The sequence below is a fragment of the Tiliqua scincoides genome, chromosome 2 (assembly GCF_035046505.1).
Source record: "Tiliqua scincoides isolate rTilSci1 chromosome 2, rTilSci1.hap2, whole genome shotgun sequence".
Taxonomy (NCBI): domain Eukaryota; kingdom Metazoa; phylum Chordata; class Lepidosauria; order Squamata; family Scincidae; genus Tiliqua; species Tiliqua scincoides.
This window is the reverse complement of record NC_089822.1, coordinates 64,713,741-64,842,011: the sequence shown is the minus strand read 5'-3', so window position 1 is coordinate 64,842,011 and position 128,271 is coordinate 64,713,741. Positions and strand designations below refer to the sequence as shown.

The 128,271-nt window shown below is 43.7% G+C and overlaps 1 protein-coding gene and 1 pseudogene across 1 annotated transcript; both read right to left on the bottom strand.

Annotated features, from left to right (window-relative positions):
• Nucleotides 1-56,395: 56,395 nt before the first annotated feature.
• SLC28A3 (solute carrier family 28 member 3) lies at nucleotides 56,396-127,273 on the bottom strand. The gene is made up of 18 exons (XM_066612570.1): nucleotides 127,148-127,273; nucleotides 97,051-97,143; nucleotides 96,512-96,594; nucleotides 93,196-93,287; nucleotides 87,695-87,884; nucleotides 86,838-86,982; nucleotides 79,003-79,116; nucleotides 75,311-75,388; nucleotides 70,475-70,555; nucleotides 69,763-69,843; nucleotides 68,773-68,898; nucleotides 68,498-68,628; nucleotides 67,364-67,532; nucleotides 65,126-65,323; nucleotides 60,569-60,650; nucleotides 58,704-58,802; nucleotides 56,856-56,964; nucleotides 56,396-56,507 (listed from the first exon to the last, which is right to left on the bottom strand). The coding sequence occupies exons 1-18, from the start codon at nucleotides 127,271-127,273 to the stop codon at nucleotides 56,396-56,398; spliced, it is 2,109 nt and encodes a 702-aa protein (XP_066468667.1).
• On the bottom strand, nucleotides 122,014-122,134 carry LOC136643326 (5S ribosomal RNA; annotated as a pseudogene).
• Nucleotides 127,274-128,271: the final 998 nt, after the last annotated feature.

The window sequence follows — 128,271 nt, the reverse complement described above, 5'->3', positions numbered from 1 at the left end:
AAAGAGCCATCGAATTGACTAAACAATGGCTTCATTTCATAATCAAATCACTTTACAATGGACTCTCAGTAATAAAACAAGGTTCACTATAAAGTTGTTTACTTTACAGTGGGTTCAAGATCACCAACAGCATGACATTGGGGGTGATAGATGCCAATCAGCAACAAGAATGCAAGAATTTGTAGTGTCTTAACCAATAGCAGCATTTTTAACATGGAGACTTTGTGTATGGAGGGAAGAATATAGCCTTGTAATTTGTGTTCTATGATTACAATATCATGTTAACCATGGCCCCTACAGAGTACAGTAGGCATCTTTTAAATCATCCTTTAGAGAAGAAAATAGTTTGCTAAGGGGCAGAAACTTTGAGACCTTGGAACAAATTAGCAAAAAATGCTACATTATTGGGTTCACATTACAATATTTCCAGAATGCAGTGGAGTCTCCAAAACAGATTACCATTGTAAAATTAAGGGTCCACTGGATGGCTCTTTTGTTTAAATATATGCAAGTGATAGGGATCAATCCTTTTCCTTGCCAGAAAAAAAGAACAGAGGTTGCCTTATACAGAATTGCAAATGTTTATAAAACTCAGCTGCAAGTGATGAACTTGAATGTTATGTGCAAAATATCTTTTTATTTGTAATTTTCAAATGAAACTCATTAGAGAACAAGACTTATTTGAATAATAGATCAGATCTTATTGTTCTCTAATGAGTTAGTATGTATGAATTAATGTAATTAACAACAATTGCCATTAGCACATACACTATCCAGATCAAATCTGCCAACAAGTATCAACAAATGTATAAAAAGAAGGTATAAGAACATATTATGGGAATTAGGTAATCTTCCCCTTTCAATACATGAACTCTTCTTCAGATACCTCTTCCTTACACAGTGAACTGCAAATATCACAATTAAAAAAATGATACATGAGCAATTACTCAGCTAAAAGTCCATTAACAACTCTTTAATCAGAGAAGCCCAACCTGCTCAGGTGATGGTCATAGTAAACCAATAGGCAAAAGAAGCCTCAATGGGTCTTTTCCAGTGCAAACTCACATTGGATTCTTGGGTAACTCCAGGATTATTTTTAAAGTTGACAGTCAATAAACTCAGCCTGCAACAATAGCATGGTTCCCTTCAGTCCTATGTTAATAACCTCTAAGGTCCATGCTTTAATACTTGTAAAACAAATACATAGGTTAGTTCTATAGTTAAAAACAAAAAGAAGGACATTCTATAATCTCACTCAAGTCTCAAGTATAGCCTACCAAAAGAACCAATATTCCTCATACCTTTTATATAAATTGCTCCAGGAGTTTTGAGACCTGTGTCCAGGATATTGATGAAAAAACCCCCAACTGAATGTAAATGAGAATTTAGAAATCAATAGGAATGAGTATGTTTAGTTTTGAAGAAATACAGAATAGACAACCAGGGAGCATTTTTCTCTCTCTGCTGATCTCAACACAGTGCACAATTTAATTGTTTAATTATTTGCCTTCACACCAATAATCTCCTCAGGAAAGGTGTGCTAAATTTAGGACTGAGTTTTGTTCCCATTATAATGCATTTCAGACATAGGTTGTTGTTTTTTAGTTAAAACAACCACCAGACTCATTTAGTGATAGTAAAATTGGAGTAATCGCTTCTTTTTGATGGGAATTAAGTTTATTCCACTATCTATTCAACTCACTCCAACCCATATAGTCATATCTTTGAACAATTAGTATTGAGAGATACAACTCAGCTGGAGGGATCTGTCAAAAAACCATCAGTAAATTGTGCATGATTGAACCAGGAATTATTCCCTAATGATTAAGGAGGTGCAATAGTTACTCGTACATTAGAGAAGTGTACTGTCATGAGATAGTAGACAAGACAGGGAGTGTATATTGCACGTATCATAAGAGCATCTCTGATTGATAACTCATTTGGGGGGCATATTGATGAATCAACATCTATTTTTACATACTTCCAAAAGTACATAAACCAAGAATTCCTCTGCTAACTGAGTAAGAGGCACTTTTCAAGTGGGTGCTCCTCTTTTTTTAGCAGGGGGAGATTAACTGGCCCTCCTCACCCCAGCAGTGTCTTTTCTAGTGACTGCCTGCTGGTGTTGTTTTGCATCTTTTTAGATTGTGAGCCCTTTTGGGACAGGGAGCCATTAGTTATTTGATTTTTCTCTGTAAACCGCTTTGTAAACTTTTTGTTGAAAAGCAGTATATAAATACTACTACTACTAATAAATAAATAAATAAATAATTCCACCCCAGGGTTTCTCTCAAATTCAATTCTGTAACCACTGTCACAAAATGTTGATTCTTTTCTACATCCTTTTGTGACAAAAATCAATTTGTGCCTTAAGGATATTAAGTATTTTATACTGGTTATATTGGTTACTTTGTACATGAACTTTATATACCAGTATTCCTCATGATGAGATCGAGTTTGTGATAGAATCCATTCTGAATTCTTGTTAAGGTCTTGGACCCCCTATATATTTCTAAGGAGTTGTAATGGAAAATCCATTTACTTTCATTATGTTCAATTTACTTATGACCTCTTTTGAAGATTCCATTATTTGTAATCAAGCATGTATCCCTTTGTTTAGCAAATATATTATACAGATGTTCTATACATTATATTTTTATATTACTTGCTATGATGAATCGTCCTTTTCCCCCAGGTCCTTCCCTCCAAAACCTGGAATTTGCCTGGTGATTGGCTCACATTCCTGTCTGTTTTGTTCCACTCTTCCAACTAAGGAGTGCCACAATGCCACTCCAGCAAATATAAAAATTCCCTGCATGCAGGATAAACATCTTTCTAGCAGCCTGAGAACCCACTTTATGGAACTCAGAGAGGAGTACTCACTCACTGAACATTGAGTCAAAAGGGCTGGAGTGAGTGAAAAGAGATTCATTCAGGCAAAGTGTTGTAGCTAAGGAACCTGTCTAACTAAAACATGTCAGATTTTTTTGTTTCATTTTGCAAAATCCTTGCAACTATCACTTTTGACCCACCTTTCTTTCCCTGTTCTTGTTTAATAAAACTGGTTCTGTTTTACTCCTTAGTCTGCCTGGTCCCTGTTTATGGGGAAGTTCAATGGGTTGTCACACCTCTTGCTCTGCAGATGACCACTAGAAAGTCCTAAGTAGGCTGCAACAGACTGCAACAGCAAATGACTGTTCCATTTGGACCCCCTATGTCCATACTAAGAGTTTCTCCCTCAATTGCACCCCACTAGGGGTTTGCCAGCACAACCAGGAACCGGTCAGGAGTCACAATTGCAATTGTAGTACCTTCAGTTAGAGCTAGCAGTCATAGAGGCATCAAAAGATGAGGGTGAATACAGTGGGCTGTTGTGGCCCACTGGGAGGTGGCATACATGTGTTCAGCTAGAACCTTTCCGCTGGTAGGCTCCCCACAGATTGTGGTTCTGTCACAACTGGACGAAACTCTGGCCACTGGGTCCCTGGGGTCCTGGATGTCAGAACAGGTGCTGCACCTCACCTCTGACCCCGCCCCATTATCCCTGCTGCTCAAGTGTCTGCAGCAGCAGCCACCAGAGTAGCTGCTGGCAGACTCCAGAACCAGAGCATAAGCCATCTGCTGCTGTCAGATGAGCTCAGGGCCACCCCTGCTGCCATGGGCTCAGGGCCATGCTTGTCCCAACTACTGCTGCCTCTGTTTTGCTCAAGCAGGCACTGGTGGAGTGGGGGTTTAATATCTTCTTGACCCTTCTTTGACATCATCAACACTTGTTGACAGATCTGATCTAGATATTTGCTGATGGCAATGGTTGTTAACAGCACTATGAATTATGGAATAGGTATTATTGTTCTCTAATGAGTTTCATTTAAAAATTGCATATAAAAGATATTTTGTACCTAACATTCAAGTGTGTTAATTGCAGCTACATGTTTGAAACATTTGCAATCTCTTGTCAGACTGAAGCCCATTAACATTGTATTGCCATTTATAGTTTTCAGTAAACTGGTCTCACCATCACTTCCAAATAAAGTAAGTTACATGCCAAGGATAGTGCAGCAGTCATTAACACAAGATCTACGTAACATACCTTGTGGATTTTCTGCCCCTCCCAGCAACTTTTCCATGTATTATTTAATGTCGCACACATCCTTTGAGCTTACTTCTTTGGTATGGATTATGTTTGTGCCTCCTCATTTTTATCTCCAGTTTATTGTCACAGTCTATTCAGTGAGTTTCAGTCATTTTGCATATTTTACTCACACCAGTAAGTCTTCCAATAAAATAATTTTGCTTAGGAAAACTATACTTGTCTAAATTTGATCTCCTGTCTTTAAAGACAAATTATCTGTTTTTTGTTTTAATTTTTTTTAATCTATGTGCCCTGAGTTGATCTTTTCATTATGATTTTGTCTTGCTTCCTGGAAAGTAACTGTACAAAGCCTCGCAAATCAACAAGGAGAACCTTGTCTAGTCACAAAGAAAGATGAGGCATCAAGGGAGTCACACAGTAGTGGACAAACTTTGAAGGCTTGGTTGGCAAAATTAAGGAGAGTTTTGATCTGTAAGTTCTTTCATATCACCCTAGTAGTTGGAGGAGGAGGCACTACTTATGATTTAAGGTTGCCATTATATATCCCTGATAAACATCTAGATTATTGCAGCCCAATTTGATTCAGAACAAGGCACACACAAAATAATTGAGCATACATAAGATTGGGCTCTTGGAGGGCCACTTTCATAATAAAGTCAGAATGAACGGACAGGATTCTAACCTTCAGTCTCCTGCTGAGGAGTTCTGTTGGAGTTGCTGCCTTCCATTCTTCTTTTTGTCTCTACATTTGCAACTTGGGAGCTAGGTGGTACTCTCCAGGTACTCTAGGAGGTACTCTTTCATTTAAAATAAATTTTGTTTTGTTTTTTGGTGTCCAGTGTCTTTTGAATTGCTAATGGTCTTTTATTTCTGTTCTGTTCCCTGTGGAAGTAATATTAGATACTCATCTGTATAGCTTATCCTGAATTTCTTATAGTCTGATCCTAAACATCTTTATTTATGTCTTATGAGTGGAATACAGTAGTTCTGCCTACCTAGTCAGTGAGTTTAGGATTGCAGCTGCTTCCAATTATTATTCCCTCCCCCCTCCTGGTTGCTTTCACTAGCAGACATCCCTCTGTAGGTAAATGTTCTAGGGCAGATGCCACAAAAATGTCAAACCATAGTCAGATGCGAATTGTCACTACGCACTTGTAAATAGAGGAAATTCTATTTTCTGCCCCCGAAGATGTGGATTTATTAGACCTTTTATCAAACAATTTGGTCCGACAATGCATTACCAGGAATTAGTGAGATTGGTTAGGACTCTAATTATGTTTTTTTCCCCTCTAAAAAAATGTTCTTGGTCTGCTCTGAAAAATTTTTAAGTGGGCCTTTATTATAGTTACAAATTTGTATGAAAGAGCACTGCCCTCATAAAATGAGGGTCACAGGTGGAGTGTAGCAGGGCTAATAGGAAGGGTAAATAGAAAAAGCCACTACTTGTGCGCCCCACTTAAATGACATGGTTGGGTAAATGGATTTTTCTACTTCCTAGGAGTGTGCTTCTACATTAGTCTAGCAGCAATTAGAGAAAAGAGGTTGCTCTGTAAATTGGCTCCGCGAACCCTAGTAGCTCATCTTTTTATTGTGCAAAACATAGAAATTGCTCCTAATCAATCCACTTCAACTTTGAGTCTAAAAATTATTTATCATCCCTTTCATCCCGGGGTACTCTGACAATGTTTTCCTTAAATTAACTAAAGGGGAGGCAGCATTTGTATCAATAAGTAGATTATGGCCATGCAGCACGAATCTTACTGGGCCAGGAGTAAAGAGATCTGCATTATTGCTCAAGAGTTCTTAACTAATTGATTAATGTTTTTTGAGTAATTAGTCCACATTTCAAGTGTAATAGTACTTAATTAATTAAGGCAGGGATGCAGTACTTGAGAGCCAGAATGCTAAAATCATTCATGTTATTGTGAACAAATAGGAAGTGAAACGTGTTGAACTTTCCTTTGCTTGCCAATGGTTAATGAGAGATTTGTTAACATTTGTCTCATTTCAGGGACTTCTTTAGCCAATAATTACTGTAGTTGTCAATTAGCAAATGCTGCAGCTGAACTGCAGAATACATATGTTTTAAAGCTTCTGTGTGATGATACTCTGTCCTCTGCAGAAGATGGGGAAGAAATGACTGTCAGCTTTGCTGTAAGCCACGTTAAACTGTGGACAACTTGTATTGTTACAGAGCCTGAGTCTTATTTTGCATTCATAAAGGTTTATCACAAGGGCTGGATAAGGTGATTGCATAATGGGAATAAAAAGGAAAACCTAAAACTAAGTTTAAGCCAGTTTTCTTCAACCTGTGGGTCATGACGCTAATGGGGTTGTAATTTGGGGGGTTGTGGCAACCTTTCAATGCCTGTGCAAGATCATGCTTGTATCCAATCCAATAACAGTACTGCTTTATCAAAACTGAGTTCTTGATCTAATCCTGCACAGCCTCTTCTTGCTATCTTGCCCTGAAAGTCCTAAGGCCAGCCGTGCTCTGACTGCTACTTCACAGGGTAGTTGTGAAGACGCAAGAGGTAGGGGGAAACAGAAAGGGCAAGGGTGGGTGGTGACAGGGGCGGGTTGGGTGGATTTGGTTCCAGGACGGCCATGGGATTATATGGTGGGTTCCCAGTCTCTTTCTTACTTATTGGGGTTGTGGCACAAACAATGTTGAAGACCTCTGGTTTAAGTCATTTAAACTGATTGGACACACAAGGTGATGTGAAGAAACAAGGGAGACAGGTGTTACATGTTTCACAGTGCTGTCACAAGCCGTAGCCTCAGTGTGCCTGTGGCATTAGCTTCAAAATAATGAAATGCAGACTACAATCCTACCACACACTTACCTAGACATAAATCCCATTAATGAAGCCTACTTCTGAGCAGCGATGCATAGAATTGCACTGATGGTTATGTTTTGTCTGGGCAAGAATATCAATGTATTAAGAGCAGCCCAATCCTTTTAGGTTGCTCTGTTGGTGCCAATGTAATCTGCCTTATGGCAGTTGCAAAATACCAGAGCCTCCTTGCACACAGAGAAGGTTTGTGAACACAGGTAGGATGGCAGGGGAGGTGGGGTGGGGCAGGGAGAGGGCAAGAGGAGAGTGAAATGGGATTGGGTGAGGATGGAACAGGTTGGGGTTGGGCAGATCAGAAAGGCAACAGGGGCAGGGTGGGTGAATTGGGTCCACGAAGGGGACACATTTGGTGGCAGCAGTGGCTGCCAAATCCTAAACCCCTTTTCAGGCCCAATCCACCTTCATTGGTCAAAACAGACTGGCGCCATGCTTTTCAACATATTCATGAAACCTCTGGGGGAGATCATTCTGGAATTTGGAATGGGGTGTCACCAATATGCTGATGACACCCCATCATCAGCATTTCAATATGCTGAAAGTTCTGTCTTTCCTTACCATCTCACCCTAGGGAAGTTGTGGAAGTCCTGGAGCGCTGCCAGATGGTGGTTGGGGTCTGGATGATAAGTAATAGACTGATATTGAATCCAGAAAAGACAGAGGTCCTCCTGGTAAGAAATCCTCAATGCAAGTACTGAGTCATCTGCCCACCCTGATTGGGGGTGCATGTCTCTTGCCGGAACAGGTGCACAGTTTGAAAGTGCTCCTGGACTCACAGCTTTCCCTGGAGAGTCAGGTGGTACAGTGGCTAGGGTTGCATTTGCCCAGCTTCGGCTGGTGTGCCAGCTGTGGATGTACTTGAGTCGCTTGGACCTGACCATGGTAGTCTATGCCTTAGTGACTTCAAGACTGGCTTACTGTAATGTGCTGTATGTAGATGATAATTTGGAAGCTGCTATTAGTGCAGAATGTGGCAGACTGGGTGGTTGCTGGAGTAAGGCAGTCTGATTCCATCAAACCGCTGCTTTGGCGACTTCTCTGGCTGCCTATTCATTTCCAGTCCCAATTCAAGGTGCTGGTATTAAAGCCCTTCACAGTTATCTGCCTTCCCCCATACATTCCAGCTCACTCTCTTAGGTACTCTGGGACAGTCTCCTACAAATGCCACCTTTATCCCAAGTTAGAAGGATGGTGGCATGAGGAAGATCCTCCTCTGTAGTGGAACTGCAATTATGGAATTCCCTTCTGGAGAAATTAAGAGTCACCCCCTCCATCAGAGCTTTTTGGCAAGGGCTTAAGACACTTCTGTTTCATCTGGTGTTTGGGTGATGGGTTGATGTCTGCCCTCTGTAGCTCTGTAAGGGTGTTTTTGGTTCTGCTGACTCTCTCTGGACCAAAGACTTGACCTCCAGCCCGAAGGTTTTATTGCTTTTTTATTGATGATTTTATTCATTGTTTGCATAGGTTGTACATTTTATTATGTGACTTTGTAAGCTGCCTTGGGCATTTGCTTGGGCATGGGAAAGACAGGATATAAATTCTTTTAGTAAGAGTAATAATAATAGTAAGCTGTGATTCCCCCACAATGAGAGCATGAGCTGAAAGTGAATCATTTGCTAGTTCAATGAGATGAATTAATTGCTCACTGGAGGGAAAAAAGGATATTCCCACTAGCAGGAACTGCTCTCTTCCCTATGTGAAAGAATTAGATTGCTTCCCACTTTCCCCTGCCCTGTCACCAAGAAATGCTCTCTGTGATATTTAATCTGTACAGACTGACTATTGGCTTCAGCAACTCTAAGATAGGTGGTGTTTTCTACTCCAGGTGGCTGCAGCCAGCACTGCCCAACTGGCTAGACTAGAGCTTAAATAGGGGAAATGGAGCTCTTGGTATGGAACACAATCGCAAGAGAAGTTCAGTAATTCCCTCCTTGTTGGCCTTCCGTTCAGCAACCATTTTATTCCAGTAGGCTTTTAATCTGTAGACATTTTATTGTTTTAGTGTGCTGATTGCTGTTTTACAAATGTGTGTGTGGACACATGTACTACCACACATACAGTTGCACACACATATACAGTGTATAGACACATGTACTACACACACACACACACACACAGTTTTCCCCAGTATCCACAGGTCACAAATTCCCTCCACCGTTGCCCCTGTGGCTCTCCTGTGCTGTCTGCTGTCTCTCTGTAGCAGCCATTCAGTCTGCTTCCTGTGTATGTGCAACCTCCTGATTTTAGAAATGGGCTACATCAGAATGCCAGATGCAAGGGAGGGCACCAGGATGAGGTCTCTTGTTATCTGGTGTGCGTCCTGGGCATTTGGTGAGCCGGTGTGAGATACAGGAAGCTGGACAAGCTGGACTAGATGGGCCTATGGCCTGATCCAGTGGGGCTGTTCTTATGTTCTTATGCTCCTGTCCATGTTTGTTGTAGGCCTCCAGCCCACTTCCTTCCTGCTACTCAAAGCACACTAACCTGTAGGCGAAGGCTTTGAAGGGAACTTTGATTGCACAGAGTAGAATAGTTTCCACTTGTGCCCCAGAGCTTCCCGCTGCCTCCCAGGAGCGCTCCTGAGCTCCCCTGCTCCCTCAGAGGTGGAGCGGAAGCGGCATGCACCTCCTCTGACTTCGGAGGAGATGTGTGTCGCTTCCCGGCCCGGGTTGCCCCTGCTCCAGCTTGGAGGGCGTCCCTCCAAGGCAGAGGGGAAGCGGTACGCGCCCCCTCTAACTTCGGAGGAGACGCGTGCCACTTCCTGGCCCCCACGGAGCCTTCCATGCAGCTTACAAACTGCGCAGAGGTCTCCACTGCAGTGGTCTGGGGCTACTGGAAGCAGCCCCAGACCGCTGCCATGGAGATCCCTGCGGCGTGGAAGGCTCCGTGGGGGCCTTGGCTGCTTCCTTCGTTCCTCCTTGTTTTCAAAGGGGGAACGGAGGAGGCAGCTGTGTGGAAGTAATTGCAGTGACGATGATGTCACCGCAATTACTTCTGGGTCAAGTGCGTGGGGGGGTAGAGAAGGGGGGCGAAATGGGGTGTGGGGGGTGGAATACTGGGGGTTGCCCTGGGCGCGGGGGCCACCAGGAACACCTCTGCCGTGATTGCCTCTCCACTGCAGTATGGACACACCCCATTGGCACAGCTGCATCAGCATTGGAAAACCGATTAGGATTTGGCTGTGTGCTGTCCAGCTATGCTTTTCCAAGCTAGTGCATGCATTTTGCTCCTGAAATCTCTGTCTTAAAATTCAAATGAGAAGTGCACTGGCTGGGAAAAAAGTCACGTTTGTAAGTGTTCGCATCAAACTTCTAGATACTCAGATGACCAGAATCCTGGAATCTTTTCAGTGCTGGTTCCCAGTGCTGGCTCTGTCAATTTCTATTAACTTAAAAAATGGAAGAGTTAAACAAGCAAACAAATAAATAGATTTTTAAACCAAGATTGTACATTCTAGTTGTCCCAGAACAACTAAAGTACACATGGGCATGCCATTCATCTATGGGAACAGATGACCAGAACACTGACTTTGCTTTTAGAAATTTAGTTTTTAAATTGACATTGAGGAATCATGTAATGAAAAAAACCTGCAACTAATTTCTTCTCCTAGGATATGTCCTTGAATTCAAGAAAACAAGGATAGTTCTTTTAGTAATAGCAGAATATCTGAGAACAGTTTTGGGGGGGGGGGGGTATGTGCATTATGTGTCATCAGAGGACTCAGGTGGTCATTAAATTTTGTTTGCATTTCAAGGACTTAGATAAGAGAGGCAACAAGTCAGAAAGCAATTACTTGAAAGAAGCCCAAGTGAAATCGTTTGTGCTGTTCTGATCCTAAGCAAGTAGTTTTATAGACTTCTGATAACTTTTCCATCTTGTGCTCTATTAATTACTGATGCTTTGGGATGTCACTGTAAAAATCCTTCATATCCTTCAATCCTTTTGGATATCAATTTTTTGTTTGTTGAGTAAAAAATATCCAGGATTTAAATAATGATCAACAATATTTCTTAGGCAACACATAACACTTTGCAATTTAAAAAAAAGAGAGTGTATTTTTTTCTTACCAAATTTTTTAAGGATAGTTTTGTGCAAAATATATGCACAGTTGAAAACTATTAAAATACTCTGAAATCCTTTACTGAAAAGGAAAATAAATATAAGAGTTTCAAGACAAAGATCACTGTTGCTTTCTCACCAGAGCCCTTTAATTCTTCCGAGGTATTGTTCTTAAATGATAAGAACAATCTTATCTGTTATTATGATATGTTATGTTTTTATCTGCTTTTAAATTATGTTTTTAATTGTTTTAACCTTGTTTTGTAAGCTGCCTTGAGTCCCTTCAGGGAGAAAGGTGGGGTAATAATAATAATAATAATAATAATAATAATAATAATAATAATAATAATAATAATAAAATGATCTGCTAGAACTGGAATTAAAACAGTGGCTCCAGATTAGGTTTAATATACTGAAGTATTCTCCCACAGTGCAATCCCACATTGCCTGTCTTCATGGCAAAGGAGGACAGGTTTATCTGATCTAGGATTATAATCTTAAATCTTTGGAATGTTTACTTGGAAGTCCCATTAAATGCAATGGAATTTATTCCCTGGAAAGTGTGGTAAGGATTGCAGTCTTTACCCAGGCACTGGGGTTATTGAAACCAACTCTTTAATTACTCTTTACTGATATGTATTTTATTTTATTTAGACTAAGACTATTTTATTATGATTGCACTGTTGTGCACCAACAGGGATGGGAATGTTGTTTTTACTGCACTTACAGCCCAGTCCTATCCAACATTCAAGTGTGGATGCAGCCCCAAGGTAAGGAAACAAATGTTCTCTTACCATGAGGAGGCCTCCATGATTCTCCTCCCCTCCCCCCTCCCCCCTCCCCCACAGAATACAGTGCATACATTGTTGGTACGGCAGCATTGGCACTGGAAATTCATATCCAAGTGATATTGATGAAGTTTGGCTGTGGTTAACTGAAAACGTTTGGCTCAGCTGTGTTCAATATCAATTGGCTAATCTGCACAGGATAGGCTGAAGTTGCAATTGCATCGCAAGTCATTTTTTGGTGAGGATTCCATTGTCTCCCCAGCTGGTTTTTGCAAAGGTTCCATGGCTCCCCTGGCTGATTTCAGTGCCTCCCTGGGGAGACACGGCTCACAGTTTGGGTACCACTGGGCTAGAACGATGGAAGTGGCAGCTGGCTTTTGCTGGATAAGGGAAGCTACATTTGATGTGTTGCCTCAGATGCTAGGAGACTGTGAATCGAATTCTACCCAACTTTCCAGTGCTGATGCAGCCACAATGCATCCTTGAGGTAAGGGAACAAACATTTCCTTACCTTGGGGAGGTCTCTGTGACTGCCCCTGCACTGCAGGATGCAGTGGCATGCGGCATCAGCGCTGGAAAGTAGGATAGAACTGGGCCCTCAGGTCTATCCCATTTAGTGAGAATCGGTCTGTGGTAAACAGAGTTTTTTGTGCTTCAATCATTTACAAAACCTGGTTAACCAGACATGATAGTGGGATAAAGAAATGAATGTACATGACATAGGGAATTATGCCTCACTCATATCACCTTCAGGTATCTAGAATGTATTGTCTGCATCCAGTCCGAATGTCTTTTGTAATGTTTTATTTCAAAAATATTGAGAATTTTCTCTCTTTATCAAGTTAATCTCTTTTTTCAATCCCCCCCCCCCAATTCTTGGATATAAGGAAAACCCAACAATTTTCAAGGTATCTTTTTTGTGATTTCTCCTCATTTTCACTAAGAAAATATGAAAGAGGACTATTTTCTGTGTGCAATAGAAAAACATCAGTGTAGGTACAGTAGTCTTGTACATATAAGATCAAGTTTGGGTTAAGTAATGAACTTGTAGAGAAAAACTGAAAAGGTTAATGAAAATGGCAGGAGGTCTGGCTCAGTTGGTAGAGCTGCCACCTTGTATGCCTGAAGATCTGAGGCTGCCAGTTTGAAACAACCGGAAGTACCCAAGAACTGATGACACGCTGATATACTGATGAGCTGACCCTCGGTGGCAGAGAGGAGTTGCCATCAAGTGGAGCATGGGAGGCGAAGGGTCAGAGAGAGGCCAGACCCAGAAGGAATCCAGCTGGAACGAGGAGTTCTATGAAAGACTAGAAATATTCAATTGTAAAAATCCCTATGGGGTTTAGATCAGCCTGCCTATGTAAACCGCCTTGGATTAAAGTCTGAGGAGAAATCTGACAACCAAAGAAAGGCGGTATATAAATACCTGTGTAAATATAAATAAATAAATGGTGAAAATGAACACAAAATGCAAATACTAGACTTTACTGTAGAACACATTTTTGAGACTAGGTACAGGTACAATAAATGAAATATTTATGCCCACGATAACAGGATATTTACCTATATGGAAGTGCGCTATTCGTATAATCAAAATGAGATGTACTTCTCAACAATTTACTTGCTACTTGAAAGAAAACTGTTTCCATGGCAACTGTGTAACAAGCAAGAATGAATTGCATATGGATGAATCACAACATTATATGCGAGACAAAGAATTAAATTTTGCCCCCAAATGTGATTGACTTTGAAATTATAGGAAATATCTTAATTAGACTTTTCTTAATTGCTTTTTTTTTTTTTTACTATATGATAAACAAAGTGAGTTGAGATCTGTGAGAATAAACAAAACACATCTGTAGGGTGGTAATAGTAACTTGTCCCATGCGAAAAATTGCTCATATTCTTGAATTGAAGCTCTGTGGATTAGGGTGAGACCTTCCTGGTTTAAGGTGCACTTCACTGTGGGATTTCCAAAAGTGATTTGGATCTGTATACGTGTTTACTATTGCCTGGGAGATTTATAGTGTGAAATTCCTTTAAAAGTTAGAGATTAAAAATTGCATTGGGTAGAAAATATGAGTAGAAAATATATTTCTATATTTATTTTGAATATATTGACTATGAATGAATTACCTGGACTTTCAGGTTTATACACTCTGGAATTACAAAACCTAAATGAGAATAGCAGACCACCTAAGCTTGTGAAGTCAGGTGTTGAAGGATGGCACACTACGGTTTGTAATGGGATGAAGTCTTTTTTCCCCTCCTCCTCCTTTTCCGGTTTTCTTTATTTATTTGGGTATTTATTTATGAAACTTTTTCCATATGTACTGGAACTGAATAGGCTGCTGGAGGTGAGGGCGGGTTCATAAATATATGTTTAGAGAAGATGTGTGGAATCTTAGATAAAGGAGAAGCAGTTTTGAATCTGAGTAACTTTCTCTAAAAAACAAGAATAATGTATTAATTAGAAAGGAAGAATTGGAGCTGGCAAGACTGTGTTTGTGCATATCCCAAGGCTTCTCTTCCAAGAAAGTATTGCCCAATTTTTCACAGCAGCCTCTGTTCCTCAAACAACAGTTCCTGGTGCTTATTGAATTATCAAAATTGTTGCACTAAAATGTACAAGCTGAAAGAAGATCCCTGTGGAAGGTCAGTTATTTTGCCTACCCTACAGACAGGAGCATTGCACTTCTACCAGATCAGAGCTACAAATTTTGCAGAGAACGTATAGGTTTTTAATACAATGAACTGAAAAGCACAAACACAAAAACATATCCACGTTATATTTTTTGAGGGTTGCTGATGGTTCCTTTGCAATTCATATAATGCTGTCTTCCTGCCTGGTAATACTTGGCTTCTCTTTTTTATATCCTGAGGCATGTTTATATTAAAAGACTACTAACGAAATTAAACGTAAAGTGTAATTTTTAAAAAAAGTTCTATGCAATTATTTTACTGTTGGCTTCTTTAGTTATTCCTCATCTCCTCCCCACCAATGTGTTTTTCCAGGGCTGCAATCCTGCGTGCAATTGCAGCTATGCCCCATTGCTTTCAATTAAATAGAAGTGAACAGAATAATACAGCAACAGCAATGAATACCATCAAAGAAAATAGTTTTTTTTCTTGTGTGGTAACTCCCAGTATATATTTGCCTCCCTGACATTTGTACCTATGTGCTTTACATCGGTTTGAAATACATCGACATGCTGGAAGCAATCTCTTTTTTTTTGATCCATTAATATATCCAAAAAAGGATCTTTTAAACATTTGATCTACCTGTAGCCTGTATGCTTTACAAAATTAACATTCAAATGCACACTCTAAATATTATGCTTCTTAATTTTTTTTATAGTTTCCCATTTTTTCCCCCACTAACAAGGGGAAATTGGTATGCTCTGTGGGGTCTGTTGGGCAATCAACATTAATTCAGAAGGGAAGCAAACAGCCATCTCACTTTCCTGATGCCAGGTGTTCACTAATTGCAGAACTGAATAATGGATAATAGCACATCCTAGTGTATTTATCAATCCACATATATTTTTACAATGCAAAAGAGGTCATTCGAGACTTTGTGATTTCTCTCCCCCCCCCCCCAAAAAAAACTATTTCTATTCATTAACAAGGAGCTGTCTGTGAAAGCTGTTGCTTGAAGAAGGGGGGGAGAGCCACATTACCTGGAAACAATAATGGAGTGCAATACGGCATGAAATTGTAATTAGGTTTAACCAGGGCCAGGCTACAGTTGCTACAATCAGTATCACTCAAAATTCATTTCACACTTATGAAAGGATGTGAGGTGAGATAGATTTAATGGTGACCAAAGCTACCCTGTTTCCCATAAATCCACAACCTTTTGAAAGGGGAGACAAAAAAAAAAAGAGAGATGATCATTGTATTATTAGCAACATAGAACATGCCCTGTCCCTTTCAAGAAGCAATGTGCTACCATTTTAATGAGCTCTAAGGGAAGAGCAATGGGCTAATTTTCATCTGAACTTTCAGACTTTTATACCCCTTTGGTTTCTAAGATCCTAACATCCACGGCAAAATGTTAGAAATGTTTTTTTTTTACCTTTGAGTGAATTTCATATTTAATCAACAATGTTTTGTGTTTTGAAAGCAACACTTAAAGTCCAGGGTGCAGGTGACATAGATAGTACTAGGCGTGTGCACTTGTCTGGAAAGAATGTGATTGACAGTTTGGAGGTACACTTTGTTTTGTTTCTTCATTTTTTCATGAGTAAATAATTTCCTGCCGAAACTGGGGAGAGGACAAGAGTGACAGTAGGAAAACATTAATTTATCGACTTATTTTTTGGTGTTGTGCTCAAAAGCTTGAGCTTTGCGCAGAACAGTTCACATCTGAGCTCAGACATTGAATTTCCTGGTTGACCCTGGAAACACCACAGTATCCCTCAGCCACAGCCCTGCATCTATAATATGGCGAGCATCATAACAGTAGCCTATCTAAAAACATTGTTGTAAGGATATAATAATATACAGTCATTCTTTAAGGATCATGCATATAAACATATGCCGGGATGTAAATAGTCAGATTTGTGATGGTTTTTCTCCATAACAAGTAGACCTCCTCAGGCCATATCACAACCATCTTTTGAAAGTCTCCTCCATTTCCAAAGCAGCTTACCCCATAGAGTGGATGCATGCTGTTCAAAATTCCTTGGGTGCACAAAGAACCAACTGTACTGTTATTTAGATCCCAGCCTAAGTATTTATTATTGTTGCTGTCAGTGTTTCTCTCCCCAAGTCCTTTGATCAAGTGATTTTCCTCCCTCCAATATCAGGTAAAATTCCTCCACAAAAAGTAGGTAAGTGAAACAGTTTAGAACAGTGGATCTAGAACAGGGGTGCTCACACTTTTTTGGCTCGAGAGCTACTTTGAAACCCAGCAAGGCCCTGAGATCTACCAGAGTTTTTTTTTACAATGTTCGCGCCATCATAACATATAACATTTATGAGTACAATGTATGTTGGTGTACCTTGCATAACCGCATGAGCCAATATTGCACAACACAACATAATTAACTATAAACATTTTTTGTAATTACTTGAGTTTACTTTGATGACTTGCACTGAAGTGAATCAGCCAAGGATGCATAGTCCGGACAGTAGCTGCTGACAGCCAGCCTCAAGCACACTTCCAAATGTTCATCAGTCATGGTGGAATGGTACTTGGACTTAATGATCTTCGTGTAGGAAAAGGCTGACTCACATAAATAAGTGGAGCCCTTCCTGCCTCAGGTGCTCTTATATCCCTGAGGGCCCTATTGCCTTCAAGTGGCTGCAGATATGCAGCACACTCTGCTGGATGCCCAGGCCTTACCCTTAAAGGGGCCACTGCTGACACCACATCTACCTCCTCACCAGATCTTCCTTGATTCCAATACAAGTTGGGGGGGGGGGGGAACAGATCTCTATACAGACCAGTGCAAAAACAAGGGAAAGGTGTGGGGGAGGGAAGATCTCTATATAGACATCACAGCAAGACCAGTGCAAAACCCCTTGCACACAGAACCAACAGATGGAAGTGGGGGGGGGGAGCAGATCTCCATACATACCAGTGCAAAAACAGGGGAAAGGTAAGTCATCCCCAGGAGAGTCAACAGGGCTCACTCCCAGGGATGCGTGGACAGGAGAGAAGCCTGCCAGCGGCTCCTCTCCAGGTCTACTCACGAGTCAGCCCCAGTAGAGTCAACAGGGCTTACTCCCAGGGAGCTCACTCCCAGGGATGCGTGGACGGGAGAGACGCCTGTGATCGACTCATTTTGCCTTGCGATTAACTGGTAGATCGAGATCGACTTATTAAGCACCCCTGATCTAGAAGTATAAGAAAAGAAAATGCTGTTTTGTGTTATAGCAAGAAGAATTTGGAACATTAATGACTGTGGGCATGCTTGAATAGAGGGCTTTTATCCCAAGACCTGGAACTGATATGAATGAGAATGTTCCAGCTATTTTGCTGAGCAGAGATTCTGAGACTTCAAGCAACAGCAGGGGAGGGTAGCGAGTGCTCTGGAGCAGGGCCCCCCAAACTGGCTTATGGTGTGTGCTGAGATAATCCTTTCTTGTGTAGTGGGCTGGTGGCAAAGCTTTATACAGCCTCTTGTCTTTCTTGTGTTAAAAATCAGGTCATGGCTAGCAAGTCTTTCAAGTATTGATGCCTAAACTTCTGACACTGTTCCAGGTTACTCAGGGAAGAAACAAGATGTTGAACAGGGAACTTTATACTAAACTCCTACAGATAAAGAGGCACAACCTGTAATTGCTTGAATGAGATATGGAGCCCTTCTTCCTCTGCAGTATACACTTCTGCTGGGCCTCTATTACTGTTGTTTTAAGCAGCCTCCATGCACTCTGGAGAGATTGGACTCTTTTTACCTTCCCTTTCAACCTCCTTCTAACCAGCCTCCTCATTTGACGGAAGTCCGCTTGTTGAAAGTCAAGGGTTTTTTGAGAGATTTGCCCGGTATTCTTTCCCCAACATGCATGTCGAAATGGATCGCAGCATGATCACTGTTCCCCAATGGCTCAGTAACATTTACATCTCTAACCAGGTCCTGAATATCGCACAATATTAAATCCAGAGTCACCTGTCCTCTGGTGGGCTCCATGACTAGCTGCTCTAAAGCACAGTCATTTAACATGTCAAGGAATCTGGTCTCCTTTTCATGACAAACTGACCCAGTCTATATGAGGATAATTGAAGTCCCCCATGATTACAACCCTGTCCCTCCTTGTCACCTCCCTGATCTGTTTCCTCATTTCAAAGTCCCCTTCCGGTTTCTGGTCTGGAGGACGATAGTACGCCCCCAGTATTACATCGCTCCTCAGGCCTCGTAATTTAACCCACAGATATTCTATGGTGGAGTCGGACCCGACTTCAATCTCTACTTTGCTGGATTCTATCCCTTCCTTAACATAAACAGCCACCCCACCTACAACACGCCCCTCCCTGTCCCTCCTGTAGAGTTTATAGCCCAAGATTGCGATATCCCACTGATTCTCTGCATTCCACCAGGTTTCCGTTATGCCCACTATGTCAATGTTTTCCCTAGTCACCAGACATTCCAGTTCTCCCATCTTTGCTCGTAGACTTCGGGCATTTGCATAAAAGCATTTATACATGGAATGTTTAACATCTTGTCTCTTCCCTGACATGGTTCCAGAAGTTTAGGCATCATCAAGAAAGACTTGTTAGCCATGACCTGGTTTTCAACTCAAGGACAGCTTCTTCAGAATAGTCTGACCAGATGAAAAGTTTTCATCTAGCAAGAAAAGTGACAAAAATGCCCAGTGTGAACACCTCCAAGAGAAATGGAAAAGTGACAAAGTTCTGTGCCCAGAGCAGGAATAGTTATAGGATTTTGCATGAAGGAAACAAACACATTTCTGGTTGGACAAAGGAGTTTGGAGCTTCTCTTGGTATGCAGCCTTGGTTTTTGGGACTTGATTGGGTTTGAGTGTGTCTGTCCAGGAGTACACAAAGGCTTGATTGCACCCTAATAGGAAATGTTTCTGATGGACAAAAAGCATGGCAGGGTGTGTGCTGCACCCAGACTCAAGTCATTGATGGGGGGACTTCATGGTATGGCATTCTGAAAAGATTGTTCAGATTACCTGGCCCCTGGGCAGCTGGAACTTAAGTTATTATGCAACAGGACTTGTGCTTTCTGTGAAATTTTATCAGGATGGGGCAGCCAAATTTGCAAGACGAGTGGAGGAAAAGAAGCACACAGATGCCCAGCAGTGCTACGGACTTCTTTCCCTTTAATGACCCTTAATTGGCGTGATTTCTCCTAAGACCTGCTAACTGGGTAAGAGGCACGCTTTCAAGTGGGTGCTCCTCTTTATAGCAGGGGGAGAGTAACTAGCCCACCACACCCCAGCAGTGTCTTTTCTAGTGACTGTCTGCTGGTGTTCTTTTGCATCTTTTTAGATTGTGAGTCCTTTTGGGACAGGGAGCCATTAGATATTTGATTTTCTCTGTAAACCGCTTTGTGAACTTTTTGTTGAAAAGCGGTATATAAATACTGTTAATAATAATAATAATAATAATAATAATAATAATAATAATAATAATAATACCTCACACCCTTCCAGAGTGAAGTCCTGCCTAGCTCCCAGGAATGCCAGACAGAAAGCAAAATGGAGTTAGGTTAGACTGCACATGTATTTTGAAAAAGAGGACATTTATAACAGGACTGCCATTGCCAGAGATATACTGAAGTTCAAAAGCAGGAGGCATGTAGTAAGGATTAAAATTAACTGAAGGAGCAGGGAGATGTGATAGGAGGCTTTAGCAATGAGTTACTATTTCACCTATAGGTGAGGCTGTGCCCAGCACTGACTCTGGGCTGGAGCAGTTTGATGGTACTTTACTACCCAGACTATCCCCACACTTAGCTAATACATGTGCTCATGGAGTCTGCTCATGGTGCAGGCTTTGCCACCACTTCTGAAGACATCCAGGACTTTTCTCATAATCACATGGGAGGATGATTGTTCATCTGAATTGCCCCTCTACATTCACTACTAAAGCTAAGGTCAGGTTGGTTTGGCTGGTAAAATACTGTCTGAAATGACTCACAATTAGTGATGCAAGTATTACCTTTCCAGGTGGTGCATTATAATAAAGTTGTTCTCTGTTCAGATTTCATCTCTGTCCATAATAACATAAAGCTCGGAGCAGTCTGAGCCATAACTTTCCCTTTTGCCCTTTCTGGCTGGTGGTAGCTAGTCAGGAGAGATTGGCTAGTATGATTGGCAAGATATTGGATAACTCTGTAGGGCTGGGCATTTGCCTGCCCCCTTAAAACAAACTTTCAGACTTTGTTAAAGACATAATCTTTGAATCCTGCTGATCTTAGTAATTATGAGTCTGTCTCTACTTTGTTGTTTTTAGACTGTGTGCAACTCCAGGTAGTTTTTGACAAAGTTGAGTACTGTATATGGATCCATTTCAGTCTGGTTTAAGAACAGGCAATCTCAGTCGCTGGTTGACAGTTTATATGCATGTTTACTTGGAATTAGGCCCCATTATGTCCAGGGGAATGTACTGTCAAATAGGTATACGCAATTGCTGCTTAAGAGCATGACTGCTGCCCTCTTTCCTACAACTGGGAGAAACCCTGTTTGTTGATGTTTTCTAACAAGTCAGTATAAGAAGCATGAGGAAGCCATTCCCTGGAGGGCATGATAGATTACAATGAAATATTGGACATGCTGACCTAATGTGTGACCAGGGGCAACATTTGTTTCATGAAGTCCCTCCCCTCATTGTTCATGTTCTGTCAGAACTGCAGTCCTATGCACTCTTACCTGGGAGTAAGTCATACTGAACAAAATGGGCATTACTTCCAAGTAAGCTTGCATAGAATTGGGCTGTAAGAGGTAAAATCTATTCGGCCATTTTAATTCTGGAATGGAATTTGAACCAATCCATGTTTAATAGACCTGTGTGTCCTTGATACAAAGCACAGGGCTCCTTTGTCAAGAATGAATAGGATCATTGGCTTTTGTATTTCAAATATTTTCACTGTCCTGTCTGAGGAATAATGTAAAAATTGCATGAATATCAAGGGGAAAAAGATATGTAATGAAATGATAGTTATTTTCTGTTGCCCAAGTGCAGTTAGACAAACAAAACTGTTCTCCTTAAAATTCAGAAACAATATATTCAAGATCCTTTTAAGATACTATATAAGTCTGGAAACAACCAAACAAGTTACATTTAAGAGCAGAGGAGAAATCTGATATTTTTGTTCTGCACAAGAGATTGAAGCAGATAGATGGTCTTCTGTATTGAATTCTGAAGAGGAATGAATAGCCTTCCCCACTGCCAGCAGTAAATAGAGTGTTTCCACCTAATTCATTTCTAATTATGGCCTGTCCTAGAGTATTGTGCTGCATCTTACCTTTCTGCATCTCTTGATGATAACATGTATTTTGGCAATTTAAAAGAGACTGGCTTATCTTCTATCTGGATTGTGTGTTTCTCCCAGGAAACTGGAATTCTTTTTATGTTGCCATCACAAATTATGCTGGCGGAATGATAAAAAAGGCAATGTATGTTTTAATTGTAAAAGACGAGGAAGCAACAACACATTGCATTCGTTCTGATTGCTATAACTTTTTTTTCCCCCATTACTAGTTTGTATTATTTATTTTAATGGAGAATACAGTGGGCCGTATCAAGCACTCTCTCTCTCTCTCTCTCTCTCTCTCTCTCTCTCTCTCTCTCTCTCTCTCTCTCTGTGCATGTGTGTATGTGTGTAAATCTCAATAATCATTGAATTATAATGATGGGCAGCCTAATTCAAACCTTTACTTGTGTCAGCTCAGGCCCCCTGTGCTGACTCCTGAATGTTGCAAATGTGAGGGAAAGAACATTTCTGGTAACTTGGGAGCAGGCCACACCAGTGTGTGCCTGCCCCTACGTTGGTGGAGCAAGGTAGATTTGATTAGGCAGCGTAGGGGGTGGAGACGGTGGACGGAGGGCATTCTGGGGTGTGTGGAGGGGCCTTTCTGGGCAGGGGGAGGGTGGAATGGGGGAAGGATCAGGCCCACGATGGCTACTCAGATTTAGCTGGCGCAGGTCTGAGGAGTCCCATAGGGCAGGCCTACCCCAAGGTAACCTCCAGCCTTCTCCTAACCTGCACTGAATACAGCACAGGCCACGCGGCCTGGCCGTACTGGTGCAAGTTAGGATGGCACTCTAAAATAAATTTAAGCACTGCTCAATCCTATTTAAGTTTTACTAATTTAATACATAATTTATTTTAATCATTATAACGCAAAACAAATGCTTTCATATCCACCTGGTTGCATTCAGCTGCAAAAACTGGTAGCCTGCTGCTGACCTATAACATTCCAAAATGTTTGAATGTTATGAAGAATTTCCTTAATAAAGCCCTAGATCAGGGGTCGGCAACCTTAAACATTCAAAGAGCCATTTGGACCTGTTTTCTGGAGAAAAGAAAACCTCGGGAGCCACAAAACCCTTTTGACATCTAAAATGAAGATAACACTGCATATATAGTTTTTTTTTACCTTTATGCTATGTATAAAAAAACTATAGTGTGTTGCATTTTTGAAATGAATGAACTGCTACAGAGAAAACAATATGTAACATATTTTAATGTTACAAGATCACCATAATCTTAAATTTAGAATTACATATAAAAAACGAAAGAGCTAAAATAAAATACATTTAAATTAAATACTAATTTATTTTCCCAGGGCCTGCCCTAGCCAATTTGGTGCTATAGGCAAGACTTGGGCTGGTGTCCTCCCTAGCAGAAAATCCTGACCAACAGTAAATAGTCATCTTTGTGTCTTTTCCACAGTAATGTAAAAGAGGTACAATGAAATACAAAATCTAATGACTAGTATTTTTCAATACAATAAAGAGATTTATCGTTATTACTCCCCCTTGCACGTCCCAATTTATAATGCACTCCCCTCTTGTATATGCAACTTTAATAATGTGCTCCCCTCTTACAGGTCCCATTTTTATAATGTAGCCCCTTCTTGTAGCTCCCTTGTAGGTGCTGGGGCACCTTCCTTATGAGGAAAGGCTATGGCGTTTGGGCCTCTTCAGCCTAGAAAAGAGGCGCCTGAGGGGGGACATGATTGAGACATACAAAATTATGCAGGGCATGGACAGAGTGGATAGGGAGATGCTCTTTACACTCTCACATAACACCAAAACCAGGGGACATCCTCTACCTCAGAAGTCAGCCCCAGTAGAGGGACCGGGGCTTCCTCCCAGGGAAGTGTGGACAGGCTCCTCTCCCTGTCTACTCAGAAGTCAGCCCCAGTAGAGGGAACGGGGCTTCCTCCCAGGGAAGTGTGGACAGGAATGCAGCTCACCTCACTCCTTCCTGCCCATTGCCTCAGCAGCGCTGCATCTCCCGTGCTTCTCCAACCAGCCTCGCCTCTTCCGTTCAGCCCCCTGCCCGCTGCAGGGCGAAGGAAGGAAGAGCGCAGGGAAGAGGTGCCCGGCTGCCCCTGCACCTGCTCGCAGTGGGGCGGGGAGAGCAGGTCCAGGAGAGCACAGCTGCCCCTGCCTGCCTGCCGAGGAAGGAGCTGCTGGCTGGGCGGAGGCCAAGGGGAAGGGCACCCCACTTCCAGCACCCACTGGGGAGCCGCATCAGAGGACTGAAAGAGCCGCATGCGGCTCTGAAAACACAGGTTGCCGACCCCAGCCCTAGATACTTTGGAACGCATCCTGATGGGCACTAACTGCTTCTCAAGGAGTCAAGTGTGACCAGAGTCTTTTGTTTAGACTTCTGTGTATGGTAAAAGAATATGATCACTGAAGGAGGAGAAAAAAATCTCAGATGAGTAATTTTATAATGCTGGTGTTGTACAGTATACAGTAAAACCCACTGAGTGTCAAGTTCTGCGACTGAAGATTCATTGCCTGTGCTCTATTATTAAAATCTAAATGTATTTGTGGTGCGTTGCTGCTTTGTATTTAATATTGCCCTGCCAAAACTACCTTTTAAAATGTAGCTGGACTTCCCTTATGCATTTCTTGCACGCCAGTTGAGATGTGCAGCTGTCAATATCTGCCGTTTGTATAGGCTGCACAATGAGTTTTTCAGAAGCTGCATTTATTTCGGAGTTAAGGAGTTAAAATCCAAGGTAGTAAATATTGATTAGGCACTTAAATGATTGTTCTTAAGCAGCTTTTGTGATGTGGAAGGCATAGAGTTTTTTTTCCCCTATCAGCTGCTCAATACTTATTTAAATTTATGAAACTGCCTCAGAAATTTTAATGTTCACGTGGATTAGATTTACAAGTCCGAATTAATGCTATATAAATTGTATTTACATAATTCATTTGCCACAAAGCAGCATTTGTTTTCCATGTAAGGCTGTTAATACATGCATTGGAGAAGAAAACACAGAGCTGTGTTGTTGTTCACGTTGATAATATCACCTAAACAGAGCTTATAAATCATTTCTGTGTCTGGCACTTGTTTGGCTGCAGAGTTTTTCCCCCACTCCACTCACCCCACCACCAGTTTCCTTATTTCACAATTAGGCAACAAGTGTATTTGCATTTTCAGGCAATAAGGATCTTGCTCAGAAAGATGAAGCAGCAATCTCCACTCTGACTCCTAGGAACATGATCGTTAAAAAAACCCAACAAAACTATTATTAGTATTTATGAGCATAAACAAGAAAAGGCAACTGGGGAGAGGCATTGCAACTGAACATGAGGTCAGGCATTAATGCCTATCTTTGCCAATTTTAAGCATCTTAACGAGAGAGAGAGAGAGAGAGAGAGAGAGAGAGAGAGAGAGAGAGGTTAAGGTAAAATGCAAACAGTGTTGAACAAACAAAAAGCCATCTTGAGGGCTTTCACATTTTAATGTGCTTTAAGACAGCACATTTAGAGGGTCCTGAGTAGTACATGTAGTTTAAATGATTTGTGAAAGAGGGAAAGCAGAGCTGGCTAGAGATTTTCAGAAGCCCACCAAAGATGTCTGTGCCGGGGGAACCCAAAAATGGAGACCACGCAGCCATTAATCATGAGTTATTGCACTGGGTGATAGCAACCCTAGTGATGCCTGTGGTTGGAGCCCCAGCAACCTGCAAAATCTAAAGATGGAGTTTAGGAGATTATGTTGCAAAGAATAGGAAGGGGTTCCCTGCACTCCTCCAAAGATTATGCAGTATCAGTTTGGCCTGCACAATCCAGTTTTGAATTCAGAAGTTGTTGTCACAGCATTATAAGAATTATGCTCTCAACAAACATAGAATCTTACAGTGCTCTGTCTATACTCTTTTGGGGACTCATTCATAGATCACTATGTGAACTTGCTGAGAGCAAGTTGGAAGGGGATCGTGGCACTAGCTGTCCCCTTCTTCCTCCAGTGCTGCTGGAGGGAGAAGAAAAACCTGCTGCAACTTCAGGTCACTTCTCCCCACTCACTTACAAAACACCGAATGGGCAGGGAGAGGCAATCTGAAGCCTGCCTCCTCCCTCTCTTTACTTATTAGAAGCACAGTGTGCAGCCTCCATGTTCCATACCCCTTCTGTCCCTAGCATGCACTCCAGCATCTTCTGGCTCCCAGCATGCACAGCATCATTTCATTGGAAGCAGGATCAGTGCAGAGGAGGAAGGCTGCATGTCATGCTTCGGCATAGAAAAAGAGGGAGGGGAGGCACTGTAAGTAGTGAGTGGGTGAGGAGGTGTTTTGAAACGGTGACAGCTTTTTTTAGGTTTCCCCTTCTTCCTTCAGCATTCCTGGAAGGAGAAGGGAGGGAGCTGCTGCAGCTCACACCCACTTGCCTCGTTTCTCACCTGTTTGCCCACCTTCCCTCCATCCATGGCGGGTTCAGGTGATGCGGGGGCATGGGGCGCCACTGCCACCAGAGATACCAACCCAGCAGCAATTCTGAGATGAAAGAAAGGTGCAATAAAAGCACTTGAACTTGGCAGCAGCTATTGACCTTTTATTTTTCAGTTCCACCTTTGACTCATCCTTGAATGTTTAAACCAATCATTTGAACTGACTTCTCAACTTGTAATGTCACTGGTCTCCGCTGCTACACCTTTTGAAACGGAGCTTTTGTACAACAGTTAAGTGGTTCCATCGATCTGTCCACAGTGTCAATGAAGAATACGGTCGTGCTTACATCTGAGTAAACATTCATTGACTGCACTGTAGGCATTGATGCCAGTTTTGAAAAAAAAATAAATAAATGATGCTTTGCACTGTAAAAGCAAATGGAAGCATTTGGGTTTTAAAATGTTCTTTATGTGAATTGACAGTGCATGTCTGATAAATATGTAGGAGAGGTTATGTAGTGTTCATGGCAAGATGCATAGGTACCTGGAAACAAAAATGCTAACTACATCCAGCCATAAGTGGCTGCCAGAATTGTCTAGGCTCCAATACTTATTTGTCAAGGGTCTCTTCTACAGCTGCTGCTTGGCCTACTCACATTTCCCTTTCTCTGGGCCTTTCATACATAGCAGCTGTGCATTATGCAGGATGATGAATTGTCATCATGCCACTTTCCGTCTTTCCCCCCTCCTCATTATTTGCTTTTGACCCAGCCATCGCTCCTGCCTTGTTGCTTTCCAAAAGGAAAACAGGCTGTCAGATATGAAACAGATCCCAGTCCACACAGAGGAATGATAAGGAACTACAGCTTACCTGGATTGTATGTTTTCTGCTGGTCTACTACACAGCATTCTCTTCCTTTCATCCCAATATTACTACAGTGCTCAGTTGTCATAGTTCTATATTCACTGCAATTGCTGCAGAACCTACAGAGGCACTGGAGCCAAAAGATTCCTGCCTGTTTATGCTTCCAGTTTGCAGAGTCCTTAGTGTTCATGGTCTTGGTCACTGCTGGCACCTATGGCTGTTTAGAACTATGTCCAGAAAAGGAAACGAACAAGCATTTAAAAAAAAAACAGGCTAAGTTTAGCATACAGCAGCATTTCTTAACGTTTATCCCCCGCTGTACCGCTTCTCTTGATCTACCTATTGGAAATACCACTGAAAGTAACTGGTGATAACATCATCATTAGTTGCGTCGGGACTGAGAGGTTAGATGCAACATGACAAACACCAGTAAAAGGCTCGGGGTGGACAGGCGGTCTTTTTAGAGTACGTGAAAAGCATGCTTTGGAGCTCTGCCCACCAAGCCAAGCTTCCTACTTGTGTGTCATGTCACATCACTCGTCTCGTTGCTAGGCAGCAGATGTTCAGGGGTCCCATAAGTACCACCAGACAGCACCTGAAGTACTACTGGTGGTACCTATACCACTGGTTGTGAAACTGGCATACAGCCTTCTAGGGACTGAATATTATTTCTCAGAACTTTGGCTCTCTCTCTCTCTCTCTCTCTCTCTCTCTCTCTCTGTAAACTTTCTACAGAAGTAGACAAAGAATGTATATTCAAGGAGTCTCATGAGAATATCCTTGGGGAAATTCAAGTCCGACATGACAAATACACTCCTACAGCCCCTTTGCATTCATGCTTTGGCATTCCAATATTAATGTTGGTACATTTGGCTATAATGCGCTGTTTTGTAATATTGTGCTGGCATAGGTCTGATCCTACTCTAGTGAAAGCCAAGCACACATCTGGATCCCCACAGAACTGGGGAGCAACTGGGAGGAAGATAATTTGGAACATGGCAAAAGCAAGCATGAAAAAGATGATGCATCCTTCTCTCTTTCATCACTTATCATTTCAATCCCCTCTTCAAGCTGCTGTTCCCCTAAGCAACAGTTGGACTTTTGCTGCATGTATTTGTGTATAATGCGTAGTTCAGCCCTAAGGATCTTGGGAACAGCAGGTTGTAGGAGTGCACACTCAACAACATGTGCGCACTTTCAAACATTGATGCACTCCTGTGCAGTAGTACTTGAGGATTTGTGCACAGCAAGTCTTCAGATTGGGCCATTCAGTTAGGCAGCATGCCAACTTTCAAACTAGTGCCAGCTCCAAAACAGGAAAGTGTATTGGCCTTTCTGGAAGGAAGTGTTGGTCACATGCATGTAAACAGCATACAACATAGTTTCCTTTCATTCATTTCAGAATCAATGCAAACAACCACAGCATCACATAGGGTCTCATAATCGGCATGAGGGCACAACTGGTGACCCTGTGCTGCCTTGGGGACCAGTTCTTGTAGAGGACCATGGGTGATCCTCCAGCCTGGGAGCCTGACTGAATGTGACAGTTTGTTAGAGGAAGTGATGGCGAACTCTGTTACAAGTCAACAAAGTCTGTGGGGGCTACTACCAACCTGTGCCATATCTGTCTTATCCCCTCTTTGTTCCTCATGGCTGTGCAGCAAATGGAGTCAGGCTAGATGGCTCTGGTCTGTTTACCAAGTATGTGGTCCAGCAGTAACAACAGCAGATGAATAGGAAATGAATACTCAACAGCCTGGTCTTGTGTTTCGAGGCTGCTGAAGCATTGAACAGATTGTTTGACTGAGTTTTGAAAATAAACATCCCAACAGTGTGGTTTTATTCTACCATGATCAGCAAAAACAGGACAATGGCTTGTTTATGGGACAACTGTCAGTGGGAACTTTCCTCCTGGAATAAATTACTGCTGTTGGGCGTAGGGGCAGAAAGCTAGACTGGGACAATAGTGAGGGCTGAGTGTTAAAGCCCCCATTTCCCCATTCTGCAGCTTCTATCAAGATCATGCACACACACTACAACTGCTATTTAAATAATAAAAATGAAGCATCTTACTAATTTAATGTATAGTTTGGACCTAAGAAGAAAGGAGCTTGTCAAGCAAATCATTTTCCTCTAGTGATATTTATGTGCTTTTTACCCACCTGAAGAAACGCATCTTGTTCAAAATGTGTTAGAAAGTGTTTCAGTAAGTTCTTGTACTCCTAAAGGAATTTGCTTCTTCTTATTCTACCATACACTGTCAGGAGTTGAGGCCAAAGTGGGTCTTGAATAGATGGCCTGAGGGAAGATGCCATGGGCACACAGGGCCCAATCCTACCCAACTTTCCTTCGCTAGTGCAGCTGTGCCAATGGGCATGTGCTGCATCCTGTGGTGGTGGAGGCAGTCATGGAGGCCTCCTCAAGGTAAGAGAACGTTTGTTCCCTTACTTTAGAGCTGCACTGCAGCTGCATCAGCACTGGAAAGTTGGGTAGGATTGGGCCCATAGTCTGTGTTTTATCACCCAGCTCTAGCCAAAGTGGGAAACTGCAGGGCTAGTAACATCTACTTGCACCAATAGGCTAGAGCAGTGATTTTTAACCAGTGTGCCATGGCACATTGGTGTGCCACAAATGGTCTGCAGGTGTGTCTCAGGAGTTTGAAGGATGGTCCTTTATTAAGTAGGGCTATTGGGGGATGTGAGCTCTTATGTGCCTTGGAAATTGTAAAAAACTGATATGTGCCTTGACAATTTTAGCACATTTTCAGTGTGCCATAAGATGAAAGAGGTTGAAGATCGCTGGGCTAGAGTGTGTGAGCTGATTCCTCCCCCAACTTTCTGGTTTGAGGAAAGAAGAGAACTGTTATTGCTCATTTCAGCCAGCCCATCACTGAGGAAAATGTAATGTGTGCCTAAGGATGGACCAACAGCAATAGAAAAGCTTCTATTCATCCCAAAATATAAAGGAAGTAACATCAGTGCAGTAAAGCCTGTAGGCTACTCTATACAGAGGCCTACTTCGTAAATGGCAGCGTTGATGCATATAAACATGTATTCTTTAATAAGCTACCAATGGCCCACACATCCAGAAAAAAACACTAGATGAGGAGGCCATTAATGGATGAAATAATGAAGAAACAGCTGGCCTGGATGGCTTCCCAACTTCCAAGAAAATTCTATGGGCTCTTTAATCAAGAAAAGATTAAAGATTCCATTTTATGTGCTGTATTCTGTGTGGTCTTTTATAGTGGCCAATTGCCTGAATCATTCTGGGACGTTCTGATTCACTAGACATGAATCCTTCAGTTTATTAGTGTGAGTACACATTGCCTGAATTAAATTTTCCCACTAATGCAACCTCGCAACCTGTTGAGCTTTGATTAAAAGACTCTTTGGCAGTGAATAAACTGTGTAGTGCACTTAAATGTGAACTTCCTATGTCCACACATGGTAAAGGATCAGATAAATCTTTAAGAAGCCAGAGAAGTCAGGCAGGTTGGGGAACCATACCTTTGGGGCAGTTTTTCCACTCACTGTGTGCACTGGTTTTAATTCACTATAAGGCATTCTCTCTTATTGGTGGGTAGCAGGTTCCAGCTGCCACCACTGATACCGGAAACCATGAATAGCAGCAAACTCTATAAGAAGCAGTTAACAAATTCCCCCATCATGCAAATCTGTTCTCTGATGCAGCCCTCCTGTTGTTGTCTCCTGTGTCTGGCTGTTTCTATGCTGTTTGCAAAGGCTAACAAGAAACAGGAAGCAGGTTGGAGGGCTGAAAACAGCACAACACTTATCATAGAACTCATAGGTCTTAGTCTTGCATTGTTTTCTGCCCTCCAACCTGCTTCCTGTTAGCATTTGCAGATAGCATAGAAAGCCAGACAGTGACAGGCGGGCTGCAACCAGAGACCAGATAAGTCATTTGTGCAATGGGGGGGGGAGGGTTGTGAATCACAGATAAATGAAGCCACAGATACGGGATCCACAGATATGGGAGGATGCCTATATTTCATTATGTTTTCTCCTTCCTTAATGATGAGAAGTTCAAGGTGACTTTCTTTGTAGTAATCTCATTGACTTGAATCCAAAGGTACAAGTGAGTGAGCAGAAGGCACTTCCTGTAGGAGGGGGAGTGTCTCAAATTCTCATCCTCCCCCTATCAGGGCTATAGCTCCAAAATGGTTATTAGGATCTGATTCACTCAGGAACACTCTAGGCCCATCTCTGAATGTTCAGCTGTCATCAACAAAAAGGAAGACTCTTGCCTCTGTACTTGTGGACACAGAATATTATTATTATTAACAGTATTTATATACCGCTTTTCAACTAAAAGTTCACAAAGCAGTTTACAGAGAAAAATCAAATAACTCAATGGCTCCCTTTCCCAAAAGGGCTCCCAATCTAAAAAGATGCAAATGAATACCAGCAGACAGCTACTAGAAAAGGCACTGCTGGGGTGAGGTGGGCCAGTTACTCTCCCCCTGCTAAAAAAAAGGAGCACCCACTTGAAAAAGTGCCTCTTACCCAATTAGCAGGGGTAAATTATGCACAGGCAGTAGTCTGTGGGAGTTGGTATAGCATTACAGGCTTGTTGAGAGGATTACATTAACATGATATGGAGGAAGTGCTCTGCACATTCAAAAAGTGCAATACAAATGCTAAGTTTAATTAGTTATATGCTAATTAGTTTAATTAGTCAGTTCGCAAATTACCCCCTTTCTTGGCAAGAAGTCATTCAATGGAATAACTTCCACAGGCCACCTCTTTGCACATTCCGGCTGTGCCTCAATACAGGTTGGTCCTCGGCATCTATGGGTGTTCCTGGAATCTCCACCGAAGCAAAAAACAGCAGATAATCAAATCCACGATCCGATCCACAGAGGATCTCGCACCACTGGTTTGGAACCCGCATGTGTCAAATTTGTGGAAACCAAACCTGCAGATGAGGACCCACTGTACTTCCCCTCACCAGACCTCCTCCCCATAAAATTTCTGGCAGTGTGCTTGTCCCATATCCCGCCCCCAAATCCTCTGGACCGTTTCAGGGGGCTGCAGAAGGGAGGACATTCTTTCCATTCATGTAATAGGATCTTTGAATCCAAGCCATGGCTGACCCAGATATTACAGGGGCGCAGAACTTACAACAGAGGCAAACCTTGCTACTTCTAAAATGACACTAGTCCGAGACTCTGAGATAGAAAAGAAACTCTTCCCCAGCCCGTTAAAAAAAAAAGGTTATTGTTTACCACTCTTGTTGCAGTTAGTCCTGGGAAAAAACAAGTTTCATTCGCAAGTGGGTGTGATGCAAAATACATTATAGGTGAGAGACTGTTAAATAGGCTGAAGCTGTCTGCTGTACCGATTGCCAATTAATTGCTCTTTGCACCTGTCAGTTACCCAGATACTTGAAAGCCTAGAAGGAGCCACAGAGCTACATAAAACAACAGAGCAACACCATATACAAGTATTTAGAGATAGGAGATCTGCTAGTATAAAATACAGAAATATTTATCTCCTTTGCCTCTTAAATGAACAAGAAGTCAATATAAATCTCTGGGCACAGCAAAATGCTACTTTTCCTCTGATTGCAAATCTCCATTTTGAATATATCAGTACAGGTGGGGCCTCTTTATCTGTGGATCCAGCATCTGTGGATTTGCTTTACCGCGGATGCTGGAACCTCTAGATGCCCCCCCTGCAGATTTCCCACAGAACTTTGTTCCGGCCACATCTAGGAAATTTCCTGAGCCCTTAGAATGCAATGCCTAGTTTTCGGCGAAAACCGGAAGTTGAATTCTAAAGGCTCTGGGTGGCTTATTGTGCTTCGGAGAGGCCACACGTAGATTCAAAAGCCACCTGGAGCCATTTAACCGTGACTTCTGGTTTTCACTGAAAACCAGACGTTGTGTTCTAAAGGCTCTGGGCGACATTCTGGATCTTGGAGAGGTCAAGCGGTGGTGCACAGCCTCTCCAAGGCTCAGAAGGGGTCCAGACATGACTGGAGTGAGGCTCCGGTTGCATTCAGTGCCCAGATGGGAAGAAAATCGTGGATTTATCTGCAATTTTCTGTATCTGTGGGGTGGTCTGGGAACAAACCCCCTGCAAATACAAAGTTCTCACCTGTATAAAAACATACCACTGCCTTGATTCACCCTAACGTAAGCATCTTTTCCAGTGACTATTCGCTGCTATCTCTTTTGCACCTTTTAAAAAGTCTTTTTTAAAGACTGTAAGCCCTCTGAGACAGGGAACCATTTTTTAAACTTTATTTTGCTATGTAAATCTCTTGTGAACTTTTTGTTGTAAAATATTTTAAATAGTAGTAATATGCTAGCCATTTTCCCCAAGGATACCACTCCACCTACTGCGTTTATCAGGACACCAGTGAATTGAGGGATGTATAAAAGCATTCTCTTGCTGAGTCAGACCAAAGTTGTACAACCCTGATCAAGACCGTCTGTTCTGGTTTGTAAACTGATAATCATCAGCTTCCTAATGTTGTATGTATGATTATTAAATGCCATCAATTTGATGGGGCTTTCATAGAGGTCATTGTCCCAAGATGCTCACAGCCTAAAAACAGATATGGTGGAGATAACAGAGGGAAGCAGTGTAAATGGGGAAAGGAACGTACAACGAATTCATATACATGTGTGTGGGCTTGTTGCAGTAGGGCAGCGATTTTCAACCACTGTGTCAAGGCACACTGGTGTGCCATGAAAGGTCTGCAAGTGTGCCACAGGATTTGGGGAGAGGGTTATTTCTTAGTAGGCCTTTGGGGGATGTGAACCCCCCACCAGGACAGTGTGCCTTGTCAAAAAAACTGATGGTGTGCCTTAACAATTTTAGTGCCTTGTCAGTGTGCTGTCAGATGAAAAACGTTGAAAATCACTGCAGTAGGGTAAAGGGACTACCCTAGGGGGTTGGGCATTGGCTTAATGGAAAGGTATGTCTTGAGGGAGGATTTGAAGGGAGACATGAGTCCAGCACTCTTTTTTCCAACCCTGGGTAGCCAGAGGCTTCTGGGAAGCTCCAAAACTCCGTTTTTTTGTCCCCTGCATCTGCTAAGCAGAAGCCTATGACATCTGAACACAAAGGTACCGTTTTCAGTCATTATGTCTAATAACCATTGACAGACCCCTCCTTTTTGTATTTGTGTAATACTTTTTAAGAGCCTCAATGCATGCAGTGAGGTCCAGGTCCATGGAAGCAATAATACACACTCACTCTCTCCTCTACCTCCCCCCTTAAACTCCTTCTCTGAAACACATACTCTCTCCCCCCCCCCTGAAGTAAATAAAGATCAGTCTCTGGAACACACTCTCCTACCTCTCCAGAAATACATTAAAAAAAACAAAACTCACCTCTTTTTGTCCCCACACAGAGCTAGGGAGCACTCAGCACAGCTCTCCTGAAGCAACCAAAAAGCTGCCTTTTCTGGTGCTATCCAGAACGACTGTTTGTGCACGCTCCCTTCTTTTTTCATGGCTTTTTTTTTTTAACAGAAGAGAAGCAACTCTTCCCTCTGCTTCCCCAGAGCTTGCTGATGCAGCCGTCCTGCAATTTTTAATGGGAAGACACCCATGATTACCACCTAACCTGCTGGAGGCAACTCTTCCTGCTGCCTCCCTAGAGACTGATGACATAAGCGCTGCCTTTTTTTCTTATGGGGCAAATGGAGGTAGCTCTCCCTGGTGGCTTTAATTGCACAGGCATCCTTGCCTATTTTGTCCCTTGCAAGCTACTCTCTGAGCTGAGACTGAGCTGATTGGCAGCTCTCCCTGTTCCCTCTGTGTTTGTGTATGTGTTGCTTTAAAGGGCTGGAGCAGAGAGGAGCAGCTTAAGACAGGCAAAAGGTACTTTTTTTCCCCCCTTTTAGGGCCTCCCTTTTTTCCTTTTTAGGTTCCTTAATTTTTTTTAACTTGCTGGGTTAGGTGAGGCTCTGCCTACCCTGCCAACCCTGACTGCATGTCACAGAATTGTAGCCCTAAAGGGGAGGCGCTGCCAATGGCCCTGTAGGTTAAGGGAGCCACCAGTTGAAAACGTTTGGGAACCACTGTCTTAAAAGTTTGGGGCCAGGGTATCTGCAGGACCAACTTCTCCCATATAGGCTGGCTTGTCCCCTGAGAACTTGCTCTAAATAAACTACACATTTTATTTTGAGGGTGTGTGCTCCACATTATAAAACTGCCTGCTTTATCTTCAGCCTTTTTAATTTGCCAGTTCTAGAGCTTCTGCCCACAGAATGGATATTGTCAGTGAGCTTTTCCCTATGACAGCACATTCTTTCCTGTATGGTCACAGCCAATTTAGATCCCATTCTTCGTGATGATTGCACATACCAAGATCCAGGTCTACAGAGCTTGCGTCCTGAGTACACTTCTGTACTGCAGCGAGTCATGGACTCTTCACTCACAACAGGAGAGGAAACTGAATGCTTTCCACATGCGCTGCCTCCGACGTATTCTCGGCATCACCTGGCAGGACAAAGTTCCAAACAACACAGTCCTGGAACGTGCTGGGATCCCTAGCATGTATGCACTACTGAAACAGAGACGCCTGCGTTGGCTCGGTCATGTCGTGAGAATGGATGATGGCCGGATCCCAAAGGATCTCCTCTATGGAGAACTCGTGCAAGGAAAGCGCCCTACAGGTAGACCACAGCTGCGATACAAGGACATCTGCAAGAGGGATCTGAAGGCCTTAGGAGTGGACCTCAACAAGTGGGAAACCCTGGCCTCTGAGCAGCCCGCTTGGAGGCAGGCTGTGCAACATGGCCTTTCCCAGTTTGAAGAGACACTTGGCCAACAGTCTGAGGCTAAGAGGCAAAGAAGGAAGGCCCATAGCTAGGGAGACAGGCCAGGGACAGACTGCACTTGCTCCCAGTGTGGAAGGGATTGTCACTCCCAAATCGGCCTTTTCAGCCACACTAGATGCTGGTCCAGAACCACCTTTCAGAGCGCGATACCATAGTCTTTCAAGACTGAAGGTTGCCAACTAAAACTATGTGAAGTTGGTATTTTTGTCCAAATATGCATGACTTTGCTGGTACTTGCATTGAATTTCTTCTTCCATTTTGTCATCTCCTTGAAGCCTCTTTGCATTCTGTTTGGGGTTTTATTATTGCCATACATCAGATAATTTGGGTTCATCTGAAATCTTGGCTTCTTTGCTATTTACTCCAGATCATTTAAGAAATTATATAGCATTGGTCCCACCCTTATGAGTAGTCCCAGTTACTATTATTCCCATTTCACAGATGGACAACTGAGGCTTCAGTTCTATGCACACTTTTCTGGATTAAGCTCCATTGGATTCAGCGGGTCTTCCTTTGGGGCAGATGTGCATAGATTGCACTGTGAGATGGATAGTGATTTCTGAATACCAACTGAGGGAGTTTATAACTAAAATTAAATTTAAATCCAGGTCCTGCAATTTATTCCTTGCCACCTATTTGTTGTCAATATGATACTATCTTCAGCAACCCACACATTAAATATTAAAAACTGGATAGTTAGTAACTCACAGACAAGAGCAAATGAAGGCAAATGGAATGGATCTGGTGCTCTAAGTCTCTGGGGGAAAAATATTTTATTCAGACAATTGGTAATCATCTTATTCAGTGCTCAGTATTCCAGGACACTAATCCATGTCAGGTTTATAATATTAATGAACCTGGAGCCTCCTTCAGTTCAGGACAACAAAGGACTGTTTCGCCCTCCCCCAAACCAGTTCTCAAATTGATGTTTTGTCCCAGCTTCTCTGTAAGCTGTGTGACATAGAAGCTCGGTGCAGCTTCCCTCCCTATGCAACCCAATCCTAACCAACTTTCCAGTGCTGGTGCAACTATAATTCAGCCCCAAGGTAAGGAACCAAACATTACCTTACCTTGAGGGTTTCTGTGACTGTCTGAGCAGTTTCCTCATCTAATCTCTACCACTAATCAAAAATACAAAACAGTCATGTCCACTAAAGTGAATAAAAAGAAGATGCAGAAGCAAAAAAAAAAAGAAAGACTTTTTCTTCCTCTTCTCAATCTTAACCTCAACAACTGGTGTTTGCAATGGTGTTAACCAGTTAGGGATTAGCTCATGAAGTAGGTACACAGAAGAACACAAAGTCAATATTCCAGTGGGCACTGGATATAATATCAGCTTCTCTGCATTGTGAACTTGGCGTGAATGATACTTCCTCAGTATTGTCCCACCTTTTATTTTTCACTCTTGTTACCATTTATTCTCCAAACTAAGAACACTTAGGGTGCACTCCACAAGTCCCTTGTGCTGGCCCAGGAGGGTCGCAAATGTGCCGTAAAGCATGTTTGCGCCTCCTTGGGAATCAACTGGGCTGGTGCAGGGACACGTGCCGGCCCACAGAGGCTGCATCCAGCCTCCACGCTGACCTGGGGAGGGAGGGTTGCGTTGGCCAAGCTTGGCTGATGCAGCGGTCTAGGGAGGATGGAAAGGAGGCAGGAAGAAGGCGTTCCGAGGCAGGGGGAGGGTGGGCAGAGGGTGTTACAAGGGGCGGGCAGGTGGGGAGCGGGGCTGGGACCCAGCAGTTATGCTGGATTGCAACGCCGTTCCCCAAGCAGCGCAGAGCAGCTCGAAGCTGCTCCGTTCTTCTTGGACTTGCACCACCTTCTGAGGTGGTGCAAGTCCTAGGAGACCCATTGGCGCCATGGTGGCTTACTCGGGGCTAAGGGGAAGAGTTTTCGCTTGCCTCTGACTGAGCCACTTCTGGCCCCAATCTTGGCCTGCCTGTTCCAGTGCAAGATAGGATTGCGCTGTTAACACTTAACACTATTCAGTTTACTGCTTGAAATAGCAGGTTGAAACCCTGGGTAACCAGCACATACAGAATTATCAGTTAAAACCCTCACCACATATTGTGGTACTTGATTCTTACATTTATATCCTGTCCTTCTTCCAAGGAACTCACAGTGGTATATATGGTTCTCTCCCCCTTTCGATTTTATCAACATAATGTCCCTGTGAAGTAGGCTGAGCTGAAAGTCACTAACCCAAGGTTACCCAATGAGCTTCATGACTGAATGGGAAATTTGTATCCTGATTTCCCTGTCTGAGATTGCAGTACACATATCTTGACGTCCCATTGAACTCAGTGGGATTTACTTCTGAGTATACATGCATAAGAGTGTACTGTGTCCATTATTGTCCACTACCTCACATTGGCAAATATTTTCTTTGACTTCTTTCCCTTCTGTGTAATGTCCAAAACTTCCCTCAGAGAGCAGAACGTGGAACAGAAATCATCTTGGCTGTTTTGTAAATACTTATTCTGTATAAGTAACTTAAACTTTCTCAGAATGCAGCCTCACTTCAGGTTAGATTTTTTCTTTTTCTTTTTCACAGTGTAGAGTATTAAGATAAAGTAAGATTAAAATACTGAATGGGAAAAGTGTACATTGCTGAAGCATAAATTCATTGGCACTTGCAGGGCCCACGTCATACCCCAAACTTGTGTCTATATGTTAAGAACACAGTAAAGAATTACTTGCTCTGGGAACAAGAAGGTCACAAATATCCTCTATATATTTTACAATCCATAGTGCAGTATTTCTCAAACTATGGGTCGGGACCCACTAGGTGGGTCACGAGCCAATTTCAGGTGGGTCCCCATTCATTTCAGTATTTTATTTTTAATATATTAGACTTGATACTGTATATTGTTACCATTGATATGTGACTGCATTTGGGGAACTGTTACAGACCTGTACATTGAACAGGCTGCTCTGTATATGCTTTTAACAATGATAACCAATGGGACTTACTCCTGGGTAAGTGTGGGTTGGATTGCAGCCAAGGTTTGTTAAAAATTTTCCTGCTTGATGATCTCACTTCCAGTCATGACATCACTTCCAGTGGGTCCTGACAGATTATCATTCTAAAAAGTGGGTCCCAGTGCTAAAAGTGTGAGAACCACTGCCATAGTGTATATGAGTTGTGTACTGTTTTGTACTGCTGTTCCCTGCATCTCATTTAGCACTAAAAAAAACCCCAAAATTGTTTGGTAGCTTTGGTATTGTAAATCTACCACTCTGAATTTCACGACTCAAAGGTCTCTTTGGAGTGAGTATGCCGCATTGATTAAGTAAATGGTGTTGCCATTCACTTCCAAGAGAATATGAAATTGTTTCCTGGAAGATTTGCCTGTAGAAAAGCCTTTTCGAAGCTGTAGATTTGAGTAAGTGAAATTAAGGAAGCTTGATTCTCAGTTACCATAGCAATGAACCTGTCTTAGGAACGGAGGAAGGAAAATGGAAAGTTAACAAATGAAACGTTATATTCAGTAGATAAGTGAGAGTGGATGCTAACCCGTGGCTGATGTACTACATGCAATTGCCCCTAGATTAGAGTGGTTCAACACACGGCCTGCAGGCCACATGCAGCCCACGAGGCCTCTTTTGACGGCCCTTGGGAACCCTGTTGCATCCATCCCCTTATCCTGCTTCAATGGCTTTTCTACCTCCCTGCTGCACAGTTCCGACTTCTCCTTCTCCAAAGGAGAATGGCGTGGCAGGGAGATGGAAAAGTCCTGCCACATCCACCGCCGCCACCACCGCCTCCTCCTCCGCCTGATTCTCCTGCTGCTGCCTCCTTTGGAGTGATGTTGGCGACTCAGAACCTGTAAGTAATGGGTGGTGATGTTACCATGTCACCACCAATTATTTTCCGCATTTGTGCTCTCGGTCGGTGGGTGGGGCCAGGGCACTGTGGCCCCCTTAGTGGTGAAGTTGAACCACGCTGCCCTAAATAGTTCAAGAAAGTTAATAGATAAATCACTTCCCTATGTGCTAAGTTGCTAGGTCGGAACACAACAGAGATTTAGGGCACAATCCTAGCCAAGTCTACTCAGAAGTAAGTCCTGTTTTGTTCAGTGGGGCTTACTCTCAGGAAAGTGTGGTTAGGATTGCAGCCTTATCCTCATCTCCAGTCAGAGCCCAGGAAGAGAAAGGAGCAGCAGCAGGATCAAATCTAATGCGAACTGTGTGTGTACATCTCTAGGCGGGGCCAGCCCATTCATGAGGCCAGCTGAAGTGTTTGCTTCAGGCAGCAAATTAGTGTGTGTGTGGGGGGGGGGGAAGACACCCATCCTCCTACTTGCCTTCAATGCTCATTCTTCTAGTCCCTGGACTGGAAGATGTAGAGGGGGACAGAAAGGAAGAGGAAATGCAGAGGGAATTGCTGATCTAGAGCAGGGGTGTACAAAGTTTTTGGCAGGAGGGCCACATAATCTCTCTGACACTGTGTCGGGAAGAAAATAATTAATTTACATTTAAAATTTGAATAAATTTACATAAGTTTATTATTATTATTATTATTATTATTATTATTATTATTATTATTATTATTATTATTATTAACAGTATTTATATACCACTTTTCAACTAAAAGTTCAAAAAGCAGTTTACAGAGAAAAATCAAATAATTAATGGCTCCCTATCCCAAAAGGGCTCACAATCTAAAAAGATGCAAAAAGAACACCAGCAGACAGCCACTAGAAAAGACACTGCTGGGATGAGGTGGCCCAGTTACTTGCCCCCTGCTAAAAAGAGGAGCACCCACTTGAAAAAGTGCCTCTTACCCAATTAGCAGGGGTAAGTTTACATAAATGAATATATTAAAGATGAACTTATATGAATGAATGAAAGTCTTGCAATAGCTCAAGGCCTATAAAAGGCCTTGCACAAAGCAAGGTCAGTCTTTCCTTTGCTGCCTCTGCTGCGTCACAGACGTGAAACAGCAAGCAGTGGAGGGAGCCTTCATTCCACAGCTCACGCAAGAGGTCAAACAGTTGCCCTCACGCTGAGAGCAGTCGCATCAGGCCAGTGCAGGCTCCAGCAAGTCTCTGGAGGGCCAGAGGCTCATTGGAGACTGGAGGCTCCCTGAGGGCTGCATTGGAAGTCCTCGAGGGCTGCAAGTGGCCCCAGGGCCGGGGTTTGGGCACCCCTGATCTAGAGCATTGGGGAGAGAGAGGAACAGAGAATGGTGCATTATTGGGTAATAGGTAGAGATGGGAGAAAACTGTTATTTTTTCATGGTTTTCAGTGTTTACCAGAGTTAGATGTGCTGAAAGTGGTTATATGTTTTTATTCAAAATTTACATTATAATCATAAATTATAATCACTTTAAATGTGTACTGGGTAAGTAGTATAGTGTCAGCAGATGCAGCCATCGTCATTACCCAAGCAACCCCACGTTAAATAATAAATAAAAACCAAATAAAACTATTTATGTTTTTTGAAAATTTTTTACAGATGTTTGCAGATTTTGTTTTTTTCAATGAGAAGTGCACAAAGTGGTGTTATGTGTTTTTATTTTGTTATCACTGTTTGTTACCTCAGATGTCACAACGTTTTGGGATGGCCCCGTCTCTGGGGCTCAAGTCTGGATCAGAGCAGGCCCATATGCTGAGAGAATATGAGAGTTGGAATAGTGTGTGTGTTTAAGTGTGCTGGCACACAGCACTATAGCTGAAAGGTGTACCAATCTGGAGCACACCTTCCAGGGCCAGCCCCTGACCTGGGCCACCCCATGCCCCCTCTGAGCACAAAGCTCCTGTTGCATTTGAAAGGGGCGCAATCGAGGGGGGCAGAGCCCTTCACATGTGCAAGGGGGCATAACCCCAGTGGCTGTGGTGGGGGAAGTATTGCCACTCCCCACAGAGTGCTACTCTGGGTCACAGCATCCTTGTGACCTCCCCTCAGCTGCACAACTGCTGGCACAGGTGAAGATAATATAGAAGCAACAGGTTAGGTACTGGAAGGAGAACCAGGGCTTAGTATGGAGATGCAGGTATGGCTATATCAGTATCTCTTGGTATTAGGAACTTTTAGCCATACCTGCTGTATAAAATACAGAATGTGAAACATGGCTAGTGTGGTTTCCTTATCTGAGTAGGCTGTGATGCACCTTGCATGGTCTGATCTAATCAGAATGCGTAGCACTTTCTATTTTCCAAACTGCAGATGATGTGGCTTTTCCACCAGGGGTGGGACTTCTATGCTTCTGTCTTTATTGTGTAATGAGGGGCTGGTTGGGCAAGTATAATCCAAACCAGCATCTGGATAACGAAAGCAGTTCCCTACTTTGTGACAGCTCTAATAGAGTTGTAACTCGATTGTGGTGGATAGGTGTTGTGGTATATAGTAGTGCTCCATTTTGTTGCCAAATGGTTTGTGTGATCCAAACCATTCAGTTAATTAGCAATACAGAAAAAAATGAATGTATTTTTGCTAGGGATGAAGGGATGGATCACAATAATTTGGATGCTCAAGAGGTAATTTCTGTTTTTGAAAAACCAAGTGCTGTATAAGGACTGTTTTCCCAATGTATGTAACAGGGATGTGCCGGAGTAACTTCCCTGAGTCCTGAGTAGAGTCCAAAGTCTCCCCCCCTCTTGATTTGAGTTGCCTACGATGGGCACCTGTCATGACTTACCCACAGCCATTTTTGAATAATTTTGTCTCAAACCCTTGTCCATATTTTTTCCTATAGGAGATGATCTTCATGCAGGAATATCATGTTGGAAATAGCCCTTATAGTTCCATACCTATAAACATTTTCTATGATATTTTTCAAGAATAGGTGTTTATCTTTCCAATGACTAAAAAAGTCATTTAAGTACTTTGAAGTACAGCGTCTTAATGTTTTTGGGTGGCACAAGGATTGTAATTAACATTATCCTGTTCACGACAGATTATTCAACTGCAAAGTGATGATTTTTTTGTCTTGTTTTTTGTCTTGGAAGTCCTGTGAAATGGTTATTCTCTGTGCAGTACCAGCTTTGAATCTTATCACACACAAGTTCCTCATCCATGAAGTGGATTATAATGCCATATTTAGCCCTAGTAAGTAGGTAAGCCCCTAAATAAGAACATAAGAACATAAGAACAGCCCCACTGGATCAGGCCATAGGCCCATCTAGTCCAGCTTCCTGTATCTCACAGCGGCCCACCAAATGCCCCAGGGAGCACACCAGATAACAAGAGACCTCATCCTGGTGCCCTCCCCTGCATCTGGCATTCTGACATAACCCATTTCTAAAATCAGGAGGTTGCGCATACACATCATGGCTTGTAACCCATAATGGATTTTTCCTCCAGAAACTTGTCCAATCCCCTTTTAAAGGCGTCTAGGCTAGACGCCAGCACCACATCCTGCGGCAAGGAGTTCCACAGACCGACCACACGCTGAGTAAAGAAATATTTTCTTTTGTCTGTCCTAACCCGCCCAACACTCAATTTTAGTGGATGTCCCCTGGTTCTGGTATTATGTGAGTGTGTAAAGAGCATCTCCCTATCCACTCTGTCCATCCCCTGCATAATTTTGTATGTCTCAATCATGTCCCCCCTCAGGCGTCTCTATTCTAGGCTGAAGAGGCCCAAACGCCGTAGCCTTTCCTCATAAGGAAGGTGCCCCAGCCCCGTAATCATCTTAGTCGCTCTCTTTTGCACCTTTTCCATTTCCACTATGTCTTTTTTGAGATGTGGCGACCAGAACTGGACACAATACTCCAGGTGTGGCCTTACCATAGATTTGTACAACAGCATTATAATACTAGCCTCAATACCCTTCCTAATGATCCCAAGCATAGAATTGGCCTTCTTCACTGCAGCCGCACATTGGGTCGACACTTTCATCGACCTGTCCACCACCAACCCAAGATCTCTCTCCTGATCTGTCACAGACAGCTCAGAACCCATTAGCCTATATCTAAAGTTTTGATTTTTTGCCCCAATGTGCATGACTTTACACTTACTGACATTGAAGCGCATCTGCCATTTTGCTGCCCATTCTGCCAGTCTGGAGAGATCCTTCTGGAGCTCCTCACAATCACTTCTGGTGTTCACCACTCGGAAAAGTTTGGTGTCATCTGCAAACTTAGCCACTTCACTGCTCAACCCTGTCTCCAGGTCATTTATGAAGAGGTTGAAAAGCACCGGTGCCAGGACAGATCCTTGGGGCACACCGCTTTTCACCTCTCTCCATTGTGAAAATTGCCCATTGACACCCACTCTCTGCCTCCTGGCCTCCAACCAGTTCTCAATCCATGAGAGGACCTGTCCTCTAATTCCCTGACTGTGGAGTTTTTCAGTAGTCTTTGGTGAGGGACCATGTCAAACGCCTTCTGAAAGTCCAGATATATAATGTCCACAGGTTCTCCCACATCCACATGCCTATTGACCTTTTCAAAGAATTCTATAAGGTTCGTGAGGCAAGACTTACCCTTACAGAAGCCATGCTGACTCTCCCTCAGCAAGGCCTGTTCATCTATGTGTTTTGAGATCCTATCTTTGATGAGGCATTCCACCATCTTACCCGGTATGGATGTTAGGCTGACCAGCCTATAGTTTCCCGGGTCCCCCCTCTTTCCCTTTTTAAAGATCGGCGTGACATTTGCTATCCTCCAATCTTCTGGCACCATGGCCGTTTTGAGGGACAAGTTGCATACCTTAGTCAAGAGATCTGCAACTTCATTCTTCAATTCCTTAATAACTCTTGGGTGAATGCCATCAGGGCCCGGTGACTTATTGATCTTTAATTTATCAATGAGGTCTGAAACATCTTCTCTTTTAACCTCTATCTGACTTAACTGCTCAGTCAGGAGGGGCCGTTCGGGCAGCGGTATCTGCCCGAGGTCTTCTGCCGTGAAGACAGATGCAAAGAACTCATTTAATTTCTCTGCCATCTCTAAGTCTCCTTTTATCTCCCCTTTCCCTCCCTCACCATCCAGAGGGCCAACCGCTTCTCTGGCGGGTTTCCTGCTTCTAACATATTTGAAGAAGCTTTTATTATTCCCCTTAATGTTGCTGGCCATGCGTTCCTCATAGTCTTGCTTGGCCTCCCGTATCACCTTCTTACATTTCTTTTGCCACAGTTTATGTTCCTTTTTATTCTCCTCATTAGGGCAAGACTTCCATTTACAGAAGGAAGCTTCCTTGCCCTTCACAGCTTCTCTAACTTGGCTGGTTAGCCATGCGGGCACTCTCCTGGATTTAGTGGAACCCTTCTTTCTTTGCGGTATACACCTCTACTGGGCCTCTATTACTGTTGTTTTAAGCAGCCTCCATGCACTCTGGAGAGATTGGACTCTTTTTACCCTCTCTTTCAACCTCCTTCTAACCAGCCTCCTCATTTGAGGGAAGTCTGCCCTTCGGAAGTCAAGGGTTTTTGTTAGAGATTTGCCCGGTATTCTTCCCCCAACGTGCATGTCAAAACGGATCACAGCATGATCACTGTTCCCAATGGCTCAGTAACGTTTACATCTCTAACCAGGTCCTGCATACCGCACAATATTAAATCCAGAGTCACCTGTCCTCTGGTGGGCTCCATGACTAGCTGCTCTAAGCCACAGTCATTTAGCATGTCAAGAAATCCGGTTTCCTTATCGTGACCGGAACATAAATTGACCCAGTCAATATGAGGATAATTGAAGTCCCCCATGATTACAACCCTGTCCCTCCTTGTCACCTCCCTGATCTGTTTCCTCATTTCAAGGTCCCCATCCGATTTCTGGTCTGGAGGACGATAGCACGCCCCCAGTATTGCATCGCTGCACAAGCCTGCTAATTTAACCCACAGAGATTCTACAGTGGAGTCGGACACACCTTCAATCTCTACTTTGCTGGATTCTATCCCTTCCTTAACATAAAGGGCCACCCCACCTCCAACACGCCCCTGCCTGTCCCTCCTGTAGAGTTTATAGCCCGGGATTGTGGTATCCCACTGATTCTCCGCATTCCACCAGGTTTCCGTTATGCCCACTATGTCAATGTTTTCCCTTGTCACCAGACATTCCAGTTCTCCCACTTTTGCTCGTAGACTTCGGGCATTCGCATAAAAGCATTTGTACATGGAATGCCCTAGAATGGGCTGCTTATTCGCTCCTTTGTCCCCGCATCCTCTCAGTGTGCCAAACCATCTATCACATCCCATCATGCTACCTTTCCCAATTTCTTCTCCTACTCTGCCTTTGTCTTGTTGTTCTCTAACCTCCCCATCCTCATCCCATAGGGATGAGGAGACCCGAACCGGATGTCCCTCGGCTCCTGTCGGCCTTCCCCCAGGGATCAGTTTAAAAGCTGCTCTGCCACCTTTTTAATGTTATGCGCCAGCAGTCTGGTTCCATTCTGGTTCAAGTGGAGCCCGTTCCTCTTGTACAGGCCCCACTTGTTCCAAAACGTTCCCCAGTGCCTAACGAATCTAAACCCCTCCTCCCTACACCACCGTCTCATCCACGCATTGAGACCAAATAGGATAAAGCTGTTTGGTTGTGTTTTTTTTAAATGTCTTGTGCACATAATACATGAACAAAAAACAAAAGGCATTTTTACTGAAAAGAGATTTTACACAGGGTGCAATCCCAAAAGGGAGATGGGCCGACACAAGTCCCTTGCGCCATCCCAGAGGTGTCAAAAACATGCCATAAGGCACTTTTGCATCACTGAGCAAGGAGGGAGGCCAACCTAAGCCCTGTGGGACAGCGCAAAAGGTAAGCCTATGAGGTGGAGGCATTTCATGGCAGGGGAGGGTGAGCAGTAGGTGGGCCCCTAGGCGGGCAGTGGGTGAGCGGGGGGTAGGGGTGGGGCCAGGGTTAGATCCTAACCCTGGTCCTGGGCAGCCCAGAGTAGTTCTTTTGGGGCTGCTGCAGCATTATCCAGAGTAAAGGGAATGAATTCTCCTTGCCCTGGGCTGAACCGTAGCTGGACCCAACCCCACTTTGGATAAGGCAGCAGTTCTCACTCTTTTATCACTGGGACCCACGTTTTAGAATGAGAATCTGTCAGGACCCACTAGATGTGATGTTGTGAGCGGAAGTGAGATCATCAAGCAAGAAAATTTTTAACAGTCCTAGGCTGACATCCTAGCCACACTTACCCAGGAGTAAGTCCCTTTTACTATGATTGTTAAAAGCATCTTCATAGTTGCCTGTTAAAAGTACAAATCTGTGACACTTCCCCAAATTTAGTCACATCACACCAAGCCTAATATATTAAAAATAAATAAATATTGAAATGAAGGGTGACCCACCTGAAATGGGCTCATGACCCATGGGTCCTGACCCACAGTTTGAGGAACACTGGTATAAGGGGAGGCCAGCCAGCCTTCCCATTCCAGTGCAGGTTAGGATTGGGCTGTTAGTGTGTTTTACCTTCACCTGGCCTTACGGATCTCTTACTCTGTTATGCCATTCTGACCTAAACAGACATGTTTTCCCCTGAACATGGGGGAAAGGTCCTTTTGTAAAAGTGGTGATCTGGAGAATGGAAGCATTCTCATTTGAGCCTCTCTGCTGCATTCCTGAAAAAGACCACTATTTAGATCTTGCCTTCCATTTTCAGATTTTGCATTTTTTATATGCAAATTCCATTTCTTATATTCCTTATATTCCATTCCTTATATGCGATTATATTCCTTATATTTATGTCCTGCCTTTCTTCCTTCATGAAATTCAAGGCAACATATATGGCTTCCCTAGGCAGTCACCCATCTAGGTACTGAATGAACCTAACTTTAGCAAGGTGGTTGTATCATGTGTCCCCAGTGGGGTGATTTCAGCTGGACACTTTAGTACTAAATACAAGGTGTGTTATCACTTGCACAAAGTATTATGTTATATATATGGAAATTTCTTCTTGTGGATTGTGCCTCCCTCTTTGCAGTTGCCATATAGACTGACAGACAGTGGTGCTCATGTGTACAGTATATGCCAAAATCAGCACAGTGGTATGGCTTATTCAAGTTAGAGGTGTAGAGTATCCCTGCCCGCCCACCCCCACCCCTGAAATCTTATCACCATCACCCCATGCATCTTTCCCCGGATTTTTAGAGGAATACCAAGTCGGTCAGCCCACCTAGCTGGGCCCAGCTACCACAGCCCAGCTACCATGGCAGCCTGAGTGCACTGGGCAACCGCCGGTGGCTCTTTGGGGGACATTTCATCTGCTTCCTCCAGGTAAGGGAAGTAGCTCTGCAATAGGGCTACTCGAGTCTGCAGCGGCTCTTTAGTCAGGCTGTAAGGCCCCACATGGGGCTCTGGATCCAGTGGAGCTAAGCTCCTCTGGTCCTGTCCCCCCATTCCACTTCCTGCCCCTGCCACACCCCACCCCTTCTTAACTCTCTGCTGCCCTGCGCTTCACACGGAGCGCCAGGTGATGGATCATGGGCCCAGTACTGGAGCTGGCCGAGTGTGGGCTCACACTGGGCTAGCTCCAATGCTGGGCCTGTGGTAAGACTCGCAAACATGCCTTACAGCACATTTGCGAGTGTGTGCCAGTGGTGAGCTGGTGAGCCAAGTTCAGGAATGGGCCCTTAGTAACCCAAACAGGTCAGTTGTTGACAATATTGACAATATTGTGACAACAGATCACAGTTATTGAGACATGGGATCAAGTCTTTCTTCAATCTTTGTTAGAGATTTATCAAGATTTGACTGTACTGGGGCACATCTGTTTGGCAATACAAAGTCCTAGGGGTGTTGATGAGCTCAGGTGGTGCTTGGTGAATTTGAGGGGGGCGCTTCCTTTGTACTTTATTGGTCAGGAGCGTCCCTCTGGATGAGAGTTTCAAATGATTTATCTTGGATTCAGCAGCACACAACTCCATTCTCTGGGGCAAAATTAGAAAGCTGCACAAGTTGGAGGAATGCTGGTTTTAGAAAAATTTCCCTGATGAAATTCTGCCACCTAGTGTCTCTTTCCTAAGGAACAGAGATGGAAAATACAATGTGATATAATCAATCCAGCTAAAATGCATCAGGGTGAAGCCATTAAGCAGCAGTAGTAGAATATTGTAAACTTTGTTATTTGCTCACAAAGATTTCATCAGCACAATATTTAGAAATATATTGTCATAAACTGGGCACATGTTTCCCTGTAGACAGTACAACAGGTCAGATATCTCTTTTTTGAGTGGGAAAATCATGTTGTAATCTGTAATTCTAGCAAAATATAAAAAATATCAATTTGTCTTTATCATCACAAAATTTGACAAATTGTCCCCACTCTCGTTAGAAGATCCTTTTTACTTATCATCTTACTGGTATCTGGAATCATTTTTATATACAAATTTTTATATACAAACTGTTTATCAATGGGTTTTATATCCACGGATCTGACTCAACATGGGTCCCCCTCAAAAAATTTTTTAATGCCTTTAAAGCCCCCGGAAGGCTTCCCCGGGCCTCGCAATGCCTTGTAAGGCATTAAAAATGTCACTTCTGGTTTCCCTATGGAAATCAGAAGTTGCTTTTTTTTGCCTTCATGAGGCATTCAGAAGCCCACAGAGGCCGCGGGCAGATGTGCACAGCTTCTGTGGGCTTCAGCCTCTGGAGATGACTGGAGCATAGTTCTGGTTGCCATTGGAGGCTTTAAAAGGGCCCAAAACAGTGGATTTCAGTATCTGCAGTTTTCAATATCCGCAGAGGTCTGAGAATAAATCCCTCTTAGATGCTAAGGCCCCACCTATATAATAATAATAATAATAATAAACAGTATTTATATACCGCTTTTCAACTAAAAGTTCACAAAACGGTTTACAGAGAAAAATCAAATAACTAAATGGCTCACAATCTAAAAAGATGCAAAAGAATACCAGCAGACAGCCACTAGAATTGATACTGCTGGGGTGAGATGGGGTGAATTCTGGCAACTATTAACATCCCCTTTCAAGGGAATTAATAAACATTTTAAACAATAAAATGCTACCTCGTTTCATTATGAAATTGTGGCTTTAACCTATGTCAGTATTGCTTGACACAAGCAAGTTAAGTTAGATCCTGAATCTAATCCATCTCCTATTTATGGTGTCTCAGGTTCTGTCCAGCATCCTGATTACATGTTTCCTTCCTAGCCAGCAGAGCAGAGGCAGGCGCCAGCACAGAGGTTGACACGGGCAGGTGCTGGGCCTTTGCACTGGTCAGAGAGGCTCCAAGCACCGACAGCGGTAAGTTCACCGCCAAACAACTAGGAGGAATTCAGGGGGAGGGAAGAGTAGTAATGTGACAGGGAGCCTGGCAGTGGGGGCAGGGGATGGGCAGACTGGGCTTGGGAGGGGCAGGGACGGTGACAGAGGCTGCCACCAGATCCTATCCCTCCTCTTGGGCCTGATTTACCAACACAGGGCTGCATTTATCTGTGCCAGCAAATTTTCAAGTGCAGGACTGAGTATTCCCATAGCAGCTGCTGAGGCTGTCCCTGGGGCAAGGGGACAAAAGTCCTCTTACCTTAGGGAGACCTCCAGCAGCTTCTTTGCCTACACTGAATACAATGGCAGCTGTTTCAGCATCACTGCATTGTGCAGTTTGGATGCGATTGGGCTTTAAATTTGGGAAACGTGCAACAACATGTGGACAAGATACATGCGTATCTCTATCTCACTTCTGAACCAGGCATGCTAGCAGATGCTGGAAACACGATTCCTCTTCCCAATCCAGCAACCAAATCTGTATGCTAAGTAGCCTTTCTTAAAAAAAAAAAAAAATGAAATCCCTCATCTGTTTGGAAGCAGAGGAGGAGACAGGCTGGATTTAATCTGCAGCCTCCATTCTTCTCCAAACCGTTGGCAGGCAACATTTCAGTTTTAAACAAAGAAGGGGTTATGCACACAAAGGCCTGGCTGCTCTGCTCATTCCCTTTTGAATCAGAAGAGAGCTGATGGTGGAAGTAGTTCACATCTACAAACTACAAAAATTAAGTTGTTTTCCATATTAAAAATTATTATATGTTCTGAATGTTTTACAGGAATAGGGAACATTTCAGATATTTCCTGTAGTGCACATTTGACATCTTAGTGCCAAATACCCTATGATATGATACGTCCATGCCGTGATTAGAGCTGATGTCTTTTCTGTTATTCCACAACCTTGCAAGGGACTGCTAATTTAATTGGCGAAGGGGCAGTTGGATAAATTATTTTAATTATTGATCTGCCCTTTGCCATCTCTTTACAATCTAAACCATACCCTGAAACTGCCATTAGTTCTACTGGACGTGGTGGAAAACCAGCACTATACTGAGATGCCCTTACCTGTATTTTAATTAATATGGGGTTAATAGCTTTGTGAGGTTGGATTTAAACTGAGGAAATGGTGTGGGCAAAAGGATCAACCACCCCTTCCCCATGATTGCTTTGTGGATCAAACTGTAGTTAGGCACTTAATAATTAGAGAGTGATAAATATGCCAGATTTAATATTTACCCAGATAACATGTATCTGTTGATCAACATCTCTTGGTTGCTATAGTGAATTCCTTTCTCTTGCATATGAAATAGCAACAAGAAAAGGTTGTGAGATTGTGGTTTTTTAAAACACCGATTTATTCATTTACTTGTTTTGGCAGAGACAATGTGGAATGCCAAGGCACGATTGTGTATCTCCACTACTCCATCACTTCTATGGATGAAAGAAATATTAATTTTAATGAAAACTATGGCTCGTCCCTCTGCTTGGTATATACTTTGTCAGTCCACATTTGCCCACCTATTCCCTATAATATAGCATCTTTTGGCTCATCTTTTTCAGTATTTCCAAACACAGATAAATTGTGGATTGAGAAACTTCCCTTCACCTTTCAATCGGCAGAAGGGTTTCAATTGTAATGGCTATGTTGTTTTTCACTTTATGAGAAACACAGATTACTGTTATTATGCTTCCTAATTTAGGGCACAATCCTACCCTGCACTGGAACAGACAAGCCAAGAGGCTTGTGCTGTATCCAACGCAGGATAGGGGCCCAAGGTGGCTAAGCCAGAGACAAGGGGAAACTTTTCCTCTTATACCGGGGTAAGGCGCCTTTGCCCCTATGGGTATCCTCAGACTCGCGCCACCTCCTGAGGTGGTGCAAATCAGAGGAGAGCGGAGCAGCTTGAAGCCACTCCGAACTCCCTGGGAACAAGGGTTGGGATCCAGCATAAGTGCGGGCTCCCAGCCTCGCTGCCTCCTCCTCCCTGCCCGCTCACCCCCCCACCCAGGAATGCCTCCCTCCCTCCCTCCCTCCCGCCTGCCTGCCTCCTCCCCACTCACCCCAGAGGCTTGTGTTGGTCCAGCTGGGCCGATGCAAGCCTTGCCAAGGAAGCTGGTGCGGAGACTTGTGTCAGCCTCTGGGTGCAAGGGCCTGGGCTTCCTCCCGAGGAGGTGCAAATGTGCCTTACAGCACGTTTGCAACCCTCCTGGGCCGGCAAAAGGGACTTGCGCCAGCCCAAAGTCACGTCAGGATTGCACCCTTAATCTTTAATTCTACAATCTCTCCCAAAACCATGCCTGTACCAAAGGTGTGATCAAGAAAGAGAGAAAACTGTCTGGGTACCCAATAGTTTTGTGTTTTGTTTTTTTTCAAAAAAAAAGCATGTTGGTCAAAATTAACTTTGCCACTGTCATGTTTTCTTGCATGAATTCAAATGTGTCCTGTGAAAATGTTTTCAAGCATAAAAGATCACTATTAAATTCTTACAGTGCAAAATTCCTGACCTTTTCCAAGTAAAGAATTGGACACGGCTCTACAACATATAATGTCTTTATTAAGAAAAAGGAACAAAATAGTTTACTTAATTCTTGACAATGTACATTCTTTAACACTTTCATTCTGTACAATGAACAGGAAGACGTTGTTGCCCTCCTAACAGAGGTCTTAGTTACTCTGGGCCTTTCCAGACCACAAAATTGCACCTGTTCCCCATTTTTGCATCATCCTTCACAAAACTTTCCATGAGATTGTGCTTTCCATAAGTGGGGGGGGGGGGTTTGCATCTCAGAGTCAAACTCATGTTATGATGAATGCTTAACATGGTACTGTGCTATTAACTTTGCTTTTTATAAATACTGCTGTGGGACCCACTAAACAAGCTGAACCTGCAGTGAGGGGAGGGTTTTAGCACTTCGTTCCTACTGCTGGTCCAATCCCACTTGCAACCCCGCCTGCAAGATTTTTTTTTTTTTGGGGGGGGGGAACTATGATCCAGATAGCACCTGTGATCAAGACAGGAACCATAGCAGGGTAGAGTCCACCCTACTCATGCTGTGGTTTTGTCTTGTTTTGCCACATTTTATTTTAAAGGCAAAACACAAACACAGAGATGGACCAAGCTATGTGTAGTTTGTCCCCTATTGCCCCAGCACTCAGGTTACAGAATGTTATAACTGCAATTCTTCCCCCAGATATACTATTTGCTTGCATTGCCTTTATGTCAGGGCTGAACTACACCATCTATGGAATTTTTGTGTAAGTTGCTGAAAGATGTAATTGGAAGTAGAGGGTAAGAAGGCTGTGCTTAATCCTTTCTCCACTCATAGTTTTTCCCCCTCTCAAAATTTCCCCTCCAAACAACTTTTTTCACCAAGTGGAATATTTTGCAAGAGAAAAAACAACCAGCAGGGGAAAACACAATTTCCCACCCACCTGATCCTGACTTCAGCCTTAAGTATAAATTTTTCTTTAAAAGCAATAATACTAGGGAAAAGTTAAACAGAACTCCATAGAGCAAACAGCTTGGCCCTCAAAATGTGGTTCCAAAAGCATCACCATATTATCCATTTTTACAGTCGCCAACCCTCCAGGATTGATTTGAATTCTCTAGGGATTGGCATCAATCTTCAGATGACTACTGAAAGCATTCCTAGAGGCATTAATAGAGCCTTCCTGGCATAATGACTATTAAACCACATGGGGAGAAAGAAAACCTCTCCAAGAACAGATTCAGAGTTGGCAGCCCTGTTGTTTGCCATGTGACTACTAGTGACAAGAGCCACAACTGTCCTTTTGCTCGTTGCCTATGCCACCTTGTGATTATTTTTTTATTTAATTGTAAAAGAGTATTTGAAGGCCTTTCATGCATGGTGTGGTTCTGTGAAAATGTATTTTCACATGCATATCAACAGCTTGTTGATCTTCTCTGCTCTCACCAGTAGTAATAATTATGCAGAATTATGCAGAACTGCTACTGGAATAATGTCAACCATGGCAACCATTGTTGGTCATAGGAACTGTCACTATGATATTTGTTTTTGTACATATGTGATTGTATGCTCTGAGACTTTTAAAAGTACAGATGATAATACATTATCCGATATTCTTTCAAAGTTTCCAACCTGAAAGTAAAGGCTCTAGAAATGTTTAACATACAAAGCAGCTTTCTACTGAGTTGGGTCATTGTTCCTTCTACCTCACAGTATTGTGTACAGCGACCAGCATCAGTTCTCCAGAATTTCATTCAGGGGTCTTTCTGAGTCCGATTTGGCAATACCAGGGATTGAACCTGGGACCTTCTGCAAACAAAGTATCTGTTTTACCACTAAGCTATGAATCCACTTCTACACTGGGGAAAAAAAATCATAGCTAAATTTTCAACCGATTCTACTTAGTGTTTTGCCACCAAAATAAAAGTCAGAACTTATTTTAAAAAACTGCACTACAATTCTCCAGTTCCTGGTATATATTAGGTCATGCCTGGACAGATTTTGAGGGCATTAGAAAACCTTAATACAAAACCAACTATGGGAGAGGTGTCTTAATTCATTCAATACAAAATCACAGTGATCTATTAAAAGCGAGTGACAGCCCAATCCTATCCAATCTTCCAGTGCTGGTGCTGCTGTGCCTATGGGGTTTGCACTGCTTCCTGTGTTGGGGGTGCAGTCACAGAGGCTTCCTTAAGGTTTGAGAACATTTGTTCCCTTACCCCAGGGCTGCATTGTGGTTGCACCAGTGCTGGAAAGTTGGATAGGATTGGGCTGTAAGACTGCAATCATTAGCATGCTTACTTGGAAGCAAATCCTGCTGAAATGAATGGAACATTTCTGAGTAGATATACTTATGATCACATTGTAAGGTAATTTTGTTTCAGTAGAGCAAAACCAGAACCATACAAAATGCTTTGTCCCCGAGTGTGTGAGAGAACTTAGGCTGAAGTGCTATCCCTGCTTTTTATATATTGAAAAGGATAAGCAAGCAGGAATTTTGGATCAATATTTAAACATTTGCAGCAGCTTTTCATATTTAGATATGTCCGTCTTTCTTCATGACCAGTTTTTGAGATTAGGACACAAGAGTTCATTGGAGTTACCCCCCAATGGACACTTACCCAGTAACTCTTGTGAACCTGAAGGACTTGTGTAGCTGCCAAACTAGTGAGCTGAAAACAAGGTATGTCCTGTCTGTAACAAAAAGACAATTCCATTGTCATCCTGTCTTCCCACTACTGAGGTAAATTCCTATGCTTGTTCTTAAAATTAAAGTGCCTCTACTTAAAATAATGGAGTGGTCAAACTGCAGTTAAATGTTGACGGGTTCAGAAGTTTACAGCATCCAGCCAAGGACCTCAAGCTGTGATTTCCTATGGAACTGTGTGAACTGGTGGAAAAAGGGAAAGGAAGTTTTAATAATGTAATCAAAGAACATGTTAAAACAATGAGTGTAATCAATAATTGAAGAACACAAATTTAGAACACTGTCGGGGCCCCTCCCAGATGCCCTGACCCCCCCGACTTACCCTGGAGCAGGCACCCCATGCCCAGGGTGGGGAGGCTTCCCTGCCCTTGAAGGGGGCAAAGCAGGTTGGCTCACCCCAACCAGCCAGAGGGGGCTGGCAGGGCAAACGAGGAACACTGCAGGAAACAAGCCAGGAACAGGAAAGGCCTTTTCTGCCCCACCTGGAGGAAGGGGAGGGGCCAAAGGGGGCGGGCTTGCTCCATAAAGCAGGAAGGCCAGGGATGAGAGGCAGTCAGTGTGAAGCAGGGAGCTGTGAGGTGAACAGCTCCTGCTCCTAGGCCAGGTCTGGCAGCTCTGCTAGGGAGGAGGACAAGGGTGCTGGAACCCCCTCCCCCTTCAGCTAATCTGAGGCCTCCCTGGGGGTGGAACAAGCCTGCTCCAGGCCCCTCCAGGACAGGGACCCTACAAACACATCACAACAAAGAGTGTACTTTTGCATAAAACCTATGGCTTGTCCAATTAGAGCCACAATACCATGACCACTGAGTTTGGGTCTTCTGTGACAGTGGAATGAACTGGCCACTGACAGGCCAGCAGCCACTGTTGCTTCTCCACTGATTTGGGTAAGTTAGCAGTGGGGGGCATGTCATGGGGGGGGAGGAGAGTGGAACCCAGCAACACCAGCATCTGCCAGTTTCCTATCCGCTCTTTTCAAATCCACTCCCCTTTTCTCCCCTTGGACCTAAACCAGCTACATAGCTTCTGTAGGCCCAAGGAGACCCACAGGCCACGAGGAGGCCTGCACAGAGATAAATACAAAATATTTATTTTGAATATTTAGCAAAATATTTAGCAGGCTTCCTGATTGCTCCCCCACCACGGACTATATCGTGTACCCCACTAGCATGGCCACATCATTGTCAGTGGTAGGGGATAGGGTTGGGCTATCATTAATAGAGGCTTGAAACAGGATGTACACAGGACATTTTCTTTGTAGGTGAAAAAGGGAAACAGCCATAGTGAGCTTCATCTGTAGCAATGAAATATTTCAGGGTGGGAAATCTTCAATGGGAAAACAGCACATAGGGAGAAGTTGCCCAGGCACAATTTAGGTTTTTCCCTGCCATGGCTGTTCTTTTTTTTTTTTTTTTTTTTTTACTTCCTGTGCTTAGTTTCAATCTGTATTTTTTAAATGGCAAAAATATAATGTTATAAACTACAAATACTGAGCTTCTTGCATGAACCGAAATATTATGTAAGCCAAATAGTGCACAATTTGTCATCCTGAATATTACTTTTCCATATTGTCCTAAGAGCAGTGCATTATCTATATTTCAGTATCTCATACAATATTCCTGTCATCTGCAAAAGCATTAATTTGGAATTGAAACCCTGCCTTTTTGAAATTACCTGTTAAAGAGGTTTAAGCAGCAATTAACTATTTCTGAGCTGTTGTGGGTTGCGTTGAAGTTGTTTTCTAATACCATGCGGCATGGATCTTCTGCAACAGATAATATTCCTGAAAATAGAGAACGGAGACCACTTCTATTAAGCAATGTATTCTTGGATAGAGTGCCAAAGAGCCCAATCCTATCAAAATCCCTCTGCGGTGTTGCCATGCTATCAGAGTGCATGCTTCATTCTGTGGGCAGGGGAAGTCCCACAGGTCTGCTCCAGATAAAGCTCTGCTGCCAGCTATTTAGCTGGCAGGCCTGAATGCACCCAGAAAGGAGGCCAGGAAGGGAGATATTGGGAACACCACTGATACTGCCCCTTTCCCAGCCTTGATCCCAAGCCATTCTGCCCTATTCTGTCTACCCTCCACTTCCTCCCTGCTCCACACACTGACTTACCAGTGCCAGGGCTCAGGGAAAGGCCACTAGTATGCACTTGCTTGTGAAGGCAGCCCTTCTTCACAGAACGGCATATTACTGTTTGCGACAGCTGTATAGCACGTTGTGCCACTGAAGCAGTTCAGTGTTCCAGCAGTGAAGTAATGCCCATAAGGTTGGGCCAAAAATCATTGAAAAATGGTTTGCACAGCTTCTCAATGCACAATACTCACTTCAAGGTTAGTCAGACAAGGAAAGAAATACTGTAATATCAACTGGAGATGGGGTGTGTGAAAGGGACTCTCGAAAACCCATTCTGAAGACAGTATTTTTAAATGGTTGTTCCACACCCCCACACCTTTTGAAGCATTCAAGCTGAAGCCTATTGCATTTTACCATAGATTTAATCTTTGTGGGGGAAAGGGGGGGGGTCTACACATCAAAAAGGATGTGAAATTTTATTCTTTTAAGAATTATTAGCAATTGCATGTTTGATTTTCTAACATAAAGAGCATCAAGGCCTGATGTATCATGACCATGTGCATGTAGGGGTTAATTGTTTGCCCTGCTGCAGTCCTAATCAGGCTGTCACCACAGCTATTTGTCCCAGGAAAGATGCCCATTGGTGTCAATGGGATGTTTCTTCTGGGGCTAATACAGGTATAACCTAATTATCCATGGATTTTTCACCCACAGTTTTATTTCAACGTGATGAGAAAGGCCCTTTAAATTAAAGGAAAAAAAGTCGTTTAACAGCAGCCTTGATAATGTGAGAGAGGCCAGCCGGCTGACAATCCATCAATCATTCTCTCTCCAGGCACTTAGAACAGCTTCACTCCAAGGGAAGCGACCCCTCCCTTCCCCCTGAGCACGTGAAAGAAAGTAATCACTTAGCATTCTTTCCCAGCGCTGTGCTCTAGGTGAAGGGAGGGGTCTCTGACTCAGAGTGAAGCCTTTCTTAAGCACCTGGAGAAGACTGATTGATGGATTATCTGCTTAATGCCTCTGTCCTACATCACAAAGGTAAGCAAGGCTGTTTTTAAATTGCCTAGCAAAGGGACATTTTTTTTAAAAATGGATTTGCTTTAATGCCATTTTTGCCATCCATGTGAGTTCTGGGAATGAATAGTGAGACTCAATCTGTACTCTCTATATGGGATCCCTGATATCTGGTAACCCAGACTGGGACCATGGGGGAGCAGAGGGTTAAAACCCCCTTTCCTCCAGCCACCGTACAGATCCAGGTCAGGCCCACTGCGCATGCCACTTTTTTTTAGTAAAATCATGCACACAGACCTTACCATGCAGTAGTTAGCTAATGGCATTTAGCATGCTCCCGACATGTGACAGCACAACACTGGCACCTGGAAAGCAGTGACTGACACACCAAAGTACTGCCACCCTGTGGCATCTGGAGACAGAATACCTGCAATGCAAGCTGTCATGAAGCAGGCCACAGTACCAGCAATCATAGCCCTGAAAGCGCCTCCTGCAATGTCTCTCTTCCGGGAGGGAGCCATGGATGCTGAGGAAAGCATTAGATGAAAATTATAAGAGAGCAGAGAGTTTGCGACACAGCTGCCCTTAAATCCCAACTCACCCAATTACAAACCATATTACCCCATTCAAACTCATAAAAGCATTCAGTATTTACTTTGATAGCATACTTCTTCTATTGCTGTCTTTGTTTCTATAGATAGCGTATTCTGGGTTTGCACAATCACTTTTCCTGAGCTCAGAATTCTTTAATTCAATGGTTTTCAAACTGGTGGGTCGCGACCCACCAGCCTGAGAACCCTGCCCCTTTTCCATTAAGGGGTAGGGCAGGAGGAAAGCAGTGACTGTGGGGGAAGGGGGGTCTGTTTTTAACTGAACTTACCTGCTGCTGGGTACAGGTGGTACAGGAAGCCCCACGGCTTGTAGAATGTAAAAATAAAAATTGCGACCCACTTCGAGGTTGCAATTGTGAAACTGGAAGTGGGTTGCAATTTTTTTTTTTTCATTCTACAAGCCACGAGGCTCCCTGCATGCCCTGGACCCTGGCAGCAGGTAGGTTAAATTAAAAACAGCCCTCCCCCCCCCCCCCCACACACACACAGCAGCACAATCCTGGGAATTGCATTGCTGCTTTCCACTCTGCCCCTGCAAAGACATGCCCTGGTTTTCTAACTCCCAGAGAGTTTTAGAACCAGTGTTTTAATTCATTTCTACCTCAGATTTGCTTAAAAGAGGTGTTCTTAGTGTGAGCATAACACCGCTTTTAAGCAAATCTTAAAAGCTGCATCACTAAACTTACTTCAGTAAAGGCAGCAAACAAGAATCTTCCAGTGGCTGGTGAGGCCCACTGTAGGATGCCTTGGGCTTCACGGCATAATAATAGGAACACTACAGCCTGACTGATGTGTTTTCATTTGTATGTGTATCATCAGGGGCCCACAAATTTTGGCTGATCTTTTAACCCAGCGGTTCTCAAACTCTCTGGGAGAGTTTGAGCCACAGCAGTGGAGCACAATCACTCTGTTTTCACTTTCGAAGCTTCAGGGAGCCCTGAGGAGGGTCACACAGGGCTCCCCGCACCCCCAGGAGGCTGCAGCAGGGACTGGTAAGTAAATGCCAGTAAGTAAGGGACTGCAGCAGGGACTGGTAAGTAAATGCCAGTCCCTGTGTCCCCTCTTAGCCCCCTTAAGGGGGCAGAGGCCAGGGTCCTCAGTCTGGGGTGTTTCGATGCCCTAGTTTGAGAAGCCCTGTTTTAACCCGTTCAATTAATGTGGTGTGTGTGTAGTGGGTACATTAATAGATTAGAACAGGAAGAGTCAGGTTCAACTTGCCACAGAAACATGAAACTCGCTGGATGACATTGGGCAAGCTGCTATCTCTCAGGCTAATCTACCTCACAGAAAGTAGAGGGAAGGGGAAGAACTTTGTGTGCCACCATTAGTGATATACATGAAGAATACACTTGTGGCTTCCATGAGTTCACTCAACTTAGGTGTGGGTCTTATCTAATATCACAGTGAGCACAGGTCAGAGACCACTCCAAGCTCAGAAGGAGCTCAGGGACTGCCATTTCCTGTTGTACTTTGGACTGGGAACACAGCATGAGATGATCCTCTCCAGGTCCAAGTTTAGAAGAAGGGTGGGGGCTCATCATGCTCACCTGGGGGGCAAGCTTGCCATGGAGAAAAAATTTGTGAAACCCTGTGTGTTACAGCTCCAGGTACTGTTGTTTTTAATTTGAATTATATTTGCCTCCAAACAAGAAATATGTCCAAACAAGAACACTGTTCTTACTTAGTCCTCCAATTACCAATCCCAAAGAACCAAAGTTTGCAAATCCGCAGAGGGCATATGTGGCAATCGTTTCAGATCGGATCTAAAAGCCAAGCAAATAAAAATCTTATTCAGTTAAAATTGCCAAACCATCTGAACCTACAGAATCTGCTAAAATTGGATTCAGCTTGCTTTATGGTAATGTTAACATTATGGTAACATTGCTTGGTAACATTTTCCAAACGTTCAGTAAGCATGCATACAGATAGGCACATGGAGATGAAATAGGAAGTTGAATTCTGATAGATGGGAAATCAAATTCCATCTTGCATCTCACTTGTGTGGTCTTGGCAAGGTGGTTTCTTTCTTGTGGCTGAGATTTCTCAGAGTATAGTTATTTCCATGTTCGGCATGGCTGGTTTCATTAGCAGACATTTGTAGGGCAGAAAGCTAAGGCGCACCAGATGTGACAGACATCCAATACAGAAAATTGCACAAAACCCATGTATACATTGTCCTGTTTGCCCATAGAGAAATGCAAGTGTGTGAGATCTATAGGAGTTTCACAAGGCTCCCAGATGGAACATCATGCTGGAAATTTATCAAGTCTGAAACTGTCAGTTTCAAAAGAGATGGGCTTGAGAGAGGCATTCCTTCCAAACGTGTACACAGCGTTCCCTTTGGCCAAACAGGGTTTGTAAGTTTTTGAAACAAACAGAAAAACTTGCCAAACTTGTTTACCAGATACAACAACAGGATGTGTATATGATGATTACAAATAAGAATAAGATTGAGAGTCCAATCTTATCCACCTTTCCAGCACTGATGCAGCTGTGCCAACAGGGTGTGTGTTGCATCCTGCGGTAGGGAGACAGTGACAGTGGCCTCTTCAATGTAAGGGGACATTTGTTCCCTTACTTCAGGGTTGCATATGACTGCATCAGCGCTGGGAAGTTGGATAGGATTGGGCCCTATGAATATTTATATACTGCTTTTCAACAAAAATAGTTCACAAAATTATTGGGAGGGGATGGAGAGATACAAATCACTTATTGAAATAAATAAAAATATTCAACCATTTCATAAAATGCCCAAAGAAGGCCACTCGGCACCACACAAAATCATACAACCTGGTTGGCAACCTTCAGTCTCGAAAGACTATGGTATAAGCCTACAGCATCCAGTATTCCCAAGCGGTCTCCCATCCAAGTACTAACCAGGCCTGACCCTGCTTAACTTCCGAGATCAGATGAGATCAGGCATGTGTATACAACATACTTTCACAGTCAGAACTTTATGAAGCTTGTTCTGCCCTGGGCTTTACAACTCCAGAAGCAAATGCTGCCTTCACCAGAGTGAATCTGATATTAACAGAGATCATCTCGGGCCAAGGCAAGAGAAAGCAATATAAGCGTATCTTCCCTTGGCCTGCCTGCTGTTCCCTGCTTACAATGAAAGCAGCATGGTGCTTCAGTTGATTAGATGCTTATTTGACCCCCTTCATGTTTTTAAAGAGTAATTTATAGATATCTTCCCTAGCTTCATGCACATTCTGGAGAATGCATTTCAAGGCCTCCTTCAGCCTACATTTTCCTGGAAATGGTGAAAGACAGGAAGCCTCATTGTTGCAGGCTGTGTGGGTGGACATGCAGTACAGCAGTCTCTGTTTGAGAGACATACTTGTATCTAGTTTTATCAGAGGGCTTTGAGGACAAATGAAATTAAAAAATTTAATGTTCCGGGTTCTTTTTTTCAGTATGCCACCACTACCATGCTCAAAACTAGTTTTGGAATTGCTGATTCATAGAATAGTTTATCATATCTGACATTCCACTAAAATTGAGTGTTGGGAGAGTTAGAACAGACAAAAGAAAATATTTCTTTACTCAGCATGTGGTTGGTCTGTGGAACTCATTACCACAGGATGTGGTGACGGCATCTGGCCTACATGCCTTTAAAAGGGGATTGGACAAATTTTTGGAGGAAAAATCCATTACAGGTTACAAGCCATGATGTGCATGTGCAACCTCCTGATTTTAGAAATGGGCTATGTCAGAATGCCTGATGTAAGAGAGGGCACCAGGATGCAGGTCTCTTGTTATATGGTGTGCTCTCTGGGGCATTTGGTTGGCCGCTGTGAGATACAGGAAGCTGGACTAGATGGGCCTATGGTTTGATCCAGTGGGGCTGTTCTTATGTTCATCACAGCAAAGAAGCACCAGAGGATACAGGTTCAAAAGTAAGCACTTCAGGGAAAAAAGAGGGTTTTTCCTAATGATGGCTCAATCCAACCCAAGGCCTGCACTGGTGAAACATGAGTTTGGCTGGCACAGGCTGGCACAAAAGTGCCATAAAGCACTTTGAAGCAGTTAAGGGAGCTGGCACACTGGCGGAAAGGCAGGAGCCTTCCCATGTGTGCCGAGAGCCTAGTAGAGCAGGTAAGCCCATGCAGAGGGCAGAATGGAGGGCAGTGTGAGAAATGGGTGGGGTGGGGGAGGACAGGAGATGGAGGAGATGGGTGGATTGGGCCTGGGAGGAGTCATGTTTGATAGTGGCAGTGTCCCAAATCCTAATCTTCTTCCTGGGCCTGATCTGCCTGCAAAGTTTAAGTTGGACTTGTACCAGTGATATTCTTGGCACAGGTCCAAGTTGACCCATGGTGGCTGCTGAGACTTACCCCGATACAAGGGGACAAATTTCTCCTTACTCCAAGGAGACCTCCAGCAGCTGAAAACCCCCACAAAATGCAGTGTAGCGCGTGCCAGGGATTTAGTTGGTATTGGGCTGTGACTCTTGTTTTCAAGGCTTCCTAAGCCTGACTAGTGCATTTCATGGAAGTCTTTGTGCAAAGAAGTGGGATGAAAATATTCAAGTTGCTAGTGATTTTTTTTTTTTGGCTTATTGTAAAAGATGTTGTCCAAGCACAGAGTGTACTTTCAATCTCTTCATGGTGAAACAAGCAGATGTCCACCATGGACAAAATGGAAACCCAGATCTTGCAGCCCACATCCTGGTACTTACTCCAAGAAAGTCATATGACTCAGCCCTCAGTTTAGATTCAGTCTGAAATGATTCAAGGTTCAGAGGGAACCTAATGAAACATTTTTTTTTTTTTACAAAGAAAACTTACATTCAGGCTTTTCAAAGTGTGAGACACATCCCAAAATATAAGCTGAATTTTAGAAATGGTTGAGAAAAACCCAAGCCCTTCTCAAGAACCAAGTATATATCAAAGATGCCATCGTTTGGTGCCTTAGCTCTGAGATGCAGTGGTACTGATCCTTTCATTGACCATAACACTGTCAAGGCAACACAGGCAGTCATATGAAAATGCTGTCATTACTTGATCTGACAGTTCAAGGAAGAGGTATAGCAACTACATTTTCTCTTCCTTAGCATTCCTGTCTCAGAAAACTTAAGACTTGGCCCTGTGGTTCTCATATTCTCCAGCCCAATACAAAAGTGTATGATGAAGAATGTTGTCCAGCCTTGTTTTTTCATAGGGTAAAGTAAACATGATGCAGGAGGCATGTGGAATTTTTATTTATGTGTCGCTACATAAATAAAACTCCAAATTTGGTCTGAACAAAAGGGGACAAGGGGAATGTCGTGTTGTTCCCTTTCTGTTGGGGCCATTTTCACCAAATGGCCTTCCTGTTGCCTTTGTAGCTGCAGTGGAAAATAGGCTGGATCTACCTAGCCTTCCATTGGAGAAAGAACAACAGTTCTCAGTTTTGACTAGGAGAACTGTTCATAAAGAAAGAGTTAAACACCTCTGCCCCTTTACACTGCTATAACTGAATTCAGATTCCCCCTCCCACAGTATCATTAAAATAAAAACAAAAACCTTTGGGAGACATTCCATGCATCCCCCACCATACCTGGTTGGCCCTCAGTTTCATGTGTAAAGATTTTCTTTTCTTGAATTAGGAAAATGCACTGATATAGTTTGCCTTGTGCTAATGCTTCTATGAAAAGCATGTCACGTCATGATCATGGGTCCAAGGGCTTACATTCACAATTTTACCTTCTACCTGCTAAAGGTGTCACCTATATTCTTTGATATATACCATATACAGTACTGTATTATGTTATATTTTCTGAGAGGATTCCTATGAATCCATTATGGATCCCGTGCTATGAATGAATATGAGAATTCGTATGAATCCACTATGGATCCCGTGCTCTCTTCAGGTTCCTTTCAAATGAATATGGGAAAGAAGGACTCTGAGGCAATTTTATTTCATGCCATTCCTTGGCAATATTATTTGTGAAGGGCAAGAAAACAAAAAAGAATCAACATAGACTCATTGCAGTGTTAACTTTCCTTCATTCCTCCTTACCCTGCCTCCTATTGCTAAGTGGAAGATATTGTCATAGAGTTCAAATTGGCTGCTGTGAGAAAATTGAATTAAATGGATGTTAGAAAAAGATTAACTTAGGAACTAGGACACTGATGCTGTAACAACGCTTATTTTACCCAAAGTTATTTCTAATTCACAAATTAATTTTATCTGGTGTGACTCTATAAAGGAACTGGATGTAGTAAAGCAAAAATATTTGTGTAAGGATACTCACACTCAGATACTGCTTCACACCATTGATGTACATTTCCCCACCTTTCTTCCTCAGCGCAATCAGTTTTGAAAGATGTTCATAAGCCACAAACTCATTGAAGAAAGTCTTGTAACCCAAGAGTCCACCAACAATGAAACTGTCTTCCCAGTCTACACCCATCATGAAGGAAAATGGCATGAAAACATAGGCACAGATGATCTGTAGAAAACACAGGAAAAGAGGAGGTGAGATAAAAAGTCAAAAATCTTATTGGTAACTTATTTGCTTGTTCTGGAAACAGTATCTTTGAACAGAGCACAGTAGCCAAGATGTGTTAGATGTGACTTACACTAACCAAAACTTGGTGGACAATTGTTAAAGGAACAAGGCTGGCTCAAACCTCCCACTATGCCTGAGGCAATGTGGTGAATTTTCACCCCCTGCTTTGTATAAGGTTGGGCTTGTAATATATATATATAATGCCTCATGTTGTTTTTTCCGCATAATAAAGTGAAGTGAAATATTGGAATCTTGGGCCATTGTGACAACCTACAGCCAGCTTTTACAGAAGATATTACCTAAAAATTTGCTTGTCGTGTGGCTGAATTGAGTTGCAGCCTAATCCATGTATCTTTACTCAGAAGTCCCACTGAATTAAAATAAACCTGCTTTCAAGTGTCTAATAAGACTGCAGCTGGGAAATATTTCATATGCAGCTGAGAAATAAATTCATCTTTGAGGGAGGGGCTGTTGCCTCTGGCATTAAAGCAAGCAGTGGTTCGCCCCCCTTCTGAAAAAAAACCTTCTCTGGACCCCTCTATATTGGACAGCTATCGACCAGTCTCAAACCTCCCATTTCTGGGCAAAGTGATCAAGTGGGTAGTGGCATCTCAGCTCCAGAGGATCCTGGATGAAGTGGATTATCTGGATCCCTTTCAATCTGGCTTCAGGCCTGGCTTTGAGACAGGGACAGCCTTGGTTGTCACTGTGGATGACCTACACCGAGGGCTGGATTGAGGGAGTGCGTTCTTGTTAATCCTTTTGGACCTCTCAGCAGCTTTTGACACCATTGACCATGGTGTCCTTCTGGGGCAGTTGGCCAAATTGGGGATCGGGGGCACTGTTTTGCAGTGGTCAAAATACAGGTATTTTGATATGATAAGGTTTGGATAAGGTTTGCAGTTTCAGCAGATGGAAACCAGATTGTGGGAAGGAGGTGGAGGAGAGAAAGTCAAGACAGGAGTAGTAAGTGGAACACTCCAGGAGTTTGGAGGCAAGAGGTAGAAGGAAAAGGAGATGGTTGTAAGGGTTATTTTTGGAGAATGGGAAAAACAGTGGCATATTTGTGTTGAGGCAGGTTGTAGTGGGGGTGGTAACAGCTTGTAGTTGGGAAGGGAGGCCATCCAGTGGCAGTGTGCATTAGGAATTATTTACCAAGGGCAATAGAATAGCAAACCTGGGAGGGGAAAGAAATGAAGGAAGAAAAGGTGGAAAAGAAGGGGAAAAATAAGAGGGATCACAGTGGATGATATGAGTTTTACTACTGAAGGAGGAAGTAAAGTCCTGGGTGGAGACCAGGGTGTGGGTTAGGACTTAGTATGACAGAGAAGAGGCAGGGAGGATTCCTAAAGCTAGTGTGGATCAGAGTGGTATAGAAGGGTTGCTCAGTCAGGAAGATGGCAGAGGAGGAAAGAATGGATTTAATCCTCCAGTAGTGTCCAGCTATCCCAGAAGTGTTGAGATGAAAAGAATGGATTAAAATACTGAATGGAAGGAATGAACAGGGGCTGAAAATGAGGAGAATGAATCCCATGGGGAAAATGAGGCAAACAAGTCAAGAACTGAGGCTAGGGATGAGTTGAAGGTATAACTGCAGAATTTAAGGAGTGGGCAGAAGTGACAGAAGAAGGGGCAACAGAAAGTCACTGCATCAATTGACTGCAAGTCATGGGGCAGGGGAAATAGCTCAGTGGCAGAACACACAATCTGCATGCAGAAGGTCCCAGGTTGCACTTCCAGCTAGGGTTCAAAAATATCCCTGTCTGAATTGAAGAGAGTCACTTCCAGTTAGCGTAAATGGACAACACTGATCTACTATTGATGGACTAATGGCAACTTCCTGGTGATTTGTTTGTCGTGAGCAGCATCTCTACCTTTGCTTGCTGAGGGTACCTAACTTTATGTGAAAGATTACATCCTTTTCCTTTAACAAAGGCGGGGGAGAAATCATGTATTAGCTAAAAGCTTCTAGGACAGTACCTCAAAGCTCAGCTGTGGGTAGTTAAACATGTTGCCCAACCAAGATAGGACTGCATTGAAGAAGGACAGCAAGGCAAGGAAGGCAATCAGGTTTGCAGCAATGTTTGCCACCAAGGAGACAGAGGCAGAAGCACCTTGGCTGGCAGCTTCCAGCAGGTTCTTTGAGTCTCTTTACCCAGAAAAGAAGAACAAAATGTACACATAAATGTGGCTTTTCTCCATTTTAAAGGACATCCAGTTAAGAAAAAGGAACAATTCTATAATTACAGATACAATTCTTCTAAAAACATCAGAAAGGTAATTAAACAGAAACACTGCAGAGCAAATTTGTAACAATAATATTTATATACCACAGTGTGCCTTCAAGTTAACCCAGAATCAAGGCAGCCCATCCACTAAGTGAGGTGATGAGGGCTGCATAACTAGCATATTACGGGGGTGGGGATGAGGGGGTGGCAAATTCAGGGTGCCCTTCAGCTTGAGTCTGCCAGCACTGTCACCTACCCTTCTTTATGCAGATACGACCTGGAGTGATCTGCTTTCTTCCCACTAAAAACAAGTGGAAAGTGGACCACCCACGTCCTACCTTGCTCCGTGCATGGTTTCTTGAAAGATGGAAGTGCAGGACTTACGGTGTGATTTATAGGGACTGTATGAATGAAGGAGCTCCTTTATTCACTCTGTCCCTTTAAATCAAACCAGAAGTCCTGCATTTCTGCAGATGAAGAAATTGCATGAGGGGCACAGTAAGCAGCTGCTTTTTTGTTTGTAATTGTGCAGAGGCGGCAGATACATGGTGGCATTGGGTGGCATTCTAGGTTGCACCACTGCTGTCCAGAATTGACTGGTCACCTGTGACTGTAGGGAGTGACATGGCCAAGGAGGTTTGCATAAACAGCTACATCTGTGCTCATGCTTCATGCTGCCACCCCAATCAACTTGATTTGAACTGGCACAACTTTTCTGAACTATCCTCAGAATTCAATCTATTGGTTTGGGATTTTTTCTAATGTCAATTGAACTCAATTGTTTAGAAGCATTTCCTTGGCCAGTATAGTAGCTGAGCAGCTATGTATATAGCCTTTTTCCATTTATGGCTATGCCTTTCTGTCAAGCAGGTATAAACCTTCTTACCCCCTTTCCAGTCTTGTACCCTGTTGTGCAGTTATCTGGGGCTGTTCAGTTTCAGGCCAAAAGAGTTTGGAGACAGCCAGAGCTGCTGGTGCTGACATCACAGAAGCAGTCAACAAGTGGGAAGCTGAAACCTGGCATTTCAAATGGCAAAAAGGTAACATTTCATTCAAAATCTCTATGTAATGTTTCTGCTTACTAGTCCTAGAAAACAAATTCAATGGAAGTTAGGAATAGTCTGCAAACAATAGTAAGAGGTGATGTGTTTCCATTCTTACCCCAAAAGAGATATATGCTCCTAAGACACTTCCAGCAATGGTGGCAAACCCTGCTGTCATGATAACATGAAGTTCGGACTTGGTGATGTATGGCAAATAAGGCTTCACCAAGAGAGGAGATTCTGTCTAGGCAACAAAAAACAATACAATAACAAGAAATCAGGCCAATAACTTCTATGTAGAACCTCATATTATTGTATTTCACTCATGGAAACGGATCCACAGCAGCAGTTTCAGATTACCTATGAAAAACCTGTGATTATCCGTAATAAACACAATTTCCTTTCCTTATCCTTATAGTCCATCCGTCCCTTTGAAATGATAATCACTGTAGTCTAGACACATATCTTATAAAGTGTCTCCCTGCAAATCAGTTTAACATCTTCAATGGAAACTAGTTTCAAAGCAAATACCTGACCAGGTCACTTGATTGTGGGAACCTGGTAAACATTAGCAGATCCCTCAAATTAGCATCTTAAATTAGTTCAGCCCCCTAGAAGCTGAATCCTGATTGGGATATTCTTTCCTTTCTGGGATCCTTTTGAAGAAGAGCTACAGGAGGTCCCTGATTCTGTTCTGGATGTTTGTCAAGAAGTTAGAAGATACGTAAGTCAGATTGGTCTATTGCGAAGGCATGAAAACATACCGGTGGGTGGACTGCACCTGTGCAAAAGTGCTGAAGTACCACCACTAAGGCTCTTGGGGTGATGGGGAGCATGCCCCAGGTTCCACATGTGGAGGGGCCCACATCAATATTGACAAACTGTACACTCCCAACTAAAATGAAAAGGGAGGGGATCTCATCAGAATCTTCAGCCTCCGGACCTCTTGGAAGCTTCAGAAAACCTTGCTAGAACTGCTTTACTACTGGATTTTGGTGTTTCCAATGGGAGCATATATTTTTACTCTTTCTGTAATAACATCTCACATGGCCTGTTTCAATGCAAGAGCTCTAAGGCTATTAACTCATTTTTCTATTTCACAGCTTACCTGTCCCACAAATATGTTGCCAGCTGCAACGAGAGACTCAACTGGACTTGTTCCTAAAGAAATTTGCATTACCCAGCCAATCTAAGAAAAGAAAGTATTAATGTGGAGAATTAATGTGGTGTTCTCAAGCTAGTCTACATTCATAAAAGGTTTAACATACCATTTCTATATCCCTTTCCCGAGTCATGTAGCACGAATGGATATATACCATATAGCCATGTGGTGATCTGCCCTTTAATAAGAAGCTGTGGAGTCAAATGTGGTGCTTGGTGAGACTGCTCACTTCTATGGAGCCACTACTGCCCTTGGCAGGCAGGCAGGCAGAGAACAAGGTGAAGGACATCATACTCTAGGTCACATGTGGATAGTCTTTAGGCAAAGGCATTCTGCACATGATAAGGGACACTAGAACCCAAGGCACTATCAGGAAGAGGATGGAAGCAGCATGTGGGCTCTGTGTGGTGCTCTGCCCCAGGGCCTCCAGCGGTGCTGGCGCTGAGTCAGGTGACTATGAACGAGAATTATGCAAGCAGATCTAATCCACTGCTTCCTAGCTGCATTTATATTTTATAACTGTATAAAATGCTTTAGGTCTGGGCGAAAAAAGGTAGTGTTTAAATATTTTAAATAAATGAATAAGACAATGCACAGAAGTATGAGAGTTTAGTCATTCACTTCCGTGGTATATGAAAAGTAGCCAAGTCTTTGTTACCTTTTTAATAAGCCACTGCATGAATCCAATGTGGTAAAGCATGGACATCACTGTGCTGAAGAAAATGACTATAGGGAGTACCTGAATTGAAGACAAACAACACAAAATAACTTCCATTGCCAAGTGCTTTCCTTCTTTTAATTCCAAGTAAAAAAAATGAGTTCCAAGGGCATAGCTACACTACCCAAGAGGAAAGTGAAAGCATTTGCTTTCATGTAAACCACCATTATTCACAAGCTAAAGGAGCAAACTAGGATCAGAACCTATGCTTTAATGCTGGTTTGTTTTACCAAACTGCTGTGAACTAGACCAAAGTTCTGTGCATTTGTGTTGGGTCTGTGACTAAAGTGAATGCACAGATTTCTGCTCCTTTTCATTTTGGGCCAGCTATCCTCCTCAAGAACGCCTTTGATTGTTGGAACTGTGCAAGAGTGAGCAGGAACATAGAGTGTCTGTAAAATCAAATTCCTTCTGATACACTCCATCCTTGTTTGGTGAGGCAGAATGACAAACACTGTGGTTTAAAAGAATGTGAAGGTTTGTGATCTTGAGACTGACAGGTAATGAGCAATGCCTTTGCCTTTCTTTAAATTAAATGGGGAATGTTTGGCAAAATTTCACTTTGAGAGCACAGGGATTGATCATCTCCTGTATGGCAGGAATCCTGGGAGGAATCTAGGTTTAAAAAAGGAGATAAGTGTTGGTTAAACCTCTACAAAGTGGCAAATTTTTTAAAACTGTGAAGTACACATATACCTAGTGAAAAAGTGCTCTTCATAGACAGAATGCAGCATAGATAAAAACACAAAGCAGCACAGATAATGAATTTATAACATTGAACATTTCATTCCTACAATTTTTCTGGAAAAATAGGCAGCTTCTCTTCCACTTTCCCAGGGGCAATTTAAGATTTGTGCATGTCCTGAGAGGAAGGAACAAGAAGAGAGCTCATGTCAGGGGAGCTCATAACAGCAGCTTCTGAAGGGACCAGCACTGATCTGAGGGAAAAATTTAGGCTGCTATTCTACACATGCTTTCCTGGAGTAAGCCCCATTGAATACAATGGGACTTACTTCTGAGTTGGATTGCACTGCTAAGTGTTCTTTCTTCTGTGTTTAGAAATTGTGCCATCAGTAGAGGTGTTTGTTTCTGGTGAGTAAAATAGGATTGCAGCCCAAGTCTTGCTAAACACAATACTTACTTCCGAGTAAAATAACCCCATTTTCAAACTCAATTTTCAAACACCTCTAGTCAGCAGATATCAGAATGTGAACATTTGTATCCTCAAATGGATGCAAACATTTAAGGAGCTCAATCGCTTGTATTTTTTTTTTTTTAAAAAATCAACCTGCTGCTATTATACCATAAAATATTCCCCAGAAACTACTTTGCAAGCATTAGAAAACATCCTCAGTTCACTGGACAGAAGTCTGGCATTTACTTGAACATAAATGACTGAGTGGTAAGATCAGCTTTATGATCATGGGTTTCACACTTTACAGAGAACATGTTGTTAGGAGTTTTGGGAGAAATCTTTGCTTGTTCTCTCACATGGCACAGTGCTGAGTGGGCATTTGATCATCCCCCAGGGACCCATAAGTTCTTTCTTAACTGGTGTACACCTGTGGATGTTCTCCTGATAATTACAGTGCTGCATTTTTTTCAAATGGATGGTTCATGCTGACTAAATTTTAGGTACTGTTGTTAATCTAACAGTTCTAAGCTTTCAGAAGTGAACACTGTGGTCTTATTTCAATCTTGAATGCAGATCCCTCCATCCTCATTTGAACATGATTCTTAACAAAATATGGAAATAAGGTACAGAAGCCCCCCCCTCTGTGTGTGTGTGTGTGTGTGTGTGTGTGTGTGTGTGTGTGTGTGTGTGTGTGTGTGTGTGTGTGTGTGTGTTTTCAGATATACTGCACAAATCCTGTAATACAGTGGTCCCTCCATATCTGAGGGTTTGGCATCCATGGATGTGACTCAGTGCAGGTTCCAGTGCCAACTCCGTGGCCTGATGGCCTCAAGGACCTTCCGAAGGCAACCGGAAATGCCTTGGACATGACTAGAAGACAATTCTGATCATATCCAGGAGGTTCTGTGACGGTTGACCATGGATTTGATGATCCACGGAAATCTGTAGCCTCAGAAGGTCCTGGAACAGATCCCCCATGGATACCAGGGGCTCACTGTATTGTGTATGAAAAGGTTATAAACATCTTGCAGATAATATAGGGATAACACCCCTTTCAGAGGGATTGACTAACTTTGCAATCCTATGCAGTCCTTTCTTGGGAGCAGATATCACTGAACATAACAGAGTTTCTGAATAAGCATTTTAACATGCTGTTAAAATATGTGCTACCTGATACATTTCTAGGGAAAACAGCTTAAGTTACACAGAATTCTTCTTTGAAGGTTTTTTGTTACTTGATGTTCAGTATATGTAAAAGTGTATAGGAAGTGGACCTGAGCCTTCTCCTCCACGGAAGAGGACCAAGAGCTTTGGGAGAGCTCTAATTGCTCTACAGGTCACCTCTGTAGAAAAAGCAGCAGGATGTAAAAGATTGGTTGCCAGGCAACATGCCCTTCCAAAGGGGTCAAGTATTGCTAAGCTCTTTCCAAGAAAGATAACAATGGATAAGAGCTTGGAGAGAGATTTATTATCTCCACTGGCAAGCTTTAGGACACGCTTTGGAGAGACCTTCTTTGAAAGCTCTTGAAAATCATCCAGTCATTTCAGATCCTTCTTTTTGAAACTTGTTCCTTAAAAATCATCAGGATGTATGGTAGCATGTTTGGTACAACCCCATATGTACTACTGCCTTAAATTCCAATATGGAAGCGAGGAGGCATACAAATATAATAAACAAAGAAAACAATCTGGTGCTCAAAACTATCCAGTAAATACTGGGGCTGAGTGTGAATTTGGGCCTCCCATCTCTAAATCCATTGCTCCAGCCTCTGCCTATAATGTTTCCACAAACTAAGCTTGCCATCATTTTTAATAGTAATACTCGATATTAGTACTACATGTAGTTCTTACAACAACTCTATTAGGCAAGTATTATCTTTCCTTTATTGCAGCTGAGGGTGAGAGAGATTGGCTAGTCTAAGGCAACCTAATGAGATAAGATTCAGAGCCCAATCTTATGCATGTCTACTCAGAAGTAAGTCCCATTAAAGTCAATGGGGCTTACTTTCAGGTAAGTTTCAATAGGATTGCATCCTCACACTGGGGAAGTTCTGATCTGCAATATGGGCTCTTAGCCACAACACCACACCAGCTCTCTATCCCCCCTTCCTGACAACGGCCCTGTGCCTTTAACAGCATCTTGCAGGTTTACCTGTTGGAAAAGGTGAATGTGACATTTAAAGGCACTGGGGAATCATACACTCTCACCCACGGGAGATGTTTCCCTGTAGTGCAAGGAACACATTCCCATGCGCTCGAGCAGAACCAGCTGCTTGGGCCTTATTTACCTGATCTATTCCTGGCAGCAAATGAACAGGGAAACCCAAATGGAGCACACACAAAAGTGGCGTGACACTGCATCACAGGGAGATCGCTCCAATTGTGTTATCTTTGCATATGCATAGAGCTGGGCTCCTTTCCTACCATTTCAGTTGCTTAACCTCACCTTCTTTCATGGAAATCCTTTACTGAGAAAATGAATCATGTACTACACTTGCATTTTGAGCTGGATGGAAATGTGATGCAGCTGCAAGCAGAGAACTTAGCTTTTGGAAGATAGTGATGGTATTTAACAATTCTGCCATGGTGTAGAACAGTGGTTCTCAAACTCTCTGGGAGAGTTTGAGAGCCACTAAGTACTAGCGTGAGTGGTGGGGGGGAGGCAGCAGGGGCAGGGGGAGGCAGCGGAGCGATCCCCAGGTTCGCACCGCCCAGGGGGGCTGCAGGGGCTTCGGTGCACTTACCCAAGCCTCCTGCAGCCTCCCTAGGCTGCGGGGAGCCCGGTGCGACCTGCAGTAGGGCTCCCCGCAGCAGTGAAAGTAGATGCGGAAAGATGGTGCCCTGCCTCCGCTAAAGCAGAAGTGGAGCATGATTGCTCCGCATTTACTTTCACTGCTGCAGGGAGCCCTGCTGCAGGTTGCGCCGAGCTTCCCGCAGCCTGGGGAGGCTGCAGGAGGCTTGGGTAAGTGCACCCAAGCCCCTGCAGCCCCCCTGGGCGGTGCAATCCTGGGGATCGAGCCGCTGCTTCCTCCCTGCCTCCAGGCTGCCCCCACCCCTTAAGGGGACAGAGGCCAGGACTCACAGGCTGGGGCGTCGCGACGCCCCAGTTTGAAAAACCCTGGTATAGAACTAAATATTCATTGAAACACCCTAGAATATTCAGCTGCTAACAATGTATATACTCTGTCAGTGATTTTCAATCAGTGTCCCATGGCACATTGGTATGCCATGAATGGTGAGCCGTTGGAATTTGGGGGAGGGTCATTTATTAGCAGGGTCATTGGAGAATTTGAGCCACAACCCTCCATCAGCAGTCTGATGTGTCTTGTCAATTGTCAAACAACTGATGGTGTGCCTTGACATCTTCAGCACCTCGTCAGTGTGTCACATGATGAAAATCGGACTTATACATTATAAGTCATAGCTAAAAAGCGGTTTCTAACCTGTCTTGTTTATCTAATTATATGCCAGATACAAAATAAGCAACAACTCAGTAACATTCACCTCCATTTTGCTCCCACAACCCCGAATTGCTCCGAAGGGGAGGGAGAGGGGCCACATGCATACTGCAGTGAGGATCCCTGCAAAACCCCCTCTAGCTTTGCATCCCCTCTAGGTATGCCACTGCAACAACTACTTACCTTGAAGGCAAAGAAATGATCGGTATATTTTTTACCAAACACAAACTCCGCTCCAGCATCTGTGTATCCCAAGAAAGTCTAAAAGAAAATTAAAATGCATAGTTATCTCACACATACACATACCCATGGGTGATTCTGTGCTAATTGCTTTACTCTGTCACCTTGAAATCTCTGGCATGTGTCTTGATAGGTATATCTCAAAAGGTGGCTTTGCTGAGAATAATAAAAGGGATCAACTGGTAGAGCCAGAAACATTGCCAGAGATGTGAGTAATAGAACTGATTACATAAAAGAGGCAGGCCTAGGAGAGGAGGGTCAAGGAGGTAATTTGTACCTGGGCGCAGGATCAAAATGGGGGCCCAGGAGCCAAAGGAGGGGCCCCCGAAATTTCCTGGTATCTTATATTTTCCTACCTACTCAGACTTGTTGCTCACATGGGATGCTGGAGACACTACCACAAGCGTGCAGCTGCAGCTACTGGCAAGCTGTATATGCTGGGCTGAGGAACGTGTACATGACACTCCTTAACACAGTGTCAAATCTGGGAGGAAACTGGCCTGCTACAGTAGCTCTTTGACTTGTGGATCTGCTTACCATGAAGGAGTGTAGAGGAGCTCAGGAACATACATGCAAGACTACAGCTGCTGCAGAAGCAAGTTTTGGTACACACAGGACATTTCCCGTTCTAGTTTGGGTCCAAATATGTCAATACTAATTTTCTGCATGATTTTCTATGTTTAAAAGATTTTAGAAAGACTTAGGAGTGTGTTTGGTTTTCTTTATTATTGTATCTAGCTCCCGATGCCACAAGGGTGGTTAGACCTGGGATCCAAAGACTTTTCCCGCTATCTCCACCCTGTTTTAACTCTCCCCCTTTGCAAAGGGGCCCAAAGAAACTTTGTACCCCTGATAAAATTCCTCTCAGAGGCCCTGATGAGGGCGAGGGGAGGGTGAAACAGGGTGGTGATGGGTGTGTTTTTGGCAGCAGCACTAGGTGCCAAATCCTAGCCCACTTCCTGGACCTGATCCTAATGGTGCTTGTCCATGTGTGTCTGTGTACACACACACACACACACACACACATTGTATTGTATTGGCAACCTTCAGTCTTGAAAGACTATGGTATCGCGCTCTGAAAGGTGGTTCTGGCACAGCGTCTAGTGTGGCTGAAAAGGCCAATCCGGGAGTGACAATCCCTTCCACACCGGGAGCAAGTGCAGTCTGTCCCTGGTCTGTCTCCCTGGCTATGGGCCTTCCTTCTTTGCCTCTTAGCCTCAGACTGTTGGCAAAGTGTCTCTTCAAACTGGGAAAGGCCATGCTGCACAGCCTGCCAACAAGCGGGCCGCTCAGAGGCCAGGGTTTCCCACTTGTTGAGGTCCATCCCTAAGGCCTTCAGATCCCTCTTGCAGATGTCCTTGTATCGCAGCTGTGGTCTACCTGTAGGGCGCTTTCCTTGCACGAGTTCTCCATAGAGGAGATCCTTTGGGATCCGGCCATCATCCATTCTCACGACATGACCAAGCCAACGCAGGCGTCTCTGTTTCAGCAGTGAATACATGCTAGGGATTCCAGCACGTTCCAGGACTGTGTTGTTTGGAACTTTGTCCTGCCAGGTGATGCCGAGGATGCGTCGGAGGCAGCGCATGTGGAAAGCGCTCAGTTTCCTCTCCTGTTGTGAGCGAAGAGTCCATGACTCGCTGCAGTACAGAAGTGTACTCAGGACGCAAGCTCTGTAGACCTGGATCTTGGTATGTTCCGTCAGCTTCTTGTTGGACCAGACTCTGTGAGTCTGGAAAACGTGGTAGCTGCTTTACCGATGCGCTTGTTTAGCTCGGTATCGAGAGAATGAGTGTCGGAGATCGTTGAGCCAAGGTACACAAAGTCAAGGACAACTTCCAGTTCATGCTCAGAGATTGTAATGCAGGGAGGTGAGTCCACATCCTGAAGCATGACCTGTGTTTTCTTCAGGCTGATTGTCAGTCCAAAATCTTGGCAGGCCTTGCTAAAACGATCCATGAGCTGCTGGAGATCTTTGGCAGAGTGGGTAGTGACAGCTGCATCGTCGGCAAAGAGGAAGTCATGCAGACATTTCAGCTGGACTTTGGATTTTGCTCTCAGTCTGGAGAGGTTGAAGAGCTTTCCGTCTGATCTGGTCCGGAGATAGATGCCTTCTGTTGCAGTTCCAAAGGCCTGCTTCAGCAGGACAGTGAAGAAAATCCCAAACAAGGTTGGTGCAAGAACACAGCCCTGCTTCACTCCGCTTCGGATGTCAAAAGGGTCTGATGTGGAGCCATCGAAGACAACAGTGCCCTTCATGTCCTTGTGGAAAGATCTGATGATGCTGAGGAGCCTGGGTGGACATCCAATCTTGGGGAGAATCTTGAAGAGGCCGTCTCTGCTGACCAGGTCGAAAGCCTTTGTGAGATCTATGAAGGCTATAAAGAGTGGCTGTCGTTGTTCCCTGCACACACACACACACACACACACACACACACACACACACACACACACAGCTGTTACCCTGCACATTTTGGAAGCTAAGCAGGGTCAGGCCTGGTTAGTACTTGGATGGGAGACTGCCTGGGAATACCGGGTGCTGTAGGCTTATACCACAGTCTTTCGAGACTGAAGGTTGCCAACCATGTGTGTCTGTGCCAGGAAATTTGCTATTACCCCCCCCCCCCCACACACACACACACTGTGAAGGCTTATCTCCAGGGAAGGGAACAAATATTCCCTTAGAGGAAATCTCAACAACTTCCATGCTTTTTGGCAAAAAATATTCTTTAAAATATACACGTGCTTATAAGTAGCATAGGTAGCAAGCATCACATTTTCTCTCAGTTAGGAGGAATTGACTCTTTGATGGCCCAGCCTGCTAGGATGATACAGGGATTGTTAATAAGAATACTTAACACCCAGGTCTCCAAATGCCTTACAAGGCAAAAAAAAGTTACTTCCGGTTTCCCAAGGAAACCGGAAGTCTTGTCTTTTTGCGCATTTTGGCCATTCTGAGTCTCACAGAGGCTCAGAAAAGCCCCCAGAGGTGAAGGAAGCACAGCTTCCCTTGGCTTTGGAGATTTGGGGGGGGGAGAGGGACAGGGACCAGTTGCAACCATTGCATATGCGGCCCCTCGCTGGTCGGCCTGTATTTTTATCCTTATATCAGTGGCACCAAACTTTTTAACTGGTGGCTCCCTTGACCTACTAGGTCATTGGCCATGGCTCCCCATTAGGGCTGCAATCTTATACATTATATAGGGCAGCAGCGAAATCCTTTTCCACAAGGATTCCATGGCCCCCCGGTTGGTTTCCGTGGCTCCCTGGGGAGTTACGGCTCCCAGTTTGGGAATCACTGCCCTATATTGGTGCTGGAGAATTGATACTGTCAGTAACTGAGAGGGAGTGGTAGTTTTTTCTTTTCTTTTTCTTTGTTTGTGGGTCCCTCCCCATTTTGTTTTTACATATATATATATGGACACATCCAACACAGGTTGAATACTGCACCCAATTTTCTGCTTCCTGTCAGCCCCTATGGTAACCCCACTCTGGGATCCTCTCAAGTACAGCAACCTATATGAGTTTCTTTCTCCCTGGTAGACACCCACTTAATTCTTGTTACTTACAGTAAAAATATATATATATTAGATTAATGTTGTATATTTTTAATATATATTTCATGTAGGACTTACCTGCACTTGCCCACCAAGCCAGTCAAATGCATCAAATCCAACTTTTGTCCTCAACGTTATTAGTCCAAGGACAAATTGCATTCCTATTCCCCAAATTACTGGTCTCCACACAACCTAGTCATACATTAAGAAAAAAATAATAAAAACCATTAGAGACACAACATGAATTTTACTGCATTGCAAGAATTTCTGAAGTGCCTACCTAGCTAATTTCTAAAACTGCTTTCCTTTAAATTCACTTTTTCAATCCCGAAGGAAACTTCCAGGAAGAAGGGTATTAGATGGAGAAGAAATGGCTTCTACTCCTTAGTTCTGGAAACCCAGAATAATATTGTGTTTTGTTAGTACTTGACCATGAGTATTGGTTTGTGGTTCTTTTTGGATTACAAAGCAAAAAAGTACATGTATATGTTTTGTCTCTCTTAATCTGATGTATCTGTCTTCATCTTCTCTGCTGCCATTAAATTATCCTGAATTATTATTCTGTTTGACACTTAGGACTCCTTTGTTCAGGTTCCAGTTCTGTACTAATAAACTCTCAACTCTTGAAGTGTTCTTACTTTTCTTTACTTGTTCATGGGAATGAAGAAATATTCAATTGAGGTTGTTCCCTTAAGGTAGGCTTGCCCATCAGCCAAAAAATTATCACAGCCTTGTCTACCTAATAACCACTGGATATGGAGGAATAAATAGTTGAGGCTTTGCCTAGCATGGAGATAACAATTAATTATATAGAGAAGGTTGATCAAGGCAAAAATGATTGCATGAATTGGGGGGGGGGATGAGATCACTCATTGCATTGGCCTTGCCCCTTGTCCTCATGAATTGACCAGAACTTGTACACAAACAGCTATACACATACATTTATTTGCAGTAGGTTTTAATGCACTGGCTGTGCCCTATAAAAATGTTCATAGCCTTATAATGCAAGCCCATAGTTTCTATCAATGCATGGAGGTTTCTTTGGGGCTTCAAGCACATGCCCTTCTCCAACATGTATTCATTTCTACACCATTGGAGTATAGTGTGAAGGCTGTAGTCACCTGATATGTGCTGCAGAACAAAATGAAGGCTCAACAGCAAAGGCTCTGCCAGATTCTGGAATTGCTCTTCATCATAATATGGGCCACACTAGATGTGCATGCAATCATGTGCAATTTAAATGTGCTTTCAACTGGAAGCTCTTTTTTTAAAATGTAAAGCCGGCTGATTGGAGCAGTGGCCCCAGCTGGGACTAAGCTGTGTAGGAAGGGGGAGGTTCCCTTTTCCATCTCATTGTTTTAAACATTGCCCCCTGATGTGGGAATATGCCTCAGAAGGGTCAATTCTCTCAAACCAAATTGGAATCATGCTTGAATCGTATGTTTGGATATATGTTGAGTGTGGCCCTTAGAGTCATAATTAGAGTGTGGGAGGTGCATGGGTCTAAAACAAGTTGCAAACTTTATCAGAGATTTGGCATCACATACTTTGAGAATTCCATCTGCAGATGTACACCTATCACATTTTATAACTTCTGTAACTCAGGGCCCAATCCTGTCCAACTGTCCAGCTCCAGTGTAGCGACAATGCAGCCCCGTGGTAAGGGAACAAATGTTCCCATACCTTGAGAAGGCCCCAGTGACTGCCCCTCCACCACAGGATGCAGCGCTCACCCCACTGGCACAACTGCACCAGCACTGGAAATTTGGATAGGATTGGGTCCTCAGATAGCTATTCCTCTTATCATCTTCTACATCATTCTCTGTAGTTTTCTATGAAACTTCATCTTCTACTGCATATGAACCGACTGTTAAAGGCATAAGAGGAGGTGAAGCGGATATGGGTTTTTCTCTTTGAAACTCTAACACAGTGATTTTCAAGCAGTGTGCCATGGCACATTGATGTGCCACAAATGGTCTGCAGGTGTGCCACAGGAGTTTGGGGGAGGGTCATTTATTAGTAGGGCCATTGGGGCATGTGAACCTCCCACTGGCAGCACAGTGTGCCTTGTCAATTGTCACAAAATTGATGGTGTGCTTTGACAATTTTAGTGCCTTGTCAGTGTGCTGTGAGATGAAAAGGGTTGATGATCACTGCTCTAACACATAGGAATGTATGAAGCTGCCGGCTTTGGCACTGTCAGACCATTGACCCATCTAACTCAATATTTACACTCATAGCATTGGCTCTCCAGGTTTTATGGCAGGACTACCTCTCCCAGCCTACCTAGCTCAGCTAGCTACCTTAGGGCACAATCCTGAGGCAACCATGGGCTGGCGCAAGTCCCTTGTGCTGGCCCAGGAGGGTTGCAAATGTGCCGTAAGGCCTCCTTGGGAGGAAACCGGGCTGGCACTCAGAGGTGCGCCAGCCTGTGGAGGCTGACATAAGCCTCTGCGCCAGCTTCCTCGGCGAGCCTTGCATTGGCCCTACTGGGCTGACACAAGGCTCTGGAGGGGTGGGGAGGAGGTTGGGAGGGAGATGTTCCTGGGTGGGGGAAGGGCAGGTGGTAGTTGGCCCTGGAGTGGGCAGGGGGAGCAGGAGGCAGGGCTGGGATCCAGCACTTATTATCTCAACCCTTGTTCCTGGGGAGTTTTGAGGGGTGTGAAGCCGCTCCGCTTTCCTCGGACTTATGCCACCTCAGGATGTGGCGCAAGCCCGAGGAGACCCATTGCGGCAAAGGCGTCTTATCTGAAGATAAGGGGGAAAGTTTCCCCTTGTCTCTGGCTGAGCTGCCTTGGGCCCCTATCCTGTACTGGATACAGCGCGAGCCTCTTGGTTTGCCTGTTCCTGTGGAGGGTAGGATTGCGCCCTTTGTAGTCTACCCAGCTGAAACACTGAGCAATTGTCATCCCCATAAATGGTCCCATGGAAGAATTTAGCATTGTAAACTGGTCCATGGCCTGCTTATTTTAGAACTTGTAGTAGTCCACTTTGGACAGTTCTTCTCTTCTTCACTGCTTTACTCTCTCAGTTATACATCAATGGTCCAATCCTAACTCCCTGCATGGCAATGCAGTGGCAGTGGCGCTGTCTCCACTGTATCCCATGGAGGAGAGTAATGGCTGCTGGAGGTCTCCTTGGGGTAAGGGGGATTTCTCCGCTTGCCCCCTCCAGCAGTTGCTTTGGGTCTGGCCTTCCTGTTGGCACTTCAGCAGCTAGTGCTGCTGGAGCACACTTTACAGCTGCTTTGCAGCAGGTAGCACCGGTGGAATATGCATTCTGCCAGTGGGACAGCCCAATAGGATTGGGCTGCAAAGCAAGTTCTAAAAGAATGAGGCTAAGTGAAGCTCTGTGGATTTGGGCCCACTTTAATGTAACAAAATTGACCATTTAGGGACAAGAAAGACCCTTGAGAAAATATCGGATGACCAGGACATCAATTTCCACTTTTGTTTCTGTTAGGAACACTATGTGCAGATTATGGGTTAAAAATCAATCCAGTCATTGTCCTGGAAATAAAGTGTTGTTCAGAGACTGGATTATCAGAATAAAAGCTCTTGCTTTATTACTTATTTGCTCAGATAAAAAAAATAAATTTGAAAGTCTTAGGCAGTTCTCTGAAATCTGGTAAACCAGGAAATGGATTAATATATGACTCACTGCTAGATCTACTTGTAGTGCTAGACATAAAAGCCACTGTAGAAAAGTAAACTGGGCTTCTTGGTGATCAAAGGGCAAACTTTCTTTTAATGTTGTAGTTTGGATAATTGTAGCATGCATGGCATTTCTGCAGTAAACAAAGCCTGATAATATTAACAAACTGGAGTATTCAAGAAACAAGGTGAAGGGGAAAATAGATTATAGTCATTGCTGGCATTTCTGTATGCTGGTAAATGTTACTTTGCAGTCTTCATATTGACTTCCTTCTCTTTTGACCCAATCCTATCCAGGCCTTCTGCTGATGGAACCTGTATCTCTGATGATATCCTATGCCTTCATTCCAGGCCTCAAAATGCCCACCTGAAAAAGACTGGCGAGTTGGCCCATGGGGACCAGGGCATGGCAGAGTAGGTAAGTGAAAAAGCTTTTTTTCAAATTTACCTCCCCATTACACCATGGCCTCTGGTTGGTCCATTGCATGCAGCAGAGGCTGTGCTATGCGCCAGCCTGGAATAGGATTGGACTGTTAGGGTACAATCCTAACTCCTTATGTCAGTGCTTTCCAGCACTGGCATAACAGTGCCAATGGGACGTGTGCCGCATCCTGCAGTTGGGTGTCACTCATGGAGGCCTCCTCAAAGTAAGGGAATGTTTATTCCCTTACCTCAGAGCTGCATTGCCCTTATGTCAGTGCTGGAAAGCACTGACATAAGGGGTTAGGATTGCGCCCTGCGTTACTTATAAACCCACATCCCATTTTCAAGCCCTCTTTAGCCTAGGCCAGTGGACATTAAACATGTCCACTGCACCAGGACCTACTTTTTAAAATGACACTCTATCAGAACTCACCTACCTTTACAAGACTTAAAAAGGTGATCTACAAAGAAATAACATTTATTTACAAGTAGTATTTTATTTACAATGGACCCACGTTATCTGTGGGGGTTCCGTTCCTGGAACCCCCTGCAGATAAGAAAACCGTGAGCATTCAAATGTGCGGTTTTGGGGGCCCCTGAACCTGACTGGAGGGTCTTCTGAGGCTCACAGAGGCCACACATGACCACCTACTGCCTCTTTGGGCCTCAGAATACCCGAAAATGCTATTTCAGGTTTTACGATAAAACTGGATGCCTTTTAAGGGCAAAAAAGTCACTTCTGGCTGTAGTGTAAAACCGGAAGTAGCTTTCTTTGGTCGAAACAGACATTCTGAAGTCCATAAAGGCCGTGGGCGATCACGCGTAGCCTCTGTGGGCCTTCGAAAAGCCTCTGGACCCAACCAGGGCACAGCACAGCTCTGGTCATGTTCAGAAGCTCAGAGCAGCAATTTGGCATCTGCAGATGATGAAATCTGCAGATGCCAAACCCATGCCCCTTGTATTTATTTGCAAAAAACTCGATCAATTTCTCATAATGAGGCAGCCCTAATGGATAGCCTTAAAGCTTGAGGGGCTTAGTTATGTGACCCAGCCTTTACCGGTCCCCTCCACCTGACAGACTTAGAAAAAAAACACACTTTAAAAAGACACTGAAAACATTTATCTCCCTATATTTACACAGGCTTGAAACTACCGATGCTCTGCTTCTTGCAAACTGCAGGAGCTTGTCAGTTTGCAGGGCACTTAGCAGTTATTTGATTTTTGAATTGCCTCAGGGCTTGAGGTCCCAAACAAAGCCACAGACACAGGCTTGTTGAGTGGAGAAGCATGTATTGGTAAGGAGTAGGCAGAAGAGTAGTCAGTCAAACGCTAGGGGGTGCGGGGGGTGCAGGCCGCACCAGGTGACACGCCCTGGGTGGGGTGACACGCCTTGGGGTGATGCGCTAAAATCGCACATTTACAAGCTATCGTGTCATGCCATACACCGTTGGATGCAGAATGACCAGCGAAACACAATGCAAAAAACCCAGTTGAGATCGCTCCTTTCCTTCAAATGTTATGGCCAAAAAACCGGAAGGAAAAAATGCATGGAGCCCTATGGAAAGTGAAAGTGAGCCGTATCGCATGTTTACTCGTGAGTAGGTGAACTTGCTTTAGTGCATCAGAAAGAGCAGACTGAGAGGAACCCAACAACACCAGAATGGTCCCAATCCAGTAAATGCAGCCCCCCAAAAACACCCAAGAAGGAGATTCCCCCTCCCAGCTGCCAGTGTGTTCAGCTCTATGGGAAGGAAAAGAAAGCCATGTGGCCCTGTTTACTCACAAGTAGGCAACCTTGCCTTGCTCCGTCCAAAAGGGCAGGCTGAGAGCACTCCAAGGAAGTCAGAATGGTCCTGATCCAATAAATGCAGCCCCAAAAACACCTGAGGAGGAGGTCCCTCCCCCCCCCCAGCTGCGAGTGTATGGAGCCCTATGGGAAGTGAAGCAGCCTCACATAGCATTTACTCGCAAGTAGGCAGACATGCCTTGGCTGGTGGTCAGGCCAGTCAAAGAATGTGAGGACACCAGAATGGTCCCGTTCCAATGGGACTGGAGTGCAACAAAAGCCCCAGAAGGCAGCCTCCCCCCCCCCACCAGAAAGGACCAACAAAGAGGCTTGAGCTGGTAAGGGGAAAGTTTTCTATTTTGCAGTTGCCAAGTTTCCCTCACAGCCCAATCCTACCCACGCTTTCCTGGGAGTAAGGCCAACTGACTCTAATGGGACTTACTTCTGAGTAAACTTGCATAGAATTGGGCTCTGAGGCTGGACTCCTATCCCCACTTTCCTGGGAGTAAGCCCCATTGACTCTAATGGGACTTACTTCTGAGTAGACAGGCATAGGATTGGGCTCTCAGACTTGTAAAGCCAGGTGGGTCTTTTTATAGATGTGCTTGAAATAGAAGGACTTTCAACTGGGCACTGGGGAGGGCTGAAGATCTCACTGATTCTTTTGGGGGGGGTGTTATTGCAGGCAGGCTACAGAGAAAATTCACTTTGTGGAACAGGACTGGCTCCCCCTTATTTAGTTATTTCTTTTATTTTAATTTAACTATTTATAATTATTTAAATTTGCTTGATGATGTTCTATCAAAAGGTACTGCCAAAAAACCAGTGGGTGATGGTACGTCACCATGCCCACCACTGGGGTGTTGCCCCACCCACTGCATGGGGTGATGCACAGGCCTCCCACACCAGGTGACACAAATCCTAGTGACGCCACTGGTCAAACGGTCCAGAAGTCAGGGATACAGCAAGGCACAGTCACAATAAGCAGTCTGAGTCACAGAAAACAAACCAGCAGCACTTCACCTACAACATCCACCACGATCAACCCACACTAGGTGTCTGTTCCAGCCACCTTATATACTGGAGCCAGCCACTCAGAACAGTGCAACCTCATTGTCTTGTGACAGTCTTGTGACTTGCTCTGATTGGCTGCCCAGTGGTGCATTGCACCACTCCACCGTGGACTACGTGACTCTTATCACATCTCCCTGAGTCACATGGCTCCCACCTTACACAAGTGCATTTAATTACATCAACAGTGCTGTAGTTACATTTGTTTACATTAAACGGGCCTGGACATCAAGGCTCCCTGCCACATCCTGGCTGAGAACAATCAAGGCCTGAGAGATGCCAAAGGCCTGACAGCTTTCTCTGAAATCTAGAAGTGGAAACTTCAGCATTTGGGAAAAAACCAGTCAGGTTAGAGGGGTTGCAGCAGACAGAAGAAAATGTAAGCACTCCCTTCAGCTTTTTCTGTTTTGCAAATACTCCTTGACTCATTTTGCCTACTAGCAAGAACTATCAGATTGGTAATCCTATATTTTCTACCAAGTGTCTACTACTGCCCTATTAAGGCATTGGAGAAGCATAGATAAGCATATAGTGTATGCTTTCTGTCTTTGGACTTACACCAACTGAACATTTCCCTTTTATTACCCAAGGCTGCAATCCTATATAGCAGTGGTTTTCCTGAAAAAAAGAGAAGCATAGATACTATTGAGAGTTATTGTATCAAAAACCCTTTTGTTTCTTTCTCAAATAATGCAAACGTTTTAACTCTTTTTCTTTTCATTTTGCAAGTGGATGTATTTGAGTGTTACCATTTCCATCACACTCTGTGTATGTGTGTGCGCACGCGTGCGTGCACGAGAGAGAGCGAGAGAGAGAGTGCTCCTTCGGTACGGCTGTCATTGACCATAATTAATGTTTTATGTATACATACATACATGTTATGTTATGATATGTTATGTATACATAACATCACAGAGTACATAGAAATACTGTGTTAGACCAAAAAGACAAAGGAAGGACATGAAATTGTCAATACTCACTTTTGTTGGGTATTTGGAAAATATCAGCAGTAAGAGAACATACATGACAAGTCCACCAAAGGAGATGAGCTGGTTGGTTCCTTGTTTGGCAGTGTCAAAGACAAGCCAGCACACAAGGGCAGTTATCAGAGCTATCCACACTACCCTAGGTCAAAGGAGATCAAATGACCATGAAAAAGATATTGAAAGAATGTCACAATCTTGGTCTATGTATGTACCAACCACACTCACGATCAAAGTATACACCTCTAAGTGAATCACCATCCATGCCTTGATGCCCACCAGTGGCTCAATAAATCTCCTGTTTCTGTGTCTAGCTTAGGACAGTAAAAGCAAGGAGTTTGTCAAGTATTGCATGGCAGGCCACAATAGATGACTAATGTTCACTTGAGGGGAATAAATTGTGCAGACCCCTATTTACTATTTGGAATGGTCTTGCATAATAAAGAAGTAGATGTTTAAGTACATAGTTTGAAATTTAATTTCTTAAGGATGGAGTTGTCATATTTTCATGGCAGTGTTCCTGTGCCGATATCTTTTGCAGTTTCACCAACACAGAAATTCTTTGGTGCAGTAATGAGGAAGAGTTACTTGTGCTTTTGTGGCAGCCAGTGCCAGTAGAGCATGCATTCTGCTGGCGCTTCCTTTAGTTAGGATTGGGCCAGAAGACTCGAAAATTTATCAAGATCTAATACCTCAGGATCTTTAGTTGCATTTATATTTCCTTCAGTTGGGGGGGGAATGATTTCAAAAGCATGATTTCAGTGTATAAATTCATAGCATTATAATATCAAGGAGCAAAAACAAATCAATGTTCTTGTTCAGAATCTGCAAAGAAAGGAAACTGCAATATTTACCATTTAAGCCAAAACCACTGTGCTTTCAGGAATCTTCCACAAGGAGAAAGATAGTCTGTGATTCTGTTCTCATATCTGCCCATCAAAAAGTCCCAACAGATAAAAAAAATGCCTAGGATGGTGAGTACAAAGAGGGCCAAAGCTCTGCGAAAATTCAAGATACAGGCCGCAATTACCATTGCCAGATAAGCTGTCATGGAAACAAGCAAAAGCACATCAAATATATCCACCACATACAATATTTACCACCCCGGTTCCTTTCCCCAACAATATTCCTATATGATCCTCAGACATCTTTGCTGCCATTATCCAAGCTTTATTTTGAAATCATCAAAGAGTCCTGCTTGCATAAATCAGTGGTTTTCTCTAGGTAATCTTGATTTGTATTCAAGGTAAAGACTACTAGGAGATTAGTAAAAAGGATGCTGCAAGGAAAAGTCAAGAGGGTCAAATTCTTCCAGAATGTACTGAGGACAGTTAAAGCCACAGTAACAAAAGCTAACAAGGATGTATACCACTGAGTAGGAAAGCTACAAACAGGTCCCAGAGGATGCCAGCCTGGGTTACAGGCAGACTCAAAAAAGCTATAAAGGACAAGAAGACTTCTTTTGAAAGATGGAAGTAATGCCCAAATGAGGAGAACAAGAAGGAGCACAAAATCTGGCAAAAGAAATGACAATAAGGGATGTGAAAAAGAATATGTGGAGAACATGGCTAAAAACATCAAGACAAGTACTACAACACTTCTTTTAATACAGGAGGGGGCATATCTGTGGTTTCAGATACCTGCAGATACAGGTGAGCTCCCCGTGATCCCCACACCCTTCAAAGAAGAGTTGTGCTCTCCTCACCTCCAGAGGGTCTTTTGAGCCGCATAGAGGTAATATGCATCCACCTGTGGCCTCTACAAGCCTCAAGTTATGAGAAGAGAAAAAAAATTACTTCTGGTTTTTCGGGAAAACCACTCGTATATAGGATTGTAGCCTTGGGTAATAAAAGTGAAAGCGAAAGAGGATATTGAGATTGCAGAGAAGTTGAATGAATTCTTTGTATCTGTCATACCTATCAGTGGGCTGGATGAGGTGGCTCTTGCTGGCAAAAACCCATGCCAGATCCTATCCTCCATTTACAAACACACTGTATCCCCTTTCTGTCTTTGGACTTAGACCAGCTACATAGGTGGCCAGAAGGTCTACCAAGGTGTTTTACTTTCCCTCTCAGCCTTCTGGTCATCATCTCCCCACCATAACGTGCTGTGTATGTGTGGCTGCAAGCTATAATAATAATAATAATAATAACAGGTATTTATATACCGCCTTTCTTGGTCTTTATTCAAGACTTTACAAGGCGGTTTACATAGGCAGGCTTATTTAAATCCCTTATTAAATAGGGATTTTTACAATTGAAAGAAGGTTCTTTCTTTCAAGAACCACTACATTCGGGTGTTTCATTCCGATCTGGCTTCACATTCTGGCCTCCATCCTCCCACGCTCAGAGCAGATGGAATTGCTCGGCTTCAGCTTGTCAGCTGCTTCAAGGTCGCACGGTGCCGGTGGCCTCGAACTGGCGACCTTGTGAATGTTATCTTCAGGCAGACGGAGGCTCTACCCTCTAGACCAGACCTCCTGCCCTTCCAGACCAGACCTCCAAGCTATGGCATGGAAGGGGATGGAACTGGGCTGAATCACAGTTATGCAGTTATGGAGAGTGTAGAGGGGGTTGTTTTTCTCCTTCTCTCACAGTGCAAAAACCAGAGCTCATCCAATGAAACTGATTGATGAGAGATTTAGAACAGACAAAAATGAAGTATGTACTTCTATACACAATGCATAATTATTCTGTGGAATTTGTAACCACAAGATGTGGTGATATCTACAAACTTAGATGACTCTAAAAGGGCATTGGACAAATTCATGGAAGACAGGTCTATCAATGGCTGCTAGTCATGGTATCTGTCTGCCACCCTTGGGGTCATAGACAGTATGCCTCTGAATACCAACTGCAGTGGAGAGAAGTATTTCTTTGTCTTCTGTTTCTGGGCTTCCCAAAGACAGCTTGTGGACCACAATATGAAATGGGATGCTAGACTTGATCAATATTTGTCCTGATCAAGCAGGGCTGCTTTTATGAACTGCATTCAATCTCTTTTTAGAAGAGGAATGTAATGGACACAGTGGAAATGTAAGCACTAGACTACCTGGAGCCATTCCATTGATACCTGGCTATTCTAGATCCAGCTATCTGTAGCCACAACCTGGACCATTGTCCAAGGCAGAGTCAGTTGTTTAAGTATTACAAATTATCTGGATTGAGAAAGAGAGTTGGTAGAAATAGAGAATCATTGGTAGAAACAAGAAAATTAAAATCGTGGTTTAGCAAATCTATCTTTAGGCTGCTTGTATGGTTTGACAGTCTAGACCAGGGGTGTCAAAACATTTTGGCAGGAGGGCCACATCATCTCTCTGACACTGTGTCAGGGGCCAGGGAAAAAAAGAATTAATTTACATTTGAAATTTGAATAAATTTACATAAATGAATTTATTAAAAGCAGAACTTATATGAATAAATGAAGGTCTTGCAGTAGCTCAAGGCCTATAAAAGGCCTTGCACAAAGCAAGGTCAGCCTTTCCTTCGCTGCCACTGTTGCATCACAGCAAGTGAAACAGCAAGTAGTGGAGGGAGCTCTCATCCCACAGTTCAGGTGAGAGGTTGAACAACCGTCCTCATGCTGAGAGCAGTTGCGTCGGGCCAGCATGGCCTCCAGCAAGTATCTGGAGGGCCAGAGACTCATTGGAGACTGGGGGCTCCCCGAAGGCCGGATTGGAAACCCCTGAGGGCCGCAAGTGGCCCCTGGGCTGGGGTTTGGGCACCCCTGGTCTACACAGAATTGGCTTTCACTCAGGGGCTTTCATGAAAAGGTAAATGGATACATTTTGGCTGTCTCATATTAATGGAATATTAAAAGAAGGAAGTTTCTTTGATCAGTGTCATAAAAGATGTCTTTTTTTGTTGTACAGAAGTTCCTCGAGTCCTTCAGACACGACTGGATAGAATGGGAAGGATCAATGGTGGGTTCCCAGTTTCATACTTACATATTTACTTTCTTACTTTATTTACTGGGGCCATGGCATGGAAAAGGTTGAAGACCACTGCCATAGACATACAACACAAGTTGTGGGAAGGCACTTTCACCTTTTCATTGGCCCAGTGTAATAATAGTTAAAGGAGAGGAGTCATCCCTCCTCTGATGGGGTTGACTTTACCTTACCTTTCTTCCCCTACTCCTTTGGAGACATCTGACTGGTGGACTTACATGGAGGGTATTTCCCAGAAATGCCACCCAAGAAAGGGCCTTTGGAGATACCCAAGGCTCCAAGCCACCTGTTGGTTTATTATTGTCCTCAGAACTCACTGGGGATGAATTCTGGGTCCCACTAGATTCTGCTTTTGGCCCATCCCTGGATAGAGTGGGGTCTGGTCTGCCTGCCCAGTTCCTACAGTTCTGCCCAGTTTCTACAGTAAGCTCCCCAACCCTTCCTTGGGATCCTCTCCGGTTCCCTCCCAGGTTGTGGCCAATAAGAACATAAGAACAGCCCCACTGGATCAGGCCATAGGCCAATCTAGTCCAGCTTCCTGTATCTCACAGTGGCCCACCAAATGCCCCAGGGCGCACACCAGATAACAAGCAACTTGCATCCTGGTGCCCTCCCTTGCATCTGGCATTCTGACATAACCCATTTCTAAAATCAGGAGGTTGTGCATACACATCATGGCTTGTACCCCGTAATGGATTTTTCCTCCAGAAACTTGTCCAGTCCCCTTTTAAAGGCGTCCAGGCTAATGCCATCACCACATCCTGTGGCAAGGAGTTCCACAGACCGACCACACGCTGAGTAAAGAAATATTTTCTTTTGTCTGTCCTAACCCGCCCAACACTCAATTTTAGTGGATGTCCCCTGGTTCTGGTATTATGTGAGAGTGTAAAGAGCATCTCCCTATCCACTCTGTCCATCCCCTGCATAATTTTGTATGTCTCAATCATGTCCCCCCTCAGGCGTCTCTTTTCTAGGCTGAAGAGGCCCAAACGCCGTAGCCTTTCCTCATAAGGAAGGTGCCCCAGCCCCGTAATCATCTTAGTCGCTCTCTTTTGCACCTTTTCCATTTCCACTATGTCTTTTTTGAGATGTGGCGACCAGAACTGGACACAATACTCCAGGTGTGGCCTTACCATCGATTTGTACAACAGCATTATAATACTAACCGTTTTGTTCTCAGTACCCTTCCTAATGATCCCAAGCATAGAATTGGCCTTCTTCACTGCCGCCGCACATTGGGTCGACACTTTCATCGACCTGTCCACCACCACCCCAAGAGCCCCTGCTCTTCTCCTGTTCCTCCTCCATGCCTGGGGCTTCCTTTGCTTCTTTCCTCCTCTTACCCACTTGCAGTGTCCAGTCTGCTTCCATCAATCTTGGCTCTGTCCTTTTCCCCTCTGTCATCTCCATCTCTCTTTCCTGTTTTAGCCCCCACCTCCTCTGCCCCTTCTCCCTGCTGTGGGGAGCTCTTAAAGAACTGGAACCAGCCCCAGCCCTCCCTAGTCAGGTGCTGCTTGTCATCTGGCTCTGCTGACAGCTATGAGTGGTTGATGATGTCACTTGCCATTGCCCTGCCACAAAGCTGAATGGTGGAGCCTTGCTTCCCACCTGCCACACCCATCTGAGGCTTACAGTTACAGTGGGCTAAAAATAACCTGTGGTTTATTTTGCACTGTAAGGCAAATGCTTGCATGTGGGATAATGTCAGATTAACAGTCAAATGTTGATGTGTTCTTGGAATCCATGCTGTGTTTTCATTAAGAACTGGGGCAGGAGCCTCATATCCCCCCAGGAGCCCAACTGGGAAGGTTTATCTTACAGATTTAAGATGGGAAGGAATAGACCAGCTCACTTTACTCACAAGCTCACTTTACTCACCCATTAAAGTGAGTAAAGTGAGCTTGTGAGTAAAGTGAGTAAAATGAGCTGGTCTATTCCTTCCCATCTTAAATCTGTAAGATAAACCTTCCCAGTTAGGCTCCTGGTGGGATATGAGGCTAGAGATGACATTCCCTTCAGTAACAAAATGGTGCTTACAAAGCCATACAGGTTGGGCTCTTTGTCTCAAGCAAATACCATTTTGCTTAACTATCACACCTAAGTTTAGGAACTAGAAGGGAGGATAAATAGTACTATCTTTTTATTTTTGCAACCCTTTCAAAAATATCTGGAATACTATTAAGTATGTTTGGTAATAGAATTTTCAGATACTGTAACTTTCTACTGCTGTCTAATAACTTGAGCCATTTCTGCCCAACTTTGCATATATGCAACAGGAACCAAATGTGTACACCTGTGGACTGGGCAAAAATGAGTTAATTCAATTTTGTGTAATGTCAAACTAATACACATCCACACTCTACCTAAAACTAATAGGTGTGATTTTTTTTTCCTAATGTCTAATACCTGTTATTAGTATTCCATACATCACATATCGGATTGTGGTTTTATGTTTCCTACAAAAACGAGACATCATGTTGTATTTTTTTTCCAGATACCTAGACAGACAAAAACAAAGAGGGTAGGGGAAGACAAAAATTGAGTTCCAACAAATAAATAATAAAAAGTACTTCATTATTATTATTATTATTATTATTATTATTATTATTATTATTATTATTATTATTAACAGTATTTATATACCGTTTTTCAATTCAAAGTTCACAAAGCGGTTTACAGAGAAAAATCAAATAACTAAATGGCTCCCTGTCCCAAAAGGGCTCACAATCACTTCATGTGGATAAGTGACTTTATACTCATCAATCATTATCATCATGTTAATTATGGAAGAACCTCACATTTAAACTGTGTTGTCTATACCTGATAAAGCATTAAAGGCAGCTTGTAGTTAATAGGCATCACCCAGCCAAAATTTTTAAAGCACTGTGAAGCCCCACATGATTTCAGAGGGAAAACCGAAGCATGAAACTTAGCTTTCTCCCTTTAAAATTCAGTTCAAAGCACTTGACTATGCCCAATGTAAGAAATTTCAGCATTCTACTCAGCCACAAACCTTGGGTAAGCCACAATATCTCAACCATCACCTCTTTCCTGCTATAATATGGGAATGACAACATCAAGTGCTGAGTTGTTATAGGTAAGCTAATGTATACTAACAACCCAGTCCAGGATTGCGCTGTTGTGTGCACTGGGTTCCTGGGGGGTAGGGCATAACGTTTCTGCAAATTTTTCAGGTGCCTAAATGCCTATGTAAAATGGTTCCTCTCCCACACCTTCAGAGCCAGTTGCAACTGCCTCCTTCCAGGAATGCCTGTGGTCGTGCACAGTCATTTACAACTAACTTCCACTGTCGTAAAATGACCGCCAATGGAGTGCATGGTGCTCTGTCGGTGGCCATTTTGGGAGCGCTGTCCCAAGAGGTGGCAGCACTTCCTACCTATCACTGGACCTGCCGGGCAGCCCAATCCTGTGCTTCCCTGAATCCAGGGCTGCAGATGTGTCAAAATGGCAACCACCACATCCCATGGGGCTGGAAAGCAGTGCTAGGTCTACTCAGGATAAGGGGCTTACACTCCCTTACCCCATGTAATCCCCAAGCAGACCTGATGGGTCTCCTCAGATCTGCACCCACTACTGAGTGAGCACCAGATTTGAGGAGACCTGTGTCAGGTCCCCCAGGCTGGGAGAGGGATTAGGATATGGCGGCTGGACGTACTGCCATCTCCATCCCCTTCCGCCCTGCTCCCTTCCCAGGCCTGCCTTCCCCCCTGCCCTGACTTACCACTCTGCTGCCCAGAGCTTGCCCAGAGCTCTGAATGGCATTCGTCCTTCCTCTGCCTGAGCCAGTGCCAGTGCCAGCCCAGCAGTAAGTGTCGCAAGCATGCCTTACAGCACGTTTATGACACTGAGCGGCAGCGCGGGGCCAGCGTGAGCCCATTAGTATTGGGCCCCGAATCCACTAGAGCAGGTAAGGCAATGGTGGGGGCAGGGAGGAAGCAGAATAGGGGGGAGGGGGAACAGGGTGGGGAGGCTTTGGAAGGTGGTGGATTCAGCTGTGATGGTGCACTCTGGATCCTATTCTCCTTTTTGCAGTCTTCCTGCCCCCTTTCTCTCCTCAGGCTTGTGCTAGCTAAAGAGCTAAAGAGCTAGCACAGGTTTGAAGAGACCCACAGTGGAGTGGTAAAGGGATTTTAATCCCGTTTCCCCTCTGAAGCCTCCCAATCTACTACCCCTCAGTGGATACAGCACACATCTTTTTGGCATAGCTGCACCAGTGTGTGGGAGTGAAGGATAGACTTGGGCGCTTAATGTATCTATATGTTCATATCACTGTATATTCGTTGCAATCTTCTGAGAACTTCAAATGGAACTGATTTTCTCAGAATCTTTTTGTCTATGCTTTAGTATCTTATTGCTGCATTTATTTACCATTTGAGGTTTACATCTCGCCAACATGGCTCCATAGAACTCTCCAGGCTGCTACTGATGCAATTGAAAACATCAGTAAAACCCATCTAAAACAGCATAATCCTGTATCAATTGAAAATCACAATCCATTTCATGTCGTTACAGTACTTGCAGCCATGGTACTTTTTGCTCCCTGTTTGGTGCAAAGTATCTTGTGGAAAGTCTGTCTTGAATAATAAAGAAAAGGTACTCTATTGAAGACAGTCTAACTGTGGAACATCATCACTGCAGATTTTTTAATGTACACCTAATCACTATAATAAAGTACTAAAGTATACTTTAGGAGTTGTATATTTTGAGGCTGCTGTTGCTCTTAAAAATGCTCAGTATCCAAGAACAGACCATATTTAAAAGTTATATTTAAGTACTCAATTCTACCAGTATTTTCAAATGATCCATTCAGAATGACAGCCAGTATGGAGTGTTGGCTACTGATCACACGGACTTGTATCCAAATTCCTGTTCTGCCATGAAATTCACTTTGAGTTTGGTTAAATTGCTCTATCTCATGTGGTGTATCTCACAAGATGGTCATGATATATGCTCTCCTGGGTTACTTAGAGGAAGGGCAAATATTTTAAAACTTTTTTATTACAATATTTTTATAGCATCTTTAAAAAGGCATCTAAGGCTGCAATCCTTTCCTGACAGTAAGCCCCATTGAACAAAGTAGGACTTACTTCTGAGTAGACCTGGTTAGGCTTGTGCCCCAAGACAGTGAATAACATCAAATAATTCTTCAAACAACAATCCATTAAAATTCACAAGCATGAAAGCCAAAAACCAAAATCAGCAACCACAAAACAAAACAGTGCACAGAAAAACAGTAATGAACAGAAAAATGTTCGTCAAGACACAAGTCCAAAAAGAAGTTGTTTTTCAGTCTTCAAAAAGACAGTGATGGAGAGGACCCAAAGGACCTCATGGGGGGGAGGGGAGTCCACAATCTGAATGCAGATACAGAAAAGGCTCTGTCCTGAATTCCCAGCAGCCTCATCTCAGCCAGTGAAAGAACATAGAACAGAGCCGATTACCTCAATGGGCATGCAGATTCATGTGGAGTAGGAAATCCTACAGGTTCAAGCCATTTGAGGCTTTAAAAATCAAAAACTCCTTGAATATGTTAAATGACAAGCTCAAGTGTTAGTGGTGCTCTTTGAAATAGGCTTCTCTTGTCTGCAAACAATGGAATCTGTGAAGATCTTAATGGCGTGGAGGAATACAGGGCTACCAAAGGCAACATTTCACATGACAAATAAAGTCCTAAGTAGATAATCCAAAATGAAATTATTACCCTTTGCACCCAGTTTTTTCATGTTCTTCTGATTCATATTTGTTCATATGCCGATCATTCTCAATGTCAATGTTTCCATCATACTGGAAAAAGAAGCATTAAACAATATGGATAATGTAATCAGATAATGTAATCAGATAAAGGGAAAATATGTTTTTAATTTGCAGGTAGTTCCCAAACAACAAAGGTTATCTGTATTTCCAAATGTCATCTTACCCAGACCTCAGTAAGTTCTGGGCATATTCATCTTTGGCTGTGTGGTGTGCCAGCTTCAGCACCACTGCCACACTTCTAACAGAGAGGCTCAGAGCCATTAACAGTGATGTGATAGGTGTGCACTTCACACGTGAAGCATTTTCAATATTGCAACTTTATGCTGGAAAAGCTGCCGCTGTTGCAGATCTGCTTGTAATGAAGCCATTAAAGGCACACAACTTCTGTGGCGGGGGGGGGGGGTGGCATTGGTGCTGCTGCATTGGCAGGGGAAATTTGGGTATGATTGGGCTGTATGATTTGGAACCACTTAAGAAAGATCTTACCTGGTTAGGATGCAGAGAATTGTCTTTTTCTAAGTTCCTGTTTCGAACTGCAGTGTCATTTTTCTGGTTTGTAATACTGTTTTCGATATCATCCTAAAAGGCACAACAATTGGAAATAGTAGGTAGATCCAAAATGGAAAGGTTCACAGACCTATAACTGCACCTTGAACAACAGTCATGTCATGCCATGTCCCCACTGCATCATGTTAATAAGAAGGCATCACAATTAAAGGCAGATAATAACCTTATTCAGATATTCAATCTGTGTAGATCAAAGAGGGGGCAGATAGCATCATAGCAGAAGGCTCTCCTTCTGATCTACAGTATTAGTTTGAAGGTTGGCACAGCCTGTGCAAGGGTATGCTCTATTCTGAACTTCAAATGAACTCACACAGGGTGGGGGCAGCACATTTGATCTCCACAAATTGAATGTCTGAAAAGGGCTATTGTAAACCCAGTTTAGTGATCTTCATCATTGGAAACCCAAGAGGATCTTCATGGATGAAGTGACAGTAGCAGAAAGGACACACAGAACCCAAGTTTTAACTAATACAGTTTCCCAACAACACCATGGCCCAGCTCAAGGGAGTTTTTCCAAGACCCTTAAGAAGGCTTCAGACTAGGGTCGCTGGATACTAGGGTTACCAACCATCTAGAGAAAAAACAGCTCTGATCTTGAGCCCTGATTGTTAATATTTGCACATCAAACTGTTAAGGCTGTGAAAAGCTTCACCTGCCTATCTGTATACACCTAAACCACAGCAAAACTTCCAAGACCAGCAAAACTTCAGCAGTTAAAGGCAAAACCTCCATAACCAGTTTGCAGTCCTGCAACATTCCATGCAAGCCGGAGTCCATATCACTGCTGGCCCAGATAGGTTGCATCAGTGGCAGACTGCTGTGAGTCCAGGGAAGATGGATTTTGGCATGCTTCACCCCAAGTCTGCTGCCTCTTTCCAGCTCACCACTTCTTAATTAATGAATGGAATGGCAAGGCCCATAAAATTCATTAGTGAGAAAAACTATACTTGTAAAAAAGATAAAGTTTATTCTTGCATGGTAGGCTCAAGGAAACCCTGTGAGCGTCTCTGGTTTTGGCTCATGGCCAAGTCTGAGAAACCAACCTGGCTGTTGAATCTTTCTGCTGATTTCATTAAACTCACTAAAAGCCAGAGGTTCTCAAATGTTACTCTGACACCCCCCCAATAATATAAATGTACACGATGACCTCATAGTACAGCTAGTTATGACCCACACTTTGAGAACCATTGGAGTAAGACAGTCAGTCCATCTAGTAGCAGTGGTTTTCTTGGTTTTCAGGCAGGGGCGTTCCTGGAGATTCCAGTTGTAGAATCCAGTTCTTCAGAACTTTATGCCCCCCCTTCCAATTTCCTTACAATCCCCCTTGGCGTAGCAACTCATGCTTTGAGAACTCTTGCTGTAAGCCATTGGGGAAACAACAAACACATTTCTGACAAGCTATAATCCTACAGAGCTTAGTGGTACTGGCGTGCCCCCTTATCTGCGGAGGTTCCGGAATGGATAGCTGAAACCATGAATACGAGTGAACAGCTGTCCCTGCAGTTCAGGGGCTGCTCCCCCTCTGGGCTTCCCTGGGCCTCCCAAAGCCTTATAAGGCATTAAAAATGTCACTTCCAGTTTCACCGTGAAACCGGAAGTCATGTTCTTTCTATTGCAGAGCTCCGTCTGAGCTTGGCAGAGGCTGGGCACAGCCTCTGCTGAGCTCAGAAACTCTCCTGGCCTTCGGAGGGCCATGGATGGGGGGGGGCGGCTGCTGGCACAGGGGGACCTGTGCCAGGCTAACTTGAATTTAGGATTGTGTCTACAACTCCTTTGAATGAGCTTGTTTGTATGTAGTGTAAATGTAGTGCTCTGAATGGGGTTGCACTCCCCCTGAAGGAGCAGGTCCGCAGCTTGGGGGTCCACCTGGACTCGCAGCTGCTCCTGGATTCCCAGGTGGCGGCTGTGGCTAAGGGGGCCTTCGCTCAGCTTTGGCTGGTGCGCCAGCTGCGGCCGTACTTGGATCGTGCAGGCCTGGCCACGGTGATCCATGCCACGGTGACATCAAGGTTAGATTATTGTAATGCGCTTTATGTGGGGCTGCCCCTGAAGACGGTTCGGAAACTGCAATTAGTGCAGAATGCGGTGGCCCGTGTGGTCACTGGAGCTAGGCAGTTTGACTCTGTCAGCCCGCTTCTCCTGGGGCTACATTGGCTGCCCATTCGTTTCCGGGCCCAATTCAAGGTGCTGGTTTTGATCTTTAAAGCCCTATACTGCTCTGGGCCAGGGTAACTTAGAGATTGCATACTTCCGCACAATCTGGCTCGTCCTCTCAGGTCATCAGAGAAGGCCTTTTTACAAGTGCTGCCGCCTAAGGAGGTACGTGGGGCGGCAGCAAGAAATAGGGCCTTCTCAGTAGTGGCACCAACGTTATGGAACGCCCTTCCCCTTGACTTGAGAATGGCTCCCTCTCTTGAGACTTTTCGGCGAGGCCTGAAGACCCTTTTGTTTAAACAAGCCTTCTGAGTTCATGGCCTTTTTAACATCTTTTTAACATCTTTTAGTATTACATCTTTTAGTATTTTTTACAGGCCTGAGTCCTCTATGATCTGCTGCTTTATGCTCTTTTTTATCTGACTTTTTATCTGACTACTGTTTTTATGGTATCTGTTAATGTGTTTTAATATGTTTTTATCTGTTTGTAAAATTATGTTTTAATCTGTTTTAAACATGTTGTAAGCTGCCCTGGGTCCCTTTGGGGAGAAGGGCAGGGTAGAAATAAAGTTGTTTATTATTATTATTATTATTATTATTATTATTATTATTATTATTATTATTAAAGAATTCAGAGTTCCAGCTGCAACTGGAAATATGACTTCCTCTTTCTTGCTAAACCATTTGGTTGTGAAAGTACAACCACATCACTGATGGATGGGATTGTCCTTTGCATTTGATCCCATCATTCTGCAAAGATGGGTCCTGTGATTTCAGTAGTTACATGGGAAGGAAATGTCTGGCTTCTCCAGCTGTTCTTTTGAGGCTTCCTTCGTGATAGGAATTGGTAGGGTTTCTGGGTCCAGGCTCTTTCAAAGAACTTATTTTTTTCTTAGATCCTCTCCATGTTTACAATCCACACATTGCATAATAGTAATATTCTAGATACCATTTCTATGCGAAACATGAATTCCTTTTATTTCCATTAAGTATCTCTTACACATTCCACAATTAGACTAACTGGTTGTGGTGGTTTCTGAATCATCTGCCAACCCTTAAAAGACATCCGGAAGTTGGCAATGAATAAATTGTCCATAAATAAACCACTCCTACGTGTGTAAAGAAATTGCTTCTGTCAGCAGATGCATATTATAAAAATATTATTCACTTCTAATTCTATTGTCAGATTAACCAAAGTGATATGAAAACAAAAGTGTGTGTGTGTGTGTGCGGGGGGGGGGGTCATTCAAATGTCATAGAAAGGAACATCCGCAAGTACATCAGATTGTTCGTTTGTGACTTTGATCCTTCAGAGAGAGACTGGATTTTCAGAGTTGGCGGCCAACCTGGGAAGCCATCATCCAGCAGTAGAAAGGGATGTAATGTGGAGTACAGGAAATTAATCACTTGGTTGGGCATAACCCATTTTTACAGACAAGAAAGAATGGATGTGCATGAAGGAGAAGGAGCAGCAATGTTGCCTTCCACCTACACCAGTTTGTTAAAACATCTGTACTGAACCTTCCACGCATCTGTATGTGTGTAGTATCTCTAACTTCTAATCAACTTTCATTGATAGAAGGTGGAGTCTACCACTGCAATGGCATTCTCCTCCCCCCACGAGTGTTATTCTGTTCTATGGTGAGCCCCTTTCCTGTTTAGGAGTCTGATTGGGAGAAAATTACCTGTGTGCGCCATGAGTGGAGCAGACCTGCATTTAAAGACGAATTGTGCTACCCACAAATTTTAATCAAATCTCCCAAGAAGCAAACATGTGGCATATGATTACAGTCTTATCATGTACTGAGATAGGTATATCTAACCCCCTTTGATTTCAAGGTGTTTAGATGTGCCAACTCTGCAAAGCATCAGGTAACAGATAACAGCATCAGGTAATTAACTCATTTCAACTACGATCCTCAGTGCAGTGCAATTTGTTAGATGTTATTTGGTTTTTGAATATTTGTTAATATTATTTGGTTCTGGATCATAAAGTTTTACCATTCAGGATTTGTTACAGGATTAACCCTGCTTTGGGACAGAAACTTGAACTTGATGACCTCTTATTTTTTCAGGAGTTTTTAGTTGCATGAAAGCTGATTGGGAAAATACATTGAAACTGGGCATGGTTCATGACAGTATGGTATAGTGTAGTGACTAATAATGAATCAGCTGAAAAATCTCCTGTCTTATGTCTGTTATGAGATCCCTAAATAGGCAAACCACTAGTCCATAAATTTCAGTTCTCCTCCCCTCTGTATTATGGGGATAATGATAACTGAAATAAAGTGCAAGAGATCTTGCGCAGGAGAATTTCAGGGATTAATGGGCTGGCCTTGGAGAAAAGTAAACTGTTCAGTCCTGCAACATGTCTGATCAAGATCTTGGAAACTCTGATCAAGATCTGGGAGGTGTAATGGAGTTTATAAAAAGAACTATTAGCTAGCTGGCCCTCTAGCCTAAGTTTTCTTGCATACTATAACTTACACTGAGAGAAAAACAAAGACAAAAGATAAGAAAATTCATTGGGATGCCTTGATGTTCAGTGGAATTGCTATAGTTGCACTTTAAAAACTCTTGGGAAAGTAATGCTTGCCCTGACTAAGACAAGTATTATGTGCTGCTGGGATTTGTATTTCTGAATCAGAAACTGTGAAACTCAGTAGTATCCCTAGTTGTATCACACCCCAGCAGTGAGCAGGATCAGTGTCACAATGCATAAGTCTTAGGCAGCTAGCCGACAAAGCGATAGCTGGGTGGACCTCCTCCCCTTATCTTGGAGGCACAGTGGGTTTTAATTTCTTTTGCCATTGCAGTGGCAGAAATAAAACAACACAGTTCTTCTAGCATTCATCTAGCTTTCTAATGGCCCAATCCTACTGAAAGGCAGTGCTGACAAAACATGGGTTCTGCCGGCACTGACCGCCACAAAAGTGCTAGTGTGCCAGTAGAAAGGGAAGAGCCTTCCTGGCCTTTCTGGTGGGTGCAGCAGGTAAGCCCATAATGGGGGAGGGTAGGGAAGGGTTGAACAGGGTGGAGGGCAGAATGAGGAGGAGATGGGGGTGGGATGGGTGGATCAGGTTCAACAGCAGCAGCACATGCTTAACCCAGCCCCTTTCCCAGGCCTGGACTGCCTGTACAGATCAATGTGGACTTGCACCAGTGATATTGCTGCACATGTCCTAGTTGACCCATTGTTGCTACTGGGGCTTAACCTGGGGCAAATGCTTACCCCAAGGAGATCTTTGTTAGCCAAAAATCCCCACAGGATGTACCCCGTGCCAGTGCTACTGCATATCTGCCTGGGCATTTAGGTTGGATTGGGCTGTCACATTGTTTCCCCTGACTGACATAGTGTGGCACATTGGTGGGCGAAGGGTGCCTCCCAGCCAGAAGAATGTTGCTTCTACTTACGCCACTACAACAGCAAAAGGCATAACAACCTTCTTCTCCACCGGGACTCCACCAAGGTGGAAGGGGACACCTGAACATTGGGCCAGCTCTGGCAGTGAGAGCCATTGCGTATAGACTGTTTGACTTGAACCAGGATGATTTTGATACAAATCCATGCTCAGCGATGAAGGAAACTTTGGACCTGTCACTGTCACTTAACTCAGTTGGTTCCCAACATTTTTTCACTTGCATACCCCTTGGCAGCCCATTTCCATAAATTGAACCCCTCATATTAGCCCCACAAGGCATTTTAATGCCAGCCTGCAATGCAGTCTAATACTGAACAATCTTTTTCCACCTTTATTCAATTCTTTTTCAAGTACTTCTAGAGGACCTGGTACACAGACCCCAGGTTGGGAACCACTGGTTTAGCCCAGGGGTGCCCAAACCCCGGCACTGGGGCCACTTGTGGCCCTCAAGGACTGCCAATCCGGACCGCAGGGAGCCCCTGGTCTCCAAAGGGCCTCTGGCCCTCTGGAGACTTGCTGGAGCCTGTGCTGGCCCACTGCAACTGCTCTCAGTGTGATGGCCAAATTTTCGGCCATTTGCATGAGCTGTGGGATGAGGACTCCCTCCACTGCTTGCTGTTTCATGTGTGTGATGCAGCAGCGGCAGCAAAGGAAAGGCTGACCTTGCTTTGTGCAAGTCCTTTTATAGGTCTTGAGTTATTGCAAGACCTTCATTCATTCATATAAATTCCATCTCTAATATATTCATTCATGTAAATTTATTCAAATTTGAAATGTAAATTAATTCTTTTTTTCCTCTGGCCTCTGACACAGTGTCAGAGGAATGTTGTGGCCCTCTTGCCCAAAAGTTTGGACACCCCTAGTTTAGCCTAACTATATAGCTGGAGATGGACACTGTGGTATGATAGACCATTGTTAATTGTGGTGTGAATTCATCTCACTATAACCTCTGCTCACAGTTTTTTGTAGTCCTTCAAAAATCTGCAAAACTTGTTTGCCAGAGATGACAGTGTGACAAAAGGACAAAAAAGTAATAAAGTATGGGAAAAATAGGTATTTCTTACAGCACAAGCCTATGCATTACTCAGAAGCATTACTCAATGGGGCTTACTCCCAGGTAAGCATGTGTAGGATTGCAGCCTGTAAACACTTTCTTGGGAGTCAGTCCCATTGAACACAATCAGTCTTATGTCTGAGAAGAAACACATAGAATTGTGCTGTTAATTCCATTAACTATTGGTCCAGTCCTATCTGATAGGATTTGCTGGGAGAATGCGTGTTTTGCCAGCAGAAGTGTCAGAATTGAGCCAGTAGTATCTGGATCCGGCATGCATCATGCAACATTGTCATGCTTGCTATCACTGCTGGTGCACACAACGAGGCCACCATCACAGTTGCTGATGGCTGCACATGCTTGCCGGTGGTGAAGATACTATCCTCCATTATTAGGTAAGGCAGAGGTGGGGCAGATGGTGGGGCAGTTGTTGGGGCATTTCTGGATGGGTACGGGGGACATGAAGGGAGGTGGAACAGAGTGAAATCAGTGACATAAGCATGAGGCTATGCTTATGTCTTAACATAAGCAAACATAAGCAAAATGGCTAGCACAGAACTGAGGAAACCCATAGCAATAGCATAGACTTTCCTCACAATAAGAGAACAAAAGTTTCCTTTCTTTGAGAAGTCCTCTGCAACCGCGCACCATAGAATGCAGCATGCATCTCCTTGGTGCATGTGCATCAGCAAGAAGGGAGGAATTTATAAAGGATTGGGCTGTTATCCTGCCTTTGGATCCAGAGGTGGCTTGCATAAAATAAAGGAGGCTGCTTCCATCCCCTATGATGTGCAATATTGCGAGGCGGGTGGCCACTTTTCCCTAGTCTGCCAGATTTTATTAGAACAGTATGCTACTCCCATTTTGCCTGGATTCAGGCGGAGCGCAGACTGCAGGTCTTTTCACTGTCTCGCGGCAGAGAGAAAACATGCAACCAGTCATTATCATAGCTGAAACTTTTCTAAACAATAGCAGCCAAAATGACTCATATATACAAAAAAAAGAACAATCATCAGACAATTTTGTGTATTAGTGAAATCAGTATATCAAAACAGTTCGGTTAGCATTTCTTTTCTATAAATGTATAACATATTATATCCACATACGTATCACTCATTAATGCAGTAACATCTGTCATTTATTTTGGTAACAAATGATAAACCAATCCTCAAGATACAACCAAAATATAAAATAAGTGGAATAGATGGCATCTTCCAGGTTGTATTTAATGATAGTTTTATTTTAACGGATTCTTTTTTGAGGAGTGGTTTAGTATTCATCCATATTCTTGTCACAGTAACACTGTATAAGTGACATTCTGTAAGTGTGGAGACTCTCCATGTCCTTATAGCATGCCAGCAGCAAGTCTTGGTCCCACCATCATGCTCTCCCCATGGACAGTGTATGTCTGCCCAGGTAAATAGTGTTAATGGAGAGGGATGCAAAATTATGTCTCTTTGTCTTTCACTGGCACGCGTAAAACTTGTCAAATGACAAATCAAGTCAAATATTTTGTGATGTTCCAGAGACTGGCAGCTGGTTGATGAGGCTCCAGATTCAGGCCTCCAGTTTCATGGACCACCAAAAAAGCCATGGTGCCCAAGGGAGAGATTGTTTGCATGGGGAGTCAACTACAGCCACTGCTACCACGGCTTCTCAGACTTCACAAGGTTTAGTTGCCATTCATAGATAGTAAGGATATTTTAATAAACTGAACAACATCAGCACACAGCAAAAGTTCACAAAAGCATTTTATATGGCAAGAGAAATTTTAAAAAAGACATAAGAGAGAAAACAGAATATAGTCACTGGAAAAGATGCTATCCTGGGATGAGTATTAGTAGGAATGAATGCACTCTTCATAAGGTTACATGAGCACTCCAAGCATTGGGCTTTATGTATGTGGCTTTTATTTGTGTTACTGGGGAAAGGATCATGCACACAGATGTTATTTTCATGGGGGGCCTTGTACTCCTGGGCACCAAGGAATTGTCTGGGCACCGTCCAATGAACATTCGGGACAACACACATGGGAGAAAGGGCCACTTTATTAGCATTTTAATACAGAAAGGAGGCTGAGACCTGCAGTTGCAGGGGCAGCGAAAACCCCTTTGTGGTGCGGAGGCGGGACCACTGGGCGGCCCCAGAACCAAATCTGTCCCCCAGGCGGGATGTGCACCTGACTCCAAGCTGCGCCCCGTTCTTGGGCAACGCAGCTCATCCAGGTCTGTCCCATAAGGGGAAGGCAGCTGGACCACGGGCTGTGCCGCCTCGAGCCGCTGAGCCTCTGAGGAGGACCCCCGCGGTCCCGGCCAGGGCCCCAGTCAATGTCCTTGTGCCGCTGAGCCCCTGAGGACTGCTATTGGGTTCTGCCCTGCCTATGCTGTCTGAAGGTGCACTCCAAAGTCCCAAGCACACCTCTACCACACCACCTGCTAACATAAAGTGACCGATTATATTTATAGGGGCGCAGCCCCATGCCCATGGCAATCTGGGGTAGGCAAAAAAACTGCCTGTCATCCTCCAATCTTGACAAGCAGCAAAAAATTCCTACCCGGCCCCAAACGGCGACCAGTAAAACTCATACTGCATAACGGGTGGGTGGGTGTCCGCTCGTCGCCCACAAGCAAAGAAGGAAGGGGGGCTGTTGCTGTGTCCTTAAAATACCTCTGCTCCCCCCAGCAACAGCCCTCCACCAATCCCCTCGCAGGGGAAGGGGCTCGCGTGTTCCAGCCAGGCCATACAAACTCCAATCTCCCTGCTTGTAATTGGGTGATCGGGAGAAGATCCTAAGACAGGGTGATTGTGTAAGACAGGGTGATTGTTTTACACAAACCTGGGTTTTGTACTGTTGGCTTTAAGGCTTTAATGTATATGTGAGCTTACTTCTCACATATACATAAAGATTTGGGAATGGTTTCACTCAGGGATTTTGACAAGACATTTGCATTTTTCAGGATATGCCATTTGTCAGTTATTTTTAAAATAGTTATGATGGAACAGGATGCTTACATACCGTCAAGTGCAATGTTTGCTGGAGCCAAATGAGCACACTGCCAGACTTACAGTCACAACAACTTACTTAGCACAATGCCAGCCTGAGATGCTGAGCAATTGAAAAGGTAACATGCAGGACAGAGTAAAGCCTGTGAGCGCAGGTAATACTGCCCCGAGTCAAAAGCAAACAAAAGGCTTGGCCTGTAATACCCCTCCTATAAGTGACGAAAGAAAGCAGAGCCTCTGTTCTAAGTAGCTCAGTTATGTTTCAGAATTTGGCCACGAGCTCTTTACGCTCTTTACAACCTTATAGGTAAACCAGTGATTGCCAAACCAGTGAGTGCCTGCGGCAAGCAGGTAATCTCTCTTCCATGGCAATTTAGATTTCCATAAAATAAAAAACTTTTAGGCTTACCTCAAATGCAGGGTTTCTGTAGCTTTTGGAAAAAGCACCATTAACTTCCTGCAGAGCCATATGTTTTGCCAGAGAGCAAGAGGGTTTTGTTTCTGCTTCTTTTCAAAGCTGAGGCTGTGATCCTTCTCAACCAGCAATAACAAGTAGTGTGACTGTGTGCACAGTAGCCCTTCCTACTATTGAAGTTTACCTGACTGTAACCACTCCCAGAGTTTTTACATAATTCATTGTCTCGTTGCCCCACCTCCTGTGTCTCCTGGAAGTCACTCTTGCACACAAACCAGATGAAACCCCAAGCTTGTGAAATTAAGTCAGGAAGATGATTAACACATAGCTTTGAGCCATCCAAAAGGAGGTCACATGTTTGGTTTCTGTCTGTTGTTAAATCATTGAATATTCTAAAACCAAACACCAAAGGCCCTTGGAAATTTTCCCATTCCAGAATCTGGGAAGTCGTCAATATTTTCTTATTTTTACTTGAGCTGAAAAGCACAATAGTTACTATATTTCTGTATATTATAAATGTGATCTCAAACATAAACCAATGACCTGGATTTTTTTTTTGGCAGTCATCTAGGACAGTGTGCCCCCAAGTGTGTACTGTATCAGTAGACACTTGGGGGCAGTATACAGTATCAGTACTGTATCAATTTATACATGTGTTCCAAAGGCACTGGATTGGGGCAAATGTGTACATACCTGTGTGGTCGGTTGTTGGAGTTTCATACAAACAGAGGCTTTCCCACTCATTTCAATGTGGTTAAACACATTCTGAACACACCAGGAGATTATACATGTATAGCACTCACTGAAACATCAATACATAGGTTTTGTGCATACGTAGACCTACAGAATTTGTATCACAGTTCCTGTAGGCAATACGGATAAAAGAACATGCAATACGGATAAACATGCTTTGGTTCTATTGAAATAAACTGTTCAAACAATTAATTGTGCACTTTTATCACCACTGATATCAATGGAATGTAAGCATACTGAATGTTTTACACTATTATGTTGCAATGCATTCTGCTTTCTCTAAAAATTCAAGGAAACTTGCCCAACACTAAACACACAGAAACATTATTTCATCACCAAAATACCAGCAGAATTCCAATAGCAAGAGAAGTAGCTCTCAGAATGTCTTCGAAAGCCAACTGAAACAAAGCACTACAATTCAGTTTCTGAAGTTCAGTAGTGATGGACAGTTATAGGACTTAATATTGAGCATGTTCCATGGCTTGAGGGCCACTATCAAGAACATTCTGCTCTGCCTTGAAGCAGTTCTTTTTATGACTTTGATCTGGATCTCCCCAGTGGATCTTAATGTTTCCACTTATAATAATTGTTCACAAGCTAAAAGTAGGACTAATACTGAAACACAGTCATGGTGATGAGATATTGTTAGTTTCATGAATGCTTTTGATGGTTCCTCTACTACCTCTGATTACTATCATTCATGTATTCATTTACTGGGAGCTGGTAATAGTAGTTGTTAATAACGATCATAGATAATGGATGCTGTGGTGCTTGCTCATATAAATATCCCTGACAGAAGATAACTCCAGTGTCACGTCAGGGTCATAACTGTGGTCAAATATTGTGGCGATGTGTCTCAAATGTGATCAGGAAGTAAAAGACAGCCACATGAGATGTAGGGCATTGCTTATTTTTTAGAAACAGCAGCCCGCAGCACATAGAAGTTTTTGGAGTGCACAGTCTGTATAAACATTGTGTGATTCTGCTTACGGCTACTGCTTGAACCTGTACAAAATATGATGAGAGACATGGCACATTAGCCACCAAGCAAGTGCCCTTTTAAGTAAAGAAGAGGTGGTAGTTTAACTTAACAGCATGCAAAATGAGTAGGCTTCATTGTGAACACCAGCAGGGAAAACTTTGTCCTAAACTTGAGCTGAAATCACATTATTTGGAGTTCTGTGATTCCATTTTCTTCATTTTTCCTAACCCAAAGCAGCCTGGGGCAAGCTGTATCTGAGCAGCAGTGTGCCTCAGAATGCCAGGCGCAAGGGAGTGACAACAGGATGCAGGTACCTTGTTGTCTTGCATGCTCCCTGGGGCACTGGTGGGCAACTGGGAGATACAAGAAACAGATGGGCCTTTGGCCTGATCCAGTGATGCTTGATGTTATTATATTCTTCTGAGAGAAGCCACTTAACACTTTCCCCCATTCCCCCCAACAGGTCAAAAATCAGACACATGCAAAAGACCACCAGATCAGCACCCAGCACCGCCACTGACCTGATAGACAACAATACTGTGCTAGTGAGGTGCTTCTAATGTACATAGAGAAGCCCGATATTCAAAACTAAGTTTATTTAAAGTGCTTTGCAAGGTCCAGAGAATCTTTCCTCTTTGGCTTTCTAGGAACATTCAGAGACCCCACTAACAATGGTGGGGAAGAATAGCAGCTCCATCAGACTCTTCACTGTGAGTGACTATCCAGGCAGCCCTCTCACCATCCATAACTAAGCATAAGAGAACACGAAATAACCATGTGTTCTTCACTAGTTTTTCCGTATTTCCTCTTCTTTTCCCATCCTCTGTTGTCTCCTATGTGTTGCATTTAGATTGTGAGCTGTCTTCTTATTAGTTGTAGAACACCATGTGTGCAGATGGTGCTACATAAATTAATTGATAAATTAGGCAATAATTTCAATTATCTGACCACATTTACCTTTGCATCTTTGCTTGCAACATGACCCTTTCTATGGTCCTAATCTTGCCTGCATGTATCACTGCCCTGCACACCACAGCTATGAAAACACAGGAGCCAAAGGCGATAGCATATCGGTAAAGGAGGTGCGGAGAGTCATAAGTTAGTACTGTGGAGAGTCTGTGCTCAGTGTTCAGGCAGCAAAGAATTATGCAGACATAAATGAGGTCACTCTGCTTATTAGTGCAGGTTATGGCTCATGCAATCACTTTTCCTAGTTTGCATTATACATGGGCACATCTTCTTTTCATAAACACGTGGTCCAATCTATGGGCGTGCTGAGCCTCCGGAACTCAATTCTAGCAGCACAGCATGCTCAGATGCTGTCACAAAATACCATATTGCTCAGCTGGGCTGCAGAAGCAAGTGGCTGCATGCCAGTGAACCCAGGAAAAGCCCCAATGCCAGTAAGCCTGAGTGGGGGAGGGGGTGAGCAGGGGGTAGGCGGAACAGGCAAGAGGGATAGAAATGGTGTGGCGACTGGGGCAGAAATGAGTGGTGGATCAAGGCAAGGAGAGAGGGGCTGGTTTGAGGCCAAGGTGAGAGTGGTATCAGCATTGCTAATGCCTTATCCCCTTCCTGGCCTTGATCTACCTTCCTGGATCAAACTTTCACCAGCAAAATCCTTGGTCCAGGTCCAGGTAATCCCTTTTGGCAGCAGAGACCTACCCCTGGGCAATGGACAAATGTTCCCCTACTCAGAGGAGACCTCTGGGACTTGTCACCCTACAGAATGCAGCATGCATTCTGGCAGCATGACGGAATCGATGCAGGGGCGTTAGATAGGATTGGGCTGTAAGCATACCTAAGACATATGGTTGTCCATTTACAGGCATCAGTGGCAATTTCAGAACTACAAGGGTAGTGTAATCGCCTGCAAAAGCTGTCCGTTCATACCAATCCACTGCATGTGAAATAGCTCAGAGTCAATGTTTCTTTTCAAGGTAAATATTTGTGGCTTTTGTATTTAAAAAGAAAAAAAAAACAGGGACAAGGAAACCTGATGGACTAGGAATGCCTTGTCATTTTGAAAGGTCAAGGTGTGCCAGAACATTTTTTTCAAGCAACAAGAAGTCTGTTCTTGGATAAATGTCTTTACTATTATAATCCTGACATGATTAGTTCCTAGTTACCGTCATCTGAAAATACTGACTTTGGGCCAAACAAAACATGATGCTGGGAAATCCATAATCAGATTGCACATGTTTTTTTGTGTTTGTTTTTAGATAAATGCAACCATGGGGGTGTGTGGAATTTGATTTGCAGCAGAGGAAAGGGATTTAACCCATTCTCTCCATGTTGTTTTCTGGATTGATTCATTTTTATTTAATACATATGTTTTCTGCTTTCCCCCCACATTTGTGGGCATCCAAAATGGTTTACAGAGATAAAAAGAATATAAATACAACAATTTACTTTACTACCCAAGTTGCTTTTTGAGCCACTGGGAAATATATAGAAGGACCACATAGGTTCCTTCATGTTTTCCCTTGTGGGGCAAATAGCAGTTTATAGGAGGTGGTTTAAATTGGGGAAATTGGCTTAAGGGGAAAGGATGAACCCCTCCATACCCCTAGGACCACAGTCCCAATCTGGTTTAATCCCACATTTATCTTTTCAAAAACAAGCATTGGAGATTAGGTTATACCAGCGGTTTTCAAACTCCCAGGGAGTGTCTGAACCGCAGTAAGTTCTTGCGGGGGCAGGGGGGGAGGCAGCGACGCGATCTCCAGGGTCACATCACTAAGGGGGCTGCAGTGACTGGGATGTACTCACCAGTCCCTGCAGCAGCCTGCCGGGGGTGTGAGGAGCCCTGTGCGACTGTCTGCAGGGCTCCCCGCAGCTTAAAAAGTGAAAGTGGAGCGATCACGGTTCACTTCTGCAAAACCAGAAGTGGAGCAGCGCTTTCACTTTTTAAGACCTGGGGAGCCCTGCAGAAGGTTGTGCAGCACTCCCCACACCCCCAACAGGCTGCTGCAGGGACTTGTAAGTGCATCTCAGTCCCTGCAGCCCTCTTAGTGACGCAATCCTGGGGCCTGCATTGCTGCCTCCCTCCTGTCCCCTTTAAGAGGAAAGTGGCCAGGGCTCTCTGGCTGGGGCGTTGTGATGCCCTAGTTTGAAAAGCCCTGGGTTATACTATATCCGCCTTGGTTCTGAGGGTCAAACAACAAGGCATCTCAAGAAAATGAACACACACTTTATAGTGTCAAATTTTATTATGCTATAATTCACACATATAGTAAAATATTCACATATATACTTCATATGGTATACACAGAGGCAGTTAATGAATTAATGTGGTTCCCAAACTATTTAGCATTGTTGTTGGCAACCTTCAGTCTCGAAAGACTCTGGTATCGCGCTCTGAAAGGTGGTTCTGGCACAGCGTCTAGTGTGGCTGAAAAGGCCAATCCGGGAGTGACAATCCCTTCCACACTGGGAGCAAGTGCAGTCTGTCCCTGGTCTATCTCCCTGGCTATGGGCCTTCTTTCTTTGCCTCTTTGCCTCAGTCTGTTGGCATTGGAACACACCTTAACAAGAGTTTCACTTTAAAATGAAAAGGTAGGCAGGAACTGTCTGTAAAAATTTAAGGATGACAGCAGAATCAGGGTTCAGTTTCCTGGTGTATAGATCTGTCTTGTCAGTTGTGACGCTGGAAGGAAACTGGCCTCACTCCACAAGTGTGGGACATTTTGCAGCATGTTCTTGGTAAGGAGGATACAGCAGGCAAGATTTAGACACAAATTGTTTCTTTATTCTGATACTTTTTCTTCACCTTAAAAGGAAACCACAGTTTTATTTGTGTAAACGCCTGCTTAATGACTATGGAGGAACTGTTGAAAGTTGAGGCTTACTCATTGAAAATGATGTAAGACACTTTACTGGAAATAGTATGAAATTTTGTAAAACATTTTAACTCATCTGGAAAACCTGGATGAAATATTAGCAGCCTAGAAGGGAGAATAAGAGCAAAGGAAGCAGGAAACAGTAAATGAACATTTGCCCTTAGTCTCCCTTCTAGGCTGCAGGCTGCTTGCCTACTTGTCTGGCTATAAGCTTTTTGCTTATAGCATTGGTTCAAGCAAGACATTTTATCATTTCAGGGGAATATAATCAACATGATCAAAGGTAATGGGGTGCGGGGTGGCACAGAGACAGGGTTCTCCCTCATTTGTGGTTTCCGGTATCCATGGGAGGACAGGAACAAACCACCGCAGATAAGGGGAATGCCTGTATACGTTAAAGCTGAGTAAATTGAAAAATTAAATTAAACATCTTGATTAGCAATATTAATAGCAAACCAAAGTACTAATATGTTGCCTACGTAGTTAGGGGCAGGCTTATGGAAGACTCTTCTCTCACATCATTGACATAGCTTAGTGACCATGACTAAGTGGTCACTAAGGATGCTTTCCATGCAGAAGGTCCGAGGTTCATCTCATGCTGTGGCATAGCTAATCACCCCGGAGCCTGGGGCTGAGCTCGGAAGTGATATCACCTTCTTGCACCCGCATCACCTCTGCTGCACCCCGGTCACTCCCCAAGCCCCCAAGCTGAGGAGCCAGGGGCGGCAAGTGACCAGACACTGTGTTTGCCTCCTTCTCCTCTCCAGAGGAAAAAAACTTGATACTTTTTGCAGAAGGTTGCTCCCCCACCTCCCCCAGCACCAGCCCCCTCCTGCTTGCCCCCCAAGACCCCAATCTGAGCAGTAGGGGCAGCAAGTGGCCAGGGACTGTGTTTGTTGCCTCCTCCTCCTCCAGTGCAGAGGAAAAAAAGAGACTGCAGGAGGTGGAGCTGGCAGCAGCAAACACCATCTATGGCCTTTCACTGCCCCGTGCTCCACCACCCCCTGATCCTGGCCCCCTTCTGATTGCTGCCAGACCTAGACATAGGCCCTTTTAAAACCTTTTTTCCAAGCAACAGCTCTTGGAGAAGGGTGCACGCTGGTTGCTGCCATCTTGGCTTCGGCCGGTGTGACACCCCCTCTGACAGTGGAGCCCAGGACAATTGACCCCCAGACCCCCTTAGTTGTGCTACTGACCATGGTATTGCTGGGAATGCCCTGTGTGACATTCTGGAGAGCTGCTGTCAGTATCTGTTGACAGTGCTGAGCTAAAGGGACCAATTCAGTGTATGGTAACTTCTATCAGCGGTTCCCAAAATGTGTGTCCCACCAGTGGATCATGACCCAGTGTTTGGTGGTTATGTGCACCAAGGGTTAAACAAGCTGCTACTTGGGTGGGAGTAGTGCTGCCCAATCACCATTATAGCCACACCCCTTGGCATTTATAAATCAGGCAGCAGCCTCTAAGGCAGGAGTGTCAAACATAAGGCCCACAGGCTGGATGCGACCCCCGGAAGCAATTTATCTGGCCCTGTTATAATTGGGCTTTCCCAGCATGGTAATTGGACTCTCTCATATCTTGAAATTATAAACAAGACTTGCACATTTTCTCTTCTGTCATTTGCAGCTAATGAATTTCTATGTGAGAACCAAGTGCTTCTTTCTGGCCTTCATCTGCTTAATGATGTCACTTCCTGCTTAATGTGTCACTTCTGGCCCTCAGCAGGCACCATGAACACTAACTTCAGCCCTTTGTATGAAACAAGTTTGACACTCCTGTTCTAGAACCTCTAAAAACTTTGGGAATCACTGTATGTCATTGCCAAAGATGATAGCAGCAGAGCCTCTTCCAGCATAATATTTAAAGGTAGGAATGTGCATGATGGCTGTAGAATTCAAATTTTGGGTTGGGATGGAGGAATACAGGCACTTTTGAAGCCAGACAATTTTGATATGGTTGAAATTCACAGCTATATAAATGGGCAGGTTACATTCTGTAAACTTCAGAGCAGGAACTATGAGTCAGGAGGAGACATGATGGTAGCAAAGTCAGTTGTGTCAGCCCAATACCCTGTGACATGATGGAATATAAAATGCATTTCATAGATGAATCAAGTAATCTATGAGACTTTGGGCGCAATCTTAACCAACTTTCCAGTACTGACACAGCTGTGCCAATGTGGCGTGCACTGCAGCCTGCATTGAGGAGGCAGTCAAGGGGGCCTCCACAAGGGTATGTTTGTTTCCTTACCTTGGGGCTGCATTGCAGCTAGATCAGTGCTGGAAAGTTGGTTAGGATTGCGCCCTTAATACTAAGTCAGAGTCTTCAGGGAAGGGGGTTATTCAAGAACCATTTCTTTAATCAAAGCTGAATCAAAACCGTTCCTGACCGATGCTGCTTCCCCTGACCCAAATTGCCCCTTTAGAACTCATGCAGGGAGACAGTGGGGAAAGACAGCTTCCTTATCCTGTTACAAGCACACGTAAGTTGGAGAATGCACAAGGTTTGCTTATTTCTGACTTACCAACTCCTTTAGGGGCAGCCCTAATTATTTTTGATGGATTATTCATTTTACAGAGCTTTACACTTAAGTACCTTAAAAATATATTTCACAATTCCAACTGGAAGCTGGGAGTGAATTACCTTCCAAAGCTGCCTAAAGCGGCTGCAGAAAAGATTAATTGTCGGCATCAAACTGTAATGGATAGGAATCGTATTACGGCCATAATAGTGACTGAAGTGGAATTATGGACTGGATTTAAGTTTTTTTCCCCCCTCATATAATCTAACGGCAAGAATTACATGATTTCAAGAGGATGGGATTAATATTCTCAAGGCGCTTGGAGAGAAACTGGTCTAATGTAAATCTGCGGCAACATGAAGCAAGCCCATTGGCTATACTGAATATTCTGTTATTTATACTAGCTCACTACTGTTAGTTGCTTGTATAATTGTGTTTGTGTGCATGCCTGCCTGTCTACACACACATACACACACAAAATTATATAATGCCAATCCATTACAGTTTGATTCCGATAATTAATCTTTTCTGTGGCCGCTTTAGGTAGCTTTGAAAGGGAATTCTCTCCCAGCTTCCAGGTGGAATTGTGAAATATATTTTAATGTACTTAAAAGACCTAGACTTCCTAGGTATTTATATAAATATAACTTCCCCTAGAAACCCAAGGCAGTGGTTTCAGAGTAATAAGCAGTAGCTCTGCAATTTCTCAGCAGTATTGAACTGCAACACTTCACGGCGAAGAAGCCTTGACATGTCTCTGGAGGAAGAGCCAGTTCTTACAATCATATTTTTATTACCTTGCAGCATAAGGTGTGTCCTTTTTAACCATTTCCCATTCTCATATGACCAAATATTTTTGGTATAGAAAATTGACAACCTAATCTGATCCTTTCCCAAATGGTTACTGCTGCATGCTGCATGGGGGGGGGGGGGGGCGTTGAAGTGGTCTCCTTTGGGTAAGAGAACATTCATTCCCTTACCTGTGAGTAAGTCTCTATGGTGCAGATGAGTCTACTCAGACCTTCACCAGTGATTTCATGGGTCTGCGCATGGGATCAGGTTTGGAAAGGGGGTTTGGATTCAGCGACCGCTGCTGCTGCTGAACCTGACCCCCTCCCAGGCCTGAAATGCCCTATTTCCCCTATTCTGTGTTTGTTCTGCTCTCCCTTCATGTGCAAAATAAAATTTGAAATAATTAAAGATTTGAAAAAGAAAAATTGATGAGGGTGGGAGGACAAAGAGGCTTTCTACCCATTTGTCTGAGAGTAAGGGAGGGCAGATGTTTTCCAGCTGACTAGCAACTCTACATAGCAGTGCCAGTTAAGGCCTTTGCAATGCACTGGTCAGACTCTGAATATTCCTACAAAGTTCTATTCTATCAGTAGCTTTTCTGGAATTGAGGTGGTCCAGGGCTGTGTTTTAGCTGTGTTGGAGCAAACTACAGTTTATGCCACATAGTTGAAATCAACATTTAGGGTTGGTGATTAGTCTCTAAATTACTTTCTGCTCATTTGCTCTAAAGCTTCCCAATCTTCTCATTTAATAACTGTTGTAATGATTCAGATCCTCATGAGCTCCACTATCCAGTCAATGATTGGGGAGACACTTAATTAAGGATCTTAAGATATAAGCCTCTTTTCTATGGGGACTCTAATCACTGAGGACTTTTCCTAACAAGATTGCCTGTTCTAGAAAAGAAAGATGAACAAAATGAAGGCATTTTATGATTGCGAATGCCTCAATCTCTAGCAAACGTTAGAAATGGATACAGGCAAGTCCAGAAGAATTACACAATGAAGGAGAAGGGCAGCTTTAAAAATTAGCTACAAATCAGGAAGCTACAAATCTCTGACATTGAGAGATGTGTGATGCTTTTTACTTGCGTCAGGTGGTACAGAATTCTGGATTCAGTGCATAAAGGTGATATTTGCTCAGAGTAATGACAGTTTTTGAACACTTGATGGCAGTGTCCCACTTGAAATTTTCTCTTGCTTTTCATGCTGCAGTGGGGGGGGGAACCCTTTTCAACAATTAAAGAGTTAAAGAAAATAATTGCATATCTTCAGTGTTAAAACGGTCTTCTACAAAACTGGCAATGCATTTCTCAAAGCACACTTCAAAGCACAGTGTGCATACACTCCACTAGTCCGTGTTTTTGCCTTTGGGGCGATACCTTGTTAAAATGTTTAAAGCTCTCTCCATGAGCTCTGCAAAGCTGCATGGAGCACCATATCATGAGATAAACACACACACACACACACACACACACACACACACGTGTGTGTGCGAGCTTGCGCGCAAAGGGAACAGCTTGAGGATTCCCTGTTCCAAAGTCTAGGACCTGTACAACCAACAAAGATGTACAGTACATGCTTTTAAATTGTAAGTGTTCTTTCTTTGAAACCCATCTACTGTTTGGAGAAGAGACAGTTAAGAGATGAAATCACTATCTATAAATATCTGAGGGGCATTCACATGGAGCATGGATGGAGCAGTTTTGTTCTTGCTTGTTCCAGAAGGTAGGATCAGGACCAATGGGTTTAAATTAGAAGGGAGATTTTGATTAAGTGGTAGGAACAATTTCCTGATGGTATGGACTGTTCGGCAGCAGAAAAGCCCACCTCAAAAGATGGTAGACTCTCCATCAATGGAGGTCTTTAGGCAGAGTCTAGTTAGCCATCTGTCTGGGATTTTATAGTTGTGGACAGGTCACCAAAAACTGTTACCAGTAACCTAAGCCTCTGACAGACAACTGAAACTTTCTACCTTTACAGAGTAATAGGGAGTCAACTAATATGTTTTAATGACACCCTAAAAAAAAAGAAGATAGCACAGCATCAAAGCTAGCATTTTATTTTCCTCCCACCCAGTGAAAATTCAAAGTTAAAAACAATAAACTATCAAGATCCTCAAACAGTATAGGCGTTGCTATTTCACTATTTAAGAAAGAAAGAAAAAGGAGAGGAAGTAAGGAAACCTCTCCTCTGCCACCCCTCCCCCACCCTGGGGAAAAAGAAATTGATAATAAAAGACAATGTGAGGCTATTTAAGTGGCAAATAAGAGCCTATTCAGCACAGATTGCTCAGTTCTGTTGAATAACACTGCAATAAAATCAGCAAAGGCAACAAGAAGGAGGTGTCCAATTCAAAAGAACAGAGCCTTGAAATGTCTTAATAGAACTTTGCCTGTCCACATGTTGGAGTGCATTTTATCCCTCCCCTCTCCCCAAAAAAGCAGAAACTATCTGAAAAAAATGTGGGACACAGAAAGTCAGTAATTTGGAAATGCCATGATGTGGCTACCCTGTAAAAAGTGAACAAAAAGTGGCAATTCCAGTGCTAGAATAACAGATGTGATCATCTGTCCCTGGTGTACCATTTGGGCTGCCTTGGCAAAGGAGTTGAACTAAAGGGCAGAGGCTCAGGGTGCGATACTGGCAGAATCTCAGTCTGAGAATGGGGAAACATTAACATAAGATTCTGCTCAGGGATCAATTTTAATAAAGCTACTTAAATAACGGATTCCCCTTCCTCCAATCTTAAGGGATTTGAGCTGTAGAAAGTATTAGTGCAACCTAATAAAACTGCCTTTGGGTAAGGTCTGGAAATGAAACATCCAAAATGAGTATCAATGTACCTCCTTAGGTAAGACAGGTAGAGGCAAGAGAAGAAGCCCTGATCAGGTTGGCCTTGCCTCTCACAACCAAGGCCCCTCACCATCCAAGTGTGGTGGTACATTGAATGTGTGGATGGGCACAGCCTCATCCCATCAGTGTCGTCTCCTGCAAATCACTCAGAGATCTCCCTATGGATCCTGATCAACTTTCTTCCTGCCCTTGTCTTAATGAATGTTTTAATAATTGTCACATTTTGAATGTTAGTTATTTAACTTGCTTTGATATGAATGGGATACAAATGGACATACATGGCCACAAGCAATTTCAGTCAATATATCAGATAAGAGACTAGATTGCCATGGATCCAGGACTGTAATGTTATGCAGGTGTATGTGAAACTGCACATGAAAAAGTAATGAACTCCTCTGCTATTTTGTTCAGCCCAGGTGGTTAAAGATACAGCTACCGCTGGCCCAGGTATCCACATCTGTTTGCTTGAGCAATGGTTAGTGATAGTGTTTGAAGTTCCATTTTATCTTGCCTTGAAAAGAGATTAACAGCCCAATCCTGAGCTGCCCGGTGCGCGGGGCTGCAGTGGCGCCAAAAATGGCTGCTGCCGCATCTTATATGCTCTAGGCCAGCCATTTTCAACCACTGTGCCCTGGTGTGCCGCGAGTGGTCCACAGGTGTGCCACAGGAATTTGACAGAAGGTCATTTATTAGTTGGGCCAATAGGGATGTGAGGCCCCCACTGGCAGCATGGTGTGCCTTGGCAATTATCAAAAACCTGATGGTGTGCCTTGGCAGTTCTAGTGCCTTTTCAGTGTGCCATGAGATGAAAAAGGTTGAAAATCGCTGCTCTAGGCAGCCACTGGCAGCTCCTCAGGAGAAGGGGACTTTCATCCCCTTCCCCCAGGTAAAGCGAGTAGCCCCGCAATGGGGCTGCTCAATTCTACGGTGACCCAAACATCAGCATAGAATCAAGAGCCTCCGTGTTGGTTGTCCAGCCTGACACAGAGGCTCTGGATCCAGTGGAGCAAAGCTCCAATGGTCCCTCTTCCCTTCCGCCCCCTCCCTTCCCCAGCATGCCTCCTCCCTGTCCTCTCCTGCCCTCCCTCAGCCACTGGCCAGCTCTATTTGTTCATTTGGAATAATCTGGCTGGCCCTCTCATCACTGAAGAAATTACATAACAATGCAATGATGACCTCCCAATGTAAACATGGCATGTTATTCCTGGTTCTTGCATTAGGAGTGCAAGCCCTAAGGCACTGGAATTCTTATTCAGTAGAGAATCTGTGAAAAAATAAAACTGAAAAAGCACACCTCAGACATGTGAGACACTGCCACATTTCTATCATTTTTGTCTTGAAGACATTCAACTTAGATACATTACTGGCCATTTCAGGTTCAACACTCTATGGTTCGTTATTCTATGGAAGCACCCAAACAAGCACAAACTAAAACCAATGCCCCATCCCCGTTCATGGTTACACCTCCAGAACATGATCCTGTATTGATTCATTCAAAGTCCCCAGATACCACTGGACTTTTAGATGCAGACTACAATAGCCATATATTTGAAAGAAGCAAGAGACAGAACTTTCTGGCATAGTTCCATACATCCATTCCCTTTCTCTCCCCTACCACTGCCCCAGCTACTACCCAACCTGTCCTCATATACAGATACTCTGGTATCTATTAGAGCCATGAGGATTTCAGTAACTGCTTTCCTGAAGCCTCACAGCCTCTCTGTTTTGATCAGCTGGGCATACAACAGCATAACTTCACTTAGTGTAAATTATTAATTTATGACTGAACATTTCAAGGGAGTAGAGGAATAATTCAGCGAGATAAAGACATCAGCTGGAACACTCAAGGCACTTGTCTATTATGGGATGATTGGACTGTAGCCTTCCACTTTTGAACAATTTTTTTTTTTTTTAACATGAGATCCAAGACTAAACTTTGAAGTCAAAACTTTAGGAATTATGTAGTGTTTGGTGTTACAGTACTCCAAAATTTGGCCCCTTTGCAAGGAATTGCATGCACTTTATAAGGCTAGATTTTATGTAATGTAAATGCATGTAACTTTATTGATGTGAATGGGACTGTGTCACTTTATAGCAGATGAATATCTAGCCATGCGCTCCCCTGAACGCTGGGTTGCTGAAGGCTCTGGGGGAGAACTAGACCCCACCCCAAGGAGTGTTGTGCCTTTGCGTCCCTCCAAATGTACCAGCAGTGGGCAGCAGGAGGCAACTGCAACTTCTTCCACCTGGCCATGGGCAAGTAGAGGGAACTCTTTGGCAGTAACAACAATTCCTTCCCCTCCCAACTTTTGAGACTGTGAAAAAGTTGTCTCTGCATTATCTCTTTTACAAGAAAGCACATTTGCTGGTGAGGGGCAACTGCTGTACAAGTCTCTTAGCTAAGAGACTCTTGCAGCAGCTCCTTCTTCCCAACCTCCCCATCAACCAATGGGAACATTCTGTGGAGGCCCCATGATGACCCAGGGCAGCACTGCACATACTGATGCTAGGCACAGCAGCAGTGTGAGTCTTTCGGCAGACTCCTGCAACCATTACCACCAGCATGAGGAGGAGGGTTAGAGGCCCCACTGGGTCTCCTCGGATCTGCGCCTGCTATTGAGCAGGTGCAGAATTGAAGAGACCTTGTGGGGTCTACTGGGCTGGAAGGGGGGTTAGGATATGGTGGTAGAGAAATGTGAAAAGCATAGACTTAAAATTCTACAAGCTATAGATTTTTTTAAAAACCTCACTGCAATGTGTGCTGAGAAAGCAGAGGTGGGGGGAACCAAATTAAAGGAAAACCCAAGCGTTTTTTAAGATTTTCCACTCCTGCACTCCATCAGGGGCTTGCTTGTGCTTACATGGCGGGAGGAGAGGGAATAGGGTTGGCAGGGTTCAGCAGCCCAGCCACAATGGCCTAGCAAGTGAGAATGCAGTTGTGAGGGTCAATATTTCCTCTAATTTTTTCCCCTATTGTACGGAATAGCTAACAACCCAAGCTGTATATAACCACTATCATCTTAATATGTTAATGGCCACTCTAACCACTGGTTGGTTGGCAACTTTCAGTCTCAAAAGACTATGGTATAAGCCTACAGCACCTGGTATTCCCAGGCGGTCTCCCATCCAAGTACTAACCAGGCCTGACCCTGCTTAGCTTCTGAGATCAGACAAGATCAGGCATGTGCAGGGTGTGATATTGTCATTTACTCTAGGCAGTAGATTAAATGCTGCTGAGGAATCATAGCTAAGGTGAGCAGCTAACATATTTACATGTTTGTCAGGCATAATAAAGTGCTATGAAATCTGCCTTCAGTTAGCTCTTTTAAACGAAACAGTAACAGAACTCTGAATAGTCCCTCCTCTCACTGCAATATGTACCATGTTCAGCCATATATGAAGAAAGCGTCCACTGGAAAGAAGTCATAATTATTTCTAGTAATATCTGCAATGTGCATGTGCTCATGGAACACAGGACAATAGTACAGGCCATACTATGAGTATGAGTTCATCCCAATGAACTCATATTTCGAAGGCATTCAGATAGCAACCTTGTATCCCAAGCATGCCACGTAATAGACTTTTACAAGAAAATCCTTTTAGTGCCATAGCCGTAACTCTGTCACATTACAAGTTTAATAAAATTTATCCACTCTAAGAAGATTTTGTTACCTGCAGTTATTGCTGTTGTGACTTGGCACTGTGCTTATCTTATATACATTTAACCTTTACTTTGCATTGTCATACACAACATATAATATTTCATGGCCATTTGGCTCCACTACTTACATTTTCAAACCTACACTGTGTGAGTGAGGAAGTGATACAAGGGGACTAAAAATATCTTCCACCTAGTGAATGCTAGGTATTCTGTCAAAATGGTCACAGACCCTCTGAAAACACAGATTGACAGCACAATCTTATGCATGCCTACTCAGTCCCATTGTGTTTAGTGAAAATTACTCCCAGGGAAATGAGTACAGGATTGCAGCCTAACTGCTCATTCCTATTCCCCAGCATTGGGGCCAATGCAACTGAGCTGGTGGACTGCTCACTGCGTCCAAAGGTGGGTGATCAAGAGGCCTGTCAGAGATATGTTTTACTTACCTCTGTGCAGGCCCCCTGATGGCCAGTGGGTCTTCTAGGGCTCCTACCAACATGTCTGAGGAAAGAAAGAGTGTGGGATGGGTAAAAAAAAATGGGGGATAGGATCTGGCTTGTGCATTTGCTACTGAGATATATCGCCTTTGGCCTGCAGCCTTCCCTACTTTCCTCAGAATGACCCAAAGTTCCCCCCTCCCACCCCACTGTCAAATTACTGATGCCTCCAAAGCCTTCCAGAGCCACTTCCATGCACACTGCACTTCTTGCTGTTTGAGGCAACAGCCCGGCTTTCATACCACCATAAAAGACTTTGGGTTGCCAGAATGACTTAAAAACTTAGGCTCAAATCCTATGGGCTCCTTCCACTGACTGAACCAGTGTTCTGTCAGTAGAAGGCCCTCTCTGTTGGTATTGCAGATGTAGTGACAATGCATGCAATGGGGCTGCCAGAAGGAATGGCTAGCAACTGTGATGGCCCCACTGGAGCACTGAAGCACCACTGAAGGAGGTACATTGGTGGAAGGGGAGAGCAGTTGACAGGGAGCTGGAATGTGAGGGAGTTCCAGGGAAGGACCTGGGGGTTTGTCAGAGGAAGGAGAGGGTGGCTCTGGTAGCATTTGCACATACCATATAGTAACCCCCATTTTTTGGCCTATCCCACCCCGGGCTCTCTTTGGATAATAGCTGGTGTAGATCTGAGGAGACCTATAGGCCATTAGGGGTCTATGCAGGGTAAAATATTTTCTGTTACTTCTTCCAGACCTCCTGATCGCCCCTCCCCACCATCGCATGCAGCACATGCCTTCATGGCGTGACTGTGTGCTACAGCATGGCAGTGGATAATGTTGAGCTATTAATCTTGGAAACATGGGTCCACCAATTGTTGCTGTCAGGCAGAGGGAGGGGAGGGGAGAAATGGATCCCAGGCTTGACTGCTCTGTTCTGCTACAGTAGCCACACTGTCCCCCCACAAATTGACTTCAGATCCCATAACTGCTTGTAGCTTAGTCAGGGATCTCATGCAGGTTTGGAAACACAGCTGTCTTTTTCCTTGCCTGGGGTCCCCCAATGGAGGAATTCCAATCGCTTTGGGACTTGCTGGTCCTTTCAAGCTCTTCCTCTGTTTCAGTAACAGCAGAAATCTACTTTGGTTGAGTGAACCAACCCAGTCTGAATTTCTAGTCACCAACCAACGTACTTACTGTGCACAGGCCCTTTACAGCTGTTTCCACAAAGAAACAACAACCTGCCTCAAAGTAAATGTTCAACGTCTTCCTAAATGGGCTTCTCAGATGTGGCCTTAAATCCTCCATGTCATTTTATCTAGTGCCATGAGCATTTTGTTATTCTAGAATGAACAAAGCACAAAGCTTTAATTAAAGCAAGCTCAGCATGTTACTTTTCACAGTGACATAATGTTCCTCTGCCACTTATGAAATTGTACAACCAGAAGCAACAGATGAAATAAGAACAAACAAGCGATGACATGAAAATGCACGTTGTTTTAGAAACTTGGTCAGAGGAGTTGTACTATTCCTGGAGAGGGGGAGAGGGGAGGACGACACATTACTTCATGGAGTCTGGAGCTGTATCAGAGCCCTCTCCGGGTTCTGAGTAGAACTTTCCACAATTCCATTAACCCACATAAATGTATCACAAGCTGAAACATAAGCCAACCAGGTGTCTCACACCACATTGTCCATACAAATGATTGGGCCCTTGGCCTGATCCAAAACATTTGTTTTGTTTTTATAACATGCTTTTCTTCTGTGATCAAGGATTTGTCTTATCCATTGAATAAGCACTGAAATATGTAGCCTTCATCTCAGCTTTGAGTGGTACTGTTCAGAAAAAGTGTGACTTCTTAATGCTTTTGGATGTTTAAATTGGCCTTTAGACCCTAGAGATGAAGCAGAACTCAGACCGAAATTCTAACCAACTTTCCAGGACTGGCTTAGCTGTGCCAATGGGCCATGTACTGCATCCTGCAGTTGGATGGCACTCATGGAGGCGTCCTCAAAGGAATGTTTGTTCCCTTACTTTGGAGCTGCACTGCCCTTATGTCAGTGCTGGAAAGTGGGTTAGGACTATGTGCTCATTCACATATAACATCTTCAGATAATGTCTCTTTCAGTATCTTACAAGTTAAATCCTCTTCTCACCCAAAGCCTTCTGATATGATAAATGCTAAAACTGTCCCAATATTTCTCAAAGTATATATCATAGAGGTGCAAATCTGATCCTGTCAACAGCATGTCGGTATTTATGAAAAGGTCTTGATGTGTAAATATTCTAAAGATATTTTCCAGGTTAAAAAAATGAGCATTTTCCAATCCCAGTGGGCTATATGGATTCACTATATAAAGATTACAAAACACTTTTTACAAATAAATCCAACATGACTTTACCAGATGTTATTTTTGCTCAGGGAAGGCACAGTTGTTACCCAGTTGTTAAACATGATCTGGACAGTGTTCCCTACAGCTAGCACATTGATTCCTGGAAAACTGTTTTTCCCTTACATTCAAACTGCACAACTGACTTGCTAAGAAAAGATTGTTTTCAATCAACCATAGCCTTCTCTATCTCTAATTCAGGTGTTTTGATTTTATTTTAATCCAGTTATTTTAATCCAGTTAACCTTCAACAATAAATATACTGTCTTTTACTGCAGACTTTGAAAAGATGAGGGAAATAGTAGACAAATTCTGTAGACAGAAATCCTCAAGGAAAAGGAGGTTCAGGGCACATGGGAGTTTCTTAAAAGGGAGGTGCCAAAGGCACAATCTCAAAATAATTGATCAAGAAGAAGGGTAGGTGCCTAAGGAAACCAGGGTGTCCACAAAGTTCATATGAAGTGGGGCAGATTGACAAAGAGGCTCACACACATATAGCCCTGGATAAGATTATAGCATAAGGGAATTAGGCAGAATATCATCTGAGCTTGCCTTGCGTATTTGTGAGGTTCAGGCCACAATGCAAAGTGCGCCCTAGGCTGGCACAAGTCCTGCCAAAGTGTTGTAAGGCACTTCTGCACCACCAGATGAGTTGGGAGGCTGGTACAGGGGACTTGCACTGGCTTCTGGAGGCCGAATGCAGTCCCAGCAGTGTTGGTGGAGGGTGAGTTTGTGCTAGCAGTGGGTCAATTGTGCGGGGGTTTGGGGCAGGTGGGGGAGGCACTGTGGAGGCATTCCGGGGTAGGGGGAGGGTGGCAGGGACGGGCCTGTGGACAGACCAGGCAGAGGGGTGGAGCCAGAACCCAGCATTTGGGCCAGATCCTAAACCTCCTCCTGGATGGTGGCACAGTTTCAACTAGCCCACCACGTTCCCACAGAAAGGGGAGTCGATTCCTCTTGCCCCGGGTTGCATTGCTTCCAGCCCCAACCCTGTGCTGGATACAGCGCAGGCCAGCTGGCCTGCCTGCCTGTTCCAGTGCAGGATAGGATTGGGCTGCCCATCACCTGAAAATATTTTTCATACTACAGATGGTCTATATAGGTATGTTTATTTGTTTTCCAATCATAAAAAGTTGGAGTTACAGAGTTGCAAAGTTTGCTGTGGCAGCTCCAAAACCGAGAATGCATTTTGTAGTTAATTGTAACAACCTGTAATCTTTTCTTCCTCTGTCAGCTCTGGAAAATGTTACTGTTATAAACTATAATCAGCTATAATACTGTTCTGCCTTTTGTTCTAATATTTGAGTGGAGTTCTGAGGTGACCTAATTGACTGAACAGTCACATTTTCACTTGACTTGGCTCATTCATTAAAAATAAAAAAAAACTGGTAAGCAAAATATCTTTACATCCTTTTGGGTTTCTTTACTGACCGAGATGACAAAGTTGCATACTTCATACACGATTCATTTCAAAGACTGGTGTGTGTGTGTGCGCTTTGTAGCATAGGAATTGGAAGTCAGTTGTGGATTATGTACCATTACTGCCCAATCCTATGTAGGACTGGGCTGCCAGTCAGAGAGCTTTGCAACAGTGTAACAGTCCACTGCTGCAGAATGAACATTGTCAGCACTCAGAGCACTCTGTTGCAGTTGTGGACCTGGCCCCTGTGCTGCCCTGCAATACAGAACTGCAACATGCTGCCCTCCTGGAGAGCAGACTCACCTTCATTCCGTAGCCTCGCACGGCGTTCCCAGGTGCTCCAAAAGCCTTCTGACGAAAACTGGAAGTACTGTTTAATGATGCTCCAAAGGCCTCAGAAGGCTTTTGGAGCACCTGGGGATGCCGCATGGGGCCTCCATGCTGTACCCATGGAACAGCTCTGGAGAACAGGTGGAGGTGTCAGAAGCAGCACAGCAGGAGCAGTGATGCTGGACCCACAGATGTGGCACCTGAAGCTTTCGCCACCCTGCCCGAAGCAGGAACACCACTGCTCTGTTCGTGGTCATTTTGGGAGTGTGCTGCCAGAGCAGGCACAGCAGTGGCAGGGACAGGCAAAAGTGGGTGGGGAGAGGGAGGAACAGGTACAGGGAAACTGAGGGCAGGGATGAATCCAAGGGTAATGGCAAGTGCTGGATCCTATCCCCTCCTTTAGCAGACTTCCTCCCTCCTTTCTGTCCTTTTGCCAGCTACAGAGCTGGCTCAGGTCAAACGAGACCCATAGCGGAGCAAGAGTCATATAGAGGGGCAAGGGGATTTCAATTTCCTTTCCCCTGATGCCTCCCAATCCACACACCCGTCCCACTTGGCTCAGCTGTGAGAGGGGAGGATAGGATTGGGCCTGAAGTGATGCTAACTGAAAGCAAATTCCTGCCTCATGAGTAGTTTCTTTTCCTCACTTCCTCTAAGTTGTTCCAAATGTATTTCCCTTTGTGACTTCCATGCTTTTTGCATGAGCCATCCAAAGTTAAGCATTTTTGTTGCACTGATTGTAATGGATAAGTTAAGCCCATACTTGGCTCTCTTACATAGAAATCAATGGAACTAAAAAGTGTTTAGCTTTGGCTGGTTCATACCATTTGCTTTCAGTAAGAAGAAATACCCAGGCTGTTGTCATATCTTTGTTATCTGCACATTCTTCAGCCATTTAACATGTTTCCAGACACATTAAACTTCATGTTGTCTTCCCTGCAGCCATACATTTCTTTTAATGAAGTCTATAAAAACCATTATCTGTAGAGCTAGTCTACAGTTGCTTCAACCTGTTATTCCCGTTTCGCTTATAGACTGGAATTATGGCATCTCATTGATTGCTCTCAACATGTCATATTTCAGACACAAAATGATCA

Excerpts from the sequence above, each read along its gene's own strand:
- SLC28A3 (XM_066612570.1), bottom strand. The coding sequence starts at position 127,273 with ATGCGGCATCCCCAGGTGCTCCAAAAGCCTTCTGAGGCCTTTGGAGCA. Across the intron at positions 75,389-79,002 it reads GGCTTGGTGGGCAAGTGCAG|ACTTTCTTGGGATACACAGA; the intron begins GTAAGTCCTACA and ends ATTTTCTTTTAG. Across the intron at positions 65,324-67,363 it reads ACCCACAGCTGAGCTTTGAG|ATCATCTGTGCCTATGTTTT; the intron begins GTACTGTCCTAG and ends TGTTTTCTACAG.